The sequence below is a fragment of the Euprymna scolopes genome, chromosome 28, assembly GCF_053919585.1.
Source record: "Euprymna scolopes isolate OS-2025 chromosome 28, ASM5391958v1, whole genome shotgun sequence".
Lineage (NCBI taxonomy): Eukaryota > Metazoa > Mollusca > Cephalopoda > Sepiida > Sepiolidae > Euprymna > Euprymna scolopes.
The window spans coordinates 64,267,124-64,411,302 of NC_136509.1; positions in this window are offsets into that span (position 1 = coordinate 64,267,124).

A 144,179-nucleotide genomic window follows, 5' to 3' on the forward strand; every position below is an offset into this window, starting at 1 on the left:
GGGGGTGGGGAATGTTGTGTAAAATAATATGTTGGTAGATGGAGCTATAAGGGTAGGTTTGCTGGCATGTTAGGCAGCGAGAGGGACATGTTCTAGCCATGCAAATATATGTATTGATAGAACAAATTTTCCTATTGTGTATTTTGCCGCCATAACATAATAATAATAATAATAATAATAGTAATAATGATAATAATTAGTATTACAATAATAATAATGATAATAGTAATAATAATTAGCAATACTACTATTAATAATAGTAATAATATTAAGAATAATGATATTTTTTTATTTTAGTATAACCACATATACTCTAATTATAAAGTAGAAAATACTTAAATATATGATACAAACAAATCGAAAACAGATTATTATGAATACGAAATAACTAAATGTTCGATTACAATTTACTAAAAACAAGTAATACCGCTTATGTGTTCAAATGCCGAATAGTAATAATTCGTAATAATAATAATAATAATAATAATAATAATAATAATAATAATAATAATAATAATAATAATATACTTATATTTGGATGATTCTATAATTTTCTCTAAAGTTTGTTGTGAATACGTCAATCTCATTTTGTGAACCATTTTTTGTTTCTTTTTTGTATTTTCTCGGCAATAAATAGTCGTAATCCAATTTGGCTCTTCTTTGGCTGTTGATGTAAAAAAAGGAGTTTTATTTAAATACAATATAAAAATCACACGTCTTTTTCTTTTTAAATAAAAAAAATTATGTCAAAACGGTTGAAAAACAACAGTGATACATGTTTTATTTTGAAATATTTAGTCAGGAATTTTATGGAGTTTTATTTTTCCATTTGTATAATTTTTAGCAATAAACATAAAAAAAATACATTTCTGCCTTGGTTTTTTTATGAAAGTCTTAAATACTCTTCTGGTATTTTAATTCAGAATCATGTGTAAAAATTATGCTTACAGTTTCCATTGGTCAATTTAACCCATTTAAATATGTTTTGTCCAGATAAAATTATATCTTGAAATGCAAAAATTTTCGAATGCTATACGCGTTCATTTGTCACAGAGAAGATGCATAGAAAACTTAGATACACACACACACACCTCTTTCTCTCTTCTTTTTCTCTCATATATATATATATATAACTGTATATAAATTAATTTGAAACATATTGATAGATTGAACATAAAACCAATACTACATCAGAAGAACTCCATAGAATAGAATTTTGTAAATAAATAAAATAAATGATGTAAACATCATACACGGATTAACAGTATATCTCTACAAAAATATGGAATGAACTAAACGTTAAATTGTCTCAAAGTTTCAAAAAATATAACTGGTCCACCTTATTTACCGTGTTGCTTAGAATATTGTGATGGCCATATGAAAGAGTCATAAATGAAGACTCAAACAACGCGTTTAGGTAGATAGAATATACTGCACAAGAAAGTGAATACAAGGTGTCCGTATTTTCGACTGTTAAGTTAAACGGTCTGTAGTCTCGCATTAGATCGTGATATTTCTCTGCGAGAGTATTAAGTCTCGCGTATTTTATGATGTTTAGAAGAGTTCACTATGAGTGAGAGGGCCATTCCCCATGACACCCTTCTCCCAAGCCTTCACCCCGGCTTTTTGGATCAATAGTTAAAGGATCTGTAATTTTCCTTTTCCTTATCGATCAGTAGAGATTTTAGCTGTTTGGAGTTGCTCGATGTCGATATTTCTATAAATTGTTCAATTTTGGGCGCATAGTTTGGATCATACAACAGACTATTTTATCGTTATACGTCATTTAAGGATCTTGAATAATGTACACCATGTTGCCGATTCTTTTGTCTATTGTCACCAGTTCCCAGAAAGAAGTGTGTTGTTTTTGTATGTTTTTGTAGAAAATTTCATGGTCTGTTTTGACGTGTTAACAAAGTGTTCCACCTACCCGTTTGATTGCGGGTGGTACTGAGTAGTTGTGACATTATTCGCCAAATATGACAAAACTCTTTGAAGTTCGTGGGCATACACTGATTCTCATTGATTCCCAGCTTGATGTCGACAACTTCAAACCTATCAAATCATTCGTAAAGAAAAATAATATCTACCCATGTAATGGGTCTCTTACATCTGTAATATGATCGTCTTGAGGGAGCGATTTGCTCCCCGTTGGGAAGGTTGAGACCTCCCTGTGGACCTGAAGAAGACCGGGCAAATATGCTAAGATTGTCTAATTGAATCCTGGACAACGGCGGGTATCAAAAGTACTTGAAATAAAACATATGTTTATTGTTAAAACAAGGCATGTCTTATTTTGTTTGAGAATAAAGAAACCGGAACTGTCATAAGAATGTGGAGATGAAGCCAGACCTATTGTGGTCTCGAGGACACCTGTTTCAGACGAGGGCTCTCTGAATGACAGGGGTTGACCTCTTGGGGTCGTGTGAAAGTGATTTCATTTTGGCCCCAGATTTTCGAAACTATGGACGATTTGGGGAAGTGCACACACGCAAATGTATCTGGGATTTCCCAAGATACGTGGCTGGCTTTGATTGGTTCAGCAGATCGCCAGACCCCAACCACTGACCTTAGTATAAAAAGCCAATACCCATTTGATTTTCGCCGAAATCTCGAAAGAATAACACCCGCTCCAAGGTCACCCCCTCTCCGCCATCCTGACCAGCAATCCTGTGAGCAGAAGAAAGAGATTTGTTGACCTTAAAATGTTTTGGTGACTAAACGATGTACATATGTAAAAAAGATCTGTAACTTTTGTGAAATTAACTTTTAGTAGTTAGGAAACCCTGATTTTGTCTGTCTTGTCTGTCCGGCGCGCATGCAAGCTTGCGTTTGCTTTTCAGCAGAATTCAACACCGAGACACTAAGAATTCATGTGAAGATCTCCCGGTAGACTTTACATCACGAGCCACAGTTTCCAAAGAAGTTAGGGGTCAGTTCTTGACATGAGTAACCGGAGATCCCGCCACACATCTGAGCACTTCTCGTCTTTTTATGTAGCGATTCACCACAATTAGATAATACCAATCCTCTAGAGACTCCGCGAAATCTATGAAAATTCTAGACCAGGGTTTGTCTGTTTTGGAGAATTGCTTAAATTTGATTAAAAAATGTTATTGGTGTTTTTTATTATCGGCCAGTATACGTTCTGGATATCTCTTATTTCATTATACTTTTTGGTGTTGCTTTTGATATGACCAGTCTCTGGCTGGAAAGTAAGATATCTTCACATATAGAAAAATTGTCCTATATTCGCTAGTCTTTCTTTGTGATTTTCTGTTTTGTAGCATTAATAAATGCGTCTTTTTGTACTTCGTGTTTAATTTAATGATTTGTAACCGGAAGGTTTCTAATAGTATTGCACACCATATTTTAAATGTTGCAAGTGGTTCACTGCCTCGGAACCAACATTGAAATCTGCTTTTATGAAATTGTAATTCAGCATTTTTCTACCGTTTTTGTGTGCGATGTATTCAAACTATTTTATTTATTTCATGAAGAAATCACTTCCCGTCCTTTATCTTAACCCCATACATCCTGTATTTGAGAGAATACCTTGTGGACATGTTATTCTTGTTGTTCGCTGGTCTCATAAACATATCATTCAGATATGCCATCGCGAATAAGCTGCTTAACATAGTATCTATAATTTCTTTTCAAATAGCAGGTACTACCTTACCTTCAAAAGCAAACCTTTCGAATTTGAATAACCCCTACCGTGTTGTCAGCTGTTTTAATAATAAGGTATTTTAAATTCGACTTTTTAACGAAGTTACTCGGGTCCTTGTCTCCTGTAGGAACTGTAGGGTATTTAAAATTCGGTATTTAACATTCGGTTTTCCCTAATGAGTTCTAAAATCTTCGTCGTCAATTCTCATGACCTTAGAAAGTGACATGAAGACAAGTGCGAAGAACATGTTTACGTAGATAGAACAGTCTGTAGAAGAAAGTGAATACAAACAAGTTATCAGTATTTGCAACTGATAAGTTAGACACTCTGTAGTCTCGCGTTAATTCGCGATATTTCCTTACATGAGTATTGACTCTCGCGTTTATTTTATAATGTTTAGATAAGTCAATTATGAGTGAATGCGTAAATGTTCAAAACAAATATATATCTCAAAATTCATTAGTTTAAAAGATTATCGTTTATATATATATATATATATATATATATATATATATATATATATATATATATATATACTCCTTCTGGTCAAAACAAAAGAACATATGTAATTCATTCCGTTTGGGATAATTTTTGGCTTGTAAATTGTACAGGCTATATATCTTATAGTTAAATAACAATTACAACTATTTTAATCATTTAAGGAGTTGCATATAGCAGACCATAACTACTTTATTGGTACATTAGAAAATTCAACGTTTCAGTTTAATAGAACATTTTTGAGTAATCTTAAACTCAAAAAATTTTGTAAATATTGTTTAAAAAGATTTGAAAGTGATTTATAATACGGTATAAGTATGGGTCGGTCTAAAGACATATCTTTGCCCGAGAAAAAGCGTATCTTTGATTTGCGGGCAGAAGGAAAAGCGTACATAGAAATCGCAATTTTAGTTAGTTTAGCATGATAGGATATTTTAGTTAGTTTAGCATGATAGGATATTTTAGTTAGTTTAGCATGATAGGATATTTTAGTTAGTTTAGCATGATAGGGATATTTTACCACGAATTATATCTCACAGATCGTCCTTAAGAATTTAGCGCTAAAAAACATGATGTTCTATTTTTTTTACCAGCACGAGCATATATATATATATATATATATATATATATATATATATATATATATATATATATATATATAATTTAAAGGAGATTAGAATAATAGTCTAAAGAGCTAAGTGTATTTTAATGTAATAGTGAAATTACTAGTTTAATTAAAATACAGGAAATGCTCGTTGTAATTTAGATATATAATAAGCTCGATAGTTAAATGTCCTAGAGCTAATTCAATATTAAGTAATGTGATTTATAATTTAAAAATTAAAAAAAAAAATTTTTAATTTAAAAATCAAATTTTAATTAAATTAAAAATCAGTTTCATAAGAAGGAACAACAACAAAGTCAATTATCTGTACGATCGTTTCGGAAATCCGTGCTTTTTATTTGTGGTATACATGAAGTTATGTAGAACAATTATATATAGTTTTTTGATAAGCACGGTCTCCTCATCAGCAAATTTAGGAGGATTTTTATTGAATTTTAAAAGACACCATAAATAAACCTAGCATTAAAAAGTAAGGCAGATGAATCTGAAAAAATTGAAATAAAAGGTTTGGATTTAAAATTTATAAGAAAATTAATATAGGTTAGAGATAGAAATGAGTAGAAAAAAAATATTTTTTTTGAATTTACATAATAAATTTGATTTAAAAATATATAGAGATAGTTACCTTTTAGTTTTTCTTTTTGGAAATCAGGAACTGTGTTTAAAGTAGTCATTTAGATGTTTGCTATAGCTTTTTATTTTATTGAATGATGAATTTTAAAAGGGCGACGCTCGTGCAGTAAATTGTTTCCGTTAGCGTATTTTGATTTAAAGACGCTACAGTTAATATATATAGAGAGAATATTTATTTTGCAAGTTTTAAGGGGAGATAATTGTCATGTGTTATTGGCTTTATTTATTATTTGATTTACGGGTCTAAGGGAGGTAATTGGTCTAACTTAATTTATTAAAAAAAAATGTAATCTATTTTTACTAATAAGTAATTTTTAATGATTTAAGGTGGTTTATATTTATTAAATTTAAACCAACGTTTATGATTACATGTCAGAAGCTCGTGTCTACTCATTTCTATCTCTAACCTATATTAATTTTCTTATAAATTTTAAATCCAAACCTTTTATTTCAATTTTTTCTTTAACCACGCAAAAATTACCTAATGTCTAAGTCAGGCTTACCTACGGCGAAAATGAGTTTGTTCAAACAAACGCATTTTATAGTTTTACCAAAAGCAAAGGGTGATGTGGTTGTTGACGTCAAATAAAACAGAAAAAGAGTTTGATATGCACGTAATTAGTTAAACAGTCAGTCGGCTAGCAGATGGGGATTGAGAGGAGTCACTGAGTTGTGGGCTCGGAAGTTTCTGTACCCTGGACGGAAAGGTGCATTAACCCTGATGTGGCGGCATGAATGCACGTTGTAATATATCTGGATGTTAATAGTGGTTTTATAGAGATATGAAATGTGAAAAGTTATTTAATCCGCTAGAGGCGACATAATTCTTTTTACAGCAGACTTGCCAGCATCCTTCATTCATTTAACGTCCATACCTGGTGTTTTAGTTGTCTACTTACCCACTACCTATGCCCATTACGTTACAGCTGCGATACGTAGATCTCAAATTCTAATTTGAAAATTCCACTTTCTAATTTTTAACTTTACGTTTTGAACCATACGTAAAAATTTTATCATACTAATTATATTTTTACACATCAGCCTCTTATTTTAGTACACTTGTATCTTTAGTTATCTGTCATGTTTAAAGTCGAAATAAGTTGTTCTAGGGTCTATTGCGATTTACTTTGGACCATTATTTTTAAATCTATATATATATAAAGTAGTAGCGTTCGTGTGTGTCAGTACAGTTGAGGAAGCAGGAACCCGGAAGGGAATTTCAAAGTCTAGCGGTTCTGGGGAAGAAACTACTTTCAGAAGTCACGGGTTCCTAATTTCTATGCTTCGATGCGTTTGTTGGTGGTTTAAGTAAATTCTCTCTTAGCTGTCGCTATTTGTTTCTTACAGTTACTTCTGGCTGTTTGAACTGAACTTATATCGGGTAAATCTGCGATGCGCATGCTGCCTTTGCGCAATGGCAGCTGCACAAGTAGAAGTAAACAATTGGGGAGAGTGGGGCTTACTATAAAAGTTCCGTGTGAGAACATGTTCTTCAATTACAGCATTGAACCATTCACTGGTCTCATTTGCGCACTGTTCATCAGGAAGTGAAAAAATATTTCGCCAAGGGGCGTCTCTGATAAGATCCTGATAGCTTCCCAGTTAGCTTTTTTTATAATATCTCGTTGTTTTAAGCAATGGCTCTTCAGCTTTGTGTCTACAGTTTGGGGCGATTTCAACCAGTATCACTGCAAGTGGGTTGTGGGCATTCGTAACACAATCATCGAGAACTGTGGTCAGAAACAGATCTAGAAGTGATGCATGTTGTTCTTGCTGGTCTGGGAAACGGGTTGGAAACTTAACCATCTGTGATAGGGAATGAGATATAGAGAAGCTATGTGTTGTGCTACCATCTGCGTCTGTGTAAGTAGAAAATCCAAGCCAGTTGCTGTGGTGGACATTAAAGTCATCAAATACACGCACTTGTGGGCTAGTGTCGAGGGAAAGTGGTGTATCTATGCTGTCAGAGACTTTGTTTATTAGGGTACAGTCCTGGGTCGAGGGAGAGCGGTAGAGAAAATAAAAGTAACTAATGTTTTGTTGCATGTTAAGTCTAAAGCACATAAAGACTTGGTCGTCCGATTCTAGATTTGTTTCTCTACATAAGGGGAGGATGTTTCGAATATAGACTCCAAGTCCGTGCATATGTCTGTCAGAGTTCTTACGGCAGAGTGAGAGATATCCGGGCATGTTAAAATAGTTAGACGGACTGGAGGAGTATAGGTTCGTCTCACTTAGTGCTAAGATATCCGGGGTATTTGTTAGGAGCAATGCTCCAACGTCATCTACATTAGTTATAAGCCTACGGATGTTCGTAAATGCAAGCCTCAAGGGAGGAGGCAATTTGGTTTTGTTTTTGAGTTTTTTTCTGGTTTAAGCGTAATTTTATATTGTACTGTCATTTTTTAAGAGTTTCAGTTCAGGTAAGGAGTGCTGAATAAGTGGGTATGCAGAATACAAGACATGCAACACCAGTAGACCATCAGTTGCCATTCCATCCACTAGGATTGTGGCCCCAGGAAAGCCCACCGCGGATGAGTGCAGGGTCCTTTTCCATGCGCGACATGGCCCTACAAACATCTCGATATTATTTCACTGTTGGTAGAGCAGACGCTCTAAGCGCTACCAAAGAGTTAGATCTCCTGTACAACCAATCGGGAACAGCAACCGGGAACTGTCAATCCAGTACCCTCAACCCATCAGACAGTGGTCAACCCAATCTACTTGCACTGGCATTATGGCATTCAAGCATTCTCAAGTGCCCCGTTTAGAAGGAAGGGTTGTGTTGGTAGTGGGGAAAACGGCGTTCATTGCTCTAGTCAGGAAACAAGATCGACCACTGAGTGTTTCTGTCGAATCCCTGTGATTCGACTTCTACACCTGACTAATAGGCAAAGTAGGAGTATAGAAGCCCGGCAATAGACAGTGCCTATTTATTCCTTAAGCAGTCTAGGTTTGAAGACCGGTAATTTTGTTTATGTTTGCGTCACCAGCTCTAGGAAGGTTGTCATCCAAGACTGGAGAGGCCTCCCTCCGCTTAGGTTTAGCTTCAGTTTTTCTTCTCTTAGATGGATGACCTGGGAAGATCTATGGGTCCATCACCACCGAGAGGGTTTGCCTCGCGGCTGGGTCCTATCCAGGTATTTCTGCGACCCCGCGCGAGTAGTTAATGTTACTGGGTTAGTTTGTAAGGGTTATATATCTATTGAAAAAATACACTTTTCAAAGTGATTTCATTGTTTCTGGAGGAGGGTGTGAGTAAAAGTTCATGCAGTAGAAACAGCTATATTTACAACAGGTTTGTTGGAAGGGGTTAATATATGGTTTAATATTTTTCCTTTAAATTTATAATTAATTTTTTTTTGATTTTTATGCAGGCTTAGGAATAGGATAACGCGTTACAGAGTGGCTTGATATTAAGAATTATCTAAACATTTTTTTTTGCCAAAGCTCTTATTTATTATCTTATTAGATGGCAGGGGGGTTAAGATGTATATTCAATGTAGAAAATGTACTCTCTCTATAAATATAAACGAAACCATCCCACCCACTATAACCATTCTCCACCCCTTCCGCCATAAGCACCGAAACTCGAATGACAAGTGTCAGTGAGTGGAAAACTTTCCAACGCGATGGTTGGGCCTTTTTGGCAAAGAAGAAATAAGTTTAATGAATATCTGAACACGTGGAACCTCCCGACCGGTATTTAAAAAAATATCAGTACTAAATTGTCCTTATTATAATTACTTTATTTGAAGTGTCTCTTGGGAAGAAGAAAAACTGAACACTCTAAAACGGAAATTACAGTAATTTATATCTATTCCGTTTTTATTTCATTCGTAATTATGGGAGGGGAATTTATATTCAAATATCTTAAATTTCGAATTAGAGCGACGGACTTATACTAGTAAATATTAATGTCCTTACACCTCTCTTTTTTAATGGAGAGTAGACAACGCATTGTGGATGCGTTATAGGTAGTTCTCGATACTCTCGCTTCCTGTTATTTGTCCCTCAGTCCTCATTTCCAATGAGTGATGTTTCTAACAAAGGGCGAAAAAAAACTGCTCTCCCGGACGACAGTACTTCGTGAACAGTCGTGAGATATCGGAAATTTTCTGTTCCTATGTCTATCCTTGTGGCCACGTCACTAGTAAGAGTGCTGGAGGTAACGTTTCATCTGGGCTGACGTTATCCACCTGATAGTCAGGGACCCGACCCTTAGATTAACCACTAAAGAGGCCGTCCAATCAGCAGGTGAAAAATACTGCGGCTGCTATATTGTCATTTGATGAATGGACTCTGGACCATGCAGTAGTTTCTAGTGGGGCCTCTCGATGCCATACTAGTGGGTAATTGTTACGGCTTTAGCTTATTATGGCTACAAAAAAAGTCTCTCTTTTTCTCTCTTACTCTAAAAACTTTTTCTCTCTTTTTCTCTGTCCTGCTCTAACCAAGTTTGTCGACCTGTTCCACAAATCTCAATCCTCAACATGAAATACCTCCAGAAAAATAACACGTATAAAGCTAGAACATCATCCTCCAACGTAGACCCCTACTACCATGTCTCCATCTCCAACATCAAGGGTCTACGTTCCAACCTTTCCATTGTGTGAAACACAATTACAGGATACGAACCCAGACATATTATTCCTAATGGAAACTGGCATAAGGCCGACCACTTCCCTTGATGAATTCATAATTAAAGGATACTCTAATTTAACATCTAAATTTGACCCTCAAGATCGCCATGAACATGAAATATGTGCCTACATTAAAGATGGCTTTCCGTGTGGTAGGGATATCTCCAGAGAAGACCCTAATTTACCTATGTGCTTCCGGGTTGCACTTGCTTACACCACTGCATTTATATTTGCTCTCTATTACCCCCACAATAGCGGAGTTACTATCTTTAAGAGCATATTTGAAAAAATTGACCACATCCTGTCTGCTCACCCTTCAGCTAACATCCACATTTGTGGTGACTTCAATGTCCACAATGCGGAATGGCTGACCCACTCTAACAAGACAGATGGTGAGGGGGGGTTCTGTCATGATTTTGCCATTGCCTAAGACCTCACCTAGATTGTTCACGAACCCAGCCGAGTGCTCGATACTTCCGGTTAGTATGCGTATCTAGACCTTTTTTCACAACTTCCCCTGAGCTATGTTCAAGTTCCGTTCTGTCTCCTCTGGGATCTTCAAACCACTCGTTTGTATCAGTTAAGATAAAAATGAAATGCAATAAGTCTTCAGATGTACCTCTCTACCGTACTGTATATCAATACTCTACCGCTGACTGCTACAGCTTCCGTACATTCATATCCGATCTACCGCTTCATTCCATGTTTAAAAAGGATGTGTCCTCCATAATATCAGACCTGAGCGAATGGTTAATTGTAGGAATAGACCGATTCATACCATCCAAAAAATTCCAACAAAAACCTAACAGCCAGACATGGTTCTCTCCAGAATGTGCTGCTGCCATCGCGCACAGAAATCACTTTTTTCCATTGCTACCAACGTAATAGATGCACTGAGACGAAAGCTGCCTTCAGGACTGCCAGTAACCACTGCGAAAGAGTAATAAAAAATGCAAGAGGGCTATATGCTCAGTCCGTTAAATCAAAAGTAGCTGAACAGCGGCTTAGTTCCAACCAGTTTTAGCAAATAGCAAACAGGATCCTGAACAGAAGCGTGCGTTCTATCCCAACCATCACCAATGGACCAGAGGTAATCTCGTCAGCATCAGATAAGGCAAAACTATTTGCAAAGAACTTTGCAGCTAATTCTACCCTATGCGACGAAGGCCATCAACTCCCCGTATTTCCTCCTGTAACGGACAACACGCTCTGCAACATACAAATATATGTGCGTGAGGTTGCGAAGCTAATCAAGAACCTTGATTCCAGTAAAGCAACTGGCCCTGACGGCATTCCAATTGTGCTGAAAAAGATTCAACCAGAACTTGCCCCCATACTTACAAAACTCTTTAAGCGTTGCCTTAAAGAGAAGTACTTCCCAACACCCTAAAAAAAACCTCATCAGTATGCCCTGTATTTAAGAATTTATGTGATAAGTCACCTCCCTCTCAGTACAAACCAATAAGTCTCATGTGCGTCATGAGTAAGCTGCTGGAATCCATATAAAATAGAGAAGTAGTCAACCACCTCAGCAAAAATAACCTTCTTAATGACATGCAATATGGTTTCCGTTCTGCCAGATCTACAGCAGTTGTGCTGTTATATCTCATAGGATTAACGAATTTCTTGACAAAGGTTTCCTTCTAGGGCAATTGCTCTTGACATATCAAAGGCATTCGATAAGGTATGGCATAAGGGTCTACTTCACAAGATTTCCAGCTACGGTATAACTGGAAATGTTTTCTCGATTATTAAATCATTTCTCTCCGATAGGCTCATAAGAGTAATGGTTGATGAGCAGAAATCAGAGGCCCATAGTATTAATGCTGGAGTTCCTCAGAGGTCCATCCTAGGCCCAACTCTCTTTCTTATATTCATCTATGATCTCCCAAAACACATACTTAAATCATTCGTTGACATCTATGCTGATGACACGACCATCTATAGCAACACATCAAAGGCCGTAAATGAAAAGTTCTCTGAGATTCTCTCTCCTCTGATCTTGAGCGCGTGGTACAGTGGGGGAGGAGGTGGCTGATAACTTTTAATGCTTCTAAAACCAAGCTCTTATCTTTACATCATCAACGCTCTGTTCCCCATCTGGCACCAATTGAAATGGGTGGTTCGGCTCTCGTCTAGGGGAAGCTCTATGTTTTGATAAGCTTCTGGGCTTGACATTTACTCCTGACCTGAAATGTAACACGTACCAGTTGCTAAGGTCGCTGGATAAATGGTAGGATCCTTCTACCGCTCCAGAAGATATCTCACCCCTGATGTAATTATCTATCTGTTTAAAAGCCAAGTACGTCCAAGGATGGAGTACTGCTGCCACATCTGGTGGGGGGAACTGCTAAAAACAGCCTTGACAGAGTACAAAATAGACTTCGTGACCTAGTGGGTGATGTCCTTTTCTCTTCCCTGAAACCTCACTCCGACAGGAGAGACGTTGCGAGCCTGTCTTTGTTTTATCGTTACTGCCATGGGAAGTGCTCGTCTGAACTCCAATCCCTGATCCCCCCTCGCCAATCTTACACAATAAACACCCGCCTAGCTGAAACCACTGTCAAAAATTTCCCCACTCCTTATCTGTGCCAAAATCAAGACGTGGATTCCATGAACAGAGCTTCTTTCTAAGAAGTGCACGCCTGTGGAACTCTGTTCCGGTTGCCTGTTTCCCACCTGACTAAAACCTGGATGTCTTCAAGTATAATGTAAGCAAGTTCATGATGAACCGCCCCCCTTAAGTAAGACACTTTATCAAATCTCCAACACTAACGTACTGTAAACACAATAACCCTTATCCACGAGTGGCTTTCGGGCCTTGGTAAGTGGTGACTACCTTGTAAAAAAAAGATACAAGTAACGCCATGTTTGTACAATACAGTACAGGTATACTTGGAAGAAAATTATAAGCTATGGCGTATTCAGTATTATAATAAAGTAAATAGATATATGGGCAGATTTCCAGTAGATGCGAATATATGCAAGTTGTAGGTATTAAATATGTCCTTTAAGAACCAGAAAGTTGTGTTTTGCATTACAGAGTATTGAATAAAATTTTGTATTTATCATTGCAAAACTAAAGAAGAGACAGCTATGATTATGCAATGGAGATAGCTGTAAATCTAAGTACAGGCTATAGCTAGTAGGTATCTACCTGGATAAGATAAACTAATACGTGCCTTAGAGGTAGAAATGTATAGATGTTTAATGATAATGAATTCCAATTGGTCAGCATACGATAAACTTTAAACAAATAAACATTAAAACAAATAAACTTTAAAGCAAATAAACTTTAGAACAAACTTCAAAGTAAATATATTTAAAAAAAATTTTTAAAGCAGACAAATAACTTTTCCGATAAATAAACTTTAAAGTAAATAAACTTTAAAACAAATAAACTTTAAAGCAAATAAACTTTAAAACAAATAAACTTTAAAACAAATAAACTTTAAAACAAATAAACTTTAAAACAAATAAACTTTAAAGATAATAAACTTTAAAATAAATGAACTAAAGCCAATAAGCTTTAAACTAATAAACTTTATAGTAAATAAACTTTAAAGCAATACATTTTAAATCAAATAAACATTAAAGCAAATAAACTTTAAAGTAAATAAATATTTGTTTAAAATTTATTTGTTTTAAGTTTATTTGCTTAAAAGTTTATTTGTTTCAAATTGATTTGCTTTATAGTTTATTTGTTTGAAAATGTATTTACTTAATAAATTTTTTGCTTTAAAGTTTACTTGCTTTAAAGTTTATTTGCTTTAAAAATTATTTACTTTAAAGTTTATTTGTTTTAAAGTTATTTGCTTTAAAGTTTATTTGTTAAAAATTATTTGCTTTAAAGTTTATTTGCTGTAAAATGTATTTACCTTTAAGTTTATTTACTTTTAAGTTTATTTGTTCACTATTTATTTGCTTTAAAGTTTATTTGCTGTAAAATGTATTTACCTTTAAGTTTATTTACTTTTAAGTTTATTTGTTAACTATTTATTTGCTTTCCAGTTTATTTGCTTTAAATTTTATTTGCTTTAAAGCTTATTTGCTTTAAAGTTTATTTGCTTTAAAGTTTATTTGCTTTCAAGTTTATTTGCTTTAAATTTTATTTGCTTTAAAGTTTATTTGCTTTAAAGTTCGTTCACTTTAAATTTCATTTGTTTCAAATATATTTGCTTTAAAGTATATTTCCTTTAAAGTTTAATTGTGTTAAAGTTTATTTGCTTTAAAGTTCATTCACTTTAAAGTTTATTTGTTTAAAATTTATTTGCTTTAATGTTTATCTGCTTTAAAGTTTATTTACTTTAATGTTTTGTCGTTTAAAGTTTATTTTCTTTAATGCTTATTTGCTTTAAAGTGTATATTCTTAACATTTTGTTTTCTTTTAAGTTTATTTACTTTAAAGTGTATTTGTTTAATATTTATTTCCTTTAAAATTAATTTGCTTAAAGGTTTATTTATTTAAAATTTATTTGCTATGAATGTGTTTGTTGTAAAATTTATGTGCTTTTTTTACACAGTGATCACCACTTATCAAGGCCCTGAAGCCACTCAAGGATAAGGGTTATTGCAAGTACAGTACGTTAGTGTGGAGATTTGATGAAGTGCTTACGTAAGGAGGCGGTTCATTAGGAATTTGTTAACGTTGAACTTGAACACATCCAAGTTGTAGTCCGGTGGGAAGCAGGCAGACGGAACAGAGTTCCCCAGGCGTGCAGTTCTAAGAAAGAAGCTCTGTTCATGGAATCCGCGTTTTGATTTAGGCACAGATATAGAATAGGGGAAATTTTTGACAGTGGATTAAGCTAGACGGGTGTTTTTCGTGCTTTAAAGATTATTTAATTTAGAGTTTATTTGTTTTAATTTGATTTGCATAAAAGTTTATTTACTTTTAAATTTATTTGTTAATATTTATTTGCTTTAAATTTTATCTGCTTAAAAGTTTATTTGCGTTGAAGTTTATTTGCTTTAAATTTTATTTGTTTAAAATAAATTTGCATTTAAGTTTATTTACTTTTAATTTTATTTAATTACTCATTATTTGCTTTAAAGTTTATTGGCTTAAAAGTTTATTTACTTTTAATTGTATTTGTTTCCTAATTATTATAATATAATTTTATTGGCTTTAAAGTTTATTTGCTTTAAAGTATTTTTGCGTTAAAGTTTACTTGTTTAGAATTTATTTACTTTAAAGTTTATTTGTATTAAAATGTATTTACTTTAGAGATTATTTAAAGTTTACTTGATTAAAGTTTTTAGTCTTAAAGTTACGTTGCTTAAATTTTATTTCCTTTAAATTTTATTTGCTTTAGAGATTATTAACTTTAAAGTTTATGTACTTTAATGTTTATTAACTTTAAAGTTTACTTACGTTAAAGTTTATTTGGTTTAAATTATATTTGTTTGAAGATTATTTGCTTTAAAGTTTATTGGCTTAAAAGTTTATTTACTTTTAATTGTATTTGTTTCCTAATTATTATAATATAATTTTATTGGCTTTAAAGTTTATTTGCTTTAAAGTATTTTTGCGTTAAAGTTTACTTGTTTAGAATTTATTTACTTTAAAGTTTATTTGTATTAAAATGTATTTACTTTAGAGATTATTTAAAGTTTACTTGATTAAAGTTTTTAGTCTTAAAGTTACGTTGCTTAAATTTTATTTCCTTTAAATTTTATTTGCTTTAGAGATTATTAACTTTAAAGTTTATGTACTTTAATGTTTATTAACTTTAAAGTTTACTTACGTTAAAGTTTATTTGGTTCAAATTGATTTGCTTTAATATTTATTTATTAAAAATTTATTTGGTTTAAATTATATTTGTTTGAAGATTATTTGCTTTAAAGTTTATTTTCTTTGAAGCTTATTTACTTTAACGTTTATTTGCTGTAAGATTTATTTGCCTTTAAGTTTATTTACTTTAAAGTTTATTTGTTAACTATTTATTTGCTTTCAAGTTTATTTGCTTTAAATTTTATTTGCTTTAAAGTTTATTTGCTTTAAAGCTTATTTGCTTTAAAGTTCATTCACTTTAAATTTTATTTGTTTCAAATATATTTGCTTTAAAGTTTATTTAGTTTAAAGTTTATTTGTTTAAAATTTATTATCTGTAATGTTTATTTGCTTTAAAGTTTTGTCGTTTAAAGTTTGTTTTCTTTAATGTTTATTTGCTTTAAAGATTATAAGCTTTAAATTTTGTTTTCTTTTAAGTTTTTTTACTTGAACGTTTTTTTGTTTAATATTTATTTCCTTTAAATTTAATTTTCGTAAAGGTTTATTTGTTTAAAATTTATTTGCTATAAATGTTTTTATTGTAAAATTTATTTGATTTAAAGACTATTTACTTTAAAGTTTATTTGTTTAAAATTGATTTGCGTTAAACTTTATTTACTTTTAAATTTATTTGTTAATATTTATTTGCTTTAAATTTTATTTTCTCTAACGTTTATTGACTTTCAAGTTTATTTGTTTAATATTTATTTGCTTTAAAGTTGATTTGCTTTAAAGTTTATTTACTTCAAAGTTTTTTTGCTTTAAAGTCTATATACTTATAATTTTATTTGCTTTAATTTGAGTTGCTTTAAAGTTTATTTGCTTTAAAGGTTATTCGCTTTAAATTTTATCTACTTAAAAGTTTATTTGCGTTAAAGTTTATTTGCATTAAATTTTATTTGTTTAAAATTTATTTGCATTTAAGTTTATTTACTTTTAATTTTATTTAATTACTCATTATTTGCTTTAAAGTTTATTTACTTTTAATTTTATTTAATTTAACGTTTATTTATGTTAAAGTTTATTTGGTTTAAATTGATTTGCTTTAATATTTATTTGTTAAAAATTTATTTGCTTTAAATTATATTTGTTTGGAGATTATTTGCTTAAATGTTTATTTGTTCAAAATTCATTTGCTTTAAAGTTCATTTTCTTTCACATTTATTTGTTTAAATTTGATTTGCTTTAAAGTTTATTTGTTTTAAAGTTTATTTACTTTAAGCTTTTTTTGTATTAAAAGCTATTGTCTTCAGATTTTATTTCTGAAAAATTGTATTGCTGTAAAGTTTATTTGCTTTAAAGTTTGTTTGCTTTAAATTTTCTTTTGTTTAAATTTTGTTTGTTTAAAAATTATTTGCTTTAAAGTTTATTTGCTTTAAAGTTTGTTTGCCTTTAAGTTTATTTACTTTTAGGTTTATTTATTTACTAATTATTTGCTTTAAAGTTCATTTGCTTTAAAGTTTGTTTGCCTTTAAGTTTATTTACTTTTAGGTTTATTTATTTACTAATTATTTGCTTTAAAGTTCATTTGCTTTAAAGTTTATGTGCTTTAAAAGTTTATTTACATTAAAATTAATTTGTTTGGAATGTATTTGCTTTAAAGTGTATTTGTTTTAAATGCATTTTGTTTAAATATTATTTGTTTTAAATTTATTTGCTTTAAAGTTTATAAGTTTAAAGTTTATTTACTTAAAATATATGCTTGAAAATTTAGAATTTATTTGATTTAAAGTTTATTTGCTTTAATGTTTATTTACTTACTTGTTTTTTCGTTTAAAATGTATTTTCTTTACAGTTTATTAGCTTTAAAGTGTATTTGCTTTAAATTTTTTCTCTTGAAAGTTTGTTTACTTTTAAATTTATTTGTTTAATTTTTATTAGCTTTAAAATTTACGTGATTTAAAGTTTATTTGTTTAAAATTTATTTGTTTAAAGTTTATTTGCTTACATTAATGTTTATTTGCTTACTTAAATTAATTTGCTTACGTTTAATTTTTTTGTGTAAAATTTATTTTCTTGAAAGTTTATTTGCTTACAAATTTATTTGTTTAAAATTATATTAGCTTAAAAGTGTATTTTCTTTGAGGATTATTTACTTTAAAATTCATTTATTCAAAATTTATTTGCTTTAAATTGTATTTGCTTTAAATTGTATTTGCTTTAAATTTTATTGGCTTTCAAGTTTGTTTGCATTGAAGTTTATTTGCTTTAAATTTATTTGCTTTAATATTTATTTCTTTTAATGTTTATTTGCCTTGAAGTTTATTTACTTTTAAGTTTATTTGTTTAGGAATTATTTGCTTGAAAATTGATTTAATTTAGAATTTATTTGCTTAAAATTTATTTGATTTAAAGTTGATTTGCTTTAAAGATTATTTGCTTTAAATTTATATTTTTAGAATTTTTTAGATTTAAAGTTTATTTGTTTTGAAATGTATTTACTTTAAAGATAATTTTTAAGCTTTAAAGTTTCTTATTTAAAGTTTATTTATTTCAAATTTATTTGCTTTTATTTATTTGCTTAAAAGTCTATTTGATTTATAGTGAATTTACTTTAAAGATAATTGGTTTTAAAATTATTTGCTTTCAAGTTTATTTGTTTTAAAGATTATTTGCTTTTAAGTTTATTTACTTCAAAATTCATTTGTTTACATTTTATTTGTTTTATAGTTTATTTAATTCAATTTTATTTGTTTAAAGTTACTTTGCTTTAAAGTTTGTTTGTTTAAAAAGTATTTACTTCAAAGATTATTTGTTTGACGTTTAGTTGCTTAATGTTTGTGTTTTTTAATTTTATTTTCTTAAAGTTTATTTACTTTAAAGTTTATTTGGTTTAAATTTAATTTGCTTTAAAGTTCGTTGGTGTTAAAGTTTACTTGCTTTAAAGTTTATTTGTTTAAAATTTATTTGCTTTAAAGTTTATTTACTCCAAAGTTTAGTTGCTTTTAATTTTATTTACTTTTTAGTTTATTTGTTTACTAATAATTTGCCTTATTTTTATTTGCTTTCAGGTTTTATAGCTTTAAATTCTATTTACTTTAGAGTTTGTTTTAAATTGATTTGCTTTAAACTTTCTTTGCTTAAAAGTTTATTTGCTTTAAAGTTTATTTGCTTTAAATTGTATTTCCTTTAAAGTTTATATGCATTTTATTTTATTTGCTTTAAAGTTTATTTGCTTAAAATTTATTTGATTTAATATATATTTCCTTTTAATTTTATTTGCTTTTAAGTTTATTTATTTTAAGTTTGTTTACTAATTATTTGCTGTAAAGTTTATTTGTTTTAAAGTTTTTTTTGCTTTAAATTTATTTACTTAAAAATTTATTTGTTTAAAATAGATTTGCTTTAAAGTTTGTTTTCTTTAAAGTTTATTTGCTTTAACTTTATTAGTTATAATCTTTTTGCTTTAAAGTTGATTTGTTTAAAGATGTATTTATTTTAAAGATTATTTGTTTTAAAGTTTATTTTCGTCATATTTTTTTAGTTTGAAAGTGCATTTGATTAAATTTTATTTCCTTTAAATTTTATTTGCTTTAATTTTCATTTGCTTGAATGTTTTTTTCGTGTTAAATTTGTTTTCTTTATAGTTTTATTGCGGTTAATTCTGTTTTCTTTAAAGTTTATTTACTTTAAAGTTTACTTGCTTTAAAGTTTATTTGCTTAAAAGTTTATTTGCTTTAAGGCTTATTTGTTTAAAATCTATTTGCTTTGAATTTATTTGTTGTGAGGTTTATTTGCTTTAAATTTTATGTACTTTAAAGTTTATTTGCTTTACATTTTATTTGCTTTAAAGTTATTAGCGTTGAAGAGTATTTGCTTTAAAATCTATTTGTTATAAATTTATTTGCTTTAAACTTTTTTGGATTTAAAGTTTATTTACTTTTAAGTTTATTTGTTTACTAATTATTGGTTTTAAATTTATTTGCTTTAAAGTTTTTTTTCATAAATGCTATTTACTTTAATGTTTATGTGTTTAAAATTGATTCGCTTTATAATATATTCGCTTTGAAATTTATTAGTTTTAAATTTGATTTTGTTTAAAGTTTATCTGAGTTGAAGTTTATTTGCTTTAAATTTATTTGTTTAAAATTTATTTGCTCACTGTTTATTTTGTTTTCTAAAATATGTATTTACTATAAAATTTATTTGCTTTAAAGTTTATTTATTTGAGGTTTGTTTGTTTAAAAATCTTTGCATTAAAGTTTATTTGCTTTAAAGTTCATTTGCTTTAAAGTGTATTTGCTTTATAGTTTATTAACTTAAAAGTTTATTCGTCTAAGATTGTTTGCTTTAAAATGTATTTACTTTAAACGTTATTTGCTTTAAAGTTCATTTACTTTTATATTTATTTGTTTTAAATTGATTTGCTTCAAAGTTTCTTTGTTTAAATATGTATTTACTTTAGAATTTATTTGCTTTGATGTTTATTCGCCTTAAATTTTATTTGTTTTAAAGTTTATTTGCTTTGAAGTTCATTTTCTTTAAAGTTTATTTGTTTAAAATTTATTTAAGTTTATTTGTTTTAAAATGTATTTATATAATAATTTATTTGCTTTAAAGTTTATTTCCTTTGAAGTGTTTTTGCTTTAAAGTTTATTTACTAAAATAGTTATTTACTTTAAAGTTTATTTGTTTAAATATATTTGCTTTAAAGTTTATTTGATGTAAAATTTATTTTCTTTAAAGTTTATTTGCATTAAAGTTCATTTTCTTTAAAGTTTATTTTTTTTATTTATATACTTAAAAAATTTATTTGCTTTAAAATGTACATACTTTAAAGCTTATTTGGTTAAATTGTTTGTGTTTTAATGTTTGGTTGTTTCAAATTGATTTTCTTTTCAGTGTATTTGGTTTAACATGTATTTACTTTGTAAATGATTTGCTTTAAAGTTTATTTATTTTAAAGTTCATTTTCTTTAAATTTATTTGTTTAAAATTGATTTGGTTTAAAGTGTATTTGTTTTAAAATGTATGTACTTTATAATTTATTTGCTTTTATTATTTATTTGGTTGAATATGTATTTATTTGTAAGTTTATTTGTTTAAAATATATTTGCTTTAAAGTTTATTTGCTTTAAAGTTTATTTGCTTTGAAGTTCATTTACTTAAACGTTCATTTGGTTTAAATTGATTTGCTTTAAATTTTATTTGTTTTAAAATGTATTTATTTTATAATTAATTTGCTTGAAAGTTTATTTGCTTTAAATTTTATTTACTTTAAATTTTATTTTCGTCAAAGTTTATTCGCTTTTATTTTATTCACTTTAAAGTTCATTTGTTTTACAACTTATTTGCTTTAAAATTTATTTATTTTAAAGTTTATTTGCTTTAAAGTTTATTTGTTTTAACATTTATTTGCTTTAAAGTTTATTTGCTTTTAGTTTATTTGCTTTAAAGTTTATTTGCCTTAAAATTTATTTACTTTTAAGTTTATTTGCTTTAAAATTTATTTTCTTAAAAATGTATTTCGTTTAAAGTTTATTTGCTTTAAAAAATGTTGCTTTAAACTTTATTTGCTTAAAATTGTATTTGCTTTAAAATGTATGTGCTTTAATGCTTGTTTACATTAATATTTATTTGCTTTCAAGTTTATTTGCTTTAAAATTTAATTGCATTAAATTAATTTGTTTTTAGTTTTAAAATTGATTTGCTTTAAAACTTATTGGCTTTTAAGTTCACAGTAGATTTCAGGCAATTCAGGGGGTAGTTAAGATTTTAAACAATTTAAGAAATAGTTGCTCTTGCAACATCCACTTACTAAAGTGCGAGTATCTTTGCTAGTACGTCTATATTTCTCGCTAAGAAGCCTTTTCGGTTCGTCTTTTATGCGTAAGTTTAGGATATCATTTAAATTTGATTTAGTGGACGCATGATAAACTTGAGTTGTTTGTTTCCTTTTTCTACACTTCCTTAGTTTTTTTATTGCAATTATTGTATTTATTCGTTCTGTATTTCTTGTTAAACCATTACTTTTTGTTTTCACTCTTGTTAAAAATACATCTTTATCATTTTCTATTCTCAGTTTTCAGTGAAGGATTAACAAATAGCATTTCCTTGATGCAATGCGAAAAACCACCCATCGGCTATTTGAATGTGATATTGTGTGTTTGAATCTTTCCTTCACTTGTTCGGTTTCATAAAGTCTTAATTTTATAGCTGCCTGTGATTTTCAAATCTCTTACCAGGATTCTTATTTGGTTCAATCAAGGTGAAAGAAAACTCATGCACACTATCATAATCATCATAATCATCATCATTATTCATTTCCCTAACAAGCAGGATTCGTGAAAATACCACTATTGTATCATCTATTGCTGAAATATCTATCATATAGACGTTTCTATCGAAGTCAGACCCATGATATTAATCTACCATATTTCTTAAAATTGAAACGTACTTACGTGTCTACGTACTATGTGTAATGTTGTTTCAAAATATTTATTCTTATAAAATTCTTGTAGGAGTTTGTATAATTCAATAACTTGAGTGTTATTTCTTCCGCTCGTCACACCAATAATTTCCTGGATAAGGTTAACACTTTTGTCCAAACTTCCAACTTCCAAACTTCTGTATACGTAACGCACCTTCTCTCAACTCCCAACGAACTTCTGCTAATTCAACATATTTCTTCGAAATCCAACTAAAAAATCAACCCTCTTTTATCTCCAACCAGGAGCATCTCATTTGCATATCGGGTGGTAACATTGCAGGCATATAAAGAGATAAGGCAGCCATTTTTGTTTCTTTCTTCTTCATTCATTTCATTCCACGACCGGCCCGTTGAATTATGCACACGTGCTAATTAGGTAAGTCGTACGTTTCCCTACAGTTTGTAACATGTTTTATTCTATTGACGACAAGAACGCAGGCCTTATTGTATTATTGCACGGGTTTTGTACGGAACACATGCTACATTTTGATGAAGGTCAAGAATGTGTATTCGAGTTCGAGCTTCACCCTTTTTTATATGCAACCAGGTATTACTATCCGCAAATAGAGTAGTAATGCCGGCCACTCTTCAATAGAGAATATCCAAAGTATTGCACACGGCCCATCCAGTAGCTCTCATAATTAAAAACGGGATTTTAATTAATGCCATAATCAACAAGAAACTACGAGGAACAAATTGTAAACTACATTTCGAAATCAGTAACAATAATATTGTTTCATTTGTTTACAATTATTTTCTAATAATTTATCCATTGGCGTCAAATGATTTTAACGGCCAATATCAGATGTTTACAATAATCCACATTGATCAACACAAATGAATCAATTTATTATGGCGCTGTGTTTTTTAATTAACATTTATTTGTTTTATATTTGGATGTAATTAACTTATGTGTTTATTTTTATTTTTCTTATTTGATTTAATTTCAAGGTCGCATTTCTCTTCCAAAAAGGTAACAATAAAAAACATTGGAAGAAGTGAAAGAAATTGCTGACATGGTGCATTTTTCATAAAGAATTCCGATTTAAGTGAGAGAGTAAATTTATAGAAAATACTGAACGATATTCAGAAATGTTGCAAGAAGTATCGATTGAACTAAAGAACATCTTAAGAACTAATATGGCGTTCTTTAACATCCCTATTATTTTGTACTAGCTGGGGATGGGGCATTCAACCGCTATCTCAGATATTCCAACCGAGACATATGTTTTAAGCTTTTAACCATCCCTTTAAGTGAAATTGTTTGATTCTCTGTTGCACTTGGTCCACGGGAAATGTCTTTTCTACTGTTTTAATTACTCGAAATTTCTCGAATTGTCTTTAGGTTAAATTGGTTTACGTGGCTATTGTAATCCATGTTTCTTTCTTTTTCTCGAGAACCTTTGATTTGATTTGTCAAATAATAAAAATGTTGTTTTAGTCTTAGTGCGCTAGGAACTATGGTTTTACTGTTGAGTTTTGTAACGACTAGTAATTTACTACTTTAAAATGAACGTCTACGTTGATGAGATTTTGCATGCGAATATTACGTACTAAGTACGTGTAAAATTCAGAAGGATGATTTTTGACGATGAAGAATGTGGTAATGTTATTTACTATGTTAGATAATTTAAATTGTTGTGCCTAGTTTCGGAATTAATATTATCAATTGTATGCTATATTATTTTTTAGTATAAACTAGGATGTTTCGTTATTGAAAAGAAAACCGTCAAGTCTTTTTAAGCGTTCACAAATGGAGATAGTGGTAGTAGATGCTATTGGGGGTTGGCGGCCTTGGTCGCAAAGGATAGGGTTAGCTGCAAAGTTCTTGGCAAGGAGTTTGGCTTTGTCTGATGCTGACGAGATTACTTCAAGCCCATTGATGATAGTTGGGATAGAGAACACGCTTCTGTTCAGGATTCTGTTCGCTATTTGCCAAAACTGGTAAGAACCAAGCCGCTACTCAGCTACTTTTGACTTGACGGACTGAGCATACAACTCTCTTGCATTCTTTGTTACTTTCTTACAATGGTTGCTCGCATTCATGAAAGCGGCTTTAGTTTCCATACATCTGTTACGTTAGAAGCAATGGAAAAAGTGATTTCTGCGCGCAATGGCAGCAGCACATTCTGGAGAGAACAATGGCTGGCTGTTAGGTTTTTGCTGGAACATTTTCGAGAGTATGAAACGGTCAATACCTACAATTAACCATTCCGTCAGGTCAGATACTATAGAGGACACATTCTTTTTGAACATGGAACGCGGAGGTAGATCCGATATAAATGTACGGAAGCTATCACAGTCAGCATTAGTGTATCGATATATTGTACGATGGGGAGGTACGTCTTGGGACTTATTACATTTCATTTTTATCTTAATTGATACAACAGAGGGGTCGGAAGATCCAAGAGGAGACAGAACAAAAACTGAATATAGTTCAGGGCAAGTTGTGAGAAAAAGGTCTAGTAGACTCGCATACTGGCCGTCATTGCCGGGCACACGGGTGGATTCGTGAACAATCTGAGTGAGGTCATAAGCAATGGAGAAATTATGACAGAACCTCCCCTCATCATCGGTCTTGTTTGAGTGAGTCAACCATTCGACGTTGTGAACACTGAAGCCTCCACATACGTGAATGTAAGCTGAAGGATAATCAGATAGGACTTGGTCAATTTTCTCAGATATGCTTTTAAAGATAGTTGTGGGGGGGGGGCGATAGAGAGTAAATATAAATGCAGTAGTGTGAGCTAGTGCAACCTGGAACCACATATAGGGTAAGTTAGGATCTTTTCTGGAGATGTCTCTACCACATGAAAAGCCATCTTTAATATAGGCACATATTCCATGCCCATGGCGATTTTGGGGGTCAGATTTAGAAGTTAAGTTAGAGTATCGCTTAATTATATAGGGAAATAGCCTGTCTAATGCCAGTTTCACTTTAAAATAAAAGGTCTGGTTTAGTCTCCTGTAATTGGGTTTCAACCTCTGGAAGGTTAGAACGTAGACCCTTGATGTTGGAGAAGGAGACATGGTAGTGGGGGTCTACGTTGGAAGTTGGAAATCCGGGTTTAATCGTATATTTTTTCTTGAAACTTGTGATGATGGAATTTTGGAATTTGTGGATTAGGTCGTCAGATTTACTTAGAACAGGACAGAGAGGGGAAACTAAGAGAGAAAAAGAAACGAAGATCTCTTTTTCTTTGTAGAAACCCACTAATATAGCATCGAGAGGCCCAACCAGAAGCTACTGCATGGTCCAGAATCCATTCACCAAATTGCAATACAGCAGTCCCAGTGCTTTTCACCTGCTGATAGGACAGCCTCTTTAGTGGTTAATCCAAGGTTCGGGTCCCTGACTATCAGGCGGATAACGTCAGCCCAGAATAAAACGTTTACCTCCAGCACACTTACTAGTGACATGGCTACAAGGATAGACATAGAAACAGAAAAATTCCGCCATCTCTGCCGACTGTTCGCGCAAAATACTACCAACCTAGAATACAGCTTTTTCTTCCCCTTTTGTCAGAAAAAATTACTCATTTAAAAAATGAGGACTGAGGGACAAATAAAGAGAAGCGAGAGTAACGGGAGCTGCCGATAACGCATCCACAACGCGTTTTTTACTCTCCATTAAAAAAAACATATTAAGTATTGTACTTTAAAGTTCAACTGGCGTGTTTAAGGGAAATTATGGTGATAGATTCCCCTCTCACGAATTAAAAATGAGTGCAATTACCTAATCTATTTTTGCAATCAACTTGGTAGATAAATAAGCAACAATTATGGACTAGAAAAACACTAGCAATCAGAAAATAAATATACAAATTAAATACTGAAATAAAATGTAGTTATAAATATTTGAATCTAAAGATAAACAGTAGGATTAATATAAAAGTCACCTATCTCGAAAAAACATTTCCGTCTCCAAAAATGCAAACTGTAGAAGAGAATTTTAGCTTTAATAACACCGTTGCAAATATTTTTTTTAAATAAACCGTTAAAAGAAAAGCGTCATCATATGGTGCTGCTTGTTTGAACACTTCATCGACGAAAGTCTTGAAATTCTTTGACTAATGATGCTACCATATTTTTAAACACTCTGGGTGGGTGGTATGAACCCTTATTTATGTACATTTAGTTTGTGGAAGGGTTCATGTATTTTCTTCTCGAGATCTAGAGTTGCATAAAAAATAATCTACTCTATCTAAATTTGTTTTTATGATTATTTTAAAGCTCCTTGAAAAATTCAGTTATGTCTTTCCTAAGCCTGTTTAGTGCACATCCATTGTAGTCACGCGATAGGCAAAGTCCATCGTCCCTATATTACCCAAAAAATGGCCTGGGAGTTTATTTTTCATGGTATCTAGTAGGAATAGTCCAACCAGGTCGCAGATGATGCACTGTCATCGCGACATCAAAGGGGTCTTCGGGGTTTGATTTTTTTTACCCATGTTTTATCTTAAAAAAATAAAAGGGTCTGCCTTGCTTGCATGATGGTTTCCCTATCCAGCTCGCTTATCTTTCTATATTTTGATGCGAAGATCAATGATTTTTCTAGAATTTCCTTAGTGATTGTGTGGTTCAGTTATGCTTTTAAACCAGTCCAGTACTGCGCTTTTGTCTGCCCACAAATTAAGATTTGATTTTCTTTTTATCTCTTTTACTATTTCTCTAATTATAAACTTGCTAGCTTGCCCGATCTCGCTTTTAGCCGGGTTTATTAACCTGCAGGTTGGCTTATTATTAAAAATTTCTTTGTGGTCTTTTAAAGTAATAAACACATTTTTTTGCTAACCTATTTACTCTGAATCCTATACCTAATTTTGTGGCTACTTCTGTAGCCTCTTGGTTAATAGATTTATAAGTGTCTTTTTCTGCTAATTGGTATTTTTCTGTAATTGAGTTTAGTATAAGTTGTTTTTTTCCCCCTTTTCCATTTTTCGTTTTATCTGAGGAAACAATTGTCTCATTTTCTCTTTCTATTTTTTTATATCAGCTTCTATTGTTTTTGGAAATTCATTTGATCTATGTTTAAATTCAAGCTTAGGGATAATGTCTAGTAAATCTTTTTCGAAATTTATATATATATATATATATATATATATATATACATATATATATATATATATTATGACAGCCCCTTTAAGAAATTCATTTCTTATTGTTGAGAACTTTCAGTTGAATTAAAGTCGGTCAATTTAGCTCTCATCCTATCTTTACATCATCAACGCTCTGATCCCCATCTAGCATCAATTGTGATGGATGGCTCTCGTCTGGGTAAAGCTCCGTGTTTTGACAAGCTTCTGGGTTTGATCTTTACTCCTGATCTGAAATGGAACACGTATATCAAGTCTGTTGCCAAGGTCGCTGGAAAGATGGTGGAATCTTTCTACCGCTCCAGAAGATATCTCACTACTGATGCAATTCTCTATCTATATAAAAGCCAAGTACGTCCAAGGATGGAATACTGCTGCAGGAGTTGCTAAAAACAGCCTATCCTGCCTTGACAGAGTACAAAATAGACTTCGTGGCTTAGTGTTGGATGCCCTTTTCTCTACCCTGCAACCTCTCTCCTACAGAAGAGAAGTTGCGAGCCTATCCTTGTTTTATCGTAATTTCCATGGCAAGTGCTCGTCTGAACTCCAATCTCTGCCCCCCCTCGCCAATCTTTCACCCTTCTAGCTGAATCCACTGTCAAAAATTTCCTCCACTCTTTATCTGTGCCTAAATCAAAACGTGGATTCCATGATCAAAGCTTCTTTCTTAGAAGTGCACGCCTGTGGAACTCTGTTCCGACTGCCTGCTTCCCACCGGACTACAACTTGGATGTCTTCAAGTCCAACGTTAACAAATTCCTAATGAACCGCCCCTATAAGTAAACACTTCATCAAATCTCCACACTAACGTACTGTACTTGCAATAACCCTTATCCCTGAGTGGCTTCCGGGCCTTGATAAGTGGTGATCACTGTGTAAAAAAAATCATCGTATAACGATTAGATAAGTCTCTAACTGACGTAAATGAACATTTAAAATTTTAAATGTTTAAATTCAACGCTATTTCAAGCAGTTAATGGTAGCCGAATGGATACGGTCTCCGCTAATCGAGCCAGAGATGTCTCGTGGTGCGGGGTTCGAATCGTTCGGCTGGTGTTAATCGTGACACCCTGCACTGAAGAATCCCGAAAGGATTTAATATAGTAGGTATTTAATTATTACAGCACAAAAATAATTATATATATAAATACATGTATATATATATATATATATACAGGGTGACCCAAAAAAGACGGGCCCCCACTCTAATTAGGACCCGTTTCTTAGTGTCTTGTCTGAATGAAATGAAACTTTGGTCATAACTAGTTTATTATATTCAAAACATCACATCAAACCACTAGGGCCTTTGGCCTTTTTTGCTCCGTTCTACAGCATATGTTCTAGATGGTCTCCATTTAGCTTTTGTTTTTGTTTTTTTTGGGGGGGGGGCACCCTGTATATATATATATATATATATATATATATATATATATATATATATTATAAGATACCATGTAACCATGCCGATTTTAACTACCTATATATAAGTGACATATAAAGGGAGAGAGAAAGAGTATTTTTAAGTAGATGAGTCTATAGTGGATTTGTGTCCATCGAAAAGAGATGGCGATGCCAAAAAAGGAAGAGGAAGAAAAAGGGGAAGGTGAGAATGGGCATGTGTATCAGGGTATTAATGTAGTAGAGCGTATATGTCCATGGTTAGCCTGTTCGTGTATGTGTGTGCGACAGATAAAGTGGCAGTGGAGCGGATAGAGATTGCATTCTGCGTATTGTGTATATCTACTCTGATCCTATACATGGCGCGATTACTTGAAACCTATTTCAAATTTCCAGTTTCATGTAAGAAGCCATACTTAAGAAAAATGGGAAATGGCGAAATAAAACGAAGAAGACTAATAACAAAGGACGTGTTTGGAAAGACATCAGTGGCAGGCGGGACTGTTCATTTTAAGTTACACTTAATAAATCAGCAATTTCCAATATTTTCACTTTTATTTTTCTGACACACGAGAAATATTTGAAGAATTTACAAAATGAATACTTTTCTAGGTCCGAAAGCTATTCGAGAATAAATGTTAATGAGTGTACGATGGTAACCGAGACAACAGTATAATAATCGCTATCGGTTTTAAATTTACTTCATTTTAGGACGTATCTGACTTTTATGCAACTAAAGGATTGCGTCAAAAGTGAAATACCTTTTGGGGCAGTATAATAACGCAACTTTTTTTGTGAAAAATTTGATGTAAGTCTACTTCTTCAGGTCAAGAATAAAGGCCAGACTAACAAGCTTGTCAAAGAAATAAGTTTCTTTGAGACAGGAACTATTCACATAAATTGGGGCCACGGTGAGATCATAGCGTTTGTAGTGAATAGATAGTAGCTTGGTTTTCGATGCGAAAAAATTGACCATCCACCTTTTGCTTCATTACACCATATTCACGAAGTCGGGTGTGAAAGACTCAGAGAAATCGACGCAGGAACTTAGAATGTGATTTGAGAGATCATTGATGAATATATGAAAAACAGATGGATTGTAAGATGGATTGATACTTTCATCCTTGGACTTCTGCCTATTGATGACTACTTGGGAAAATCTACTGGAGAAAAAAGAGTCGATGGTTGAGAAGACATTTTTAGATATTTAATAACTGGAAGTGTTCTAAAGTAAGCTTTTATGCCCAAACGTAGCAAATGCCTCTGATATGTCAAGAGCTATTTCTCTTGAGAGGAAATACCTGTCGACTCTATGTGAAATTACAATCGATACATCAACTGTAGATCGGAATGGATCGAGAATCATATTGCTTGTTGTTTTGCTGGGGTTGTTTACAATTTTTTTATTTAACACAGATGCAAGCAACTTATTCATGACACACGGAAAAGTAATGAGATGCAAAAGACCGATCTCCACTATTTTTGATATTGGATCAAACTAATGAGGTGTTCTAATGTGTTTGGCAGCATTTTCCTTTAAGCATCGATTGTACAGCTTTATAAGAATTGGTGATTGTTCGGTTAGTGGGATTACTGGAATATTGTCAAACCTAGATGCTTTGCTGGCATCAACGTTTATTGGCAACATCACAAACAGATTATTGTAAATGTCTCTTAGATTATTTTCGGCTTTTAGGGGGGATAAAAAATGCAAGAGAGCTATATGCTCAGTCCGTTAAATCAAAAGTAGCTGAGCAGCGGCTCGGTCCAACCAGTTTTGGCAAATAGCAAACAGGATCCTGAACAGAAGCATGCGTTCTATCCCATCCATCATCAATGGATCCGAGGTCATCTCGTCAGCATCAGACAAGGCCAAACAATTTGCCATTAACTTTGCAGCTAATTTTACCCTTTGCGACGAAGGCCATCAACTCCCCGTATTTCCTCATAACAGACAACACACTAGGTAACATACAAATATTTGTGCGTGAGGTCTCTAAGCTAATCAAGAATATTGATTCCAGTAAAGCAACTTGCCCAGACGGCATTCCAATTATAATGTTGAAAAAGCCAGAACTTTCCCCCATACTTACAAAACTGTTTAAGCGTTGCCTTAAGAAGTGCTTTCCAACACCCTGGAAAACCTCATCAGTATGCTCTATATTTAAGAATTCAGGTGGTAAGTAACCTCCCTCTCAGTACAGACCTATAAATCTCCTTGTGTGTCATGAGTAAGCTGCTGGAATCCATATTAAATAGAGAAGTAGTCAATCACCTCAACAAAAATAACCTTCTTAGTGACATGCAATATGGTTTCCGTTCTGCTAGATCTACAGCAGATGTGCTAACGATTATATCTCATAGGATTAGCGAATCTTTCGACAAAGGCTTTCTTTCTAGGGCAATTGCTCTTAACATATCAAAGGCATTCGATAAGGGATGGCATAAAGGCCTACTTCACAAGATTTCCAGCTACGGTATTACTGGAAAAGTGTTCTCAATCATTAAATCATTTCTCTCCGATAGGCTCATAAGAGTAATGGTTTATGAGCAGAAATCAGAGGTCCACATTATTAATGCTGGAGTCCCTCAAGGGGCCATTCTGGGTCAAACTCTTTTCCTGGTCAACATAAATGATCTCCCAAAACACATACTTAAATCATTCGCTGACATCTATGCTGATAAGACGACCATCTATGGCTACACATCAAAGGCCGTAAATGACAAAGTTCTCTGATTCTCTATCCTCTGATCTTGAGCGCATGGTACAGTGGGAGAAGAGGTGGCTGGTTACTTTTAATGCATCCAAAACCAAGTTCCTATCTTTACATCATCAACGCTCTGATCCAGATCTGGCATCAATTGAAATGGATGGTTCTCGTCTTGGGGAGGCTCAATGTTTTGACAAGCTTCTGGGTTTGACCTTTACCTCTGATCTGAAATTGAACACGTACATCAAGTCTGTTACCCAGGTCGCTGGGAAAATGATAGGATCCTTTTACCGCTCCAGAAGAGATCTCACTACTGATGAAATCCCCTATCTGTATAAAAGATAAGTACGTGCAAGGATGGAGTACTGCTGCCACATCTGGACAGCAGCTGCTAAAAGCAGCCTATCCTTCTTTGACAGAGTACAAAATAGACTTCGTGGCTTAGTGCCCTTTTCTCTTCCCTGCAACCTCTCTCACAGGAGAAACGTTGCGAGCCTATCTTTTTTTATTGTTATTTCCATGGCAGGTGCTCGTGTCAGCTGCAATCTATGCCCCCCTCGCCAATCTTTCACGAAAAACACCCGTCTAGCTGAAACCACTGTCAGTAATTTTTCCCACTCTTTATCTGTGCCTAAATCAAAACGTAGGTTCTATGAACAAAGTTTCTTTCTTAGAAGTGCACGCCTGTGGAAATCTCTTCCGTTTGCCTGTTTCCCATCTGACTACAATTTTCAAGTCCAACGTAAACAAATTCCTGATTAATCGCCCCCTTAAGTAATACACTTTATTAAATCTCCGATACTAACGATTACTACGATACTATCGCATTGATTACTGTAACCCTTGTCCCCGAGTGGCTTCCGGGCCTGGATAAGTGGTGACCTCCATGTAAAAAAAATTAAAAAGAATGGTAGCCGTAATCACATAGGGTTGATTTTGCTGCAAAGTTCTTGACAAAGAGTTTAACTTTGTCAGATGCTGATGAAATCATCTAACTTTAATGACGGTTGGTATAGAAGACATGCATCTTCAGTTCAGGACTTTGTTATTCGCCAAATCTTATGGGAACCAAGTCTCTGTTGTACTATTTTAGACTTTATGGACTGAGCATATACCTCTCTCGTGTTTTCTATAATCATTTTTCAGTGGTTACTGGCAGAAATAAAAGCAACTTTAATTGTAAAACATTAATCATAGTTAAAACGATTGCATAGTTTTTTTTCTGTGTGTATCATGGTAGCAGCACATTCAGGTATGTACAATGGTTGGCTGTTCGGTTTCCGTTTGGGATGTTTTAGAGGGTATGTAGCTGTCTATGCAGACCGTATTTAAGTCAGATTCTATACCAGACAAATTCTTGTTCACCATAGGGCATAGGGTTAGTTCTAGAATGAACGTTCGGAAATCATCTTAATCAGCCAGCGAGTATCTGTTCTCTATTCGATGAAGAAGGATTTTTAGGATTTTATTTTTACCTTTATTGAGACAAGCGAGTGATCAAAAGATCCTAGCGGAGACAGCACTGATAATACGCACAGTTTAGGGCATGTTTAAGACATAGAAAATTGTCTGTCAGAATCGAATTCACAATAACATTTTGGTTTTAATCATTTATATTTTGCTTTTATTTTCATTAATTACTTTAAATTAGTTATACCCAAAAATACAAATATGTTAGCAATAACCCTGGTAAAATACAAGTAAAGAGAATCAAAAAATCACTACTACTACTACTATTACTATTACTACTACTACTGTTACTGCTACTGATACTATTACAGATGATGAGATAGATGTAGTAAATGTTATCGTAATCTAAATTTAAAATATATATCTGGGCTGGGCAAGTCTTGGCACGCTAGCATTTCTATTCGGCATGTGAGCGAGGTTCGGAAATGAAACTCTTCCTCTTTAATAAAAAAAGTTAATAACTTTTAAGTGGCAGTTTCTGCTGAAATTTGGTGTCCTTTTTTCCCCTTTCGTCTGTTACCAATTTCTTATCACAGTTATCCCTTTCCGTGCTTTGATGTCATATGGTCAAAAAGAAATATAACGCAACCACTTGGTAAGTTCACAAGATTTAACATTTTTTACGCAACAAGCGTAGCAATAATTTGGTCACACTTACATAATATCGTGGTCTGCGCCGCCATTTTTCTTCATAAAGCTTGATTTATAAAACTGGAGTTAGTTACAATTGCTTGTTATTAAATTAGTTTTGAAAGAAAACATATAAGATACAGATGATGAGTAGTTTTAATTTTGTAAAGTTCTGATGTAATTTGGTAATGTTTAGTGATGTAATATTGTAATGTTAAGTGATGCAATTTTGTAATGTCAAGTGATGTAATTTTGTAATGGTAAGTGATGTAATTTTGTAATGTTAAGTTATGTAATTTTGTAATGTTATGTAGTGTGATTTTGTAATGTTGTGTGATGTAATGTTGTAATGTTAAGTGATGTAATTTTGAAATGTTATGTGATGTAATTTTGTAATGTTTAGTGATGTTATTTTGTAATGCTAAGTGATGTAATTTTGTAATTTTATGTGTTGTAATTATGTAATGTTATGTGATGTAATTTTGTAATGTTTAGTGATGTAATTTTGTAATATTATGTAATGTAATTTTGTAAAGTTATGTGATGCAATTTTGTAATTTTATGTGATCTAATTATGTAATGTTAAGTGATGTAATTTTGTAATGTTATATGATGTAATCGTGTAATGTTATGCGATGCAATTTTGTAATGTTATGTGATGCAATTTTGTAATGTTATGTGATGCAATTTTGTAATGTTATGTTATGCAATTTTGTAATGGTATGTGATGCAATTTGTTTAATTGTATGTGATGCAATTTTGTAATGTTATGTGATGTAATTTTGTAATGTTAAGTGATGTAATTTTCTAATGTTAAGTGATGTAATGTTGTAATGTTTACTGATGCAATTTTGCAATGTTATATGATCTAATTATGTAATGTTATCTGATGCAATTTTGTAATGGTATGTGATGCAATTTTGTAATGTTATGTGATCTAATTTTGTAATGTTATGTGATGCAATTTTGTAATTGTATGTGATGCAATTTTGTAATGTTATGTGATGCAATTTTGGAATGTTATGTGATGCAATTTTGTAATGTTATGTGATGCAATTTTGTAATGTTATATGATGCAATTTTGTAATGTTATGTGATGCAATTTTGTAATGTTATGGGATGTAATTTTGTAATGTTATGTGATGTAATTTTGTAATGTTACCTGATGTAATTTTGTAATGTTATGTGATGTAAGATTGAAATGTTAACTGATGCAATTTTGTAATGGTATGTGATGCAATTTTGTAATGTGATGTAATGCAATATTTAAATGTTATGTGATGTAATTTTGTAATATTATGTGATGTACTTTTGTAATTTTAAGTGATGCAATGTTGTAATGTTATGTGATGTAATTTTGTAATGTTAAGTTATTTAATATTGTAATGTTATGTAGTGTAATTTTGTAATATTGTGTGATGTAATGTTGTAATGTTAAGTGATGTAATTTTGAAATGTTTACTGATGTTATTTTGTAATGTTAAGTGATGTAATTTTGTAATTTTATGTGATTTGATATGTAATGTTATTTGATGTAATTTTGTAATGTTTAGTGATGTAATTTTGTAATATTATGTGATGTAATTTTGTAAAGTTATGTGATGTAATTTTGTAATGTTAAGTGATGTAATTTTGTAATGTTAAGTGATGTAATTTTTTAATTTATGTGACGTAAGTTTGTAAAGTTATTTGAGGTTATTTTGTAATGTTAAGTGATGTACATTTATAATGTTAAGTGATGTAATTTAGTAATGTTATGTGATGTAATTTTGTAATGTTATGTGAGGTAATTTCGTAATTTTTAGTGATGTAATATTGTAATGTTATTTGATGCAAGTTTGTAATGTTAAGTGATGTAATTTTGTAATGTTAATGTTATGTAATTTTTTAATGTTATGTGATGTAGTTTTGTAATGTTATGTGATGTAATGTTGTAATGTTAAGTGATGTAATTTTGTAATGTTATGTGATGTAATTTTGTAATGTTTACTGATTCAATTTTGTAATGTTATGTGATGCAATTTTGTAATGTTAGGTAATGTAATATTTAAATGTTATTTGACGTAATTTTGTAATATTATGTGATGGACTATTGTAATGTTTAGTGATGCAAATTTGTAATGTTATATGATGTAATTTTGTAATGTTAAGTTATGTAATATTGTAATGTTATGTAGTGTCATTTTGTAATGTTGTGTGATGTAATGTTGTAATGTTAAGTGATGTAATTTTGAAATGTTATGTGATGTAATTTTGCAATGTTTAGTGATGTTATTTTGTAATGTTTAGTGATGTAATTTTGTAATTTTATGTGATGTAATTTTGTAAAGTTATGTGATGTAATTTTGTAATGTTAAGTGATGTAATTTTGTAATGTTAAGTGATTGTAATTTTGTAATATTAAGTGATGGTAATTTTGTAATATTAAGTGATGTCATTTTGTGATTTTAAGTGATGTAATTTTGTAATGTTAAGTGATGTAATTTTGTAATGTTAAGTGATGTAATTTTGTAATTTCATGAGACGTAATTTTGTAAAGTTTTTTGAGGCTATTTAGTAATGTTACGTAATGTAATTTTGTAATGTTAAGTGATGTAATTTTGTTATTTATGTGATGTAATTTTGTAATGTAATGTGAGGAAATTTTGTAATGTTTAGTGATGTTATATTGTAATGTTATGTGATGCAAGTTTGTAATGTTAAGTGATGTAATTTTGTAATGTTAAGTGTGTAATTTCTAATGTACAGTGGTGCAGTTTCTTAATGTTGAGTTATGTAATTTTGTAATATTAAGTGATGTAATATTGTAATGTTATGTGATATAATTTTGTAATGTTAAGTAATGTAATTTTGTAATGCTACGTGATGTATTTCTGTAATGCTCAGTTATGTAATTTCGTTATGTTAAGTGATGTAATATTGTAATCTTAATTGATGTAATTTTGTAATGTTAAGTGATGTAATTGTGTAATGTTACGTGATGTAATTTTGTAATGTTATGTGATGTAATTTAGTAATGTTTATTGAAGTAATTTTGTAATGTTATATGATGTAATTCTGTAATGTAAAGTGATGTAATTTTGTAATGAAAAGTGATGTAATTTTGTAGGGTTATGTTATGCCATTTTGTAATGTTTAGTGATGTTTTGTTTAGTGTTATGTGATGTAATTTTGTAATGTTAAGTGATGTAATTTTGTAATGTTAAGTGATGTAATTTTGTAATGTTAATTATGTAATTTTGTAATCGTAAGTGAGGTAATTTTGTAATGTTATGCAATGTAATTTTTCATGTTGAGTGATGTAATTTTGTAATGTTAGGTGTGTAATTTCAAATGTTAAGTGATGTAATTTCAAATGTTTAGTGATGTAATTTAGTAATGTTATGTGATGCAATTTTGTAATGTTTAGTGGTGTAATTTTGTAATGTTAAGTGATGTAATGTTGTAATGTTAGGTAGTGTTAAACACAAGGTCGGTTTTCAATCTAGGGAATCCAACTCTTTATTTTTTGTATTATCACGGACTTTGGGTTAGTAGTAGGAAAGGGCTGTGTCGTTTATTAAATGGAGAATCGAAATTTTCTTTTCGCAACAAAAAGTTATAATTACGATGGGTAAAAAATGAAAACGGAATTTAAAAAAACACCGATAATTTCACGAGAATACATTATTTACATCTTCGTACCGTTTTTCACGTAACTATTTAAAAATGAAATATAAACATTTTCTATGAACAGTCATGATTATAAAAAGATAAATAAATATAAAACGATTAGAGGGTCAATTTCACAAATAATTTTAACGTAAAATGAGCTGCTTTTCCAAAACAGTGTAGTGTGTTACCAATTTTAAATTATGTGCGCTTATTGGAGGAGGAGGGGTGTCTACTTTTTTCAGCGATTACACATGGTTTTCCAACGTTGCAAATCGAACTTAATTTAGTGGGAATAAATTTAGTTAACATCCATAAAGAATTAGGGTAGCCAGAAACGATGATCATTTTGTTACATTTATATTTGAAACTGATCTCAAACTCCAAATTTTAAAATGATAGCGGTACTTGTGCAGTTTACGTCCCCCATTAAAAAAACGAAAATTTCAGAAAAAACAATTATATTCTACGTATCCGTTATGTAATGATGTTCTCATAAAAAACTTTCACTTAATTTCCTCAAGTAATTTTGTTTTTATTGCTAAAAGCATTCATTCGAGGCATTCGAAACAGTCAATCTAAACTACGATATTAGCATTGATTTTGGTCGAAATATAATGGATTACTTCCCTTTGATATTATAGCGATTTATTAGAGAAATTCCATGTTGCCGAGATTGAAAACAAGCTGTAAAAACAAAACTACTTGATGAAATTAAGTGACATTTTTTTAGAACTTCATTCCATAACGGGTACATAAAATATAATTGTGTTTTTAAATTTTCGTTTTTTAATGAGGTACGTTAACTGTACAAGTATCATGATCGCTTTTCTCCCCGTCAATTTAAAAATTGTTCTAACATGTAATCTATAAAGTAATATTTCATTTTGGAATAGGGATTTAGCTGCGTGTTAATCTACAAAGTCGTCGTTGTTGTTGCTGTCGTCGTCGTCATCATCGTCACCATTTGCACTTCGTTTTGTTTTTGTTTTGTTTTTATAGCAAAGTAAATCAATTTAATAACCTACCAAATTTTTATAATTAAAATAAAATTTTAGTTCACTCATAGAGAGAAGGCACAGAAAGCTCACGCAATCTCACGTTAAAAATGTTTTTCTAAATAGTAACATTATTATTTAGAAATTCGTTCGTAACAATGAGAAGTGGCGTTGTTAAATATGCTGTCTTACATCGTTTTCTTATTTTGCCTACCAATCTTCGAATATTTTCAACTATTGATCTATTTATGTAAGTAGCATGTTATACAGTAAATACGAATTGATACAATACAGATTTGATTTATAAATCAAAATAAATGTTTTGTTGTCTTATAATTTTTAATCAATTACAGAGCAAACATTTGAGAAAAAATATACGCGGACATTACCCAGAGTTTTATGTAATAATTTGAAAATTTACGGAAGAAACAAAACAAAAACAAAACAAAACAAATCTCTAATTAAATATGAATACATTTTAAAAGTATTGGACTCGGGGAACGGATCAGAATCGGAAATTTTTAAAGGAATCGGTAATTGTATCGGAATCGGGAAAAATTTTGTAATCGTCCCGTCACTAAATCTCCTTTTGTCTTGGTCTTCCGTTGTATGCAGAGTTGAGTGCTCTGAATTCGGAGCTGAATATGTTTGTAGCACCTCTTGCTGTCTTCATAAGTTTGCCGAGAACAGAGATGCAAGTCACCATACAAACAGGCCATTGGCATATAACACGGAATTTAAAATAATAGGATCAGCTCATGACAGAATGAATTTACTAATTTTAGAATCTTTCCATATTTTTAAACCAACAGGAAATAAAACAATATGTTCAAAGCTACTTTCTTAGAACTGCACGCCTGTGGAACTCTGTTCTATTTGCCTGCTTTCCATCTGATTACAACTTGGTTGTCTTCAAGTCCAAAGTAAACACATTCTTGATGAACCGTCCCTTTAAGTAATCCAACTGACTAAATTTCCACTATTAACGATTGCTATATTATCCTATTGACTACTGTACCCTTATTCTCGAGTGGCCTTCGACCCTTGATAAGTGGTGACTCCTATGAAAAAAAATCTCCATGCTTTTACTTTAAACTTGATTAGGTAAGTTTGCTTTGTGTTTTAGATTCATTTTCATTTTGTACTTGCGCATGCTTTGATATTTTACTCTGTATTTCAAACAGCGTTGAAGATGACGTTGTTACATGGAAACGTTCTAATAAAATGATTTTAAACATTATCTACTCAATTTCATTTCAGATGAGTGAAAGGGTTTAATTAAATTTAAATTATTGTAGTATTTTAGGTTTACATTTTGTTTTTCTGTAAAGACCTTGATTATATTTGCTGAATAAATGTCGACCCTTCTAACATTATATGAACGTACTACTTATTTGTAAGATTGCTATGAATGAATTTACGCCTTGTCAAATTGTCATTGCTAAAGTAGTGCATGTTACAACTAATGGTGCTTTCAGTATGACTGATGAGAATGCAGGTTTTGTAAGTTTGTTCACAAAGAAGTCATTCGTCCATTTATAGGTTTTCATTGCATCATACATGAAGAGGCATTATGTGATAAAGCTGGCATGAAAGAATCGTATGAAATCATGCAAATAGTTACCAACGTTGTGAACTCATTTCTGCTTGAGAATTACATGAAAACAATTTTAAGTTTTACTGAATGAGGTACAATCTGTCTGTAAAGGATTTAAAAATATATATAACACTTTCAATAGCTTAGGCAAGGTTTAGTTCTGAAGAAATTTGTTAATTGTTTTACGAGAAAAACATTTTCTTACCAAGAATTGCCTTACTGCAATTGGGTTTCAAAACTGATCTTCTTTGCAGATATTTGCGAATATATGAAGAAACTGAATGTTAAATTACAGGAACTTGATGTTACCTTTGGATATATAAACACGTTTGAAAAAAAAAACCTAAAAGTCTAAAAGAAAGATAACTATTGATATTAGTGAACTTTTTGGATATTACTCTCAGCTTTATTAATAATGCATAAACTTTAAAGTTATATAATATTGACTTAAATTTAATCATCCAAACTCAATTAGAAATCTATAAAATAGCATCTAAAAAAGAATATCTAGATTATGTTATAGTGAACTAATATTTGATAATAAGAAAAATATCATAACGAAGCGTGAAATTAACTATAAATTATAAACAAGAAATTTAATATTATATAAACTAATTAAATTAAATATATATAAACAATAAATTAAATATTATAAACAAGAACCTAATAAACCAAAAGTAGAGATACTCAAACAAAACCATTTGGGTTTACAACATATAATATTGCTATGAGAAATTCTTGGCGTAAAAAATTTGAAAACAATAAGCATTAATATTTCGATCACAACTCGACGCAAACATTACAGAAAAAATAAGTATAATAAGAAAAATATATTATAAGAAATACAGGTGTAGAAATTGTATATTTTTTAATCCGTCTTAACTTTGCACACATTTTAAATAACATACCAAAAGAATTTTACCAGATTATTGATAAGAGTTGACTTAAATCTAGTAACTTAGGTAAGTTCATAAATGAACGTACAGTAAAATTACCATTTCTACATTGATTAACCTATTGAAAACTATAAGTTCTAACAACGCCATAAAAAGTTCAGGCAATAATGAAAGATAGCACATATCCAGAACACTAAAAATGAGCCGCTTTATAACCGTAGAAACAAGAATAAACGTCTCTAGGATGATATATGCCTTATTTCAAACTTCCTATATACATGTAGAATAATTGAAAGTAATAATACAAAACCATACTTATGGTCCACGGTGTAGGCTAAAGGATAGATTCCACAACCGTATATCATTAAATATTAAGAATGAAGAAACGAATGAGGAGTCAAGTCTTTAGGTATATGGACACTATGTAAAAATAATGCAGAGTACAAATTAAATTGTCCATATTATGGACTGCAAGAAAATATACACGAAACAAATCCAGATGTAGCGCTCTATACACTCTCGAATCATATTACATAATATTAGTTAAAGAAATTTATTAAATAAAAGACAAGAACAAGAGCATAGAAATAAGTATTTAATATCCCGCATAAGCAAGTCTAAGTAACTCTAAACAAATTACTATTTTACATAAAATATTATTGGAATAAAAAGGATGCTTTAGCATAAGAATAAAGACACCAATAATGTCATCTAACTTTAAACACCCAAATAAAAGTGCATAAAATAATATTATAAAATATCTAATCTATAATAGAATAGCTTTACACTGAATCACCAAATATAGATTTAGTAATAATGCATTTGAAAACACAATAATATAAGTTAGAAATCTGAAGAAATAATTAATAAAATGTGGGAAGGGTCATGATATGATAATAAATAGGATAGTTTACAGTCATACAAATATAATAAAAAGATATATGTTATGAATGCACATAGAAAGATTCGATAGTGACATAATAATTGATTTTCCTGTGTAACGAGACAGATCTGTAAAAAAAAATGTACCGAATATTTGTCGAGTTTAAAAACTCATTGGTAATAACATTAATATTTGAAATTTTGAATGTAATTATGACAGAATCAAATTTTGTTTTTAAGGATTTTTATCTTATATATTTCAATAACATAAAAGGCGTAGCAATTTATTTAGTTCTCGGATTAATCTGCGTTTTAAAAAAATGTTCCATTTTATTTCTTCTACTAAACTGTGATTAGCAATGATTGAAAATGTTCGCATCTCTCGAATGAATCTATCTATTTCTCCCTCTCCCCTTCACTGTATATTGATTGAACTTCTATTTTAGCGAAGAGGGGGAAGAGACTGATATAACAATAATTGAGCGAGTCAGTACTTTCGCCAGAATTCTTGTACACTGCTTCCACATAAACAACTTTCTTAATATTAGAAAAACAAAATTCGACAAGGCTTTTGTTGTAGACTTTGAAAAGTACAGGTGTCTAATTTTTTATGATATCGCGAATTTTAGAAGGGGTGATTTTCAGATAACAAAGTGTGTATTCAGTCCGCATAAGAAAAATTTGTAAGAGAGTTGTTTGCTGCGTTTAAGGTGAAGTTAGGAGCAAATCGCCACACAAACAATTTAGCTTTCTCGGTACAAGTCACCTTCTGGTTACTGGATAACGGTTGCTTTTTATTTATAAACTATTATAATAGTATTTTCAAAAATATAAGTCCCTATCTTCTGTGACTCTCCATTTCCTGGTTATTTCAGCATGCCTTCTTTTGGCTGTGGCTATTTCACTCTTGCAATCATTTCTAGCATTGTATATTTTCCCCTATTTGTACTTGACTTATTGCAGAGGAATGCAATAACAGCTGAACTATTTGAAGTGAACCATTGGATAGAGTGTCGCTTGTGATAATACTTCCGTGTCGAAGGATATGCTTCAGTGCCTGCACTGCACTATTTGCTTGTCTTATTGGCACCCTGTACAGAACACATCTAATGTATTCTCTGATATCTTCTCAAGCAGCCTTTTTAGTAATACCTTGTCGTTTTTTAGCATACGCTCCTCAACTTGGACTTTGGAATTAAGGGGGATGTTAACTGATATCTCAAAGTGTTCTATAGACAAACTATTAGTACAGCGTACAGCTGCATGTGTGTAACTCTAAAAGCCAGGGCAATTACTATTGTGAATATAAGATGCACATGTACTTCGGCATTATTATCCTTTAAGATTTTTGCATCTATACATATATATATATATATAGAGAGAGAGAGAGAGAGAAATTATATTTAACTTTTAGCATAAAGAACTGATCATTTCATTCTTGATTTTGCTCTATAGTCAATATTACGAATATAGACTCCAAATCCGTGCATGTTAGGAAACCATGTTAAAGCAATAATTTGTGATATAAGAGTGTAGGCTAGTTTCACAAGATATCCGTGAATGTACTAAAAGAAAAGGCCCTACATCATAACGGTTATTTCTAAGCACACGATATTTGTGAATCCGTTCAAGCATTACTAGACCATGTGAACTCTATCTGTCCATCTATACAGTTCACAATAAAAAAAGGCGTAACAAATTAGTGTTCTTAGATATGCTGATAACCCGCACTGATCAGGGTTTATGTCATCTTTATACTGAACGCCAATTTCATAAGACGGTATCTAAACCTCAACTCCCACCATCAATATAATGTAAAAAAAAAAGGAATTGAACGGTGCCTATAAGAGTAAGTAAAAGCAATATGTTGTAACAGCAATACGTTAGGGGTGTCAGAAACTTTGTGAAAAATATTGAATAATTCGACCTCCTGTTTTTCCAAGCTTATAACTACTCGAAAAATGTAACTCAACCCCTATTTTTTTTTTCAATTAAAGGAGCAAGACCAAGGTTTCATTAAAAAAATTATTTTTTTTAAAACAAGTTCATTTAAAAAAAAAAAAAGTTTTAAACTTCGGTAAATTTCTTTTTGTTTTAAATTTGAATATAGTATTTATTGATCTTTTATCTTCAATTTGTGATATATAACACTTTGGTGAGGAAATTAATTATTTACTTTTTAATAGACATTTCAAAATGGGGGCGTGAATTAATTTGACCCCCTGTCGTTCCAAGCTTATAACTACTCGAAAAATGTAATTCAAACCCTAATATTTTTGTCAGTTAAAGGAGCAAGGACCAAGGTTTCATTAGAAAATTTCTTTTAAAAAAACGTGGTTTTAAAAAAAAGGTTTTAAACTTTACAGGTAAATTTCTAAAAAACACTACTTTTTTGTTTTAAATTTGACTATATTATTTATTAACCTTTTATCTTCAATTTGTGATATATAAAACTTTGGTGAGTAAATTAATTATTTCCTTTTAATAGACATTTCAAAATGGGGGCCGTGAATTAAAAAGAAACGTTTGTATGAAATATTATATTCGGTTTATTGGACAGAACATAAAATTTCACATGACTGAAAATATCGTAAAAATAGAATCGATAGAAACATTTTGTTAGATTTATAAAGTTTAAAAATTGAAAAATACTGAACTCCTAAAATTCAATTTATTTCATTACTGCTTTTTAAAAAAATAAAATATAATATTTCTATTACTTTTTATACAACTTTAATAGTTTATTTTGTAAGTATAATCCATAAAGAAAATAAACAATTCACTTTTAAAATAGAAATTACGAGTGTTTTTATATTTTATTTGCAGTTTCGTGTTTCGTGTTATTCCTAAAAACATTCTGATACACCTAGCAATACATATCAAGAGAAGGTGAAAAGTTTAAGAGAAATCCTCCACCGAAGCATAACATCAACTCCAAGAAATCTAGATCAGAAGTAAACGACACTACCGAATACCTCATAACAGTTTGTATATCATATATATGAAGGGATTGTCGGAAATACTTAAAAAAATATACAATCCCTATGACATCATGGCAGTATTCGGAAGCGATTAAACTCTTTGCGTAAATATATTTCAATAAATGCAAAGTTCTTATGTATAGAGTATGCATGTAGATCCAATCCACTATTATTTATCATACAATATTATAGAGCCAATAAACTATTATTTATTATCCAATATAATAGACCCAATTGATTATTATTTATTATCCAATATTATAGAGTCACTTCCCTATTATTTATCATCGAATATACAAGATCCAATTTAACATTATTTATCATCAAATATAATGGATCACATTCACTATTATTTATTATCCAATATAACAGATCCAATCCATATTATTTATGATCGAATTTAATATTATTTATTATCCAATATTATAGAGCCAATTCACTGTTATTTGTTATCACATATTTGGGAGCCAATTAATTATTGATTATTATCCCATATATAGAGCTAATAAATTATTATTTATTATCCGATATGATAGAGGCAATTCACTATTATTTATTAACCGATATTATAAAGAAAATTTACTCATCTTTATTATCCAATATTATAGAACAAATACACTATTATTTATTATTCATTAATATAGAGGCAATTCACAACTGTTTATTATCCATTATAATAGAGCGAATTCACTATTATTTATTATCCATTATTATAGAGCCAATTCACTAGTATGTATTATTCATTAATATACAGGCAATTCACTATTATTTATTATCCAATATTATAGAGCCAATTCACTATATTTATTATCCAATATTATAGAGCCAATTCATTATTATTTATTATCCAATATTATAGAGCCAATTCATTATTATTTATAATCCAATATCATTGAGCCAATTCACTATAATTCATTATCCAATATTATAGAGCCAATTCACTATTATTTATTATCCAATATTATAGAGCCAATTCACTATAATTCATTATCCAATATTATAGAGCCAATTCACTATTATTTATTATCCAATATTATAGAATACATTCACTATTATTTATTATCCAATATAACAGATCCAATTTAACATTATTTTTTATTCAATATAATAGATCCAATTCAATATTATTATTATCGAAAATTATAGGGCAAATTCACAATTATTTATATCCAATATAATAAAGCAGATTAACTTTTATTTGTTATCGAATACTATATACCCAATTAACTATTATTTATTATCGAATATTATAGAGCCAATTGACTATTATTTATTATGAAATATAATAGAGCAAATTCACAATAATTTCTAATCCAATAATATAGAGCCAATTCATTATTATTTATTATCCATTATTATATTGGCTAGTATGTATGCATGTATTATAGAGCAGATTTCACTAATATGTATTATTCATAAATATAGAGGCAATTCACTATCATTTATTATCCAATATTATAGAGCCAATTCACTATTATTTATTATTCATTAATATAGAGGCAATTCACTATTATTTATTATCCATTATTATAGAGCAAATGCACTACTATTTATTATCCAATATTATTGAGGGTTTTTAATTTTATTTCTTATCCAATATTATTAAGCCAATTCACGATTATTTATTATTCATAAATATAGAGGCAATTCACTGTTATTTATTATCCATTATTATAGAGAAAGTTTAATATTATTTTTTATCCATTATCATATGACCAATTCACTATTATTTATTATTCAATATTATAGAGGCAATTGAATCATTTTTATGATCTGATTGGTATAGAGCCACTTCACTATTATTTATTATCAATTATTAAAGAGCCAATTCACTATTATGCATTATCCAATATTATAGAGCAAATTGACTATTATTTATTATTCAATATTATAGAGCAAATTCACTATTATTTATTATCCATTATTATAGAGGGAATTTACTATAATTTATTATCCAATATTATAGAGCCAATTCAATATTATTTATTATCCATTTGTTATAGAGCCAATTCACTAGTATTTATTATCCAATATTATAGAGGCAATTCACTATTATTTATTATTTATTATTTATTATTACAGAGGGAATTTACTATAATTTATTATCCAATATATTAGAGCCAATTCACTATTATGTATTATCCAATATTATAGAGGCAATTCACTATTATTTATTATCCAATATTATAGAGCCAATTCACTATAATTTATTATCCAATGTTATAGAGCCAGTTCACTATTATTTATTATTTATTATTACAGAGGGAATTTACTATAATTTATTATCCAATATTATAGAGCCAATTCACTATTATTTATTATCCAATATTATTGAGGCAATTCACTATTATTTATTATCCAATATTATAGAGGCAATTCACTATTATTTATTATCCAATATTATAGAGGCAATTCACTATTATTTATTATCCAATATTGTAGAGGCAATTCACTATTATTTATTATCCAATATTATAGAGGCAATTCACTATTATTTATTATCCAATATTATTGAGGCAATTCACTATTATTTATTATCCAATATTATAGAGCCAATTCACTATAATTTATTATCCAATATTATAGAGGCAATTCACTATTATTTATTATCCAATATTATTGAGGCAATTCACTATTATTTATTATCCAATATTATAGAGCCAATTCACTATAATTTATTATCCAATATTATAGAGGCAATTCACTATTATTTATTATCCAATATTATTGAGGCAATTCACTATTATTTATTATCCAATATTATAGAGGCAATTCACTATAATTTATTATCCAATATTATAGAGCCAATTCACTATTATTTATTATCCAATATTATTGAGGCAATTCACTATTATTTATTATCCAATATTATAGAGGCAATTCACTATTATTTATTATCCAATATTATAGAGGCAATTCACTATTATTTATTATCCAATATTGTAGAGGCAATTCACTATTATTTATTATCCAATATTATAGAGGCAATTCACTATTATTTATTATCCAATATTATAGAGGCAATTCACTATTATTTATTATCCAATATTATAGAGCCAATTCACTATAATTTATTATCCAATATTATAGAGGCAATTCACTATAATTTATTATCCAATATTATAGAGCCAATTCACTATTATTTATTATCCAATATTATAGAGCCAATTCACTATTATTTATTATCCAATATTATAGAGGCAATTCACTATAATTTATTATCCAATATTATAGAGGCAATTCACTATAATTTATTATCCAATATTATAGAGGCAATTCACTATAATTTATTATCCAATATTATAGAGGCAATTCACTATTATTTATTATCCAATATTATAGAGGCAATTCACTATTATTTATTATCCAATATTATAGAGGCAATTCACTATTATTTATTATCCAATATTATAGAGGCAATTCACTATTATTTATTATCCAATATTATAGAGCCAATTCACTATTATTTATTATCCAATATTATAGAGCCAATTCACTATTATTTATTATCCAATATTATAGAGCCAGTTCACTATTATTTATTATTTATTATTACAGAGGGAATTTACTATAATTTATTGTCCAATATTATAGAGCCAATTCACTATAATTTATTATCCAATATTATAGAGGCAATTCACTATTATTTATTATCCAATATTATAGAGGCAATTCACTATTATTTATTATCCAATATTATAGAGGCAATTCACTATTATTTATTATCCAATATTATAGAGCCAGTTCACTATTATTTATTATTTATTATTACAGAGGGAATTTACTATAATTTATTGTCCAATATTATAGAGCCAATTCACTATAATTTATTATCCAATATTATAGAGGCAATTCACTATTTTTTATTATCCAATATTATAGAGGCAATTCACTATTATTTATTATCAAATATTATAGAGGCAATTCACTATTATTTATTATCCAATATTATAGAGCCAGTTCACTATTATTTATTATTTATTATTACAGAGGGAATTTACTATAATTTATTGTCCAATATTATAGAGCCAATTCACTATTATATATTATCCAATATTATAGAGCCAGTTCACTAATATTTATTATCAAATATTATAGAGCCAGTTCACTATTATTTATTATTCATTAATATAGAGGCAATTTACTATACTTAATTATCCAATATTATAGAGCCAATTCATTATTATTTATTATCCAATATTATAGAGCCAATTCATTATTATTTATAATCCAATATCATTGAGCCAATTCACTATAATTCATTATCCAATATTATACAGCCAATTCACTATTATTTATTATCAAATTGTTATAGAGCCAATTCACTATTATTTATTATCCAATATTATAGAGCCAATTCACTATTATTTATTATCCAATATCATTGAGCCAATTCACTATAATTCATTATCCATTATTATAGAGCCAATTCACTATAATTCATTATCCAATATTATAGAGCCAATTCACTATAATTCATTATCCAATATTATAGAGCCAATTCACTATTATTTATTATCCAATATTATAGAATACATTCACTATTATTTATTATCCAATATAACAGATCCAATTTAACATTATTTTTTATTCAATATAATAGATCCAATTCAATATTATTATTATCGAAAATTATAGGGCAAATTCACAATTATTTATATCCAATATAATAAAGCAGATTAACTTTTATTTGTTATCGAATACTATATACCCAATTAACTATTATTTATTATCGAATATTATAGAGCCAATTGACTATTATTTATTATGAAATATAATAGAGCAAATTCACAATAATTTCTAATCCAATAATATAGAGCCAATTCATTATTATTTATTATCCATTATTATATTGGCTAGTATGTATGCATGTATTATAGAGCAGATTTCACTAATATGTATTATTCATAAATATAGAGGCAATTCACTATCATTTATTATCCAATATTATAGAGCCAATTCACTATTATTTATTATTCATTAATATAGAGGCAATTCACTATTATTTATTATCCATTATTATAGAGCAAATGCACTACTATTTATTATCCAATATTATTGAGGGTTTTTAATTTTATTTCTTATCCAATATTATTAAGCCAATTCACGATTATTTATTATTCATAAATATAGAGGCAATTCACTGTTATTTATTATCCATTATTATAGAGAAAGTTTAATATTATTTTTTATCCATTATCATATGACCAATTCACTATTATTTATTATTCAATATTATAGAGGCAATTGAATCATTTTTATGATCTGATTGGTATAGAGCCACTTCACTATTATTTATTATCAATTATTAAAGAGCCAATTCACTATTATGCATTATCCAATATTATAGAGCAAATTGACTATTATTTATTATTCAATATTATAGAGCAAATTCACTATTATTTATTATCCATTATTATAGAGGGAATTTACTATAATTTATTATCCAATATTATAGAGCCAATTCAATATTATTTATTATCCATTTGTTATAGAGCCAATTCACTAGTATTTATTATCCAATATTATAGAGGCAATTCACTATTATTTATTATTTATTATTTATTATTACAGAGGGAATTTACTATAATTTATTATCCAATATATTAGAGCCAATTCACTATTATGTATTATCCAATATTATAGAGGCAATTCACTATTATTTATTATCCAATATTATAGAGCCAATTCACTATAATTTATTATCCAATGTTATAGAGCCAGTTCACTATTATTTATTATTTATTATTACAGAGGGAATTTACTATAATTTATTATCCAATATTATAGAGCCAATTCACTATTATTTATTATCCAATATTATTGAGGCAATTCACTATTATTTATTATCCAATATTATAGAGGCAATTCACTATTATTTATTATCCAATATTATAGAGGCAATTCACTATTATTTATTATCCAATATTGTAGAGGCAATTCACTATTATTTATTATCCAATATTATAGAGGCAATTCACTATTATTTATTATCCAATATTATTGAGGCAATTCACTATTATTTATTATCCAATATTATAGAGCCAATTCACTATAATTTATTATCCAATATTATAGAGGCAATTCACTATTATTTATTATCCAATATTATTGAGGCAATTCACTATTATTTATTATCCAATATTATAGAGCCAATTCACTATAATTTATTATCCAATATTATAGAGGCAATTCACTATTATTTATTATCCAATATTATTGAGGCAATTCACTATTATTTATTATCCAATATTATAGAGGCAATTCACTATAATTTATTATCCAATATTATAGAGCCAATTCACTATTATTTATTATCCAATATTATTGAGGCAATTCACTATTATTTATTATCCAATATTATAGAGGCAATTCACTATTATTTATTATCCAATATTATAGAGGCAATTCACTATTATTTATTATCCAATATTGTAGAGGCAATTCACTATTATTTATTATCCAATATTATAGAGGCAATTCACTATTATTTATTATCCAATATTATAGAGGCAATTCACTATTATTTATTATCCAATATTATAGAGCCAATTCACTATAATTTATTATCCAATATTATAGAGGCAATTCACTATAATTTATTATCCAATATTATAGAGCCAATTCACTATTATTTATTATCCAATATTATAGAGCCAATTCACTATTATTTATTATCCAATATTATAGAGGCAATTCACTATAATTTATTATCCAATATTATAGAGGCAATTCACTATAATTTATTATCCAATATTATAGAGGCAATTCACTATAATTTATTATCCAATATTATAGAGGCAATTCACTATTATTTATTATCCAATATTATAGAGGCAATTCACTATTATTTATTATCCAATATTATAGAGGCAATTCACTATTATTTATTATCCAATATTATAGAGGCAATTCACTATTATTTATTATCCAATATTATAGAGCCAATTCACTATTATGTATTATCCAATATTATAGAGCCAATTCACTATTATTTATTATCCAATATTATAGAGCCAGTTCACTATTATTTATTATTTATTATTACAGAGGGAATTTACTATAATTTATTGTCCAATATTATAGAGGCAATTCACTATAATTTATTATCCAATATTATAGAGGCAATTCACTATTATTTATTATCCAATATTATAGAGGCAATTCACTATTATTTATTATCCAATATTATAGAGGCAATTCACTATTATTTATTATCCAATATTATAGAGCCAGTTCACTATTATTTATTATTTATTATTACAGAGGGAATTTACTATAATTTATTGTCCAATATTATAGAGCCAATTCACTATAATTTATTATCCAATATTATAGAGGCAATTCACTATTTTTTATTATCCAATATTATAGAGGCAATTCACTATTATTTATTATCCAATATTATAGAGGCAATTCACTATTATTTATTATCCAATATTATAGAGCCAGTTCACTATTATTTATTATTTATTATTACAGAGGGAATTTACTATAATTTATTGTCTAATATTATAGAGCCAATTCACTATTATATATTATCCAATATTATAGAGCCAGTTCACTAATATTTATTATCAAATATTATAGAGCCAGTTCACTATTATTTATTATTCATTAATATAGAGGCAATTTACTACCATTTATTATCCAATTGTTATAGCGGCAATTTACTATTGTTTATTATTCATTATTATACAGACAATTCACTATAATTTATTATCCAATATTATAGAGCAAATTAACTACTATTTATTATCCAATATTATAGAACCAATTCACTATTATTCCTAACCGAATATTTTAGAGCCCATTCTCTATTATTTAATATCCAATATTATAGAACCAATTCACTATTATGTATTATTCATTAATATAGAGGCAATTCAGTATTATTTATTATCAATTATAAAAGAACCAATTCACTATAATTTATTATCCAATATCATGGAGCCTTTTACATTTTATTTATCATCCAATATTTTAAAGCCAATTCACTATTATTTATTATTCATTTTTATAGAGGTAATTCACTATTATTTATGATCCATTATTATAGAGCCAATACAATATTATTTTTTATTGAATATTATAGAGCAAGTTTACTATTATTTGTTATCACTTATTATATGGCCAATTCACTGTTATTTATTATTCAATATTATAGAGTTAATTGAATAATATTTATGATCCAATTGGTATTGAGCTAATGCACTATTATTTATTATCAATTATTAAAGAGCCAATTCACTATTATGCATTATCCAATATAATAAAGCCAATTGACTCTTATTTATTATTCAATATTATAGAGCAAATTCACTATTTATTATCCAATATTATAGAGGCAATTCACTATAATTCATTATCCTATATTATAGAGCCAATTTACTATAATTTATTATCCAATATTGTAGAGCCAATTCAGAATATTTATTATTCATTAATATAGAGGAAATTCCCTATAATTAATTATCCAATATTATAGAGCCAATTCACTTTAATATATTATCCAATATTATAGAGCCAATGCACTATTATTGATTATCCAATACTATAGAGCCAATTCACTATTATTCCTTATCCAATGTTATAGAGCCAATTCAATATAATCTATTATTCAATATAATGAGGCCAATTCTCTATTATTTATTATTCATTATATGAAGGCAATACACTATATTTATTATCCAATAAAATAGACGCAATTCACTATTTTTAAGCATCCATAATTATAGAGACAGTGAACTATGATTTACTATCCAATATTATAGAGCCAATTCAATATCATTTATTATTCAATATATTAAAGCCAATTAACTATTATTTATTATTCATTATATAGAGGCAATTCACTATTATTAATTATCCAATATTATAGAGGCAATTCACTATTTTTAAGCATCCATGATGACAGTGAACAATGATTTATTATCCAATATTATATAGCCAATTAACTATTAGCTATTACTTTTTTCATAGAGCCATTTCAGTATTATTTATTATCCAATATTATAGAGCCAATTCATTATTATTTATTATCCAATGTTATAGCGCCAATTCACTAGTATTTATTATCCAATATTATATAGCCAGTCTACTATTATTTATTATTCATTAATATACAGGCAATTCACTATTATTTAATATCCAATTGTTATAGAGGACATTCACTATTTTTTATTATCCAATATTATAGAGCCAATTCGCTATAATTTATTATACAATATTATAGAGCCAATTCACTATTATTTATTATCCAATATTGTATAGCCAATTCACTATTATTTATTATCCAATATTATAGAGCCAATTCACTATTATCTATTATCCAATATTATAGCGCCAATTAACTATTATTTATTATTCATTAATATAGAGGAAATTAACTATTATTAATTATCCATTATAATAGAAGCAATTAACTATAATTTATTATGCAATATTATAGAGCGAATTCACTATTATTTAGTCAATTATTATAGAGTAAATTTACTATTATTTATTTTCCAATATTGTAGAGCCAATTCATAATTATTTATTATTCATTAATATAGAGCCAATTTTCTATTTTTTATTATCCAATTGTTATAAAGGCAATTCACTATTATTTATTATCCAATATTAAAGAGCTAATTCACTGTAATTCATTATCCAATATTATAGAGCCAATTACCTATTATTTATTATGCCATATTATAGAGCCAATCCATTATTATTTATTATCCAATATTATAGAGCCAATTCACTAGTATTTATTATCTAATATTATAGAGCCAGTTCACTATTATTTATTATTCATTATATAGAGGCAATGTACTATTATTTATTATCCAATATTATAGAGGCAATTCACTATTTTTATTCATCCATAATTATAGAGAAAGTTAACTATGATTTATTATCCAATATTATAGAGCCAATTTAATATCATTTATTATTCAATACAATAGAGCCAATTAACTATTATTTATTATACATTATATATAGGCAATTCACTATCATTTATTATCCAATATTATAGAGGCAATTCACTATTTTTAAGCATCGATTATTATAGAGACAGTGAACAATAATTTATTATCCAATATTATAGAGCCAATTTACTATTAGCTATTACCTTTTGTATAGAGCCATTTCAGTATTATTTATTATCCAATATTATAGAGCCAATTAATTATTATTTATTATCCAATGTTATAGAGCCAATTCACTGGTATTTATTATCTAATATTATATAGCCAGTTCACTATTATTTATTATCCAATATTATAGAGGCAATTCACTATTTTTAAGCATCCATAATTATAGAGACAGTGAACTATGATTTATTATCCAATATTATAGAGCCAATTTACTATTAGTTATTATCCATATGTATAGAGCCATTTCAGTATTATTTAGTATCCAATATTATAGAGACCATTCTTTATTATTTATTATCCAATGTTATAGAGCCAATTCACTATTATTTATTATTCATTAATATAGAGGTAATTCACTATAATTTATTATCCAATATTATCGAGCCAATTCACTGGTATTTATTATCCAATATTATAGAGCCAATTCACTATTACTCCTAACCTAATATTATAGAGCAAATTCACTAATGTTTATTATCCAATATTATAGAGCCAATTCACTATTACTCCTAACCTAATATTATAAAGCCAATTCACTATTATTTATTATTCATACTTATATAGAGGCAATTCACTATTATTTATTATCCATTATTATAGAGCCAATACACTATTATTTATTATCCAATATTATAAAGCAAGTTTACTATTATTTTTTATCCATTAATATTTGGCCAATTCACTATTATTTATTATTCAATATTATAGAGTCAATTGAATAATAATTATTCATCCAATTGGTAAAAAGCCAATTCACTATTATTCCTTATCCCATGTTATAGAGCCAATTCAATATCATGTATTATTCAATATTATATAGCCAATTCACTATTTTTATCATCCAATATTATACAGTCAATTCACTATTATTTATTATTTATTATATAGAGGCAATTCACTATTATTTATTATCCAATATTATAGGAGCAATTCACTATTTTTAAGCATCCATTATTTTAGAGACAGTGAACAATGATTTATTATCAAATATTATAGAGCCAATTTACTATTATTTATTATCCATTTGTATAGAGCCAATTCAGTATTATTTATTATCCAATATTATAGAGCCAAGTCATTATTATTTATTATCGAATATTATAGAGCCAATTCACTAGTATTTATTATCCAATATTATATAACCAGCTCACTTTTGTTTATTATTCATTAATGTAGAGGCAATTTACTACTATTTAATATCGAATTGTTATAGAGGACATTCACTATTTTTTATTATCCAATATTATAGAACCAATTCACTATTATTTATTATCCAATATTATAGAGCCATTTAACTATTATTTATTATCCAATATTATAGAGCCAATTAACTATTATTTATCCAATATTATAGAGCCAATTAAATATTATTTATTATTTATTAATATAGAGGCAATTAACTATTAATTTTTATCCATTATTATGGACACAATTAACTATTATTTGTTATCCAATATTATAGAGCCACTTCACTTTTATTTATTACCAAATTTTTATAGAGCCTATTAACTATTATTTATTATCCAATATTGTAGAGCCAATTCATAATTATTTATTATTCATTAATATAGAGCCAATTCACTATTATTTATTATCCATTATAATAGAAGCAATTAAATATAATTTATTATCCAATATTATAGAGCCAAATCGTCAATCGAATTATATGTATGATCCAATTCGTATTTTAGAGCCAATTTACTATTATTTATTATCCAATATTATAGAGCCAATTCACTATTATGTATTATCCATTATTATAGAGCCAATTCACTATTATGTATTATCTATTATTATAGAGCCAATTCACTATTATGTATTATCCATTATTATAAAGACAATTCACTATTACTTATTATCCAATATTATAGAGCCAAATGGTCAATCGAATTATATGTATGATCCAATTCGTATAGAGCCAATTAATTATTATTTATTATCCAATATTATAGAGCCAATTCACTATTATTTATTATCTATTATTATAGAGGCAATTCACTATTATTTATTATCCAATATTATAGAGTCAATTCACTATTATTTATTATCTATTATTATAGAGGCAATTCACTATTATTTATTATCTATTATTATAGAGGCAATTAACTATTATTTATTATCCATTATTATAGAGGCAATTAACTATTATTTATTATCCAATATTATAGAGCCAATTCACTATTATTTATTATCCAATATTATAGAGGCAATTCACTATTATTTATTATCCAATATTATAGAGCCAATTCACTATTATTTATCATCTATTATTATAGAGGCAATTCACTATTATTTATTATCCATTATTATAGAGCTAATTCCCTATTATTTATTATCTATTATTATAGAGCCAATTCACTATTATTTATTATCTAATATTATAGAGGCAATTCACTATTATTTATTATCCAATATTATAGAGCCAATTCACTATTATTTATTATCTATTATTATAGAGGCAATTTACTATTATTTATTATCCATTATTATAGAGCTAATTCACTATTATTTATTATCTATTATTATAGAGCCAATTCACTATTATTTATTATCTATTATTATAGAGGCAATTAACTATTATTTATTATCCAATATTATAGAGCTAATTCACTATTATTTATTATCCTATATTATAGAGCCAATTCACTATTATTCCTTATCCAATATTATTGAGCCAATTCAATATTATCTATTATCCAATATTATAGAGCCAATTCACTATTATTTATTATTCATTTAGAGGCAATTCACTATTATTTATTATCTAATATTAAAGATCAATTCACTAGAATTTTTAATCCAATATTATAGAGCCAATTCACTATTATTTATTATTCATAAATATTGAGGCAATTCACTATTATTTATTATCCATTATTATAGAGGCAATTCACTATAATTTCTTATCCAATATTATAGTGCCAATTCACTACTAATTATCATCCAATTTTATAGAGCCAATTGTCCTATTATTTATTATCCAATAATGTAGATGCAATTCATTATTATTTATTATTTATTATTTTAGAGCCAATTCACTATTATGTATTATCCATTATTATAGAGCCAATTCACTTTTACTTATTATCCAATATTATAGAGTCAGTTGACTTATATTTATGATCCAATTGTTATAGAGCCAATTCACTTTTTTTTAATGTTCAATATTATAGCGCCAATTAACTATTATTTATTATCCAATTTTATAGAGCCAGTTCACTATTTTTTATTATTCATTAATATAGAGCCAATTAACTATTATGTATTATCCAATATTATAGAGCCAATTTACTATTATTTATATCCAATATTATAATATCCGCTAAATTATTGTGTTGATAAACGCCTAAGGTCGATTGGATATTACACGAAAACGCCTAACGTTAACTTACAACATTCTGTGAAAACAAGATCATGGCGGAAAAACACACAAGAAAAAACGCAGAAGACAAAACATGCAAGAAAAAACGCACAAGAAAAACACACAAGAAACGACACAAAAGAACAACAAAAAACACACACACAAGAACAAGAAATAAAGAAAAACACACACACAATAACAAACACAAGTAAGACACACAAAAACACAAAAAACACAAAGAAAAAACACACAAGTAAACACACAAGAAAACACAAAAACACACAATAAAAATACACAGAACCACATACGAAAAAACACACAAGAGGAAACACAAAAAAGATCACACAAAATACACATGAGAAAAACAAAAAAAACACGCAAGAAAAAAAAAACAAAAAATAAACACAAGAAAAAACACAAAAACCACAACAACAAAAACACAAGATACGCAGGAAATAAAATATAAAAAACAGTAAAATTTTTTCAGTTTTCAATATGTTTTTGCGGTTTTTAATTTTTAATTTTTTTTTTTTTTTACATAGATGTCACCACTTATCAAGGCCGATAGGCCACTTAAGGATATGGGTTAAAGAGTGTAGAGTAGTCAAAAGGACAATATAGTAATCGATAGTAATGGAAGTTCGGTAAATTTGTTAACTTAAGTAGAACGGCTCATCAGAAACTTGTTCACGTTGGACTTGAAGACAACCATATTATAGAAAGCTGGGAAGCAGGAAAACGGAAGACAATTCCACAGGCGTGCAGTTCTAAGGAAGAAGCTTTGATCATGGAATCTATGTTTAGGTTTACGTACAGATAAAGAGTGGGGAAAATTATTGATAATGTTTTCAGCTAGTCAAGTGTTTCTTGTGAAAGTTTGGCGAGGGGGGACCATAGATTGAAGCTCAGTCGAACACTTTCCATGAAAATAACGATAAAGCAGAGACAAACTCGCAACATCTCTTCTGTGAGACAGAGGTTGCAGCGAAGAGAAAAGGACATCTCCCACCAGGCCCCGAAGTCTATTTTGAACTCTATCAAGGCAGGACAAGTCTTTTCTAGCAGCTCCTGCCCAGATGTGGCAACAGTACTCCATCCTTGGACGTATCTGGCTCTTATATAGGTAGAGAATTGCATCAGCAGTGAGATATCTACTGGATCGATAGAAGGATCCGACCATTTTTCCAGCGGCCTTGGCAACAGATTTGATGTACGTATTCCATTTAAGATCAGGAGTAAAGGTCAAGCCCAGATCAAAATAAGCACCATAACAATCAACATATTTTTGCCAACACCAAATAGGTGGTTTTATGCCAGTAACGTAAAAATCCTGCGTTCTGGTAGCGATGCTTAGGATTTTGAAGCATTTCTCATGTGGAATATTGTCGAGATGCTTGTAAAGTGGTAGTCGGTAGGTGACATTTCTGAAAGGTATTGCGAATGAGGCGTAGTTTCATATCCCAATTCGTTCAACTTCTGCAGGGTCTGTTTAGCAACGTGCGGTCGGGCACTGTTATGGAAGAGAATGGGTATTTTCTGTTGACTAATGCTGGATATTTTTGACAAAGTTTCTTATGCATTTCATCCATTTATTTACAGTATTTTTTCGTCGTAATATTTTCGCCTGTCTTCAAACACTGATAAGGAACAGATAAGACCGCTTGCAGAACACAAAACAATAAGCATGACCTTTTTTATGCAACTCTGGCTTGGGGAAGTATGATGGAACTTAGTCGGCGTCTAAACACTGAGCTGAGCGTCACTTATAAATAAAAAACAATTTTCATCACAAATCACGACCCGGTTGAGAAACGGGGTGTTTTTGTTGGGTAAAATAAAATAAAATGACACTTCATTTTTGGTTGCCGTTCAATTCGTGAAAACCCATTTATAAAGTTTTTTTAATCTTTCCAATCCCTTTCAAGTGGTTGGAAATCGTCAGATATGTTACGTCTAATTCAAAAGATAGGTCTCGAACAGTTTTGCATGGATTGGCTTCGATTAAGGCTCTAAATCGATTGTTGTTAACGTCCAGTCTCATCATTTTCAAGACTCATCACCGCCACGAAATTGCTGAAACAACTATTGTGTTGTGCGTTCAGCAATGGTTTCTCACCAAACGTTTCGTTGATATAGCGAGATGTTGCAGCAGCTCTTCGGTCCAGCTTGAATTAAAATAAGAAAATTGTACGAATTTGCTTTTTTCCATCTTCAACGTTTGGAAAGAAAACATAATTGTTTTAAAATTATTATTATTTAAGTGATTAGATAGAGCGAAAAACGCGCTTTAAAATTGGATATAAAGTAAAGGTATTATAACGAAAAAAAAATTGAAATTTTAATTAAAAATTCCGCATTAACTTCCGCGTCAATCTTTTAGGACATTTTATAATTGTTCGGTATTTTCGAAAAATTACAATTCTTGTCAATTGTTGATAATGGTCACTTCCTGGCTACATCAAAACTTACATCCTTGTATGAAGTATAATTACATTTTATTTAATTGCCCAAAGCTTATAGACAAAAAAAAAGAAAACGAAATATGAATATTATCAGTCTTTAATCATCATGTCTCCTTCAATTAGTATCATCCAACTGTAATTTTGCTTCGCTATCGTATGTTGAAATATTTTCATAGAAACTGTCCGATATTTTTAGCGTTACTTTCCATGGTTACATATAGTGATGATAATAATACATTAGCTGATAGGCATCATTTTTTAATTCCAAATTCTTAAATAGATACATAAATCTATATTGAACTTTTTCCAGTCTATTGCTTTCGTGATATTTAGAACTGGAAATGACAAATACTACACCAATCGCCATCTTTATTCTTTGCCTTCTTTTTGATAGTAATGTCTTTATTGTGACTTTACAATGGTGAATTGGATCATACACTAATCAACAAAAATACTGAAAAATCTTACAGATTTATTTACATTCTATACATAAACACAATTTACATCAAATTTTATTTAAAAAAAAAAACTTAAAACCTTATTAGGTTTATACGTAACTAAGATACATGTCCCAAGAAAGTTTCAAGTTATTCTTTGAACTGAATAGTTTTGCCTCGCTATTATATTAACTGCTTAAAAGTAAATTATAATGATGCTAAACACTATGTCTGCTTTTTCTCTTCCAATTTCAAGCGAAAACTATGAAGTTATTTTGATTGATATCTATTAATTAATGTATATTAGCTAATTATTAATTAATGTAGATTAGCTAATCATTAATTAATGTAGATTAGCTTATTATTAATTAATGTATAATGCCTATTTATAAATTAATGTATAATACGTATTTCTTAATTAATGAATAATATTTATTTAATAATTATTGTATAATATTTATTTCATAATTGATGTATAACACCTATTTACTAATTAACGTGTAATAACTATGTATTAATTAATGTATAATATTTGTTCATAATTTAATGTATAATATTTGTGTATTAATCACTGTATAATATTTATTTATTAATCAATGTATAATATTTGTTTGTAATTTAATGTATAATCTTTGTTTATTAATTAATGTATTATATTTGTTTATTAATTAATGTATAATACCTATTTATTAATTAATGTAAAATATCAATTTATTAATTTACGTATAAGACCTATTTATTAATTAATGTAAAATACTCATTTAATCATTAACATATAACATCTATTGTTAAAATATATTAAAAATTTGGATTTATCTGTTCACAATATATTACTCGGAGTCTAGAATTCATAATGGTTGATTATCTTCGGAATAAATGACAAGCACCAAACATGTAAGCATATGCACATACCTAGATTTAAGTAAACAGCAATATATGCCTCGTTTAAAGTGTTTTTCACGGATATCTAACCTGCTGAATCATGTATGTGTGACACACAATATTTGAAAGCTATCACAAGTAGGTAATATGATCAAATGTGAAATCGATGTACTACGGGTGGAAAGAAATTCCAGTTACTTTCACGAAATGATCTCGTAAGATATTACTGAGTGATTAATGGAAGACTTCCAGTTTTCAAAAGCAAAGAAGTTTATAGTAATAAGAATTTAGCCTGACACTGTCAATGTTCATATCATCAAAGCGGCATAAATAAGACAACGTCGCCCGGTATCTTATGTTACTTTACTCTCTGAACCAATTACTGTCAAATTATTTTATGCTTATTGAAAGAGTTCATTGTTTACTTTCATTTAATTTGAGCAGTTTGTAATTTAATTTTGATGTAAGAATGCAATAATTTACAACCATAAATCCTCAACCTCTGCAATCAGATTCGATTTTGGTAATACCTGTTATGATCCATGACTGACTGCCCAGGTTCCTTCAAAACATACATATAAACATATTTATTGAGTGTTTTTAACATTTGTGTACACTGGTACACAAATGTTAAAAACACTCAATAAATATGTTTATATGATTGATATAATGCATTTGAACGCGTTGTAAAGCTAATGCATTCGTGCGATGAAGATAAAAGTGATACAAGTTCTCAGATGCAGAATGTAATTTGTATCGGATTGTATGAGGATATGTGGAATAATTGGCGTGAACGTTAATCACATGGGATTGATTATTAACAAGGTATTCATCGCAGAGAAGGTCTCCGCGATGAATACCTTGTTAATAATCAAATTGGATATTTGCACAGCTGACGATTGTGTAAATTTAAAATAAGAGGAATAGCGAGTTAATAGAACTTCTAGTTATTTTACATCCTTATTGTTCTGGAAGAGAATCAAAATATTATAAGCATGTTATTTAATCAGAGTTGATTTCTGTGGGGTATATGCGAAAGGAAAAAAAGGTACCGTTTAAGGCTAGGTTATGATTAGAAACAAAAACAAGAAAAATAAGTAATATACGACGTACCGGGCGTATCTGCATAGCTCTTTGGGAAAGAAGAAGGAAATGATGACTAGCTCATTTATATACACGAAGGGCATCTTGGGAAGGCAGTGCATGATGGGAGAAGCTATTTTTCCGTTGTCTCTTCCTTTTTTTGTTTTTGTTTTATAGGAGAATATAAAAGCCGGAGAAAATTCCCTGCAACGGCACAAAAAGAAAAGAGTCGTGCACATCTTCTCTTGAAAAGTATTTAGTGTTGCTGGCGTTCAGATTGTGCAGTGTGACATTGGTGGCGAGAGGTGACTCACTACTTCCCGAACCCCAGAACCGAATCCTGATCGTAACCTCACAAGTTATTTTGGCGTGTCAAGCAGATTAACATGGCTGACTGAAGACTGAACACTTAGATGTTGAGACCCTTCACTCGGGAAGGTGACCTAATTAAATGGCTGGAAAAATAAAAGATGGTGGCAAGGTTGCAAAAACTCGAAGACGTGGTCACCCTGTTGCCGCTATACTTAGAGGGGGAGCCCTCGCAATTTACCAGCAGATGCGCGATGAAGATAAGGGAGACCTTACCTCAGTGGAGCAGAGACTGAAATTGGCTTTCGCTGAGAGTCCATTTGAAGCACTCGGCAAGCTTGCAAGTTTCAGGTGAACTGGCGAGTCTGTTGACGTCTTTGCTGCGGAGATCAGGAGACTGGCAGGATTGGCTGGTTACGTGGAGAGAAGCCTGGAGATGACGGTAAAGCTATCCCTAGTGAACGGCTTCCCAGAAGAAATCTCCGCGAACATGCAGAGAAGAGTGGAAATACGTGCACGAGGCCCCACTTGAATGGCGAGAGACAGGTGGCGAGACGGCAGGAGGGGAGACCTGCCATCAAGTGTTTCCGGTTCCAGGGTCCTAACCTGATCAAGGACTGCAAAGAGCCGGGACCGGGAGTCACCTGCTACCGATTTGGACGACTGGGGCACATCAGTCGCTATTGTGTCGGTAGGCGGAACCAGGGAAACGAGTAAAGGGGAGCCATTGCGCCAGTGGTTACCCCTTCTATGTGGAAATGGCGCATTACGAAACGTTGCCTCAATTTCCGGTAGTAGTCAATGGGAAAAGAACCATGGCCCTTGTTGACACAGGCTACACCACGACGTTGGTAGCGAAGAATGTCGCTAGGTCATGTAGCGGAGCCAGCAGTATTAGGACCGTGGGTGGTAGGGGGGTGAATGCCTAGGAGAGACGACAGCGGAAGTACTGGTGCAAGGTGTGCCCATTGGACTGCGAGCCCTGGTGTTGGATCGTCTGTTCGGTGGTGTTAATGTGGTTTTAGGTGTAAGTGCGATATATCAACTGGGCGCTACGTTGAAAGGGTGCCAAGTGACTTTTGGACGCCTAGGCGCAGTAGGGATGGCAGGAGTGGAAGGTGATAGAAATATCATAACGCAAAAGCCGGAGGCTTGCTGCATCGAGGATGAGGATTTCCTGGCGAGGTTTGATGACGAGAGGTGGACGGTGGAATGGAAATTGATCACCGGGCCTCCGGAACTACAAAACAAAGTAAGCTGCTACAAGAAAACACTGCGAGGAGAAATAAGAAAAGGATTCGAGGAAGAAGTGGAGTGGTGGATAGAAGAGGGAGTTCTGAAACCGTGGACAGAGGAAGAAAAAGGAGTGCTACCATTACTGGCGGTTATTCAACCCACCAAAAACAAAGTTAGACCTGTACTGGATTTCAGAGAATTAAACAGACACGTAGCCTGCCACACTGACCGAGCTTCAATGGTAAGCATAAGCCAATATATCAAATATTCTTCTGACCCAAAAATAAAAATGGTGAATGAACATCACACCAAATGTTTGCCCCAGCAGACGCCAACTACAAAGCTCGGTGAACATTTCACCGAGCATCACACTGGGCATCGCAATAGAAGAATTTGACAACCCAGCAACCCTAATCGCCCGAAAGAAGAGAAAAGGCGTATATAAAAAAGGAACTAAAGACAAGACTAGAAGAATGGCAACAACATAAAAGAGCAGGCAGGTTCATGGAAGAACTGAACCAAAAGTACATTGACAAGGAGGCTTCACTGCAATGGCTTAAAAGTGACAAATGTCCATTTGATGAAGAACGATTAATTATAGCTGCACAAGACCAAGGCTTACTCACAAATGGATTTAAAAAATGGCTGGTCTACAAAAAAAAACAGACCAATGCAGATTCTGTCACTCAGCTGTTGAAAGCCCAAGCCACGTAATGTCTGGATGCAAGATCCTTCTAGCCGATGGTCATTGCACTGCCTGCCAGAAGAAAGTATGTAGATACATTGGAAAACTTGTGGAGAGATGCAGCTAGATAGGTCGTCAAACATCTGGGAACATGGCCCACCACCGATAACATCAAATGGAAAAGTGACAGTGTTCTACGACAAAGACATACAGGCTGGCAGGTACATAAAAGACAAGGCCATCAAGCCAGATATAGTAATATGGAACAAGCCCGAAAGGACTGCACTCATTATCGACGTCACAGTTCCAAACGACTTTGGCCTTAATAGAACAGAACGTGAAAAGATAACAAAATATCAGGACCTAAAAAATGACCTAAAAACAACATAGGCTCTGAAAGAAATAAACATTATGCCAGTTGTGATAGGAGCAACTGGCATAATAAAAAAGAACCTTCGTAAATACTTTGAAGCAATCCCTGGAAAACCAAGCTATAAGGAAATGCAGATAGCAGCCATAAAGGGAACAGTGTCTATTCTTAAAAGAGCTCTCGGATATAAATTTAAACTATAATGGAATCAAGTGTTAGCCCCAGGAAGTATCCCCTTTATCTCTTTAAACTAACAAAAGTAAAATAAAAAAGAAAGGGAATTGCCGTATGCGAAGAGGTCATGAGGAAATAGAGGAGGATGAAGCGGGCCACTAAGATTGTCGACCTGAAGTCAGCCTATCTGCAGATCCATGTAGATGAAAAACTCTGGCAACATCATCTGGTCCGGTACAAGGGGGAGATGTATTGACTGACGAGGTTAGGTTTTGAACTGAGCTCAGCCCCCAAAATTATGACTGCCGTGCTGTACAGTGGACAAGGCCACTAGTTCGTACATTAACGACATTCTGGTGGTGGAAGCAAAGGTGACAGCGGAGAAAGTGAGAGGTCATGTCGAGAGGTATGGGTTGACTGCAAAACCGGCGGAGTCCTTGGATAGAGGAGCGGTGTTGGGGTTGAAACTATGGCGAGATGGACAAGGAAGCCTTGTCTTTAGACGAGAGAATGCGATACCCGAAGTCGGAACTAACCTGACAAAACGATAACTCTTCTCGGTCTGCGGTAGACTGGTGGGACACTATCCAATTGCCGGCTGGCTCAGGATAGCGTGCAACTTTATTAAACGACAAACGGGCACTGATTGCTGAGAGGGCTGTCTGACGAAGGTAGCCACGAACATGCTGCAAGAAATCATCGCGAGAGTGACGAAAGAGAACCCAGTGAAGGTGGAATGGTACGTCAGCGGCGGAGACGCGAGTGTGATTTTGTGCGATGCCAGCAGCCTGGCATTGGGCGTCATATTAGAGATGGGAGGTGTAACTGTGTAAGGTCGCGTGGCTAAAAAGAAATACGACTATTACCATATCAACGTAGCCGAACTGCAGGCCGCTATAAAAGGAATCAATCTGGCCCTGAAGTGCGGATTGAAAATAATTGGAACCAAATCCGATTCGGCAACGGTAGTTTCATGGGTCAGGTCGGCAGTGACTGGCGATAAGAGAGTTAGGACCAGAGGTGCTGCAGAAATGCTGATCACGAGCAGGCTCGGAGCACTCGCAGATCTGATAGCGGAATTCCATTTGAAGGTATCTGTTGTGCTGGTCCCATCAGAAAAGAACAAGGCGGATTCAATGACACGGGAAAAGAAGGCCTGGCTGCAAAGGGGAAAGGAAGTTTCCTCGGTATGCTGTGCAGGGGTCGAAAGAGTTACATGAAATGCACCACGTTGATCGAGAACGGACGTTATTCCTGGCAAGAAAAGTTTACCCGGAAACCACCGAGGAGGAGGTCAGGGACGTAGTGGAGCACTGTCAGGAGTGCCAATCGATAGACCTCGGACCGTCCAGACACGAAGCAGGAGAATTACACATTGCGGAGGGCTGGAAGCGATTGGCCATTGATGTGAACCATTATCGCCATAAGCTGTATCTGTCGACTGTGGACTAGGCAGAAGCTGCATGGACGATCGGAGGGGTCATCGAATAAATATTTTTGGAGAGAGGACCTGTTGAGGAACTGTTAATGGACAATGGCTCCGCTTTCCGATCAGAAGCCTTTAAAGAGGTGTGTGATAAGTGGAGAGTAAGGGAATTTTTTAGGGCAGCATATCGGCCGAGTGGCAACGGGATAGTGGAGCGAAATCATTGCACTATCAAGGCTGCTGCGGAAAAAGCAACATTTCACTCATGGAAGCGGTTTTTGGTACGATATCTCACCGAAAACAAGACAAGATGAGACAACTGTACCTCATACAGCCATCTTCGCATATAAGTGGCGGCATCCGTGCAACAAAACGGTAGGAATTGAGGGTGAAGAAGTTACAATTAAAGCGGGTGAGGAGGTGTGAATGAAGCCCTCCAATGCAAAATGTACCACTCGCTGGAGAAAGGGGGTCGTAACGGGAACGCAGTCGAAGAACAACGTGATGGTGAATGGGGTTCCCGACATGCCGCTGTGCAGTGATGGCAGTGAAGACGAGGAAGTCGAGATCCACCGAGAAGCTAACAATGCAGCCCAATTCAACTTAGCTTCACATTGCGGTTCTTTACAACTGGGCGAGAATATCTGTAACGAACCTGAAAACGTCAACCCAAAAAAAGTTGTCCCCAGAGGCCTCAACGTGAGAGGGGAAGGCCTGATTGGATGGAAGATTATGGTGTCATTGATATCGAAGATCAGTGGGGGGGCATGCGGAGTATATGCGAAAGGAAAAAAGGTACCGTTTAAGGCTTTTTTTTTACATAGGCATCACCACTTATCAAGGCCAAGGGGTCACTAAAGGATAAGGGTTAAAGAGTGTACAGTAGACATTGGATATAGTAATCATTAATAATGAAAATTTGGTAAATTTGATAACTTATATGGAACGGCTCATCAAGAACTTATTTAGGTTAGACTTGAACACAGCCATATTGTAGTCAGCCAGAAAGCAGGAAAACGGAAGACAATTCCACGGGCGTGCAGTTGTAAGAAGGAAGCTTTGTTCATGGAATCTACGTTTAGGTTTAGGCACAGATAAAGAGTGAAACGAATGATTGATAGTGTGTACAGCTAGACGAATGTTTCTTGTGAAAGTTTGGCGAGGGGGGACCATAGATTGAAGCTCAGTTGAACACCTTCCATGAAAATCACGATACATCAGAGACAAACTCGCAGCATCTCTTCTGTGAGATAGATGTTGCAAGGAAGAGAAAAGGACATCTCCTACAAGGCTACGAAGTCTATTTTGAACTCTATCAAGGCAGGACAAGTCCTTTCTAGCAGCTCCTGCCCAGATGTGGCAACAATATTCCATCCTTGGACGTACCTGGCTCTTATATAGATAGAGAATTGCATCAGCAGTGAGATATTTACCGGATCGATAGAAAGATCCCACCATTTTTCCAGCGGCCTTGGCAACAGATTTGATGTACGTGTTCCATTTAAGATTAGGAGTAAAGGTCACGCCCAGAAGCTTGTCAAAACTTGCGGCCTCCTGAAGACAAGAGCGATTCATTTCAATTGATGCCAGATGTGGATCAGAATGTTGATGATGTAAAGAGAGAAGCTTGGTTTTAGATGCATTAAAAGTAACCAGCTACTCCTTTCCCCATTGTACTACGTGCTCAAGATCAGAGGAGAGAGAATTGGAGAGAACTTGGTCGTTTACTGTCTTAGATGTGGTACCATAAATGGTAGTGTCGTCAGCATAAATGTCTACAAATGATGTAAGGATGTGATTTGGAAGATCATTAATGTAAATAAGGAAAATAGTTGGGCCCAGAATGGACCCCTGAGAGACACCGGCATTAATACTGTGAGCTTCTGATTTTTGCCCCTCAACTACTACTCTTAAGAACCTATCAGAAAGAAATGATTTAATAATTGAGAAGACATTTCCAGCTATACCATAGCTAGAGATCTTATGAAGTAAACCTTTATGCCATACCCTATCAAAGGCCTTAAATATCTCAAGAGCAATTGCCCTAGAAAGGTGGCCTCCGTCGAGAGATTTTCTAATCCTATGAGATATAACTGTAAGCACATCTGCTGTAGATCTAGCGGAACGGAAACCATATTGAGTGTTACTAAGAAGGTTATTTTTGTTGAGATGGTTGATTACTTCTCTATTTAACACAGATTCCAACAACTTACTCATGACGTACAGGAGACTTATTGGCCTATACTGAGAGGGTGGATGAGCGATCACCTGAATTCTTAAATATAGGGCATACTGATGAGATTTTCCAGGGAGATAAGAAACTATTCTCCTTAAGACAACGTTTAAACAGTTTTGTAAGTATGGGCGCTAGTTCTGGTTGAAGATTTTTGGGTACTATAATTGGAATACCGTCAGGGCCAGTTGCTTTACGGGAATCAAGGTTTTTGATTAGCTTGGCAACATCACGTACAGATATACGTATATCACATAGCGTGTTTTCTGATACAGGAGGAAATGTTGAGGGTTGGCGGCCTTGGTCGCAAAGGGTAGAATTAGCTGCAAAGTTCTTGACAAAGAGTTTGGCTTTGTCTGATGCTGACGAGATTACCTCAGGTCCATTGATAATAGTTGGGATGGAGCACACGCTTCTGTTCAGGATTCTGTTTGCTATTTGCCAAAACTGGTGGGAACCAACCCGCTGCTCAGCTACTTTGGACTTAACAGATTGAGCATACAACTCTCTTGCGTTCTTTGCTACTTTCTTACAATGGTTGCTCGCAGTCCTGAAAGCAGCTTTAGCTTCCATACATCTATTACGTTGGAAGCAGTGGAAATAGTGATTTCTGTGCACAATGGCAGCAGCACATTCTGGAGAGAACCATGGCTGGCTGTTAGATTTTTGCTGAAACTTTTTCGAGGGCATGAAACGGTCAATACCTACAATTAACCATTCCGTCAGGTCTAATACTATAGAGGACACATCCTTTTTTAACGCGGAATGCAGAGGTAGATCAGATATAAATGTACGGAAGCTATCCCAGTCAGCCTTAGTGTATCGATATACTGTACGATGGAGAGGTACGTCTGGGGACATATTACATTTCATTTTTATCTTAATTGATACAACAGAGCGGTCGGAAGATCCAAGAGGCGACAGAACAGAAACTGAACATAGTTCAGGGCAAGTTGTGAAAAAAAGGTCTAGTAAGCTCGCATACTGGCCGTCATTATCGGGCACACGGGTAGGTTCCTGAACAATCTGAGTGAGATAAGCAATGAAGAAATTATGACAGAACCTCCCCTCATCATCGGTCTTGTTTGAGTGGGTCAACCATTCGACGTTGTGAACATTGAAGTCTCCACATACGTGAATGTTAGCTGAAGGATAAGCAGATAGGACTTGGTCAATTTTCTCAGATATGCTTTGAAAGATAGTAACTCCGCTGTTGTGGGGGCGATACAGAGTAAATATAAATGCAGTAGTGTGAGCTAAAGCAACCCGGAAGCACATATAGGGTAAGTTAGGATCTTCCCTGGAGATGTCCCTACCACATGGAAAGCTATCTTTAATATAGGCACATATTCCATGCCCATGGCGATCTTGGGGGTCAGATTTAGAAGTTACGTTAGAGTATCCTTTAATTGCGAACTCTTCTAGGGAAATAGCCTGTCCAATGCCAGTTTCACTTTAAAATAAAAGGTCTGGTTTAGTCTCCTTTAATTGGGCTTCAACCTCTGGAAGGTTAGAACGTAGACCCCTGATGTTGGAGAAGGAGACATGGTAGTAGGGGTCTACGTTGGAAGTTGGAGAACCGAGTTTAATCGTGTATTTTTTCTTGAAACTTGTCATGATGGAATTTTGGAATTTGTGGACTAGGTCGTCAGATTTACTTAGAGCAGGGCAGAGAGGGGAAACTAAGAGAGAAAAAGAAACGAAGAATTTTTTTATTATTATTATTATTTGTAGCTAACGATAAGGTAAAGCCGTAATAATTACCCACTAGTATGGCATCGAGAGGCCCCACCAGAAGCTACTTCATTGTCCAGAACCCATTCACCAAATGGCAATCCAGCAGCCCCAGTACTTTGCACCTGCTGATAGGACAGCCTCCTTAGTTGTTCCAAGGTTCGCGTCCCTGACTATCAGGCGGATAACGTCAGCCCAGATAAAACGTTTACCTCCAGCACCCTTACTAGTTACATGGCTACAAGGATAGACATAGAAACAGAAAAATTCCGACATCTCTGCCAACTGTTCGCGCAAAATACTGCCAACCTAGAAAACAGCTATTTCTTCTCCCTTTGTCAGAAAAATCACTCATTAAAAAATGAGGACTGAGGGACAAATAAAAAGAAGCGAGAGTAACAGGAGCTGCCGATAACGCATCCACAATGCGTTTTCTACTCTCCATTAAAAAAAATTATTAATTATTCTACTTAATAAAAGTTAAACAGACGTGTTTAAGGGAAAGTATGGTGATAGATTCCCCTCTCACGAACTAAAAATGAGTACAATTTCGTAATCTATTTTTGCAATCAAATCGGTAGATAAATAAACATTTATGGACGAGAAAAAAAGCTAGCATTTAATAAAACAGAAATACATAAATTTAAGGCTTAGAAACAAAATTATGATTAGAAACAAAAACAAGAAAAATAAGTAACATACGACGTACCGGGCGCATCTGCATCGCTCTTTGGGAAAGAAGAAGGAAAGGATGACTAGCTCATTTATGTACCCGAAGGGCATCTTGGGAAGGCAGTACATGATGGCAGAAGCTATTTTTCCGTTTTTTTTGTTTTTGTTTTTGATAGGAGGATGTAAAGCCGGGGAAAATTCCCTGCAAGGAACACAAAAAGAAAAGAGTCGTGGACATCTTCTCATGAAACGTATTTCATTTTGCTGGCGTTCAGATTGTGCGGTGTGACATTGGTGGCAAGAGGCCAGGTGTGGTCGATTGGAAAAGAAGAGGGCAGAAACGTGCTGTTGTTGAGCGAGTGACTCACTCCTTCCCGAACCCCAGAATCGAATCCTGATCGTAACATCACAATTTCAAGAGGGAAATATATTTTAAGATGACTGTTATAGTGGTGAATAATTGTTGGCATGTTGCACTAATTCTATAAAGGAAAGTTGCGTGTATGTGCTGTCAATTGGCACATAACACCAACAAATCTGATAAATTCCTTTTACAGTATTGCTCCAACATTTTTTTCTGTAATATTCATTCTTTAGGAGTTACCATTAAAATATTAGACAGAAAGATGAAATCGACATTTAAATCGATTTTAAAACTCACTCCTTAAAAAAAGATCAGCTGTAAGACATGTTCTGTCTTTAGTCTGATTAGAGAGAAAAGGGATAATGTGAAGGAATAAGATAGAAAGAATGGATATAAAAAGCGAGATAAGTTTTAAAGATACTACATACCTTTTCTACATTGTTGTCCATTTCCCCGGATAATGTCGGGTGTTATAGTTCATATTCACTAGAAAGCCAACCGATAGGACACGAAAAGGCGACAAATGATCATGTTCGATAGCGTCTTAATTTGCATATCAATGAGGCTAGACACTGGAATGAGGGAATATAAGGCCGGCAGTGAAGATGTCGGTAGTTGAGTTCTGGAGAACCAGACTGAACGGGTCGGAGCTTCGAATATTCGAATGCTGCCAAGGATCTAGTCCAGCTTTTTTTTATTATTATTCTATTAGATTAGGGATCTTTTTTTTCAAAAACGAAAATAAACAATCCGACTAAAATTGTACTCTCACCAAAATAACTTTTGTTCAAAAATGACATTTTTTCCCCTTTTCGGCACAACAGGATTTTATTTTAAATTTCGCACTGAAAAACGACTTTTAAAAACAAGCCGTCCGAATCGCATATTAAGTTCTTTTAACAGTGACAAATAATTTAAAACACAATAAAATCCGACTCGAATTGTACTTTCATAAAATACCTCTTTCGTTTTAAAACAAATTTTTTCTTTTCAGCACAACAGGATTTCAGTTTAAATTCCGCATTGAAAAACGACTTGCATTTTAAGTTGTTTTAACAGCGACGGCTTTTTCTTCAAAAACAAATCCGACTCGAATTGTACCTCCATTAAAATAAATCTTTCGTTTAAAAACGACACCTTGTTTCCTTGTCAGCATAACAGGATTTCATTTTAAATTCCGCATTGAAAAACGATATTTTAATACATACAAGTCGTCCTAATCGCATGTTAAGTTCTTTTAACAGCAACGACTTTTTCTTCAAAAACAAAATATAATCCGACTCGCATTGTACTTACACATTTCTATAGAATGACGAATTTCCAAAGTACGACTTGCATGTGCATATTAAAAATTCTCCACAGTCCGAGAAATTATCACAAATTCCGAGCTTCGAATGCATATTTAACTACTCCATATCATCACATTTTCACAAAATCCGGCCTTTGAATACGTATATAAAATCATCCATAGCCTGGCGAATTTTTTCACAGTGATTTTCGAATGCGCGCCTACCGTTCAACCGAATCGTATTCCAACACGTTCATTTCACGACGACAATTCAAAAGAACCCCCAACGAATCCCACTGGGAATAACAATAAGCAAAAAGACAAAAAAGATCCGACTCACTTCATCATATCTGCAACCTTCGCAGTTTCTCCCTTTGGCAACGCTTTCAATTTTCGAGGTTTGACGCGAATTATTTGAAATTTTCTCACTTTCATTTCGGCCGCATCGACTTTAGCTCCGACCCATTCAGTCTAGGTCTCCAGAACTCAACTGCCGACATCTTGATTGCCGGCCTTATATTACCTCATTCCAGTGTCTAGCCTCATTGATATGCAAATTAAGACGCGATCAAACCTGGCCATTTGTCGCCTTTTCGTGTCCTATCGGTCGGGTTTCGAGTTCTGAGCGTCGCACATGCCACCATTGGCAGCCTGCCTCTGTGACTGCAGTCACACTACAATTTTTCGTACAATACAGAAACTGAGACGTGTGCATACGAATATTATGTTGTTTTTTTTCTAAGCAATTAACTTCATGCGAGTAAAAAAAAAAAAATACTCGCGCTGAGATTTCCTAGTCTCTTCGACTAAATCGGTTACGTTGTAAATACGGGTGCCACCAGAGAGCATGCTGATACATCTTATATATAAAAGTAAGTCCATCAGATTTTTACTCTACATAGCAGTTCATATAAGTCTATATTTAATTGTAACTAGCAGTTAGCTTTGTTTATTCGTACAACAAGTGAATTACACCAAAACAATAATTTGCTCGTAATACTTGATTACCTACATTTTAGACATACTTTAAGAGAATCTTCCAATTAAATCTATGTAGTCTTGCAGTCTCGATTATATTATCGTGCTTGTTTGTTACCGTGCACATTTCATACGCACATAGATGTTTTTAATTTTGTGAAAAGGGCGAATAATGTACGGGGCTTCTTAAATGAGTTTCCAAACGTTTTCGTTTGGGAATTCTTATTGATAGTACACATATGGAACTAGTCTTCTTTAAGGAAATCTCATCCAGCTGCAGTGCACTTGTTATAGAGTCCAACAACTTCTGGAATGCTCCATGGAAGTCCTTTTGTATTAATTGGTCAATGACCTTCGTCACAGCCTCTTTCATCTCCGCAATTGTCTCATAACGGCAGCCTGTAAAGTTTGCCTTGAGCTTCGGGAATAAGCAAAAGTCACAGGGAGCAAGGTCTGGACTATAGGGAGGGTGAAGAACAGTCTTGATGCCCATATTGGTCAAAGAGTCGGTGACAAGGCTGCTTCGTCTTTGACTTAAACTTTGCGCAAATTTCCCACATCTTCAGTTTCTCACGAATAATTTTTTGTATAGTTCACAGTACAGGTGTGTATCTTCCATCCCAACCATCATAAACGGGCTTAGGATGATAACGGTACACTCGACAAACACGGACTCTTCACTAACAAATCTACACATCAAACTCCACCCTACGTGATAAGAGCCGCCTATTTTCTGAATTTCCTCCAAAATTAAAAATACTCTGTTCAACATCCATATATCTGTCCGAGATGAAATTGATTCCAACAAAGCAACTGCTGACAATATTCCAATCATGGTGCTTTAAAATCACAATCGGAACTAACTACTATATCTACTAAGTTGTTTAATCGTTTCCTTAAAGAGAGATGCTTCCTAAAACGTTGAAAAACATCAACAATATATAAAATACTAGGGACCGGCTTCTGCATCTCAGTACAGACCAATCGTTTTTTTTTTACGTCATGAGTTGCTTGAGTTTGTGACAAATAGAAGTGTAAGCCACCTCAGCAAAAACAACCTATTCAACGACATGCAATATGGTTTTCGTTCTGAGATATTAACTGCTGATGTTCTAATGATCGTATCACATTGGATCAGTGAATCCACTGACAATGACTTCGTTTCTGGAGCAATGGCTCTTGGTATATTTAAGGCATTTAATAGGAGTTGGCATAAAGGTCTATTTTACAAGATTTTCAGCTAGGAAATGACTGATCCTAACTATTATATCCTTTCTCTCCGATAGTTTTATTAAATAAGTTGGGCATGTGCAGAAATTTGAAGTAAACAGTATTAACGATTTGTACCTCATAGATCCATCCTGGGCACAACTTACTTCCTAATTTCATCAACGATCTCCTAAATCACAATCTGCGATCATTTTTTACAGTTATGCAGGCGATACTTATAATCTATGGCGACACTGACCAGGACATTTCTGATTCTCTCTTCTCTAACCTGACATGTGTTACAATGTGGTAGAAAAGGGCTAGTTACCTTTAATGCATATAAAAACCAATTTCTACCTTTTCACCACTAACGCTCATATTCTCACTTGAGCTCAACTGAAATGAACGGCATTCGTCTTGAGAAAACACACTATTTTGAGAAACTCCTACGACTGGCTTTCACCTATGACCTAAAATGGAAAACCCACATTAGATCCGTTTCCAAAATATCTGGATAAATGCAGGGATCATTCTATCGCTCCGAAAATTATCTCACAACGCAAGTTTCTACATGTACAAGAGTCAAATGCCACTTTAGATGGAGTATTGTTCCCACTTCTGGGGTGGAGCTCCTGAGAGTATAATTTCTTCCATTGACAGAGTATAAAACCGTCTTCATTGTTGAGTGATTAAGGATCTTTACGCATCCCTATTTACATTTTATCGCAGAAGAAACGTTGCGAGTCTATCTCTACTCCATCGTTACTTTTATTGTAGGTGCTCGACTGAGCTTGAATTTATGGTCTCCCTGTAAAGCGTTCGCAACAAATACTCGTCTAACTAAAACAGTCGTCAACAATTTACCTCACTCTCTATCTGTGCCTAAAACTAAAAGTAAATTCCACGAGCTAAGTTGTTTTGTCTTAAACTGTCTGTCTGTAGAACAAAATATTGTATGTTTTTTCCAGCTGACAATAACATTTTTTTTCAAGTCTAATCAAAATAAGTTTCTTTAGGTCATCCTCTTTAATAATTAAGTCTTACTCAAGTTTCTACCATTATTGATCACGTTGCTTCACCATCTATCTAACGCTTATTAACACTTATCCTTAGAATAGACACTAGCACTTAATACGTTGTCATCCCTTAGTGTGTGTATATATATATATATATATATATATAATGATAGGCGTTAGAATCATTTTTCTACAGATTGTATATATATATATATATATATATATATATATACTAGCATTTCAGCCCGGCGTTGCCCGGGTGTTTGGAGGTGTATGCTGAGCAAAAAAAAAAAAAAGAGTAAATTTTTTTTTAATTTGACCCCTATTATGACCCCTTAAAATTTATAGTTTCGGGCTCAAATCACTTTACTAAGTTAGATCCAGGTTCAAGGAACCTATATCTAAAATTTCAAGTGTCTAGACCCAAAATTGTCGGAGGAGTTTGGTAGAGTTCTTAAAGGTCAAATCGTTGAAATTTGACTCCTTAACAGCCAAATTTCTGGCTGACACCCGTCATATCGATTTTCCCAAATCTCAGTACCCGGTATTTCAAATTTCGAGTCTATAGACTAAAAATTGACAGAGTTATTGCGTAGGGAAATGTACACAGACAGACAGACACGTTCACTTTTATAGATATATAGATAGATATATCGTTCTTACACACACATATATATATATATACGTTTATGACTGTTTATGCATAAAGTGACCTTAGTAGGTGTACTGATATTAATATGTATTCTATATGTCTCGTGTAGACATTATTACGTTTCTAACAAACTAATGAATATAATCATAGAAAAGCTGTCTCCATGCGCCTCAAAACAAAAAAAATGTATGTGGAAACAAGAACCTAAGATTTCATACTTCAGCTTACCAACGTAAGTATTGTACAAAATCTTATTCGGGGGTGTTACTTCTCACAATATTGCATGAAGTATTTCTCATGGAAACGTTTATAGATCGAAAATTACATGTATTAATATGATTAGACTGACATGATGATTATTAAAGAGCATCAAATTAATGCATCGAAGACGAATTTGAAGTTGAAACTTGCTCAACGTTTTGCACATGACCAAACTTTTCAGGTTAATATTAGCTGAACAACTTCATTAGTCCGAATACCAGCTAAGTTATAGATCTCTACGCCGAATACCAGCTAAGTTATAAGTCTCTACGCCGAATACCAGCTATGTTATAAGTCTCTACGCCGAATACCAGCTAAGTTATAGGTCTCTACGCCGAATACCAGCTAAGTTATAGATCTCTACGCCGAATACCAGCTAAGTTATAAGTCTCTACGCCGAATACCAGCTAAGTTATAAGTCTCTACGCCGAATACCAGCTAAGTTATAAGTCTCTACGCCGAAAAGAAGTTATCGCCAAAAGAGTGAATCTCCTTTTTACTGTTTCCGTGATGTAGATAACCTAAAATCGTAACTGATGTTTTGGACCTTCTTGGTGTTAGTTTATACAAGTATTAACATAGTGGCAAATCCAATCGGCTAAATAATCTCAACGGCAAAGAGATCACATATTTCTTTTTCATTTGTATAACTTTCGCAAGTGACACGTACGTATACTTCGCATCTATTTAAAGCATTTTGATAGTTTCCATGCTTGTCATGTTTTCATTATTTAAGCCTTCTCTTTTGATTTCCTTTGGAGTTATTTCTTTAGTATATCCTCCCTGTAGAAATGCTTGCAATAATTTAAGAGATCTTCTCTATTCTAGAGTGCATATTTCTATTTAATCGTTCCCCTGTTTCATGAACAAGTAATTTAAGTATATATTGTTCTAAAAATCTGTTTCATAATTTCGATTGTGGAAAATATATAAATTCTAAAAGATGTCAATGAGAAATGGAAACACAACAAATCTTGTTTAACTTTTGATGAAATTCAATGTAAATCTAATATTCAAATAAGAGGTTGTTCGGATATAATGTTCCTTAAAGTCCTTTAAAATAGTCCAAGTCACTGAAATTTATTTTATTAAAGTTTCACAAAATCAAAGTATCTGAATTTTCACAGAGTTTCCCCGTACTTTTTATCCCCTTGCATAAAATTAAATTAAACGAAATATATCAAGCAATACGATCTCTGTATTCCGAAATATATAATGATTTATAATCATTGGTTAATATTATAGGAATAAATCGTGTATAAAAATTATATATATACTTACCTAACTTGATATGAATTATAATTACTTTTAAATAATTCGGGTAAACTTCATCGAGAGACAAAAAATTTCATTTAATCATTAATACATTAAAATATCTTTCTTGGTTTTAGTCAGGATTATATTAATTTTGTTTGTGCATCAATTGCTTATTTATTAATTATCTCTAAATTTTTACAATCAATTTACAGTGATATATCTCACCTCTTACTTACACAACACTCCCTTTCCTATCTTTGTATCAACACGTTAAAATTACTCTGACCCCAGTGTGGATGTAACGTGTTGCAACTCTCTTACACTCCTCTCTCTCTATTCGCATATAGAAATACTGTTGATAGCTATGTAATAATAGAATGTGACGCGTACGAATAGTGAAGGTATTAGTATTAATATAGAGAGGATATCAATCACGTGTGTTATTATATAGAATATGGAGTTATCAACTGATAAATGTTATTTCGTACTTCATAATCTTATCAAAGCGCTGGCTGTGTTTATAATGAGATACGGCGTCTATCCAGATGATACAAATATATGTTGTTGATTTTATATACAAACTTGTAGACCTTTTCATATTTTCATGGTATTGGTTGAACACCAAATATGTTTATTAATGTTACAACGTTGCTGTATAATATGCCAGCTTGCATTTTCTTTTGATTAATATTTCGGTGTTTAATAGAAAATTATTTAAACATACGGAATTTGGTTTTGGTTCAGAGATTTTGCATATTACTTTCTAGTAGTTCATAATTTGATTATAAAGCCAGACGTAGTGAAAATAATCTTTACCTACCTTATCACCATCATGAAAGAGTCCATATTTCCCTTGATGCGTGTAGGAACAAATTAACGCAGGAAAGACAGTATTGAAACATATCGAGTACATCATTATTTTTCATGATCACGATACCAGAACGTTGGTTCATTTTCTTGTTCAGAAGGAAATTGAATTTGGAATACGTTTATTTACATAAAAGTAAAATTTATTATAGTATGACAACTGGTTAGAGGATACGGAAATACAATGAACGAATGCTTTTAATCTGAACAGTGTGCACTAAACATTCCTCCAAATAAGCAAATCCTATTTTTAATGAAAGTTACTAAAATAGTTTAGTTTGATATTAGCTACATTTTGAGTATATTCGGTATTGGATTTCCATTTTCTTGTGTTATTTTTATGCAACATTTTCTATCGAAAATGTCATAATATCAGATTGAAAAGACATTTGTACTGATAAGAATTGTAATCGACGTTTGACTTTTCCTACGAACTTGACGGAGGTAAAGGGATAATACTCTAATGACGTCAATGACATCAAACATTATTGGAATCGATTTTCAAGTTCTCTCTGTCTGTCTGTCTCTCTCACTCTTTCTCTCTTTCTCTCTTTCTCTCTCTGTAACCAAGGCTACTCTTAATATTTGAGACCATGTTTTTATATGAAACGCAGGAAGCCATTTTATTTTTTCAAATATTTTCCTTCGCTTCCCAATTTAATGAGCGTTCAAAGGCGATATTATTTTTAAAAGTGTGAATTTCAAAGAATTTGAAAAATGATGAAGATAAAGTCTAAATTACTAAAACAAAGAAAAGGAAATAAAAAATATCCATTTTGCCAAGAAATCTCATGATACAGATTAATAGTATTTTGGATGTGTTATGACCTCTCTATCGGTCACTTACGTTTCAATTTGGAATATCATTTTCATCAGTAAATGCGCAGATTGAATGACAACATTTTTATACGTTTATCTTCCACAGTTCACTTCGAAGAAGTTACATCTACTGATATGTAGAGGTTTCCAAATGCCAGAAATATCTGAAAAATATCCGACTCTGCTTCTTTCCTCGAGTCGTTTAAGTGTAAAATTTACTTCTTGGTACCTTTTTTCCCTGACAGTACCAATATGTAGAAATTGATATAGAAGGTGAGTCGAGCATCTTGCTGCCCAACTCCTCGTCCAGATTTCCCTCTAGAAATGTGGTTGCAATCACAAAAACTACTTACGTTTTTTTCTACCAAAAAATCTAAAAAAAATATTATTATTGTTCTATAACGCTTAAGTTTCAAATAATATTTTAGATAATCGATTGCACAAGATACAAATAGCTCTCCCATCTATTCATCGCGTAAAATAATTGATGTGATTAGAGTTTACAATGGCATTACTTGTCCATACAATTTACCGACGTTATTTCGATTTCATTTTTTTTTCAATACAAATGTTATTTTATGATTTTTTTGTTGTTGTTTTTTTTTTTCAGCGTGGTTCTTTCATTGTGCTCGCCGCTAATTTAGTTTAAATAAAATCTTTAAAGTTTATTCTGATAAAATATTTAAAGTAATGTGTTACATTCGGTTTTAATATTGGATATGAAAATACAAGTTAAGAAGCGATAAGATTTTCAAACTTGGTATTAATTTTAATATCCCTTTTTAAAAACGACTAAAAAACTTGTTATACTGTTGATGTTGGAAATTCATATAAAGAACATTCCTTTTTTCTCCATACATACACAAACATACATATATATATATATATATATATATATATATATATATATATATATATATTGTATTTACTTGCTTCCCCACCAAAGCAAATTAGGCACAAGACCGTTTTTAATGTGGGGTAAAAACCAGCCCCCTAAAAGTAGGCAAAAAGGGAGCACTCTGGTTACCAAAAATAATAATTGTCCCAGTATAGAGGGGTTCCCCTCCATTGACTGGTACAAATTATCTTAAGTGCAGAATCTGCAGAAAGATACTACACTTTGATCCCGGCCCGAAGCCCAAGAACAATAGAAAGAAGGCAAGGTATTTATTTGCTCCCTCACCGAGCAAATTAGGCACAAGGCCGATTTTTAATGTGAGGAGTGAAGGGGAAACGGGGACCAACTCCCCGGGGAGTAGGGGAGCCGGATAGTGACAATTGGTATGAAGGGTTGTCCTTACATTGACCAAGGTCTTATATGTGGGGTTGCCCGCGCATATGGTCTTTGCTTGCAGCATCTGCCGGAACAGAAAAAAGGCAAGCCTCTTTTCTATTATATATATATATATATATATATATATATATATATATATATATATATATATATATATATATATATATATTATCGCTTATGTTACCGATTGACGGACAGACAAACCAAATCGCTATTATACAAGCTATGAGAGAATTTGGAATTTAACATAACAGCATACGTTTTGTGTAATCCGGAAACATCTTTGCAAGTTAAGCCCTGAATAGTGAATTAGACCGTACAGCTTACCTTGACATTTTTAGCGAGACATTTAAGGAATATTGAAAGAAAACTTAAAAGATATATATACAAAATCTTATAGGCAGCACCAAATAGGCATCACGTTTATACGATCGCAATGTGAGCCTTCAAAAGAAAACTTGTTTATGATACGAATTGTAAAAGAAAGTTATTAAGAGAGAGAAAACATTTAGCAACGCGATTCATATTTAAGAAGGCAAAACGAAGCTTAAACGTTTACTGGGAATTTCAATATTAATATATTTTCAGTTAGCTAGTTAGGAAAATAAAGCACATTTTGCAATATTCAAAATTCATCCTGTCACTCAATTTCAAAATCTTAATACGTCAATATTATATACTGTTTTAGGAGATAAAAATACAGCCTTTACATTCAGCGATTTGTAAATTTATTTGATGTGTTATATTTTTGTAAAATTCAAGATTTTTTAAAGGATTGAAGATATAAGATTATACGACTAGTTTTAGGAGTTCGGACTTAGTAAAAAAAAACGATCATAAAAGAAGGACAAGCAACTCATAAGATTGACAGAAATTTTGAGCAAGAAATATGTACATATGTACATGTACATATGGTTGTTAATAATTTTGCTTTGTTTAGGGACATCAAATATAAGGTGTTTCTTCAAGAAAGAAAAGTTAGATTAAACTCATTTTACAGTTCTGGATTATATAAAGCAATTAAAGGTATTCAAAGAAACTAGCAATAAGTGTAGTCGCACGAATTTAACAGAAATTAGTTTGATGCGTGTTCAACACCTCTTTTGCTAGACACAAAAAAAACAATTAATTTCTTCGGCTTTGACTTCCTAAGAATAGAAGACAACGATGAGCTCAATGAGTATAAAGGTGGACCGAATAACCATTTCGACAAATCCAGGAAGTACTAAATGAATGGTTGATAGTCTACACAAGATTAATATGTGTACTATTCCTGAGAGCTAAGCAGTGATAGTATCATAAGTAAATCAATGTGATGCACAAGCGTATATAAATCTAGTATTTGTCAAACAATTCTGATGCACAACAATTCCATAACACACCATTAACATGTAATCATTCTGATTGATTACATATTAGCATATAAAATTCAGTTTCACTCGCGCCATTATAGGAATGTCTCGTCCACAAACTATTACGTCTAGTGAAAGAAACAAACACTGACACGGACGAAGGTTACCGTTTGCCAAACATCAGAATTGTATAATTACTGCAATCTGATATCATTGCCGAGTTAAAATATATTTGATTGCAATTATTTAATTTCACTCAATAAAGTAAACTTGAATGTTTTATACGCACCGGGTTTAGGTGAGTGTATATGCATTTTAGAAATAGGTAAAAAGTTAACATTTTTTCTCACTAACCTAATAAAACATGATATGAACTGATTCTTCAAAATCCCAGACAGAAACGGCATTGTTCATTAGTTTCATAAGTCCAAGTTATTTATAAAGTTGTGAAGCTAGAGATTGAAATAAAAATACTTTTTAAAAATATCTAATGAAAGTTATTTTATATAGATTCATAAGAATTTAAAGAAAGCAAAATCCAACTATATTTCCATACTAGTCTCATTGAGTTTGGTACAGAATTATTTATAAACAATTAAACAATATATGAGGTCAAACATCTCAGACATAAATTGAGTTCCACTTGATTTATAAGCATTTGATGTCAAAATACTGAAATGCTTTATTGACAAACTTTCAAATGTGCACATTTGAAGTTTAAAGGAAAATAAACTACATAAACTTTATAATAGCAGTATTTTGCCAACTGCATTACGTGTGCATCATATTTAAACGATAAAACTGTGTGCTTTACATGTGGAAGCTTAAATTCTTAACATTCAAATTGTCAACAACACAAAACAAAACTCACAAACGACTCGACCTTGTGCTAAGCAACTAAACCCTTTATTGGTTGCAGCAGGCTGTTGTTAAGAAATAATAATGATTTTCAAGGTGGTTTCAGTAAAATGTGAAATGTATAACTGTAAAACAAGCTTTGAACTACTCTAGCAAATCGTTTCATTACCATTATTATGTTATGCAAGCTGGGGATAGGATATCCCACCGGACGCCAAACATTCATTCATCATCTCATACATTCTAACCGAGAGATATTTTAAATATTCTAACCGACCCTTTCAGTGCAATTGTTTTAATCATTTTTACAGTTTGTAATGAAAATCAAAATGCTATAGAATCAAATGAGCCAAGTAATTTAGTATGTGTTTCCATTTCGGAAGAAAATGCGTCTAATAATTCTAAAATAGGAGTAAAAACGGGTGTAGAATATAAACTCTGGATCAAAATAAGTAACATTAAAACAGGTATCAAATCTATCAGGTTGATACGAAAGTTCTTGCTGTTTATAACTTTTAAATTCAGGTAAACGTACTCGGCTCAAACGAAAACATTTTGATCGAAATAAGCAACATCAGTATAAATACACCTTTGCCAACGCAAAACAAGTGTATTTATATCATTAATGTATAAAAGGCGTTTTTGATAATGCTTACATTTTTTACGCATTTCTCATGCAAAAGCTTGTCGAGATTCTTGAAAAAGTGGTAGCCGGTAGGTGAGAGGTCTAGACAACAGGAAGAGTTTTGTAGCCCAATACGTTCAACTTCTGCAGGATAAGTTTAGCAACGTGCGGTTGGACATTGTAGTGAAAGAGAATTGTGCGTTTTCTGTTGCTGGGTGTTGTTGTAGAAGTTATTGGTGCATGTCATACATTTGTTGACAGTTCTTAACCGCCGTTATGGTTCGCCTCCATTCAAAAATTGTAATGAATGAGACCGGTGGCAGACCACTAATCAGTCAGCATGATCTTCTTTTAGTGTGACTCTGCCTTAAGGAAGCTGAGCGTCGCCGGTTATCGTAACCCCCACACATTTGATCGCAAGAATCAACCAAGTCAAGACACAGGTCCTTCTTGTTGTGTAAAAAAACAGCGGCTTTTGGTGGTCGTTCAATTCGTACGGCATACATTTACTACGTGTTTTTGTCTTTCCAATCTCTCTCACCGAAAACTTTACGTCTAATTCAGAAGAAAAATCTCTAACAGTTGTGCGTGGATTGTAACGTGCATCCAGGAGATAAGCGCCCGCGTGTTGCGTGTTGTGTGGGTACGTGGGAGAGACGGATGAGGGGAAAAAGACTTACCTCGAGACCAGCTCAGCGTTACCGACCAAAAATAGAAAAGAGGGACCAAGATGGCGACCGCCGTCTTTTGTAAAGTATGATGTCTCGCAAAGTCACACGAATTCTCGGAATATGCAAATTTAGCCGGCCTAGAACGACGATAAAAGCGGGTGAGGGAAAAGACGTGGGGGAGTGACGATTGAGTTGGCTGGGGAATTGTGTGGCTGTTGCTTCTTGTGCCGTGTTGAGGATATCTTACCGTGTTAAAGAGAGAGTCGGGCGCCATCTTTAATTTTTCCTTACATTTTTTTTCTTACAAGCTATCTCGGCCATTTGGCCTTTAGGACTATGACCGAGTCGAAATTTGACTTAAAGCTCATACCCGAGTTTGACGGGTCCACGTCCATCGTCGACTGGGTTGAAAGGGTCGAGCTGACGTGCGACCTTTGTGAGGTGAAAAGGGTACACACTGTAATTCCCCTGAGATTGGCTGGGGGTGCCTTGAGTGTATATCAGCAACTCAGTGCTGCCGAAAAGGGAGATGTCACCGCAATTAAAGCTGCGCTGTACAAGGCATTTGCCATGGATCCTTGTACGGCCTATGAAAAATTTGCTTCCCGAAAACTTCTACCGGGGGAAAGCGTGGACGTTTTCTTCGCTGAGTTAAAGAAACTCGCAGTTCTGTTCGGTGGAGGGGTGTCGGAGCGGACGCTCGCGTACGCGTTTGTGGCGGGCCTTCCCACTCGGGTGAAGCAGCTACTGAGAGCCTCAACCAGCGTTTCAACACCGACCATGGAACACTTGATGGAACGTGTTCGAGCCATCATCAAAGATGAGGAGGACCTGGGGGAACCAGTTGTGATGGCGACACAGACAGGCCAGATTGGCGCTCGGGAGATTCCGAATCAGAACCCTGCAAGCTTAGGGAAATGTTTTCGCTGCGGCCGACGCGGACATCTTGCAAGGAATTGCACCAACAGGGGGCGTGTGCGCTGTTTTAAGTGTGGCGGTTTGGGGCATCTAGCCCAAAACTGTGCGGGAAACGTATCAGGGGAGAGGACGTCAGCGCCGCCCTGCTCCCCGAGCAAAATTTAAACAAGGCGCAACCAGTAATAACCGTCTACGTAAACAGGATACCCTGCTCAGCACTTCTCGACTCAGGCTGTTCGCATACTATAGTGAGCACCAGGCTGTGTCCAAGTTGGACTAAGAGGAAGATCAAAGTCACCACGATAGGAGGCGAGACCCAGACATGCTGTGGAGCTGGAACTGTCAAGATCTACACGGACACCGGTGCAGCCACTAAGATCAATGTGCTCGTGACCCAAGGAAATCTCCTGGGGTTTGACCTGTTGCTCGGATACGATGCCATCAAGGCGCTGGGGGGAGTCGCAATTCATCGGGATGGAAAGGTGCGATTCTTAGAGGCCCCAGTGTGTGCAGCGCTCCATATCGATCGGCCGGATTTTACAGTGGACTACGACTCGCGCAAGAGGGCCTGGATTGCATCTTGGAAGTGGACCGAGGGAATGGCACCGACTAAACTCAAGAATGGGGTTGCAGAGTACCCTATACCCAGTGAGGCCCGAGCAGAATACGAAAGGGAACTAAAGGCGTGGATCCAAGATGGCTGGTTAATCCCCTACCCTGAGGATAAGCTTGGGCCTCCGAAGGGTCTAATACCCTTGATGGCAGTAGTCCAGCATAACAAGTCGAAAGTACGGCCCGTGCTGGACTATAGGGAGCTTAACAAGCATATTGAAGCCTACACTGCCGATGCTGACGTATGCGCCAGTAAGTTGAGGGAATGGCGTCAGAAAGGCACTAATGTCTCAATATTGGATTTACGAAAAGCCTATTTACAGGTGCGAGTTGATGAGACGTTGTGGCCGTTCCAGACAGTTTGGTTCCAGGGGCAGAGGTACTGCCTTACACGCCTTGGCTTCGGCCTAAATGTGGCACCACAGATCATGAAGACTATTGTCAACACAGTATTGTCCCAAGAAAAGCCCATGAGGGACTCAACGTCAGCTTACATTGATGACGTATACGTCAATGAAGATGTACAGTCTGCGTCGTGTGTCAAAGAAAAGTTGGCTCAGTTTGGTCTGGAATGCAAGAATCCCGAACGTTTAAGGGAAGGAGCACGTGTATTGGGATTGGATGTTTATGAAGAGGATGGCACCCTACAATGGAGGCGTGGCAGTGAAATTCCAAGCATCCCCAACCTCGTTACAAGGCGGACCGTTTTTTCTTGGTGTGGAAAACTTGTTGGTCACTTACCGGTCTGTGGCTGGCTCCGCGCAGCTGTTGGTGTGATTAAACGCAGAGCAAATTTAACAACCACGGGTTGGGATGACATATCCGATGATGTCCTACTAACTCTGATGATTAAAGAGACACTGGAGAGAGTGAACAAGAAGGACCCTGCCTGTGGGCGGTGGTGTGTTAACGGAGACAACGTAGGTGTGTGGGTTGATGCCAGTTCTTTGGCGTTGGGAGTATCGTTGGAGCAAGGAGGAAACGTGTTCGAGGATGCGTGTTGGCTGCGGCCCGTAACAGATTCTCAGCATATCAACCTGGCAGAGCTGGACGCTGTTGTAAAGGGGGTAAATCTGGCCCTGCAGTGGCAGTCTAAGAAGTTGACCTTGTACACAGATTCTCTCTGTGTCTACCACTGGGTGTCTGACACACTTTCAGGACGGACACGAATCCGTACCAAGGCAGCAAGCGAAATGTTAATACGGAGAAGGCTAGACACGCTAAAAAACCTGGTATCTGAGTATGGGCTATCACTGAGCGTCACTCTGGTGCCATCACATTGTAATCGTGCTGACCAACTGACCCGTGTACCTCACAAATGGTATGAAGCCGCGAAGATGGGAATGGAGATTACTGCTCGATCTTGTGCAGTTGCAATCGACCCATGTCAAATACAAAAAATTCATGCACAGAGCGGACATCCGGGTATCAAGAGGACCCTTTATTTTGTGAGGCGTGCATACCCAGCAGTGACCAAGATGGATGTCAGACAGATCGTCAGAAATTGTGAGGCTTGCCAGTCTATTGATCCTGCACCAGAGCGATGGCAGAAGGGTCGCTTGGAAGTTGAGAGTGTGTGGCAGCGGCTGGCCATGGATATTACCCATTACAGTGGCAAGCCCTTTCTAACTCTCATTGATTGCGGGCCTACGAGATTTGCGGTGTGGCGGCAGATGACCAGACAGGATTCAGCAAATGTTGTTCGCCACCTATCATCCATTTTTTTTTGAGCGAGGTGCGCCGGAAGAGCTCCTGACTGACAATGATGCAGCGTTTTGTAGCCAGCAAGTCCGGCAGTTGTTAGATGAGTGGGGCGTCCGTCTACGGTTGTGATGTGCGCATGTGCCATCAGGAAATGGCATTGCTGAAAGAAGCCATCGCAGCATCAAGAGAATTGCTGCCAGGAAGCGATGTACTATTGCGGAAGCAACATATTGGTACAACATTACGCCAAAGGACGGGACGTCCCCTTCAACCGCACCTGCGAATGCTATTTACACGTACCGAGTCGGAGTGAAGGGAATCAACACTACACAGCCAACCGACAAGGGAACATATAACAGATATGAAGTGGGAGATCCAGTGTGGGTGCGGCCTCCAGGAAATCGGTGCACCGAAAAGTTTAAGCGAGGACACATATCTGGAGTGATTAGCCAGCAGTCTGTTTTGGTCGATGGAACCCCACGACATGTGCGAGATCTTCGCCCAGCTACCGAGGTGCGTCATACAACTACAGAAGAAAGCAGTGAAGCGTCTAGCGATGAGCTGCCGATGCACGGATTCAGTGAGCCCCTTCCAGAGACTGATAGCGATACTTCATCTGATGAGGCGGAACCAGATCCAGAGCCCGAATCTGAAACAGTGAATGTACCTCTTCGCAGAAGCACACGCACTAAAAGGCAACCCACCCAGTGCTCTCTATGTGATCATCAGATCAGGGGGGAGTGTAACGTGCATCCAGGAGATAAGCGCCCGCGTGTTGCGTGTTGTGTGGGTACGTGGGAGAGACGGATGAGGGGAAAAAGACTTACCTCGAGACCAGCTCAGCGTTACCGACCAAAAATAGAAAAGAGGGACCAAGATGGCGACCGCCGTCTTTTGTAAAGTATGATGTCTCGCAAAGTCACACGAATTCTCGGAATATGCAAATTTAGCCGGCCTAGAACGACGATAAAAGCGGGTGAGGGGAAAGACGTGGGGGAGTGACGATTGAGTTGGCTGGGGAATTGTGTGGCTGTTGCTTCTTGTGCCGTGTTGAGGATATCTTACCGTGTTAAAGAGAGAGTCGGGCGCCATCTTTAATTTTTCCTTACATTTTTTTTCTTACATGGATTGGCTTCGATTACGGTTCCCAATTGATTGTTGTTAATATTTGATGGCCGACCACTACTTTCATCACCTTCAAGACCCTCGTCACCGCCACGAAATTACTTATACCACTATTTTGCTATGCGTTCAGTACTGGTTTCTGGGGAAAATGCTTCGTTGATATCGCACACTATTACAGCAGCTTTTGAACCTAGTTTGAATTTAAGAAGGGAGATTGTGTGAATTAGTTTTTTTTATTCTCCAGCTTATATTCAACGTCTAGAAAAGAAAACATAATTTTTTTAAAACGATTGTAATTTCAACGATTAGATAAAGCGAAAACCACTTTTAAATGATATATAAAGTAAAGGTATTATAATGAAAACTTTTTTTAAAATACATCATTTGAAATCCAAATGAAAAGTTCCGCAAGAAGTTTCTAATACACGTAATATGTATTATTAAAAAGTTAGAGTTAGGGTTAACGTTTGTCTGACCTTGTGTAAAGTAAAACGATGTAATTGGTTGAGAACATAAAAAGCACATTACTAAAGCAGTGATTTTTACCATACCGAATGTCATATATGTCGGGGGTTTATTTGGATATGCGTTTTACTAATAAAAATAAATTAATAACATAGACATATTTACATGTATTAAAAAATAAATTAATAACATAAACACATTTCCTCATAGTAAATAATAAATTAATAAGATAAACACATTACATATATTAAAAATTCAATTAATAACATAAACACATTAACATATATTAAAAAATAAATTAATAACATAAACACATTTATATATGTTAAAAAATAACTTAATGACATAAACACATTTACATATATTAACAAATAAATTATTGACATAAACACATTACATATATTAAAAAGGAATTAATAAAATACACACATTACATATATTAAAAATAAATAAATAACATAAAATCATTTACATATATTAAAAATTAATAAATAACATAAACACATTTACACATATAAAAAATTAATCAATAACATACACACATTACATATATTAAAAAATAAATAGCATAAACACATTTACATATATTAAAAATAAATAAAAAACATAAACACATTTAAACATATAAAAAAATTAATTAATAACATAAACACATTACATATATAAAAAATTAATTAATAACAAACACATTACATATATTAAAAAAATAAACAATTCACATACACACATTTACATATATCAAAAAATAAATTAATAACATAAACACAATTACTTATGTTATAAAATAAATTTATAACATAAACACATTACATTAATTAAATAATAAATTAGTAACAAAAACACGTTACATAAATTAAAAAATTAATTAATACCATATACATATTTACATATATTAAAAATAAAGTAATAACATAAACACATTTACATATATTAAAAAATAAATTATTAACATAAACACATTTACATATATTAAAAAATAAATTAATAACATAAACACATTTACAGATATTAAAAAATAAACTATTAACATAAAACATTTACATATGTTAAAAAATACATTAATAACATAAACACATGTAAAATATTAAAAATAAATTAATAACACAAAAGCATTTTCATATATTAAAAAATAAACTATTAGCATAAAACATTTACATATGATAAAAAATTAATTAATACCATAAACACATATAAAATATTAAAAATAAATTAATAACACCACACATTTACATATATTAAAAAATAAATTAATAACACAAACACATTTACATATATTAAAAAATAAACTATTAACATAAAACATTTACATATGTTAAATAATAAATTAATAACATAAACACATGTAAAATATTAAAAATAAATTAATAACAGAAACACATTTTCATATATTAAAAAATAATTTAATACCATAATCACATTTACATATATTAAAAAATACATTAATAACATGAACACATTTACATATACTAAAAAATAAATTAATAACATAAACACATTTTCATATATTAAAAAATAAATTATTAACATAAACTCATTTACATATATTAAAAAATAAATCAATAACATAAACACATTTTCATATATTAATAAATAAATTAATAACACAAACACATTTACATATATTAAAAAATAAACTATTAACATAAAACATTTACATATATAAAAAATAAATTAATAACATAAACACATGTAAAATATTAAAAATAAATTAATAATACAAACACATTTTCATATATTAAAAAATAATTTAATACCATAATCACATTTACATATATTAAAAAATACATTAATAACATGAACACATTTACATATATTAAAAAATAAATTAATAACATAAACACATTTTCATATGTTAAAAAATAAATTATTAACATAAACACATTTACATATATTAATAAATAAATCAATAACATAAACACATTTTCATATATTAAAAAATAAATTAATAACACAAACACATTTACATATATTAAAAAATAAATTAATAACATAAACACATTTACATATGTTGAAAAATATATTAATAACATAAACACATAATCATATATTAAAAAATAAATTAATAACACAAACACATTTACTTATATTAAAAAATAAATTAATAACATAAACACATTTTCATATATTAAAAAATAAATTAATAACATAAACACATTTTCATATATTAAAAATAAATTCAGGGTTATGCATTTCTCCCATCGTTTGATACAGCTCTGGAGACCGATTTTTAGAACACCCCAGGTTGGTCCTCCAACCACGACGTTACTTCAGAAATCAAGGCTGCATCATCTATGAAACGCTTTCCTTTCAAAAAAAACTTCATGACTAGGAAGAGGTGAAAGTCAGAGGGTGCAACGTCAGGAGAGTAGGGAGGATGGGGAGGGTTTCATAACAACACGCCCGTTCTTCTAATCTGGCGAATGCGAGTTTTGGACCGGAGCGTTGTCCTGTAGGAGAAGGGTACCTTTGCTGATCTTACCCGCCTCTTGATTTTGAAAGTGTTATGTTTGACGTTCATCCTCGTCGCCAACTGTTATGTTTGCAGATTAAACCAAATAACGTATAAGGCAATACAAATGAAGACTCAACAAAACAAAGGTAGATCAATAAGAAGTGTATTAGGAAAAGTATATTTACAGTATATTTACATAATGGTTGTCAAGTAAGAGAGTCTTGGCTGGAGAACATATCTGCTCTCGGCTCGGCCTTCGGTGGCTTCTGGTTAACACACACTCAGACTAACCGAGTCTTGCTATTTATGTGTAATATTATCCACATATATAAATGAGTGGGTGCCACCACAACACCCTTCTCCCAAGATTCGAAGTCACACAGATTTCAATATCTTTTTTCTCTTGGGATTTAACATTAATGGTTCATTAAACTTTATTTTTCTACCTGATCTTCGGGGCTCAGGTGTATATTGAGGCGGTTCCAAATCAAAGGATTCGTATACGATGTCTATGGTTTCCTCCTCTTCGACTGCTGTTGTATAATCACCATCTTGAATGTGGCGTTTTTTTATTTGGTTCAGGCGCCTTTTATGTATATTTTGTGGACCTTTAATCATGTATGTACAATCACCAATGCGTTTATCCACTACTCTACATTCCCGTTAAGAGGTGTTATTCCTATAGCACTTGAAATATACTCGATCTCCCGAGTTATATTTCTTTCTTATCATGTGTGTAGTGTTTCGGACAATTGCCTGTCTTGGAAATAGTTTATCAAACGCCGATTTCACCTTTCTGGCAAACATTAAATCAGCTGGTGATATGTTTGACGGTGTATTAGGGCGCGTTGTTATCCTATATATTTGCAAAAATTGTTGCAAAACGTTTTCCGTTGGTATCCCAATGGCTTTTTTCAACGCTCGTTTTTTTTTGGATGGTACGGAGGAGTAGTGATATGCTTTACTTGGAACGTGTCGCAAAATTCCTTAAAGTTTGTAAATGTGAATTGAGTTCCATTGTCAGTGACCAGTGTGTCTGGTACACCAAATCGTGCAAATAACTCGTGTAGGAATCCTATTGAGTTGTTCGTTGTTGGATTCCTGCAACGCATTACTTTAGGCCATTTTGTATAACTATCTACTACAATTAAGTAGTAATTTTCTCATACTGGACCAGCGAAGTCCATGTGGATTCTCGACCATGGGTTGTCGGTTTTCGGCCAAGGTTTGTGTACTATAGGTGGGGATTTTGCCGCTAATTGGCATCCTTTACATCTATTTATTGTTGTAGCTATGTCGACGTCCATGTTACGCCAGTATACATAGCTTCTCATTAGAGACTTCATGCGATTTATCCCCGGATGTCCTGCGTGGAGGTCTCTCAAAATCCTCTTCTGCAACGTTTTAGATATTACTACTCTCTCGCTGTATAGTAACACATCGTTACATATGGAAAAAATTTCCTGAACCTTTTTGTCATTTATAACTTTTCCTTTTATATCATTTATGTATTCATTTTCACCGGATTCTCTTTTAATGTCCGACAATGTTACCGGTTGTTCTTTAATGACGTTTGCTACCATATTTTTCACTTCGACCTTTGTTCGAATTGCTGCAATCACTGATTCTTCCAAATGATGTTTATGTGGTATCAGTCTTGAAAGTCCATCCGCATGGCAAATCTTTTTCGATGCTAGATGTTGTAGCTGGAAATCGTAATTCAGTAGGATCGTACCCCAGCGCAGTCATCTATTTTAGGTGTATACAGGCAATTCTTTTTTTGATCCGTAGATTGTGACTAATGGTTTATGGTCGGTTTCAAGTATGAAATGTCTACCATATAAATATCGGTGGAACTTAGTCACTGCAAAGATTATACTCAACGTTTCTTTTTCAATCTGTGAATACGCCTGCTCTGCTGGAAGCAGCGTTCTCGAAGCGTGAGATATCGGCTTTCCAGATCCATTAGGCATGATATGTTGAATGCATGCTCCTATGTCGTAGGAACTAGCGTCACTAGCGACGACTATATTTAATTTTGTGTCATAGTGAGTTAGAAATAATTCAGATGTTAGTGCGCTCTTTATTTTGTCAAAAGCGGTTTGCCATTCATGCGTCCAGTTCCAAGGTGTGTCCTTTTTTAGCAGCTCATTTAAGGGAGCTCGCAAATTATGCATCCCTTCAATAAAAGATTGGTAATAATTTGTGAGTCCTAAAAAAACTCTGCAAAGCTGTTACGTTATTAGGTGTTGGCATGTTTCTTATTGGCGCAGATCTTTCTGGGTCTGGCCGTTGCCCATGTGTATTTATTATATGTCCAAGATACTTAATTTCGCTCATACAAAATTCGCATTTATTTTCTTTTACTTTAAACCAGAATTCTTGTATTCGAGTGAATACTTGTTTTAAATGCTTCTTATGTTCTTCTAGGGATTTGCTCCTGATAACAATGTCGTCCAGGTATGCACATGCGCACTCAATACCACTTACCATGGTGTCCATCGCTTGCTGAAAGATGGCAGGCGCTACTTTGATGTGAAAGGGCAAGCGGTTGTATTTGTACAATCCCTTATGCGTGTTGATGCATAGTATTTTTGAGCAATTCTCCTCGACCGGTATTTGTAAATACGCGTCGCTCAAGTCTATCTTGGAGAAGATATTACCACCATTCAACTTTGTAAATATTTCCGCTGGGCTTGGTAGAGGGTAATGGTAATCTTGTAATATGGAGTTTAGACCTGTCGAAAAGTCTGCGCACACTATGATTTCATCATTCTTTTTCCTTACATATACGGTGGGGCTGCCCAGTCGCTGTGTTCTATTTTTGATAGGATGTCTGGCTGCTCCAAACTGTCTAATTCTTTATTAATCTTTTTCAACCCAGCGAAAGGAACGTTTCGCTTTTTTCTAAAAATCGGGCTGGTGTTTTCTTTAAGTTCAAACGAGGCGTTAAATTTATTGCAACGACCTAATTAAGTCATGAATACTTCAGGGAATAATTTTTTTAAGTCCTCCTTTATATTTCCTGTTGTTGGAGTAGTACATTCTTTTTTTTTTACAGAATGTATTGATTGGCTTATCCCACAGTCCAAATTTCTCAATTAAATCTATTCCAAACAGATATTCGCTATTTTTAAATGCGAAGATTTTTAATTTCTTCGTAATCCCTTTCAATTTTATCGGAAGGATAACTTCTCCTTCAAATTTTATCTCACCACCAGTTACCGTCCGAGCTGATTTACTTGTTTTCATCATGGTTGGTTTACCCAACTTTTTTCCATGTATTCAAGTTTATTATAGAAATATCGGATCCTGAATCCAGTTGTTATTTTATTGGCGTTTTAAATATTTCCACTTTTATATATTTTCGCCGATTTTTGTCTAATTTTTCATTTGATTTTGTTTGCTGTACCCTCTTTCTGGTGAAATCTTTATATCTGCAACAATCGTTTTTGTGTCCGACTTTCTTGCAAATGTAGAATTTTTTCTTCTTATAAGGGCAATCTGATTCCCAATGTCTTTCTGCGCATCTCTTACAGTTATATCTAGGGAGAGATTTGTTATTTTCTTTACTATAATTATAATTATTATATTTAAAATATCTCGTTCCATTTTGACTGCTTTTATTTGTATAGTTCTTGGTTGGTGTGTATGGTTTTCTAACCTTTCTTACATGTGCCACTCCGGATTCTTCTATCTTTTTTAATCCTTTTTTAGTGTAATGGCCCTTTCACAATCCTCTGCTAATTTCTGAAGTGTTAATTCTTGCTCAGATTCCAGCCTAGACAACACTCGTCTGCGTATTTCTGCATTTTTCGTGAAAACTAACCCTTGTGCGAAGATTAGGCATTTGAAATATTCTACTGTTAGTTCCGTTAGCTTAAAATTATCACAGATTTATTGACAACTGATGCGTGTGTCAAAAAATCTTGGTTGTCCATCTTCCTTAGATTCATACACAACCATGTCTTATGAAAAAGAGATATATTCGGATTAAATAATTCTTTTAGTAATTTTACAGCTTCCATGAAATCTAATTCTGTAGTTTTTTTAGGTAATATGTAATTTACGAATTTACTGTGTTCTGCTACACCCACCTTTCTGAGTAAGAGGCTCATTTTCTGGCTATTTGGCCAACTTTTACAGTCCAGTTGAAAGACATCCTCGTATCTTGTATAGTATGCTTCAAAATTCTTTTCTTCCTCCGGCACATAATTAAATGTGTCCATACTATTAAAAATAGTTGTATGGGAGAAATTAACACTGTCGACATTTTCTCGATCATTCTTTAGTAGTTCCAGTGTTTTAGCAAAACGTTCATTTTGCCTTTCTTCATGTTCAAATTGTAATTTCTTCTGCCTTTCTTCTTGTTCAAATTGTAATTTCTTCTGCCTTTCTTCTTGTTCCAGTTGCCATTTCAATAATTTATCATCTCTTTGTTCATCTCGCTCGGCTTGTGCCTGTTGTTGCGTCTGAAAAAATTGCATTAATATTGTAGATAAATCCTCCATTTTTTTATTGTATTCTAAAATATAAAACGGCTTGTGTTACAACAAAAATTGTTCAGAGTTCCTGTTTTCAATAATAATAATATCGCTGCTTGAATAATATTTTCTCACTTCGCTAGCGAGTCAAGCTCATCCAACCACAAAATAAAAAAAACTGAGGTTTTTACTGACACCACCAAATACGATTGACTTTTCCGTTTTAGGCTCTTCCTAAGAAGTAACAGCAGAACTTAAGTACAACTCTTTCCACAAGAAAAAAAAATTTCAACTCGAGTCACAATTGAAAAAAAAATAAAATGTATGGACTACATTTAATTCTTTCTGTTGTTTTTTTTTCTTACGTGATGTTTTACTGTCTTATATCCGTTATCCTTTGACAACTTCAGTTTAAAAAAAATTCTTTCCTTGATTTTAGTTTAACTGTTGTATTTTTTAATACCGAAGAGAAAAAAAATGGTTTACTAAAAAGTCTTTAGTCGATGTTTTGCTAACGGAGAACAGCAATTACGAAATCCACTGGTGAACTTTTTTCCGTATGTTACTTTCTTGTACGTTTGCTCTTCGTAATTTAGGAATACGAATCTGTTTGTCGTTTTACAACAAAACAAGAATTCACTTTTACAGTTTTTTTTTTGGGGGGGGGGGGCGGGTTAAGATGGATTCCAAGAGAAACGGCGTAAATTGTCGCTTTTGTCACGTTCGAGTGTTTTTTATCTTTTTTTTCTTTGAGACTGCAATTAGCGGTTTTAGTTTGTCTTTTTTATCGACTAGTATTTTAGTAAATAAAATACTATTAATCGAGGTTACATTTTTTTAAAACCTGAATGCAGTTTTTGTTCTTGGAACTTGGGAAATAACTGTTTCTTTCTTTTAGTGTTGTACTTCCGCGAGGAAAATATTTTACCGCTTTCAAATGTTCGCTGAATTACTAATTTTTTCCGCTTGAGTCGACTTCTCTTTAGCATGAAATCCGTTTTTATGACTATTTTGTTCATCAAAACTTGTATTCCTTAGAACGGTCAACAGTTGCGTTGTATTTTTTTAGTGTGTTCTTTCCATTTATTCATCAAACTGTTATGTTTGACGTTCATCCTCGTCGCCAACTGTTATGTTTGACGCTCATCTTCGTCGCCAACTGTTATGTTTGCAAATTAGACCAAATAACGTATAAGGCAATACAAATGAAGACTCAACAAAACAAAGGTAGATCAATAAGAAGTGTATTAGGGAAAATATATTTACAGTATATTTACATCATGGTTGTCAAGTAAGAGAGTCTTGGCCGGAGAACATATCGGCTCTCGGCTCGGCCTTCGGTGGCTTCTGGTTAGCACACACTCAGACTAACCGAGTCTTGCTATTTATGTGTAATATTATCCACATATGTAAATGAGTGGGTGCCACCACAACAGAAAGCTTCCCTTATTTCCTCAAAAGTGAAGCATAATAGGCTCCTGTAATTGTGGTACCCTTTGCCAGGAAATCTGTCATAACTTCTCCGTCCTGGTCCCAGAAGACTGTGAGCATTACCTTGCCAGCAGAGAGCCTACTTTGGAGGTGGCGAGTCCAAGTGCTTCCACTGCATTGACTGAGCTTTGGTCTCTGGATCACAGTGATGGACCCAGGTTTCATCCTGTGTAATCAGTCTTTTGAAAAACTTGTACTCATCTTCTTGGCACATCTCTAAATTCATCCTAGAGCACTCGACGCGTTCTCGCTTCTGATATGGTGTGAGCAACCTGGGAATTCATCTGGCAGACACCTTATTCATATGCAAATGGTCATGAATGATAGTTTCCATAGACCCTGTAATAATCTTTATATCTTGGGTTATTTGGCGAATTGTAATGCGCCGATCTTCCAAAATGGCAGCCTCAACTTGACGGACAGATGCCTTATCAATGGCAGAAGGGGGCGACCAGGTCTGGGAGCTGTTTCCACAGACTTCCGGCCATGTTTGAATTCATGATCACCATAAGTTTCTTTCATTTCATCAAAAGTCTCCTGTGGTGTGCGTCTTTTCAAATACAAAAACCGGATCACTGCTCGACATTCACCCGGCTCCATTTCACACCTGACTCAGTTCAAACACCTGTAAAACAGAAACCACAATTAGTTCACAGCTGTAATTTGTCAAATAACCCGTAGAGATATAAATCATTGCACATGCAAAATTTCAGCTAGATCAGACAACTGGAATTGGGTCAGGGGCATTACTTATTGCACGCCCCTCGTAAGTGTTACTTGAAATCATTTCTAAGTTTTAATGAAATATTAAATAAACCATTGTAGTATTATCTTATGCAAATATTTTCTTTCGTAAAATCTACAAAGCGATAAAAACTTGATGAATATATAAACTGACATACGCGTGTACTGCAATAACATTGCCTAAGGAGCGGGTATAAATAAGCAAAGAGAAAACTAATAGAGTTTAAGGTGAAACCAACAAAGAATAAACTAAAATTAATTATTGGAGAAGACTAGGATATAACCTGTAGAATATACGCATGGATCACTGTAAGTACTAGTGTCGTATTATTAGATTGGCTTAGTCTCTTGAAGATTTGGGTGAATGTAAAAATGATTAGTTTTACGAGTTTTCTATTGCGGACATTTGTTATGTTCATTCAGTCTGCCGTTTAATAATAAACATATTTTCACACATATGCTTGACAGATTTAAAATGGTATTTGAAATTTACGTGAGACAGATTGACGAACAGAGGTGTTTTAAAGCATTTGAAATAATCCTTCTTTCAATCTACACGATAATAATGTTATTTTACACGAACAATGGTCGACGGACAGAGACTGTCATAGTGAAACGGAAACACGCATAAATGATTGAGTTGCATGAATATGAGAGTCGTTCCAAAAATAAGGCCTCCTCTTTTTTTACTAAAAAACAAAAACCTTTACGAGCTACGAAGATAGGGGTGGCACCATATAAACGGGCGACCTTTTGTGTTCCAGAATTTATTTTTCTACATAGCCACCACCATTCTTAATGCTCTTTTTGGTGCCTCGGTCGTAAAATTCCGGATCGTGCTTTGTAACTCAAATCTCTGTCGCCACTTTGAAATCAACGAACTGCTAACAATAACTGAATAGTCTTCGTAAACGTTTAACGTATTGAATAGTAATAAAGCTTGCTTGAAAAGTCAAACTTCTACAGAGAGATGCACTGTGTGTGACAGTGTCTCATTTGGAAGAAAATCATGTTTTTCAAATGGCGGGTATTTCAAATCTTGAGATCACAATTATGAACAGGCATGCAGAAAATATCTCAGCTGTAAATGAAATAAATCCATTTATTTCTCCAAAGTTGAAAACGAATTACTAAGTGTTATTTATTTAAATTTTGATTTCACTATTTTAATTTTTTATTATTTTTGTTTATTTAGCCAGTATTACCTATTTATTATTTGTTTTTTTATTTGTTTACTATTTTTATCATTATTTTTGCTTGATGCTATGCTAATTAGCTAGTTTCGCAGGAAATGAAATTTGCTGGGTAATATCCGCGTATATTTTTTCTCAAATGTTTGCTCTGTAATTGATTAAAAATTATAAGACAACAAAACATTTATTTTGATTTTAAAACAACTCTATATTGTATCAGTTCGTATTTACTGTATAACATGCTACTTACATAAATAGTTAAATAGTTGAAAAATAAGAAAACGATGTAAGACAACATATTTAACAACGCCATTTCTCATTGTTACGAACGAATTTCTAAATAATAATGTTACTATTTAGAAAAACACTTTTAACGTGAGATTGCGTGAGCTTTCTGTGCCTTCTCTCTATGAGTGAACTAAAATTTTATTTTAATTATAAAAATTTGGTAGGTTATTAAATTGATTTACATTGCTATAAAAACAAAACAAAAACAAAACGAAGTGCAAATGGTGACGATGATGACGACGACGACAGCAACAACAACGACGACTTTGTAGATTAACACGCAGCTAAATCCCTATTCCAAAATGAAATATTACTTTATAGATTACATGTTAGAACAATTTTTAAATTGACGGAAAGAAAAGCGATCATGATACTTGTATTTTTAAATTGACGGAAAGAAAAGCGATCATGATACTTGTACAGTTTACGTTCCTCATTAAAAAACGAAAATTTAAAAACCCGTTATGGAATGAAGTTCTAAAAAGATTTCACTTAATTTCATCAAGTAGTTTTGTTTTTACAGCTTGTTTTCAATCTCGGCAACATGGAATTTCTCTAATAAATCGCTTAATTGATATCAAAGGGAAGTAATCCATTATATTTCGACCAAAATCAATGCTAATGGCGTAGTTTAGATTGACTGTTTCGAATGCCTCGAATGAATGCTTTTAGCAATAAAAACAAAATTACTTGATGAAATTAAGTGAAAGTTTTTTATGAGAACTTCATTCCATAACGGGTACGTTGAATATAATTGTTTTTTTTTTTGTTTTTTTAATTTTCGTTTTTTTAATGGGGGCGTAAACTGCACAAGTACCGCGATCATTTTCGAATTTAGAGTGTGAGATCAGTTTCAAATATAAATGCAACGTAAAATGATCATCGTTTCTAGCTACCCTAATTCTTTATGGATGTTAACTAAATTTATTCACACTAAATTAAGTTCGATTTGTGACGTTGTAAAACCATGTGTAATCGCTTAAAAAGTGGACACCCCTTCCTCCAATAAGTGCACATAATTTAAAATTGGTAACACACTACAATGTTTTGGAAAAGCAGCTCATTTTACGTTAAAATTATTTGTGAAATTGACCCTCTATTTAAAATTCCTAATCGTTTTATATTTATTTATCTTTTTATAATCATGAGTGTTTATAGGCAATGTTTATATTTCATTTTTAAATAATTACGTGTAAAACGGTACGAAGATGTAAATAATGAAGTATCGTGAAATTATCGGTGCTGTTTTTATTCCGTTTTCATTTTTCGCCCATCACAATTATAACTTTTTGTTGCGAAAAGAAAAGTTCGATTCTCCATTTTATAAACGACACAGCCTTTTCCTACTACTAACCCTAAGTCTGTGATAATACAAAAAATAAAGAGTTGGATTCCTTATATTAAAAACCGACCTTGTGTCTAAAACTACCTTCGGGTAGGGGACGACAAGTAAATACAATCACATGTAAACTAACTCACACGCCCCAGACAAAATGAGATTCTACATGTGAACATATTAAAAAAAAACAACTAATTTAAACTTTAGAGAGTGGGATCAGTTTAGTATATATATTTAAAGTAAAATCATCTTCATTTTCAGGCCATTATAAATTATTATGATTGTTCATTAAATTCTTTTACAACTTACCCTAAGTTAAACTGGTAAGTTCATAAAACCCGCAAATTATCACTTAAAAAGTAACCTCCCACATACACAAACGCACAGAACTTACATATTATAGCAATCTTTGGTTAACTATCCTTAAACGTTAGAATTACTTGGATATGGAGGCTCATTTTCTGTTAAATTTACCTGTAAAACAGACACTATAAACTCTTAAATTTATTATATTTTTGCTTCTCGTCTGGTGGATGCTTTTTCAGAATAAGAAAGGAAGAAAAAGGGGCGAAATAAATGAGTACACAACGAATAAATGTTACCAAAAACAAGCGAAGCTAATTTTCAACTACCTAGATATTTTTTCTTTTCTTTTTTTTTGCACTTTAACTTATTTTAAAGTGTTTTTTGACTTAAAATAATGGTAGTGTAAAGCATATTGAGTTAAAACCAAATAAAAATGGTGATATTATATAAGCCATATTCGAGCCTCGATAATAGCTCAGGAATCAGAAATCAAAGTACTGATAGAAACGCACTCAAGAAATGTCACTATGTTCACCCGATATTATGTGAGAACAAAAAAAAACATACGACTTTTAACTCTCGATAATGACTCAAAAATTAAAAATTAAACAATGTACTAGTAGAAATCCACCCAATAAATGTTAGCAAAGGCAAGTTACACTTCTACCTAGCTAAAGAATATATTTGACTTTTACAAAAAAAAAAAACAAAAAAAAACAATTCGAACTTTTGCATGACATTAAAAGAAATATTAAACAAAAATAAAGTAAAAATATGCTGGTAATTTATTTTCAAATCATGAAACACATTTTGAATATCTTTAAAATAGTTATTTAAAAATACACTTACATTTTATGTTGCCAAATTGTCGAAGCCAAACCGTATCGAAGATGTTAATTATCCCCAAATACTTTCAGTTAGTGGTCTAGGTTTTTATTGTCTTATATAGGGGAGTGAGATTGGTGGGCTCTAGACGGCATTGGCGCCGCCTTAGTAATCTCAAAGTATAAACATAAATGATACCGGCAGAATCAAAGAAAATCACACGGAAGCATGACATTTCACGAGTTCATTTCAAATTCAATTCAAGGCCAATGTTTTTTCACACCTTTCGCCATTCCTTGTCATATTTGCCAATGCCGAGTAAGGGAGCGGACAAAAACTCAACCGGACAAAATCCAACACTATTATATTCTACTTTTGATTTAATTAGCAATAATATTTGATATTATTTTTCTTGACAAAATATTTCTTTAAATTTAAACAATAATTTCAATACCTTGCAAATAAACTGCATTCTTCTAAAGGTTATCTAGTGAATTTTCGCAAAGTTTCAAGTTTTATTTTGTTTATTTTACGCAGATAAAATGAATTTAGATCTTCTTTAATGTTATTATGATCTATACAGGTTAGTTCTACTAATAGTTTGAAAGGAATAAATATTTATCAACGGTATCAGCAATGAAAAATTTACATAATAAAATATTAAAAGAATCGGTTTTGGAATTGGAAATTAGGCACAAGTTTTTCCGATTCCGATACCCCAAAAACTACCGATTTTTTCCGATTCCCGATTCCGATTCCAATTAATCGGTACAACACTAATATATATACTCGACCAAACACACACACACACACACACATATCAACATGCGAAATTACTATTATGTGGATCATACATACTACTACTAAAATTGAATAATACACCTTGCATGTAGTCATCCATCGCTCGACTCATCAATAACAGGATTTTTTTCTTTTTTCCTTTCAATGAATATCATTATTCAAATAATTGATTAATGTATTTATTATTATAGTTTTTAAATTATTATTTGATTTAATTTTTATCTATTTATAATTTTTTTAAACTTAGTATGCCATTTGAGACTAATTTAGATATGTTATCCTTAATATGATTTTTATTTAACTATTTATTTGTTTAATTAATTTAATTATTTATCCATTTATTTTACTTTTTACCAGGTTCTAGTATCTTTGTAGAACCTATTTTTCCACTTACTTAATTTTTCTATTTTATGATTTTGAAAGAAGTAAATGTTAACTGCTCGCATTAATGTGGTTTTCATTTTTATTTATTTTTCCATCGTTTATCTTTAGTTTATTTATTCACTTCTTTTAATTTATTTCAAAATTATTATTGTGTGGATAATTTCTCTTGTAGGGTGTAAAGGTGGAATTCCATATCAGCATTTATCTATGTTCACACATACATCCATGTAAACTAATACCTTTAATTATAATTATATTTATTAGTTGTCTTATTTGTCTGTATGTAACGATTTATTATTATAATAACATTTTTTGTTTTTAGATATGTTTTAATATTATCCAGATATCTTCTATTGTATTTAGATTAAATATTACTATATTGTTATTCACTAAGAAAGAAGTTGTATCGTATTGCTACTGTACATGGTCAAAAATTGAAGTATGTCTCTGAGTTATGGAGTCAAGTTAGACATGGTGAGGCAAGTTCCGATCTGTTATTGAGTTAAGGACGTAACTTGGAAATAAGCAGAGCGGAGATTTCTGGCGTTTCTCTCTGCAGCCAAGATGTTAATAAAAATATATTTTAATTTGAATATTTAATTTATTTTTGTAATAAAAAATATTTTTTAATTTTAAATATCTTTCTTTTGCCTATGAGGTGTAGTTTCTTATATCTAACATAAAAGTCATTTCTGTTGTCTGTCCCTCCTCCCACTTATTTTCCGAATACAGCACAATTTTAATCAGTTGTTACCACTAAATATCCTTTCTGTATTTACGCATAGCACGCTGCCCATTTCTTAATTAAGGTCACATTCTACTAATATCGTTGGGATTAACTGGGCAGAAGACAATTCAATATTTTGCAGTAAAAAACACAAAAACATTACTAATTTTATTAATGATTGAAAGAACATCCAAAAAGAATAGTGTTATTGCAGATTTCGTTGCCATGCTAAAGATTGATAGTAAACAACAATAATATTTTCCATCAGTTAGGGCACAGATAATAAATAATAAACGTCCTTTAGTTTTTAGGACGCATGAGTCACTAATTTAATTTTAAAACATGAGAATCAAATAAATAAAGTTATTTAATTTTTAAAAAATGAGAATCAAATGAATAAAGTTATTCAATTTTTAAAACATGGGAATCGAATTAATATAGTTATTTAATTTTTAAAACACGAGAATCGAATTAATATAGTTATTTTATTTTAAACATGAGAATCAAATGAATATAGTTAGTTAATTTTCAAACATCAGAATCAAATAGAATATAGTTATTTAATTTTAAAACATAGGAATCAAATGAATATAGTTATTTAATTCTAAACATGAGAATCAAATGAATATAGTCATTTAATTTTAAAACATAAGAATCTAAAAAAATGTGGTTATTAATTTAAAAAATGAGAATCAAATGAATATAGTTATAAAAATTTACACCATAAAAATCGAATAAAAGAAGTTATTTAATTTACTAAAAACTAATATTTATGAAGTTATTTTACTTACTTATAATTATATTTATTTATTTTATTTTATTCTCATGTTTTAAAATTAAATAACAATATACATTGGATTCCTATGTTTTAAAATTAAATTTTAAAACAGGTGAATCAAATGAATATAGGTTTTAATTTTAAAACATGAGAATCCAATAAATATTGTTATTTAAATTTAAAACATGAGTATAAAATTAATTTAGTTATTTATTTTAAAAACATGAAAATCAAATGAATATAATTATTTAAATTAAGAACGTGAGTATAAATCAATATAATCATTTTATTTTAAAACATGAGAATCAAATAATTATTGTTATTTAATGTTAAAACATATTATTGTTATTTAATTTTTAAACATGGGAATCAAATAAGTATTGTTCTTTAATGTTAAGACATATTAAGTTATTTAATTTTTAAACACGAGAATCAAATGAATATAATTATTTAATTTTAAATCATGGGAATAAAATTAATGTAATTATTTTATTTTAAAGCATTAGAATCCAATAAATATTTTTATTTAATTTCAAAACATGAGATTCAGATTTATGTGGTTAATGTAACATAGTTATTTTTTAAAGATGAGAATCAAATGAATATAGTTATTTTATTTAAAAACATGATAATAAAATAAATATTGTAATTTAATTTTAAAACATGAGGATCAAATGAATGTAAGAATTTAATTTAAAAACATGAGAATCAAATGTATATCGTTATTTTATTTTAAAACATATGAATCGAATGAATATAATTATTTGATTTTTAAGAGCCACATGAATGTTCTTATTTAATTTTAAAACAGGAAAACTTAATGAATATAGTTATTTAATTTTTAAAACATGACAATAAATGAGTGTAATAATTTTATTTAAAAACATTAGAATCTAATGATATATAATGATTTAATTGTAAAACATGAAAATCAATTGAATATCGTTTTTTTAATTTAAACATGAGAATCAAATGAATATACTTATTTAATTGAAAAAACATGAGTATAAACCAATATAGTTATTTTATTTTAAAACATGAGAATTAAATGAGTATTGTTATTTAATATTAAAATATGAAAATCAATTGAATATAATTATTTAATTTTAAAATATTAGAAGAAAATTTATATAGTTATTTTACTTTAAAACAAATCAAATGAATATTATTATTAAATTTTAAAACATGAGAATCAAATAAATGTAGTTATTTAATTTTAAAACATGCGATTAAATGTAATATAGTTATTTTATTTTTAAACATGAGATTCAAATGAATGTAGTTATTTAATTTTATACCCTGATAATCAAATGAATATAGTTATTTAATTCTGAAACATAATAATAAAACGAATAAATAAATATCGACGTTTAAGCTTCAAAAATAAGCGGCAAATACAAATCTATACACAATATTGTAAGCTAAAAATCAAATTAAGACTGATATTCATTTTTCAATATCAGAATAAATTGAAATCTGTATTTAATTTTGAGACATATCGATTAAATGAATACTAATATTTAATTTGGAAAATCAGGATCACATAGAAATTCACATTTATTTTTTAAACATGACAGTCGAATGAATATTGATATTTAATTTTGAAATATGAGAATGAAATCAATATTTTACTTAGTTTTTTAACAAAAGAATCAAACGAATATTTTTTTTAAATTTTGAACATGACAATCAAATAGATATCGATATTTATTTTTAAAATATGAGAATAAAATAATTAGTTATCAAATTTTAAAACATGAGAATTAAGTAGATATAGTTATTTAATTTTGAAATATGATTATATATTGATATTATTATAGAAATATGAAGTATAAGAATAAAATAGATTTCGATGTTTATTAAAACATGAGAATCTAATTGAATATCTTTATTAAATTGTTTAACATAATGAATATAACGTATACTGATATTTACTTGTGGAATGAGAATTAAATGGATATCGATATATTTTTTACAGAGGGGTCAACATTTATCAAGGCTCGGAGGCCACTCCCAGATAAGCGTTATTTAGTGTACAGTAGTCAATGGGATAATTTCTTAGTAATAGTTAGTAGTAGAAATTTGGTAAATTGAATTATTTAATGGGACGGTACATCAATAATTTGTTTACGTTGGACTTGAAGACAACTAAATTGTAGTCACCTAGAGAACAAACTAACGGAAGAGAGTTCCACGGACGTGCAGTTCTGAGAAAAAAGTTTTGTTCATGGAATCGACGTTTTGGTTTAGGTAGATAAAGTGGTTTAAGCTAGACGGATGGTTTTGTGAACGATTGGCGAGGGGGGACCATAGATTAGAGCTCAGATGAGCACTTGCTATAGAAATAACGATAAAGCAAAGAACGGATCGCTACGTTTCTTCTGTGGGAAAGAGGTTGCAGGGAAGAGAAGAGGCTATCCCCCACTTTGCTTCGAAGTCTATTTTGGACTCTATCAAAGCACGATAAGCGGCTTCTAGCTACTCCTAACCAGATATAGCAACAGTGCTCCATCATTGGACGTGAGAACCAAATTATATCGATATGTAATTTTGTAAACATCGGTATCGTTTTCTATTTTTAAAACTTGAGAATGACATAAATATCGATATTAAATTTAATTACATGGAAATTAAATATTTTGTTTGGAAACATCACAATATTATGTGATTTAAAGCATGACATCAAAATGAACATCTGATATTTATTATTGAGCGTATATCAAATAGATTTCGTTACTTACTTTTAAAATTGATATCGCTATTTAATTTTTTGTAGGATCAAATGGATATCGATATTTCATTGTTCGTATGAATCAAATGAATATCGATATTTTATTTTTTGTAGGACTCAAATGAATATCGCTATTTAAATTTTGTACGAATAAAATGAATATCGCTATTTAATTTCTGTAGGAATAAAATGAATATCGCTATGTTATTTGTTGTAGGGATCAAATGAATATCGATAATTATTTTTTTTCTAAGAATCAAATCGATATCTGTATTTAATTTTTTGTATGAATCAAATGGATATCGATCTTAAATTTTTTGTAGGAATGAAATGGATATCGATATTTTATTTTTTGTAGGAATCAAGTGGATATCCTATTTAATTTGTTGTAGGAATCAAATGAATACCGGTATTTAATTTTTGTAGATCTCGCTATAACATTTTTTGTAGGAATCAACGGATATCGCTATTTTATTTTCTGTAGGAATTCAATGGATATCTCCATTTAATTTATTGTAGGAATCAAAGTGATATCGCTATTTTATTTTTTGTAGGAATCCAACGGATATCGATATTGTATTTTTATAGGAATCAAATGAGTATCGATATGAAATTTTTGGTTTGTATTACTGTACACATAGATTCGAAAAAGTTGTCAAAAAGAAATATATAACAAATAAATGTTATAAAAGGCACGATAAGTTACTTTTCTACCTAACTGGATATATTGTTCGTGTTTTTATTCAATGTAACATGTTTATTCAGCTCGAAAACCATACAGTGTTTACCGATGTATTGGAAAATTCAAGATGGCGTCTGACTCTCTCTTTAACACGGTAAGTTTCGGAAAAGGTGTTATAAATAAAAAAACTGGATAAAATACTGTTAAAACTCGCTCAATAAATGTTCCGTGACATAGGTTGACATATATTCGGCGGGTTTCTTACCGTATTTTGTCTTGTTTTTTATTTATAACACCTTTTCCCAAACTTGCAGTGGTAAAGAGGGAGTGAGGCGCCATCTTGAATTTTCCAATACATCGGTTAAACACTGTATGTTTTCCGAGCTGAATAAACATGTTACATTGAATAAAAACACAAAAAATATATCCAGTTAGGTAGAAAAGTAACTTATCTTGCCTTTGATTACATTTATTTGTTATATATTTGTTTTTTGACAACTTTTTCGAATCTATGTGTACAGTAATACAAGCCGGAAATTTTTTGTAGGAATAAAATGAATATCGCAATTTAATTTTTTGTCGGACTCAAATGGATATCGTTATTTATTTTTTTAGGAATAAAATGGATATCGCTATCTAAATTTTTGTAGAAATAAAATTGAGTTCCTATTTAATTTTTGTAGGAATCAAATGGATATCGAAATTTATTTTCTTAATGAAATTAAATTGATAATGTGTTTTAAATAATAAGTTTTGAATGGATATCGGAATTTAATTATGATCATGAGAATAAAATAGATATCGCTATTTAATTTTTGTAGGAAAATGGCATATCGCTATTTGATATTTTGTAGGATTCAAATGATATCGATATTTTAATTTTTGTACGAATCAAATGAATATCGATGGATAATTTTGTGTAGGAATCAAATGGATATCTATATTTAATTTTTTGTAGGAATTAAGTGCATATCCCTATTTAATTTCTTGTAGGAATAAAAAGGATATTATTATTTAATTTTTTAGGGGACCAAATGTAAATTTTCTAAGGTATCCGATGGATATAGCAATTTAATTATTTGTAGGAATCAAATGAATATCGCAATTTAATTATTTGTAGGAATCAAATGAATATCGCAATTTAATTATTTGTAGGAATCAAATGAATATCGCAATTTAATTATTTGTAGGAATCAAATGAATATCGCAATTTAATTATTTGTAGGAATCAAATGAATATCGCAATTTAATTATTTGTAGGAATCAAATGAATATCGCAATTTAATTATTTGTAGGAATCAAATGAATATCGCAATTTAATTATTTGTAGGAATCAAATGAATATCGCAATTTAATTATTTGTAGGAATCAAATGAATATCGCAATTTAATTATTTGTAGGAATCAAATGAATATCGCTATTTAATTATTTGTAGGAATCAAATGAATATCGCAATTTAATTATTTGTAGGAATCAAATGAATATCGCAATTTAATTATTTGTAGGAATCAAATGAATATCGCAATTTAATTATTTGTAGGAATCAAATGAATATCGCAATTTAATTATTTGTAGGAATCAAATGAATATCGCAATTTAATTATTTGTAGGAATCAAATGAATATCGCAATTTAATTATTTGTAGGAATCAAATGAATATCGCAATTTAATTATTTGTAGGAATCAAATGAATATCGCAATTTAATTATTTGTAGGAATCAAATGAATATCGCAATTTAATTATTTGTAGGAATCAAATGAATATCGCAATTTAATTATTTGTAGGAATCAAATGAATATCGCAATTTAATTATTTGTAGGAATCAAATGAATATCGCAATTTAATTATTTGTAGGAATCAAATGAATATCGCAATTTAATTATTTGTAGGAATCAAATGAATATCGCAATTTAATTATTTGTAGGAATCAAATGAATATCGCAATTTAATTATTTGTAGGAATCAAATGAATATCGCTATTTAATTATTTGTAGGAATCAAATGAATATCGCAATTTAATTATTTGTAGGAATCAAATGAATATCGCAATTTAATTATTTGTAGGAATCAAATGAATATCGCAATTTAATTATTTGTAGGAATCAAATGAATATCGCAATTTAATTATTTGTAGGAATCAAATGAATATCGCAATTTAATTATTTGTAGGAATCAAATGAATATCGCAATTTAATTATTTGTAGGAATCAAATGAATATCGCAATTTAATTATTTGTAGGAATCAAATGAATATCGCAATTTAATTATTTGTAGGAATCAAATGAATATCGCAATTTAATTATTTGTAGGAATCAAATGAATATCGCAATTTAATTATTTGTAGGAATCAAATGAATATCGCAATTTAATTATTTGTAGGAATCAAATGAATATCGCAATTTAATTATTTGTAGGAATCAAATGAATATCGCAATTTAATTATTTGTAGGAATCAAATGAATATCGCAATTTAATTATTTGTAGGAATCAAATGAATATCGCTATTTAATTATTTGTAGGAATCAAATGAATATCGCAATTTAATTATTTGTAGGAATCAAATGAATATCGCTATTTAATTATTTGTAGGAATCAAATGAATATCGCAATTTAATTATTTGTAGGAATCAAATGAATATCGCAATTTAATTATTTGTAGGAATCAAATGAATATCGCAATTTAATTATTTGTAGGAATCAAATGAATATCGCAATTTAATTATTTGTAGGAATCAAATGAATATCGCAATTTAATTATTTGTAGGAATCAAATGAATATCGCAATTTAATTATTTGTAGGAATCAAATGAATATCGCAATTTAATTATTTGTAGGAATCAAATTAATATCGCTATTTAATTATTTGTAGGAATCAAATGAATATCGCAATTTAATTATTTGTAGGAATCAAATGAATATCGCTATTTAATTATTTGTAGGAATCAAATGAATATCGCAATTTAATTATTTGTAGGAATCAAATGAATATCGCAATTTAATTATTTGTAGGAATCAAATGAATATCGCAATTTAATTATTTGTAGGAATCAAATGAATATCGCAATTTAATTATTTGTAGGAATCAAATGAATATCGCAATTTAATTATTTGTAGGAATCAAATGAATATCGCAATTTAATTATTTGTAGGAATCAAATGAATATCGCAATTTAATTATTTGTAGGAATCAAATGAATATCGCAATTTAATTATTTGTAGGAATCAAATGAATATCGCTATTTAATTATTTGTAGGAATCAAATGAATATCGCAATTTAATTATTTGTAGGAATCAAATGAATATCGCTATTTAATTATTTGTAGGAATCAAATGAATATCGCAATTTAATTATTTGTAGGAATCAAATGAATATCGCAATTTAATTATTTGTAGGAATCAAATGAATATCGCAATTTAATTATTTGTAGGAATCAAATGAATATCGCAATTTAATTATTTGTAGGAATCAAATGAATACCGCAATTTAATTATTTGTAGGAATCAAATGAATATCGCAATTTAATTATTTGTAGGAATCAAATGAATATCGCAATTTAATTATTTGTAGGAATCAAATGAATATCGCAATTTAATTATTTGTAGGAATCAAATGAATATCGCAATTTAATTATTTGTAGGAATCAAATGAATATCGCTATTTAATTATTTGTAGGAATCAAATGAATATCGCAATTTAATTATTTGTAGGAATCAAATGAATATCGCTATTTAATTATTTGTAGGAATCAAATGAATATCGCAATTTAATTATTTGTAGGAATCAAATGAATATCGCAATTTAATTATTTGTAGGAATCAAATGAATATCGCAATTTAATTATTTGTAGGAATCAAATGAATATCGCAATTTATTTATTTGTAGGAATCAAATGAATATCGCAATTTAATTATTTGTAGGAATCAAATGAATATCGCAATTTAATTATTTGTAGGAATCAAATGAATATCGCTATTTAATTATTTGTAGGAATCAAATTAATATCGCAATTTAATTATTTGTAGGAATCAAATGAATATCGCTATTTAATTATTTGTAGGAATCAAATGAATATCGCAATTTAATTATTTGTAGGAATCAAATGAATATCGCAATTTAATTATTTGTAGGAATCAAATGAATATCGCAATTTAATTATTTGTAGGAATCAAATGAATATCGCAATTTAATTATTTGTAGGAATCAAATGAATATCGCAATTTAATTATTTGTAGGAATCAAATGAATATCGCAATTTAATTATTTGTAGGAATCAAATGAATATCGCAATTTAATTATTTGTAGGAATCAAATGAATATCGCAATTTAATTATTTGTAGGAATCAAATGAATATCGCAATTTAATTATTTGTAGGAATCAAATGAATATCGCAATTTAATTATTTGTAGGAATCAAATGAATATCGCAATTTAATTATTTGTAGGAATCAAATGAATATCGCAATTTAATTATTTGTAGGAATCAAATGAATATCGCAATTTAATTATTTGTAGGAATCAAATGAATATCGCAATTTAATTATTTGTAGGAATCAAATGAATATCGCAATTTAATTATTTGTAGGAATCAAATGAATATCGCAATTTAATTATTTGTAGGAATCAAATGAATATCGCAATTTAATTATTTGTAGGAATCAAATGAATATCGCAATTTAATTATTTGTAGGAATCAAATGAATATCGCAATTTAATTATTTGTAGGAATCAAATGAATATCGCAATTTAATTATTTGTAGGAATCAAATGAATATCGCAATTTAATTATTTGTAGGAATCAAATGAATATCGCAATTTAATTATTTGTAGGAATCAAATGAATATCGCAATTTAATTATTTGTAGGAATCAAATGAATATCGCAATTTAATTATTTGTAGGAATCAAATGAATATCGCAATTTAATTATTTGTAGGAATCAAATGAATATCGCAATTTAATTATTTGTAGGAATCAAATGAATATCGCTATTTAATTATTTGAAGGAATCAAAGGAATATCGCAAACTAATTTATAGTAGGAATCAAATGAATATCGCTATTTAATTTTTTTATAGAAATAAAATAATTTTTCGTATGAATAAAATGGATATCGATATCTAATTTTTGTGGGAATACAATGCATATCGCTTTTTAATTTTTTGCAGGAAACAAATGCATATCGTCATTTAATTTTTTGTAGGAATCAAATTGATATCCGTATTAAATTTTTTGTAGGAATAAAAAGGATATCGATATTTTTTGTGGGAATCAAGTGGATATCGATATTTTTTTGTAGGAATCAAGTGGATATCTTATATAATTTTGTTTAGGTATCCCATGGATATCGCTATTTAATTTTTTATAGGAATTAAATGAATATATCTATTTAAGTTATTGTAGGATCAAATGGATATCGCTATTTATTGTTTTGTAGGAAGCTAATGGATATCGATATTGATATCGCTATTTATTTTTTAGGGGTTCCAATGGATATCGATATCTATTTTTTTGTTAGAATCAAATGTATACCCTATTTAATTTTTTGTAGGAATCAAATGGATATCGGTATTTAATTTCCTATGATTATAATAAAATTAAAATAGATAATGTATTTTAAATCATAAGTTTTTAATGGATATCATGATATTTAGTCATGGGTCATGAGAATTCAATAAATATCGCTATTTAATTTTTGTAGAAATCAATGGGATATCGGTGTATGGTATTTTGTAGGATTCAAATGATATCGATATTTTAATTTTTATACGAATCAAATGAATATCCATATTTAATTTCGTGTAGGAAAAAATGAATATCTATATTTAATTTTTTGTAGGAATTTAGTGGATATCGCTATGCAATTTTTTGTAGGAATAAAATTGATATCGTTATTTAATTTTTATGGGATCAAATGTATCTCGCTATTTAATTTTATAGGAATCAAATGGATATCGATGTTTAATTTATTTTAGTGTCCGATGGATATCGCTATTTAATTTGTGTAGGAATCAAATGAATATCGCTATTTAATTTTTTATATGAATCAAATGAATATCACTATTTTTTTTATAAGAATCAAATGAATATCGCTATTTTTATAGGAATTAAATGGATATCACTATTTAATTTGTTATAGGAATCAAATGAATATCGCTATTTAATTTTCACTAAGAATCAAATAAGTATCGCCCCTTAATTTCTGTAAGAATCAAATGAATATCGCTATTTAATTTTTTATATGAATCAAATGAATATCGATATTCAATTTTTTATAAGAATCAAATGGATATCACTATTTAATTTTTTTATAGGAATCAAATGAATATCGCTATTTACTTTTCACTAGGAATCGAATGGATATCGCTATTCAATTTATAATAGAAATCAAATGAATATCGATATTTAATTTTCACTAAGAATCAAATAAGTATTGCTACTTAATTTCTGTAGGACTCAAATGAATATCGCTATTTAATTGTTTATAAGAATCATATGGATATCGCTATTTAATTTACACTTGGAATCAAATTAATATCGCTATTTAATTTTTTATAGGAATCAAATTAATATCGATATTTAATTTACACTAGGAATCAAATGAATATCGCTATTTATTTTTTATAGGAATCAACTGGATATCAGTATTTAATTTTTTATAGGAATCAAATGAATATTGCTATTTAATTTTTTATAGGAATCAAATGAATATCGCTATTTAATTTTTTATAGGAATCAAATGGATATCACTATTTAATTGTTTATAGGAATCAAATGAGTATCGCTATTTAATTTTCACTGGGAATCAAATAGATATCACTATTTAATTGTTTATAGGAATCAAAAGAATATCGCTATTTAATTTTTATAAGAATCAAATGGATATCACTATTTAATTGTTTATAGGAATCAAATGAATATCGCTATTTAATTTTTTATAGGAATCAAATGGATATCACTATTTAATTGTTTATCGGAATCAAATGAGTATCGCTATTTAATTTTCACTGGGAATCAAATACATATCACTATTTAATTGTTTATAGGAATCAAAAGAATATCGCTATTTAATTTTTTATAGGAATCAAATGGATATCACTATTTAATTGTTTATAGGAATCAAATGAATATCGCTATTTAATTTTCACTGGGAATCAAATAGATATCACTATTTAATTGTTTATAGGAATCAAAAGAATATCGCTATTTAATTTTTTATAAGAATCAAATGAATATCACTATTTAATTGTTTATAGGAATCAAATGCATATCGCTGTTTAATTTTTTATAGGAATCAAATGGATATCACTATTTAATTTTTTATAGATATCAAATGAATATCGCTATTTAATTTTTTATAGGAATCAAATGGATATCACTATTTAATTGTTTATAGGAATCAAATGAATATCGCTATTTAATTTTCACTAGGAATTAAATAAGTATCGCTATTTAATTGTTTATAGGAATCAAATGAATATCGATATTTAATTTTTTATAGGAATCAAATGAATATCACTATTTAATTTTTATAGGAATCAAATGAATATCGCTCTTTAATTTTTTATAGGAATCAAATGGATATAACTATTTAATTTTTTATAGGAATCAAATGAATATCCCTATTTAATTTTCACTAAGAATCAAATAAGTATCGCTACTTAATTTCTGCAGGAATCAAATGAATATCGCTCTTTAAGTTTTATAGGAATCAAATGAATATCCCTATTTAATTTTTTATAGGAATCAAATGAATATCGATATTTAATTTTTTATAGGAATTAAATGGATATCGCTATTTAATTTTTTATAGGACTCAAATGAATATCGTTATTTAATTTTTTATAGGAATCAAATGGATATCACTATTTAATTTTTATAGGATTCAAATGAATATCGATATTTAAGTTTTTATAGGAATTAAATGGATATCACTATTTAAATCTTATAGGAATCAAATGAATATCGCTATTTAATTTTCACTAGGAATCAAATAAGTATCGCGACGTAATTTCTGTAGGAATCAAATGAATATCGCTATTTAATTTTTTATAGGAATCAAATGAATATCGCTATTTAATTTTTTATAGGAATCAAATGAATATCGCTATTAAATTTTTTATAGTAATCAAATGAATATCGATATTTAATTTTTTATAGGAATCAAATGGATATTACTATTTAATTTTTCATAGGAATCAAATAAATATCGCTATTTAATTTTTTATAGAAATCAAATGGATATCACTATTTAATTTTTTATAGGAATCAAATGAATATCGATATTTAATTTTTTATAGGAATCAAATGGATATCACAATTTAATTTTTCATAGGAATCAAATCAATATCGCTATTTAATTTTTTGTAAGAATCAAATGAATATCGCTATTTAATTTTCACAAAGGAATCAAATGAATATCGCTATTTAATATTTTATTGGAATCAAATGAATATCACTATTTAATTTTTTATAGGAATCAAATGCATATCGATATTTAATTTTTTATATGAATCAAATGAATATCGCTATTTAATTTTAATTAGGAATCAAATGAATATCGCTACTTTATTTCTGTAGGAATCAAATGAATATCGCTATTTAATTTTTTATGGAATCAAATGAATATCACTATTTAATTTTTTATCGGAATCAAATTCATATCTCTATTTTATTTTTTATAGGAATCAAATGAATATCGCTATTTAATTTTTTATAGGAATCAAATTAATATCGATATTTAATTTTTTATAGGAATCAAATCGATATCACTATTTAATTTTTATAGGATTCAAATGAATATCGATATTTAAGTTTTTATAGGAATTAAATCGATATCACTATTTAAATCTTATAGGAATCAAATGAATATCGCTATTTAATTTTCACTAGGAATCAAATAAGTATCGCGACGTAATTTCTGTAGGAATCAAATGAATATCGCTATTTAATTTTTTATAGGAATCAAATGAATATCGCTATTTAATTTTTTATAGGAATCAAATGAATATCGATATTTAATTTTTTATAGGAATCAAATGGATATCACTATTTAATTTTTTATAGGAATTAAATGCATATCGATATTTAATTTTTTATATGAATCAAATGAATATCGCTATTTAATTTTAACTAGGAATCAAATGAATATCGCTACTTTATTTCTGTAGGAATCAAATGAATATCGCTATTTAATTTTTTATGGAATCAAATGAATATCGCTATTTAATTTTTTATCGGAATCAAATTAATATCGCTATTTTATTTTTTATAGGAATCAAATGAATATCGCTATTTAATTTTTTGAAAAAATCAAATGAATATCACTATTTAATTTTTTTTAAAAATCAAATGAATATCGCTATTTAATTTTTTGAAAAAATCAAATGAATATTACTATTTAATTTGTTGTAGGAATCTAATGGTATCGTTATTTAATTTTTTCTAGAAATTAAATGAATATTGCTATTTAATTCTTTTTAGGAATAAAATGGATATCTTTATTTGATTTTTCGACTGAATCAAATGGATATCGATATTTAGTTTTTTGTTGAAAACAAATGGATATCTCAATTTAATGTGTTGTAGGAATCAAATGGATACTGTTTTTTAATTTTTTGTATGAATCAAATGTATATCGCTATTTAATTTTTTGGATGAATCAAATGGATATTCGTACTTAATTTTTTGTAGGAATCAAATGGATATCGATTTTAATATTTTGTAGGAATCAAATAAATATCGATATTTTATTTTTTGTAGGAATCAAGGGGGTATCGCTATTTTATTTGTTGTAGGAATCAAATGGATATCGTTATTTAAGTTATTTAGGGATCAAATGAGTCTTGCTATTTCATTTTTTATAGACATCAAATGGATATCGCTATTGAATTTTTTTAGGTATCCTGTGGATATGTCTATTTAAAAGTGTGTAGGAATTAAATGGATATCGCTATTTAATTTTTTATAGGAATCTAATGAATATCCCTGTTTAATATTTTGTAGGAATCAAATGGATATTGATATTTATTTTTTTGTATGAATCAAATGAATATAGCAATTTAATTATTTTTGTATGAATAAAATCGATATTACTATTTAATGTTTTGTAGGAATCAAATGAACGTCACTATTTAATGTTTTGTAGGAATCTAGGGAATGTCGCTATTTAATTTTTTGTAGGAATTAAATTGATATTTCATTTATTTTTTTATAGGAAAAAATCCAATGAATATTGCTATTTAATTTTTTGTAGGAATCTAATGGTATCGTTATTTAATTTATTGTTTAATTTATTGTAGGAATCAAATGGATATCGATGTTTTATTTTTGTATGGATCTAATGGATATCGATATTTAATATTTTGTAGGACTCAAATGGATATCGATATTAATTTTTTCGTAGGAATCAAATGGATATTGATAATTAATTTTTTGTAGGAATCAAATGAATATCGCTATTTAATTTTTTTAGGAACCAAATGGATCTCGCTATTTTTTTAAGGAATCAAATTAATATCGCTATTTAATTTTTTTAGGTATCTGATGGATATCGCTATTTAATTTTTTGTGGGAATTAAATGGATATCGATATTTAATTTTGCATGATTATAATCAAATTAAAATTAGTAATGTATTGTAAATCATAAGTATTTAATGGATATGGTATTTAATTATGGGTAATAATAATAAAATAGATACGATATTTGATTTCGAAACATCAGGATAAAATATAAATCGGTCTTAATTTTGATACATGGAAATCAAATCGTTATCATACATTAATTTGGTAACACGAGAATTAAATTGACATCGTTATTTGATTTTTAAATTATAGACCGGATAACTATGTATTTTTACCTGTGAAACTTATCAAATTGATATCGATATTTAATTTTAAACCAAAGAATAAAATGGATATCGATATTCAAATTGTAAACATTGAAATCTAATGAGTATCATTATTTAATTTGGATATATAGTTAATAAAATTGGTGTCGATATGTAATTTTGATGAATATCTATATTTAATATTTAAACCTGAGAAACAAATATATACTGTTATTTAATTTTAAACGTGAAAACCCAAATGAATATCGATATATAATTTTGAAACCTTACAATCAATTGCTATTTATATTTACTTTTCCAACGTGATAATCAAAGGCATATCTATATTTTATTTCAGAACATGATAGATCAAATAAATGGATATTGATATTTGATTTAAAAGCATAAAAATTAAATTAGTATCGATTAATCATTTTTAAACATCATAAATCAAATTGATCTTGATGTTTAATTTTGAAACATGATTAAGACGATTAAATTCAATATTTAGTTTTGAAACATGATTAAGACGATTAAATTTAATATTTAATTTTGAAACATGATTAAGACGATTAAATTTAATATTTAATTTTGAAACATGATTAAGACAATTAAATTTAATATTTAATTTTGAAACATGATTAAGACGATTAAATTCAATATTTAATTTTGAAACATGATTAAGACGATTAAATTTAATATTTAATTTTGAAACATGATTAAGACGATTAAATTTAATATTTAATTTTGAAACATGATTAAGACGATTAAATTTAATATTTAATTTTGAAACATGATTAAGACGATTAAATTCAATATTTAGTTTGAAACATGATTAAGACGATTAAATTTAATATTTAGTTTTGAAACATGATTAAGACGATTAAATTTAATATTTAATTTTGAAACATGATTAAGACGATTAAATTCAATATTTAATTTTGAAACATGATTAAGACGATTAAATTTAATATTTAATTTTGAAACATGATTAAGACGATTAAATTCAATATTTAATTTTGAAACATGATTAAGACGATTAAATTTAATATTTAATTTTGAAACATGATTAAGACGATTAAATTCAATATTTAATTTTGAAACATGATTAAGACGATTAAATTTGATATTTAATTTTGAAACATGATTAAGACGATTAAATTTGATATTTAATTTTGAAACATGATTAAGACGATTAAATTCAATATTTAATTTTGAAACATGATTAAGACGATTAAATTCAATATTTAATTTTGAAACATGATTAAGACGATTAAATTTAATATTTAATTTTGAAACATGATTAAGACGATTAAATTTAATATTTAGTTTTGAAACATGATTAAGACGATTAAATTTAATATTTAATTTTGAAACATGATTAAGACGATTAAATTCAATATTTAATTTTGAAACATGATTAAGACGATTAAATTTAATATTTAATTTTGAAACATGATTAAGACGATTAAATTCAATATTTAGTTTTGAAACATGATTAAGACGATTAAATTTAATATTTAATTTTGAAACATGATTAAGACGATTAAATTCAATATTTAGTTTTGAAACATGATTAAGACGATTAAATTTAATATTTAGTTTTGAAACATGATTAAGACGATTAAATTTAATATTTCATTTTGAAACATGATTAAGACGATTAAATTCAATATTTAATTTTGAAACATGATTAAGACGATTAAATTTAATATTTAATTTTGAAACATGATTAAGACGATTAAATTCAATATTTAGTTTTGAAACATGATTAAGACGATTAAATTTAATATTTAATTTTGAAACATGATTAAGACGATTAAATTCAATATTTAGTTTTGAAACATGATTAAGACGATTAAATTTAATATTTAGTTTTGAAACATGATTAAGACGATTAAATTTAATATTTAATTTTGAAACATGATTAAGACGATTAAATTCAATATTTAGTTTTGAAACATGATTAAGACGATTAAATTTAATATTTAGTTTTGAAACATGATTAAGACGATTAAATTTAATATTTAATTTTGAAACATGATTAAGACGATTAAATTTAATATTTAGTTTTGAAACATGATTAAGACGATTAAATTCAATATTTAGTTTTGAAACATGATTAAGACGATTAAATTTAATATTTAGTTTTTAAACATGATTAAGACGATTAAATTCAATATTTAGTTTTGAAACATGATTAAGACGATTAAATTCAATATTTACTTTTGAAACTATATTAAGACGATTAAATTTAATATTTAATTTTGAAACATGATTAAGACGATTAAATTTAATATTTAGTTTTGAAACATGATTAAGACGATTAAATTTAATATTTAGTTTTGAAACATGATTAAGACGATTAAATTTAATATTTAATTTTGAAACATGATTAAGACGATTAAATTTAATATTTAATTTTGAAACATGATTAAGACGATTAAATTTTATATTTAGTTTTGAAACATGATTAAGACGATTAAATTTAATATTTAATTTTGAAAGATGATTAAGACGATTAAATTTAATATTTAATTTTGAAACATGATTAAGACGATTAAATTCAATATTTAGTTTTGAAACATGATTAAGACGATTAAATTTAATATTTAGTTTTGAAACATGATTAAGACGATTAAATTTAATATTTAATTTTGAAACATGATTAAGACGATTAAATTTAATATTTAGTTTTGAAACATGATTAAGACGATTAAATTTAATATTTAGTTTTGAAACATGATTAAGACGATTAAATTTAATATTTAGTTTTGAAACATGATTAAGACGATTAAATTTAATATTTAATTTTGAAACATGATTAAGACGATTAAATTTAATATTTAGTTTTGAAACATGATTAAGACGATTAAATTCAATATTTAGTTTTGAAACATGATTAAGACGATTAAATTTAATATTTAGTTTTGAAACATGATTAAGACGATTAAATTTAATATTTAATTTTGAAACATGATTAAGACGATTAAATTCAATATTTAATTTTGAAACATGATTAAGACGATTAAATTTAATATTTAATTTTGAAACATGATTAAGACGATTAAATTTAATATTTAGTTTTGAAACATGATTAAGACGATTAAATTTAATATTTAATTTTGAAACATGATTAAGACGATTAAATTTAATATTTAATTTTGAAACATGATTAAGACGATTAAATTTAATATTTAGTTTTGAAACATGATTAAGACGATTAAATTCAATATTTAGTTTTGAAACATGATTAAGACGATTAAATTTAATATTTAGTTTTGAAACATGATTAAGACGATTAAATTTAATATTTAGTTTTGAAACATGATTAAGACGATTAAATTCAATATTTACTTTTGAAACATGATTAAGACGATTAAATTTAATATTTAATTTTGAAACATGATTAAGACGATTAAATTTAATATTTAGTTTTGAAACATGATTAAGACGATTAAATTTAATATTTAGTTTTGAAACATGATTAAGACGATTAAATTTAATATTTAATTTTGAAACATGATTAAGATGATTAAATTTAATATTTAATTTTGAAACATGATTAAGACGATTAAATTTAATATTTAATTTTGAAACATGATTAAGACGATTAAATTTAATATTTAGTTTTGAAACATGATTAAGACGATTAAATTTAATATTTAATTTTGAAACATGATTAAGACGATTAAATTTAATATTTAGTTTTGAAACATGATTAAGACGATTAAATTCAATATTTAATTTTGAAACATGATTAAGACGATTAAATTTAATATTTAGTTTTGAAACATGATTAAGACGATTAAATTCAATATTTAATTTGGAAACATGATTAAGACGATTAAATTCAATATTTAATTTTGAAACATGATTAAGACGATTAAATTCAATATTTAATTTTGAAACATGATTAAGACGATTAAATTTAATATTTAATTTGGAAACATGATTAAGACGATTAAATTTAATATTTAATTTTGAAACATGATTAAGACGATTAAATTTAATATTTAATTTTGAAACATGATTAAGACGATTAAATTCAATATTTAATTTTGAAACATGATTAAGACGATTAAATTCAATATTTAATTTGGAAACATGATTAAGACGATTAAATTTAATATTTAGTTTTGAAACATGATTAAGACGATTAAATTCAATATTTAATTTTGAAACATGATTAAGACGATTAAATTCAATATTTAATTTTGAAACATGATTAAGACGATTAAATTCAATATTTAATTTGGAAACATGATTAAGACGATTAAATTTAATATTTAATTTTGAAACATGATTAAGACGATTAAATTCAATATTTAATTTTGAAACATGATTAAGACGATTAAATTCAATATTTAATTTGGAAACATGATTAAGACGATTAAATTCAATATTTACTTTTGAAACATGATTAAGACGATTAAATTCAATATTTAGTTTTGAAACATGATAAAATATATTGATTTCGATGTTTAATTATGAAATATGAGAATTAAATACAAATATTTAATTTTAAAATATCAGAAGACTATAGAAAAGTATATTTAATTATTAAATATTAATAGCAAATAGATATATGTATTTAATTTATAAATATCAAAATAAAAAATAATAGATTCAAATTAAGTATACGTGAAAAGTCGAGAAAAAAACAAAATATATATTTATGCATGTAATTATATATCTTTTCAAATGTTTTTATGTCAAGTCTGTATGACTACTTCATTTAATCACATAAATTAATATTCGAAGATATACTTTTATGCGTAAATTTTCAGTATTTACTTCAATAGTGCTGAATACATAGGTAGAGGTAGGTAGTAAGTTTTGAAAATATATATTGTCATATATATTTTCAAAACTTTTTACTGTATAATATATATATAAAGAGAGTGAGCGAAAGAGAGAGGGAGAGCAATTGAGAGTAAGAGAAATGAAATAGAAAAAAAAATGAAATGTGTAAAATATTAGACGTCCTGTATTCCTAATCAAATAAAACTAATGATAGAATCATGTAGTGAAGATAAAAACAGAAATGTATACATTCAGGTGAAAAGAATTTATCTGCTAAAATTGGATGAACATGGGTAAGAGTTAGAGTCATTTTATTTTATTTTCAACTAAAAACATCACATTTTCAACCGTAGATTTTCCATTTCCACACTGGGAGAAGTATTCGTTTGAATGTATTACCATACCTTGTAACCACGCTGAGTCAAGAAAAATCTCTAAATATAAAAAAAAAACGTTTTTAATCGCCTTTTCATAATACACTGACCATATTTTCATTAGTTGTGTCAACATCATAACCTGTTCAATACAACTCATGCCAGTCAAATTTCTAGCAGATGCGACGCATTTTTGTATAGCTTTGAACAAAGCATCAGATAACCAGTGTGAGAAAAGGGATCAGAAAATAAGAAGACGGAAGCCTTCACGTCTATTATATACAACTTGCATTAATATATTATGTATATATATATGTGTGTGTATGTATGTACGTATGTATGTATGTATGTATGTATGTATGTATGTGCGTGTATGTGCGCGCGTCTGTGTTATTTCTCATTTGTTTTCCGCGATGCTAACTACATGTTCAATAATATTATAACTTCTGTTTATGTCATAAAATAATGAATTTATATAAATAATATAAATCGTTCAAATTTGGCTGCAAATTTCCTAAAAAAAGAAAAGAACAAAAAAGTGAAAACGCGACATTAATAGATATGATTTAATCCATTCTCGCTTTTTGTATTCCTAATGGAAACCTGTGTGAAGTTATGTGAAAAACTGAGTTTAAATGACTGGGCGATAAATAAACCGGTGACATGTTGTGTTTACTGGATGCCATTAGAGACAATAATAAAATCAATGAGAACATGAAACGCTTCATGTTAGCCAGCTGTGATATTCAATCGTTGGAATGGACTTTTATCTTTTTTTATGCAAAAGAACGTTTTCGTAAACGTTTTACGCTCGTTCATTCCTTGTTTATATTATAAATGACATTTTTTATTATTTGAGCGCCGTTTCATATACGGAGGCGTGTACGCAAACACAAAACACTGGATAAATTGTATTTCCAACATTCCTAATTATTATAAGAAAATGAAATGAGAAAACTTCGCAATAAAAGGTCAGTCATTTTTAAACGCAAAGAAAACAGATATGTAAAAAGAAAATGTCCATTAAAAAATCTACGTTTATTTATTTATTTTCACAAAGGAGTCACTCGAGAATAAGGATTAATGAGTGTGACAACAGCGTACTTATCAGTAGTGGTGGAAATTGGACAAAACTTGATTATTTAAGGAGACAGCACACAAAAATACGTTTATATTAGACTTGAAAACGACTCTATTTTAGTTAGCTACAGACCCGCGGTACAGAGTTCCATATGCGGGAAGTTCTAGCAAAGAAACTTTGTTCATGAAATTTGCGTTAAGAGTTGGGCACAGATAGAGCGTGGATGAAACTGTTGACGATGGTTGTATGTATTTCTCCGTTTGTTTGCTAACGCAAACTTGTTTGTGTACTTGACTTATGTATGCTTATAAATATAGACTATTCACCTCACTTTATGATGTAGAATGCGATTATCTGAAACTAAAATCACCAGAATTTTGCTTGAAAATAGTTTAAGAGATTGAAAGTGTCGTGATTTAAACTTAGATCTGTTCAATAGTAGTGATAGAAAGCACAGATGAAAGATGAAGTGATTTTAGCTTACCAGAACTACCTATGACATCAGAATTGTATTAAGAAGCGAGTCAGCTCACTGAAAACATTTCGCCCAAATCAACTTCCTACAAAAGATATAATGACCACAAATAAGTGTATGTCATTTTATGTACATGTATGAAAATATATCCAAAGGAACAGCGCATATGTTGGCTTACACAGGATTCCTAAATCGACTTATCACAAAATTAAATAGCATATGGAAAACGATAATTATACATGGTATATTAGAAAAGCAATGAAAATATATATCGTAGTATGTGAAGATACTAAAACTTTGAAAATATAACGTTTATAATTCATACTAGAAAAGACATGGCACACCGGATAAAAGTGTTGATTTATAATTACTTCTACGTGAGGTTCTCCAGTAAATTGAAAGTCAAAATCTTCAAACAGGCGATAATAAACATTTTCAAGTGCGAACAACATGCACGTGAAAAAGGTTCTGTGGCTAAAAACGTCAGGAAAATAACAACCAAGATTAAAATAGTTGCCAGAATCGTCAATATAATAAGAATATATGCCCACTTCTTATTTATACGTTTATTATTTTTTTTTAAATAAATACGATTGAGAAAAACAATAGAGATCCGAAAAAGCAATTATCTCTTAGAAATGAAAGGATGTCTCTAAGTTAAGATACGTCCATTTAATTTCAGTCTGTCTTGTTCTAAATATTCCTGATGGATATACAATGTGAATTACACTTATTGAACCAGAGAAATGCAAGTCCATTACTCTACATTCTATTTAATACATATTGTATATCGATTTAGTCTATTTGACAAGCGCGTAACCATCCCAATTCTATATTCATTTGGGGGGAGATCGCACTTCACTTTTAGTGTTATTTAATCTCAAGTATTTGCAAGTTTCGTCAATTTCATTGTTTAATCATTATTGTCAGATGGCAACATTTAGATCCAGAATCAGTCACTCTGTTTCACTGTTTGCCATTTATGAAGCAATTATGTCGTTGCCTAGTTGAAGTAATCAAAGACCAACTACCCACCATTTAACAACTGTCTACCGATGTGTTTTCAATCATGAGTTGAGCTGTTGATTGGGAAATAAGTTTTCCGCGTAGCGTGAAGCATAATTCTACGTATTGAGAACTGGTGTTGCATTAATACAATGCAACTTAATTTAGTTTTATGCAAAAGAGAAAACAGTGAAACGGAAGCATTTCATGAAATTTGTAAACATTATAATTTCTATCACGTTGTAATATGAGATATAGCTATATGTACTAGGACGGGAATCACATCTTCTCAAGACTAAAAGGTCACTCGAGGATAAGGGTCAATGAGTTCCAGGTGTGCATATGTGTGTATTTATGTGTGTGTGTGTGCGTTGTAAGGTGCATGATTTTACCCAACTCGCTTGAATTAGATTAAATAAATAATTTACAAATAAATAATGCTCCAATTTGATCAGCTAATTGTAAACTAATTCCAATTTCATTGCGATCATTTGTTGTATTGATAACTCACAATAACGTAATGTGTTTTCCTCAACACAGTTCATGATTGGAAGATTTTATATTTAATTACATTTTTGCTCATTGAATTTTACTTTTAAAACCACTTAAGGCAACACATAAGAGATATTAAAATGTTTGATATGATGAGTTGTAGGATTTTTCCTTTAATTTTATGCATAGACATGAGTTAGCTATAATGAACTACTTAAAACTCGTTTCTTATAGAATAATTAGTGACGCAAAGTTTGTATATCTGTAGTTTGAAATAACTTTTTTCCAATTTAACTCTAACTTACGTATCTTATCTACTGATTATTATTTATTTATACATTGATTTGTTTAATTTTAATTTAAAAGAAACTTTTTATTACCACTTAACTAAGTTAACAATTAATTTTTATAGCATTTTTATTGGGCAATGTTGTGCGTATTTTTTCCATGACAAAAGTTTGCTGCTGTTTCTAGATAGTTATTTCTAAATCTCTTTTACAAAAGAAATGAATTCGATATGAGTGAATTGTTTTTGTTTTTGTTTTGTTTATTGCACCACTATCTATATATTCCGATTAAAACTCATGATGAGTCAATAGCAGAAACATTCTAGATTGCCCCAAATCTCAATGAACGAACCAAGTTTTTATTTCGAAAAAAAAAAATGATTTAGAAAGTAAAATATATCTTGGTCTTTTAGAATATATATATATATATATATATATATATATATATATACATGTATATATATATATATATATATATATATATATATATATATATATGAGGGTTACAAAAGTAAAGCCTCCTATTTTTTCACTCCACAAGTTGATGAGCTACAGAGGAAATAGTGGTACCATTGAAATGAGCAACTAGTTCTGCTTCACACCGTATTTTCTACATAGTCACCACCATTCTCAATAAACTTTTGCCAGGAATTCAATGACGCAAATCTATGCCAGGTTTTGCATTCTGATAGCCTTATGCTGTCAATATTTCGCTGTTATCATATATTTACAGCTCTTCTGTCTGTAAATGAGAAATCAGCGACTAATAGCTGTGATTGACGCCATAGTGTATTTGTGATGCTAAGATTGACTACATGGTCAGAAGGACGGTTGTTCTTAGGTCGTTAACGTCTCATCATTTATCTTCTGAAAAAAATAGTTTTCCATTTCAGTGTTTATTTTTTCTGTATCTAACTCCTAATTTCTCTTGTTGTTCCTACCTAGAGGAACTTGTTTGTTCTCTTTTTTTTTAGTCGCCTTTACAGTTCCTACCTAGTGGAAATTGTTTGTTCTCTTTTTTAGTCGCCTTTACAGTTCCTACCTAGTGGAAATTGTTTGTTCTCTTTTTTAGTCGCCTTTACAGTTCCTACCTAGTGGAAATTGTTTGTTCTCTTTTTTAGTCGCCTTTACAGTTCCTACCTAGTGGAAATTGTTTGTTCTCTTTTTTAGTCGCCTTTACAGTTCCTACCTAGTGGAAATTGTTTGTTCTCTTTTTTAGTCGCCTTTACAGTTCCTACCTAGTGGAAATTGTTTGTTCTCTTTTTTAGTCGCCTTTACAGTTCCTACCTAGTGGAAATTGCTTGTTCTCTTTTTTAGTCGCCTTTACAGTTCCTACCTAGTGGAAATTGTTTGTTCTCTTTTTTAGTCGCCTTTACAGTTCCTACCTAGTGGAAATTGTTTGTTCTCTTTTTTAGTCGCCTTTACAGTTCCTACCTAGTGGAAATTGTTTGTTCTCTTTTTTAGTCGCCTTTACAGTTCCTACCTAGTGGAAATTGTTTGTTCTCTTTTTTAGTCGCCTTTACAGTTCCTACCTAGTGGAAATTGTTTGTTCTCTTTTTTAGTCGCCTTTACAGTTCCTACCTAGTGGAAATTGTTTGTTCTCTTTTTTAGTCGCCTTTACAGTTCCTACCTAGTGGAAATTGTTTGTTCTCTTTTTTAGTCGCCTTTACAGTTCCTACCTAGTGGAAATTGTTTGTTCTCTTTTTTAGTCGCCTTTACAGTTCCTACCTAGTGGAAATTGTTTGTTCTCTTTTTTAGTCGCCTTTACAGTTCCTACCTAGTGGAAATTGTTTGTTCTCTTTTTTAGTCGCCTTTACAGTTCCTACCTAGTGGAAATTGTTTGTTCTCTTTTTTAGTCGCCTTTACAGTTCCTACCTAGTGGAAATTGTTTGTTCTCTTTTTTAGTCGCCTTTACAGTTCCTACCTAGTGGAAATTGTTTGTTCTCTTTTTTAGTCGCCTTTACAGTTCCTACCTAGTGGAAATTGTTTGTTCTCTTTTTTAGTCGCCTTTACAGTTCCTACCTAGTGGAAATTGTTTGTTCTCTTTTTTAGTCGCCTTTACAGTTCCTACCTAGTGGAAATTGTTTGTTCTCTTTTTTAGTCGCCTTTACAGTTCCTACCTAGTGGAAATTGCTTGTTCTCTTTTTTAGTCGCCTTTACAGTTCCTACCTAGTGGAAATTGTTTGTTCTCTTTTTTAGTCGCCTTTACAGTTCCTACCTAGAGGAATTGTTTGTTCTCTTTTTTAGTCGCCTTTACAGTTCCTACCTAGAGGAACTTGTTTGTTCTCTTTTTTAGTCGCCTTTACAGTTCCTACCTAGTGGAAATTGTTTGTTCTCTTTTTTAGTCGCCTTTACAGTTCCTACCTAGAGGAACTTGTTTGTTCTCTTTTTTAGTCGCCTTTACAGTTCCTACCTAGTGGAAATTGTTTGTTCTCTTTTTTAGTCGCCTTTACAGTTCCTACCTAGTGGAAATTGTTTGTTCTCTTTTTTAGTCGCCTTTACAGTTCCTACCTAGTGGAAATTGTTTGTTCTCTTTTTTAGTCGCCTTTACAGTTCCTACCTAGTGGAAATTGTTTGTTCTCTTTTTTAGTCGCCTTTACAGTTCCTACCTAGTGGAAATTGTTTGTTCTCTTTTTTAGTCACCTTTACAGTTCCTACCTAGAGGAACTTGTTTGTTCTCTTTTTTAGTCGCCTTTACAGTTCCTACCTAGAGGAACTTGTTTGTTCTCTTTTTTAGTCGCCTTTACAGTTCCTACCTAGTGGAAATTGTTTGTTCTCTTTTTTAGTCGCCTTTACAGTTCCTACCTAGTGGAAATTGTTTGTTCTCTTTTTTAGTCGCCTTTACAGTTCCTACCTAGTGGAAATTGTTTGTTCTCTTTTTTAGTCGCCTTTACAGTTCCTACCTAGTGGAAATTGTTTGTTCTCTTTTTTAGTCGCCTTTACAGTTCCTACCTAGTGGAAATTGTTTGTTCTCTTTTTTAGTCGCCTTTACAGTTCCTACCTAGTGGAAATTGTTTGTTCTCTTTTTTAGTCGCCTTTACAGTTCCTACCTAGTGGAAATTGTTTGTTCTCTTTTTTAGTCGCCTTTACAGTTCCTACCTAGTGGAAATTGTTTGTTCTCTTTTTTAGTCGCCTTTACAGTTCCTACCTAGTGGAAATTGTTTGTTCTCTTTTTTAGTCGCCTTTACAGTTCCTACCTAGTGGAAATTGTTTGTTCTCTTTTTTAGTCGCCTTTACAGTTCCTACCTAGTGGAAATTGTTTGTTCTCTTTTTTAGTCGCCTTTACAGTTCCTACCTAGTGGAAATTGTTTGTTCTCTTTTTTAGTCGCCTTTACAGTTCCTACCTAGTGGAAATTGTTTGTTCTCTTTTTTAGTCGCCTTTACAGTTCCTACCTAGTGGAAATTGTTTGTTCTCTTTTTTAGTCGCCTTTACAGTTCCTACCTAGTGGAAATTGTTTGTTCTCTTTTTTAGTCGCCTTTACAGTTCCTACCTAGTGGAAATTGTTTGTTCTCTTTTTTAGTCACCTTTACAGTTCCTACCTAGAGGAACTTGTTTGTTCTCTTTTTTAGTCGCCTTTACAGTTCCTACCTAGAGGAACTTGTTTGTTCTCTTTTTTAGTCGCCTTTACAGTTCCTACCTAGTGGAAATTGTTTGTTCTCTTTTTTAGTCGCCTTTACAGTTCCTACCTAGTGGAAATTGTTTGTTCTCTTTTTTAGTCGCCTTTACAGTTCCTACCTAGTGGAAATTGTTTGTTCTCTTTTTTAGTCGCCTTTACAGTTCCTACCTAGTGGAAATTGTGTGTTCTCTTTTTTAGTCGCCTTTACAGTTCCTACCTAGTGGAAATTGTTTGTTCTCTTTTTTAGTCGCCTTTACAGTTCCTACCTAGTGGAAATTGTTTGTTCTCTTTTTTAGTCGCCTTTACAGTTCCTACCTAGTGGAAATTGTTTGTTCTCTTTTTTAGTCGCCTTTACAGTTCCTACCTAGTGGAAATTGTTTGTTCTCTTTTTTAGTCGCCTTTACAGTTCCTACCTAGTGGAAATTGTTTGTTCTCTTTTTTAGTCGCCTTTACAGTTCCTACCTAGTGGAAATTGTTTGTTCTCTTTTTTAGTCGCCTTTACAGTTCCTACCTAGTGGAAATTGTTTGTTCTCTTTTTTAGTCGCCTTTACAGTTCCTACCTAGTGGAAATTGTTTGTTCTCTTTTTTAGTCGCCTTTACAGTTCCTACCTAGTGGAAATTGTTTGTTCTCTTTTTTAGTCGCCTTTAAAGTTCCTACCTAGTGGAAATTGTTTGTTCTCTTTTTTAGTCGCCTTTACAGTTCCTACCTAGTGGAAATTGTTTGTTCTCTTTTTTAGTCGCCTTTACAGTTCCTACCTAGTGGAAATTGTTTGTTCTCTTTTTTAGTCGCCTTTACAGTTCCTACCTAGTGGAAATTGTTTGTTCTCTTTTTTAGTCGCCTTTACAGTTCCTACCTAGTGGAAATTGTTTGTTCTCTTTTTTAGTCACCTTTACAGTTCCTACCTAGAGGAACTTGTTTGTTCTCTTTTTTAGTCGCCTTTACAGTTCCTACCTAGAGGAACTTGTTTGTTCTCTTTTTTAGTCGCCTTTACAGTTCCTACCTAGTGGAAATTGTTTGTTCTCTTTTTTAGTCGCCTTTACAGTTCCTACCTAGAGGAACTTGTTTGTTCTCTTTTTTAGTCGCCTTTACAGTTCCTACCTAGTGGAAATTGTTTGTTCTCTTTTTTAGTCGCCTTTACAGTTCCTACCTAGAGGAACTTGTTTGTTCTCTTTTTTAGTCGCCTTTACGGTTCCTACCTAGAGGAACTTGTTTGTTCTCTTTTTTAGTCGCCTTTACAGTTCCTACCTAGTGGAAATTGTTTGTTCTCTTTTTTAGTCGCCTTTACAGTTCCTACCTAGTGGAAATTGTTTGTTCTCTTTTTTAGTCGCCTTTACAGTTCCTACCTAGTGGAAATTGCTTGTTCTCTTTTTTAGTCGCCTTTACAGTTCCTACCTAGTGGAAATTGTTTGTTCTCTTTTTTAGTCGCCTTTACAGTTCCTACCTAGTGGAAATTGTTTGTTCTCTTTTTTAGTCGCCTTTACAGTTCCTACCTAGTGGAAATTGTTTGTTCTCTTTTTTAGTCGCCTTTACAGTTCCTACCTAGTGGAAATTGTTTGTTCTCTTTTTTAGTCGCCTTTACAGTTCCTACCTAGTGGAAATTGTTTGTTCTCTTTTTTAGTCGCCTTTACAGTTCCTACCTAGTGGAAATTGTTTGTTCTCTTTTTTAGTCGCCTTTACAGTTCCTACCTAGTGGAAATTGTTTGTTCTCTTTTTTAGTCGCCTTTACAGTTCCTACCTAGTGGAAATTGTTTGTTCTCTTTTTTAGTCGCCTTTACAGTTCCTACCTAGTGGAAATTGTTTGTTCTCTTTTTTAGTCGCCTTTACAGTTCCTACCTAGTGGAAATTGTTTGTTCTCTTTTTTAGTCGCCTTTACAGTTCCTACCTAGTGGAAATTGTTTGTTCTCTTTTTTAGTCGCCTTTACAGTTCCTACCTAGTGGAAATTGTTTGTTCTCTTTTTTAGTCGCCTTTACAGTTCCTACCTAGTGGAAATTGTTTGTTCTCTTTTTTAGTCGCCTTTACAGTTCCTACCTAGTGGAAATTGTTTGTTCTCTTTTTTAGTCGCCTTTACAGTTCCTACCTAGTGGAAATTGTTTGTTCTCTTTTTTAGTCGCCTTTACAGTTCCTACCTAGTGGAAATTGTTTGTTCTCTTTTTTAGTCGCCTTTACAGTTCCTACCTAGTGGAAATTGTTTGTTCTCTTTTTTAGTCGCCTTTACAGTTCCTACCTAGTGGAAATTGTTTGTTCTCTTTTTTAGTCGCCTTTACAGTTCCTACCTAGAGGAATTGTTTGTTCTCTTTTTTAGTCGCCTTTACAGTTCCTACCTAGAGGAACTTGTTTGTTCTCTTTTTTAGTCGCCTTTACAGTTCCTACCTAGTGGAAATTGTTTGTTCTCTTTTTTAGTCGCCTTTACAGTTCCTACCTAGAGGAACTTGTTTGTTCTCTTTTTTAGTCGCCTTTACAGTTCCTACCTAGTGGAAATTGTTTGTTCTCTTTTTTAGTCGCCTTTACAGTTCCTACCTAGTGGAAATTGTTTGTTCTCTTTTTTAGTCGCCTTTACAGTTCCTACCTAGTGGAAATTGTTTGTTCTCTTTTTTAGTCGCCTTTACAGTTCCTACCTAGTGGAAATTGTTTGTTCTCTTTTTTAGTCGCCTTTACAGTTCCTACCTAGTGGAAATTGTTTGTTCTCTTTTTTAGTCACCTTTACAGTTCCTACCTAGAGGAACTTGTTTGTTCTCTTTTTTAGTCGCCTTTACAGTTCCTACCTAGAGGAACTTGTTTGTTCTCTTTTTTAGTCGCCTTTACAGTTCCTACCTAGTGGAAATTGTTTGTTCTCTTTTTTAGTCGCCTTTACAGTTCCTACCTAGTGGAAATTGTTTGTTCTCTTTTTTAGTCGCCTTTACAGTTCCTACCTAGTGGAAATTGTTTGTTCTCTTTTTTAGTCGCCTTTACAGTTCCTACCTAGTGGAAATTGTTTGTTCTCTTTTTTAGTCGCCTTTACAGTTCCTACCTAGTGGAAATTGTTTGTTCTCTTTTTTAGTCGCCTTTACAGTTCCTACCTAGTGGAAATTGTTTGTTCTCTTTTTTAGTCGCCTTTACAGTTCCTACCTAGTGGAAATTGTTTGTTCTCTTTTTTAGTCGCCTTTACAGTTCCTACCTAGTGGAAATTGTTTGTTCTCTTTTTTAGTCGCCTTTACAGTTCCTACCTAGTGGAAATTGTTTGTTCTCTTTTTTAGTCGCCTTTACAGTTCCTACCTAGTGGAAATTGTTTGTTCTCTTTTTTAGTCGCCTTTACAGTTCCTACCTAGTGGAAATTGTTTGTTCTCTTTTTTAGTCGCCTTTACAGTTCCTACCTAGTGGAAATTGTTTGTTCTCTTTTTTAGTCGCCTTTACAGTTCCTACCTAGTGGAAATTGTTTGTTCTCTTTTTTAGTCGCCTTTACAGTTCCTACCTAGTGGAAATTGTTTGTTCTCTTTTTTAGTCGCCTTTACAGTTCCTACCTAGTGGAAATTGTTTGTTCTCTTTTTTAGTCGCCTTTACAGTTCCTACCTAGTGGAAATTGTTTGTTCTCTTTTTTAGTCACCTTTACAGTTCCTACCTAGAGGAACTTGTTTGTTCTCTTTTTTAGTCGCCTTTACAGTTCCTACCTAGAGGAACTTGTTTGTTCTCTTTTTTAGTCGCCTTTACAGTTCCTACCTAGTGGAAATTGTTTGTTCTCTTTTTTAGTCGCCTTTACAGTTCCTACCTAGTGGAAATTGTTTGTTCTCTTTTTTAGTCGCCTTTACAGTTCCTACCTAGTGGAAATTGTTTGTTCTCTTTTTTAGTCGCCTTTACAGTTCCTACCTAGTGGAAATTGTTTGTTCTCTTTTTTAGTCGCCTTTACAGTTCCTACCTAGTGGAAATTGTTTGTTCTCTTTTTTAGTCGCCTTTACAGTTCCTACCTAGTGGAAATTGTTTGTTCTCTTTTTTAGTCGCCTTTACAGTTCCTACCTAGTGGAAATTGTTTGTTCTCTTTTTTAGTCGCCTTTACAGTTCCTACCTAGTGGAAATTGTTTGTTCTCTTTTTTAGTCGCCTTTACAGTTCCTACCTAGTGGAAATTGTTTGTTCTCTTTTTTAGTCGCCTTTACAGTTCCTACCTAGTGGAAATTGTTTGTTCTCTTTTTTAGTCGCCTTTACAGTTCCTACCTAGTGGAAATTGTTTGTTCTCTTTTTTAGTCGCCTTTACAGTTCCTACCTAGTGGAAATTGTTTGTTCTCTTTTTTAGTCGCCTTTACAGTTCCTACCTAGTGGAAATTGTTTGTTCTCTTTTTTAGTCGCCTTTAAAGTTCCTACCTAGTGGAAATTGTTTGTTCTCTTTTTTAGTCGCCTTTACAGTTCCTACCTAGTGGAAATTGTTTGTTCTCTTTTTTAGTCGCCTTTACAGTTCCTACCTAGTGGAAATTGTTTGTTCTCTTTTTTAGTCGCCTTTACAGTTCCTACCTAGTGGAAATTGTTTGTTCTCTTTTTTAGTCGCCTTTACAGTTCCTACCTAGTGGAAATTGTTTGTTCTCTTTTTTAGTCACCTTTACAGTTCCTACCTAGAGGAACTTGTTTGTTCTCTTTTTTAGTCGCCTTTACAGTTCCTACCTAGAGGAACTTGTTTGTTCTCTTTTTTAGTCGCCTTTACAGTTCCTACCTAGTGGAAATTGTTTGTTCTCTTTTTTAGTCGCCTTTACAGTTCCTACCTAGAGGAACTTGTTTGTTCTCTTTTTTAGTCGCCTTTACAGTTCCTACCTAGTGGAAATTGTTTGTTCTCTTTTTTAGTCGCCTTTACAGTTCCTACCTAGAGGAACTTGTTTGTTCTCTTTTTTAGTCGCCTTTACGGTTCCTACCTAGAGGAACTTGTTTGTTCTCTTTTTTAGTCGCCTTTACAGTTCCTACCTAGTGGAAATTGTTTGTTCTCTTTTTTAGTCGCCTTTACAGTTCCTACCTAGTGGAAATTGTTTGTTCTCTTTTTTAGTCGCCTTTACAGTTCCTACCTAGTGGAAATTGTTTGTTCTCTTTTTTAGTCGCCTTTACAGTTCCTACCTAGTGGAAATTGTTTGTTCTCTTTTTTAGTCGCCTTTACAGTTCCTACCTAGTGGAAATTGTTTGTTCTCTTTTTTAGTCGCCTTTACAGTTCCTACCTAGAGGAACTTGTTTGTTCTCTTTTTTAGTCGCCTTTACAGTTCCTACCTAGAGGAACTTGTTTGTTCTCTTTTTTAGTCGCCTTTACAGTTCCTACCTAGTGGAAATTGTTTGTTCTCTTTTTTAGTCGCCTTTACAGTTCCTACCTAGAGGAACTTGTTTGTTCTCTTTTTTAGTCGCCTTTACAGTTCCTACCTAGTGGAAATTGTTTGTTCTCTTTTTTAGTCGCCTTTACAGTTCCTACCTAGAGGAACTTGTTTGTTCTCTTTTTTAGTCGCCTTTACAGTTCCTACCTAGAGGAACTTGTTTGTTCTCTTTTTTAGTCGCCTTTACAGTTCCTACCTAGTGGAAATTGTTTGTTCTCTTTTTTAGTCGCCTTTACAGTTCCTACCTAGTGGAAATTGTTTGTTCTCTTTTTTAGTCGCCTTTACAGTTCATATGTTGACTTTTATTTTTGTTTCTTTTCGGTTTCCTGTTATATTCTTCGGAAATGCTACTTCCATATGTGCCTTGCTGTTGCGAATATGTATTTGTTTAAAGCTCAGCTTCTCTGTTTTTGTTTTCTTTCCTGTTACATTTCTTTTAATTATTTGCAAATATAATCTTATCCTTTTAATATTGGAATTTGTATCTTCACTTCATCAAGTTGTCCGGAACGTTTGCTGTTTATCCATGTTCCTTAGATAAAGTTCTTTTTTCTTTTTTGCTATATTTTTCCTCTGTCAAATTTCCAGTGAATACAAAAGAAATACAAATATCAGATTCTCTTAAAAATCTGTGTTTAATCTTGATATAGTTATTCATGTGAAATTTAAAAGTGGGCACAATGGTCCCCACTTTTAAATTTCCAATAAAAACTATATCAAGAATAAACACAGATTGCAAATTGGGCACCAATATATATATATATATATATATATATATATATATATATATATGTATATATATATATATATATATATATATATACTAGCAAAACTATCCGTCGTTGACTGGGTTCTAAAAACAGCCTACAGAAAATCGACTCTGATTTATGAAAGTATGATAGGTTATGAAAAGGAATGGTTGTAAAGAGATAGCTTCGAATTTGGGGGTATCAAAACCAAATCAAAATATGATGAAAGTAAAAATAAAATAGATAAACCACATAATTTATTATACCATACCTGTTCACACTATAACACTTATCACAATATTCTGTGGATCTATATTAAAAAACCTTGTTAAACTTTGTGGTATATTTCAATTCTATGGAGGTCAGGCGCGAACGAACGCCCCATAATTTTATTATACCATATTTCTTCAAACTGAAACATAATTATCAAAGTATACTTACGCAGATAGATATGAAAAGTCTTTATTAAAGTTTGTGCTATTTCCATTCCATGGAGGCCAGGCGCGAACGCAGACCCCACAATTTTATTATACCATCCCTATTTAAGTTAAAACATACTTATCAACGTATTCTTATGTGCATCTATATCAAAAACACTTGTAAACGTTTTATTTTTAATTTTTTTATTTCCATACTTTGTGGACCAGGCGCGTACGAAGACCCCACAATTTTAATAAATCATCATTATACCATATCATACATACCCATTCCTGTGTCTCGATACATCTTCTATCATTATATGTGACCAGTTTTCTATAATAGTCAACCATATAGGAGCCTATTCGTGACCAGACACACACAGAGACGTTTAGCTTTATTTTATAGATATATATAAGTTATAACATATATATAGCGATTAAGCTACACAGAATATTCCGCGTTTCATCCACGCTAGGATTCATCAGGCTTATGCGAGAATTTTGTGGTTGTCTCGCGTTTTTATATACGCACCTTCTATTCAGGTTTTAGTTAGCCAATCAGCTTTCTAGTTTCAACCACATCCTTCCTAATCAGCCAATAAGAAGGAACTTACAGGACAAAGGCCCAGTTGACCTCCGGTGGCCCGCTCTTTTGTGTGTGCTATTTTATGCGGAGAGCATAGATATCTGGTGTCCTGACCTAATTTAAATCTAGATTTATTTTTTGTTGCTAGTTTATATATATATGCATATATATATATATATATATATATATATATATATATATATATATATATATATATGGGTGTGTGGGTGTGGGTGTGTGTGTGATAGTTTATGTTATATGTATGTTTATTTATTTATTTTTTTATTTGTTTATTTTCTATTGCTATTGCTAGTTTTAAAATTATTTTGTATCTCTATACTAGGGTAAATTTTATCCTGTGAACACAGTTGTTCGCTATTTCTCACCAACAGTTTAATAAATGTTGGGGCTCTTAAAGGTATAGGATAACAAATTGTTCATGGAGGCATAATCTATATGGATTGTCTAGGTCTCTAAATGTGCTTGTTTGTCTTACTATTTTCCACTCGACTACCGGCGAACGTCCGCTTTCCATGAGTTCCCAGTATTTGTTTGCTAGAATTGTTTTAATTCGGTGTTTTTTATTATTGAATGTACTTTTGTGGTCATAATATCGAGTTTTGAAATCTAAGGAAGTCATACCTACGTAATATTTCTTGTTATTCAGGTTTTCGTTCGCAGATATTATGCCCTGGTAAATTATGCTTTTGGTTAGACATTTATTTTGAAGTGGGCAAAGTGTGCGGTATCTACAGTTGTATTTATCTTGTTCGTTATTAGTATGTTTATTTTTATTTCTAGTATGGTTGTCGTTGTCTGGAGTTCGTTTATTATTATTATTATTATTATTATTATTATTATTATTATTATTATTGTTATTATTGTTATTGTTATTATTATTATTATTATTATTATTATTATTATTATTATTTCTATTAGTTACATATGTGTCCTTTGTGTTAGTTTTATTTTTGTCATGGTGTCCGCTTTTTATTGTTTATTTTTTGTTGATTTCATTGCTTTTATTTAATATTTTGTTATTATGTGCTTTAATTATCATTTCTAAATTTTCGCAACAGCTGTAGGATAACTTTAGGCTATTTTTATTGAAAATTTTGTTGACGGGGATTGGTTGCGCGAAAGTGCTTTTCGATAAGATCTAGACATTTCTTGCCAAGCTTTGTTTCTAACATTTGATTGTATGGCGCCATATACCAGATTATATTTCTTTTTCTTATATTTTATTTTATTTTATTATATATTTATTGGTGTTTTGTTGCTTATATTTGATATCAATATTTTTGTATCCACTATTTTTTAGGGCTGCTTCATAGATATTGGTGAACATGTTAAATTAGAAACTAAAAAGCTGGTCGGCTAACTAAAACCTCAATAGAAGGTGCGTATATAAAAACGCGAGACAACCACAAAATTCTCGTATAAGCCTGATAAATCTTAGCGTGGATATAATGCGGAATATTCTGTATAGCTTAATCGCCATATATATTTTATAACTTACTACCTAGCTCTACCTATGTATTGAGAACTGTTGAAGTAAATACTTAAAGTTTACGCACAAATTCATACTTTCATATATTAATGTATGTGATTAAAAGAAGTATATATATATATATATATATATATATATATATATCATACTAGCAAAGGTACCCGTCGTTGACTGGGTTCTAAAAACAGCCTACAGAAAATCGACTCTGATTTATGAAAGTATGATAGGTTATGAAAAGGAAGGGTTGTAAAGAGATAGCTTCGAATTTGGGGATATCAAAGCCAAAGCAAAATATGATGAAAGTAAAAATAAAATAGATAAACCACATAATTTATTATACCATACCTGCTGACACTGAAACACTTATCACAGTATTCTGTGGATCTATATTAAAAAAACTTGTTAAACTTTGTGACATATTTCCATTCTATGGAGGTCAGGCGCGAACGAACACCCCATAACTTTATTATACCATATTTCTTCAAACTGAAACATAATTATCAAAGTATACTTACGCAGATAGATATGAAAAGTCTTTATTAAAGTTTGTGTCTATTTCCATTCTATGGAGGCCAGGCGCGAACGTAGACCCCACAATTTTATTATACCGTCCCTATTTAAGTTAAAACATACTTATCAAAATACTCTTATGTACATCTATATCAAAAACACTTATAAACATTTTTTTTTATTTTTTTTTTTATTTCCACACTTTCTGGACCAGGTGCGAACGCAGACCCCACAATTTTAATGAACCACCGTTCTGCCAGATCAGATATACCCATTTCTGTGTCTCGATATCTCTTCTATCATTATATGTGTGGTTAGAAGCAAGAAAGACAAGTCTTACCGTGGGTGCTCAGCGAGTAAGTTCAGGTGAAGAAAAGGAAGAACAAACATGGCAGACAGCATTTTTATTTCTTCCGTTCTCGCGTAATCTCGTGTGTGCGTGAAGGTGGAAACTATAAAACGATGTTCATTTCTCGGTGCTGGGAGATTATTCCCGATCAGGCAGGAGAGAAGGCAACGAGAGTAGAGACATAGGTCTGTAGCGATAATCTTTCTTGAACATTCCGTTTGTGTATTTGAGGTGACCCCCCCCCATTATACTTCAAGCTATTTCGGCGATGGCCAACGCAGGCTTAAGCAACATGATTAAGCCTTTTAATGGCGACGGTGATGTGGTGGCGTGGCTTAAAAAAGTGGACCTTGTAGCAGGGATTTAGAGGCTGGATGATGTGGCCACATTAATACCACTGTTTCTAGAAGGGGGCGCACTGGCCCTCTATTTGGAGCTCAGCGAGCGGGAACAGGGGATGCGGACACCATCAAGGGTCGACTGATCGAAGCTTTTGAAGAGGGGCCTTTCGAGGCCTTTAATAAGTTGAAAGAGAAGAGGTGGACTGTTGAATCTGTTGATGTCTACGCGAATGAGATAAGGAGATTTGTTGAGTTGTCGGGCATCAGGGGACACGCCACGAGTCACGTAGTCAAGATGTTTCGTTACCGGGTTCCCGGAAGAGATATCGAAAAGGTTGCAGCAGGTTCCGAGAGTGGAGACGCTGGATGTGAGTGAGCTGCTTAAAACTGAAAAAATCTTGGTGAGCACCCAGCCCACGGAGCCTGGAGGAACGACAGCAACGGTACAGCAGGATAGGGCAGGAATCTGCCGAACCCGAGGATCGCATGCTTCGAATGCGGGGGACCACACATGAGAAGAGACTGCAGGAAGTTCTTGCAATGGACAGTGTGTTACAAATGCAATCGGAGAGGCCATTTAGCAGAAAAATGCACAAGTTCGGGAAACTGGCGAGGGGAGGCCGACGCGCAGCGGCCGCCCCAATTCGAGAATAGTGGCGCACCCGCAGCAGATGCCTAAACAGAAGATTGCGGTGGAAGGACGGGAAGTTATGGCCCTGATCGACACTGGCTGCACCACTACCATGGTGCACATTACCCTGGTCGGAAGATGGAAAGGGAAGGGTGAAGTAGTGGCATTCGATGGGTCGCGAGTGAAGTGTCGTGGGAGGAAGACCGTCACTATTGATATTGCTGAACGTCGGATGAGGGTCCATGCAATTGTCACTGATGGCCTGGTGCCTGACGTCCAAGCCATCATTGGAATGGATGTTATATGCCGCCTTGGCGGTGTTACCATCACATGTAACAACGTGAGGTTCGGACTAGCTGAGTGCGCGGTGACGGAGCAAGCCCCAAGAGGGATCAACAAGACCGGGGAGGAAAGAAAATTGTCGACCAAAGATCAGGACTTCCGAGCCGAATTCGACGGAGAGCGGTGGACGGTGGAGTGGGCATGGAAACATCAAGCGCCATCGCTGACAAACAGGGTGGCGTGCTACACAAATTCGCTTAGAGGAGGTGCGAGAAAGGAGTTGGAGCAAGAAGTCGACCGATGGATTGAGGAGGGGATACTGATGCCTTGGACGGATGACGTGGAGTCGGGCATTTTGCCGTTGATGGCCGTTCTGAAAACAACTAAAGGGAAAGTAAGACCGGTCCTGGATTTCCGAGAGCTGAACAGCCATGTTAAGTGCCATACGGGAGGCGACACCGTAGATGTGTGCAGTGAGACCAGTAGGGAATGGAGGCAGATGAATGGCGCATCTACGTTGGTAGATCTAAAATCTGTCTATTTGTAACTCCATGTTGCTAAGGAGCTCTGGAAATATCAGTTAGTCAAGTACAAAGGCAAAACCTACTGCCTTACGCGAGTAGGGTTCGGGTTAAATTAGACACCCAAGATTATGTCAGCTATCCTCAGGAAGATTCTGAAGACAATGGGAAAGGGAGATGGGGTAGTGAGCTCATACATAGACGACATTCTGGTGAATGAGACTATGGTAACTGCCAAGGAGGTGGAGGCTCATTTGAAGAGGTTCGGTTTGGTCGTCAAAGAGATGGAAAAATTAGACGGAGGGGCTGCTTTGGGCCAAAAACTGAAACGAGGTGCGTCAGATAGAAACTATAAAACGATGTTCATTTCTCGGTGCTGGGGGATTATTCTCAATCAAGCAGGAGAGAAGGCAACGAGAGTAGAGACAGAGGTCTGTAGCGATAATCTTTCTTGAACATTCCGTTTGTGTATTTGAGGTGAACCCTCCCCCCCATTATACTTCAATATATCAGTTTTTTAAAATAGTCAACCATATAGGAGCCTATTCGTGACCAGACACACATACACACATACACACACACACAGACATTCAGCTTTACATTATGGATTATAATATAGGTAGGTGTAAAATATATCTGCCATGGTAGGTTAT